This window comes from Echiichthys vipera (assembly GCF_963691815.1).
Source record: "Echiichthys vipera genome assembly, chromosome: 11".
Taxonomy (NCBI): Eukaryota; Metazoa; Chordata; class Actinopteri; order Perciformes; family Trachinidae; genus Echiichthys; species Echiichthys vipera.
The window spans coordinates 30,627,442-30,755,280 of record NC_139836.1 but is presented as its reverse complement, the minus strand read 5'-3'; the positions used below and the strand labels follow the sequence as shown (position 1 = coordinate 30,755,280).

General features: G+C 40.1%; 1 protein-coding gene across 13 annotated transcripts; it reads right to left on the bottom strand.

Moving 5' to 3' along the window:
• Positions 1-14,392: 14,392 nt before the first annotated feature.
• Positions 14,393-122,771, bottom strand: col13a1 (collagen, type XIII, alpha 1). 13 transcript variants are annotated; one of them, XM_083922896.1, is made up of 41 exons: positions 122,746-122,771; positions 116,484-116,519; positions 114,661-114,687; positions 104,012-104,062; positions 102,616-102,651; positions 100,973-100,999; positions 100,667-100,693; positions 98,482-98,508; positions 98,342-98,368; positions 97,758-97,784; positions 93,774-93,815; positions 88,259-88,333; positions 87,204-87,245; positions 87,075-87,092; positions 85,993-86,019; positions 85,550-85,594; positions 79,984-80,055; positions 79,751-79,777; positions 78,957-79,001; positions 69,343-69,378; positions 69,219-69,254; positions 67,942-68,028; positions 67,782-67,808; positions 67,189-67,224; positions 67,009-67,059; positions 66,896-66,919; positions 66,753-66,806; positions 63,435-63,479; positions 63,092-63,226; positions 59,073-59,144; positions 58,820-58,861; positions 58,662-58,712; positions 56,536-56,562; positions 56,300-56,386; positions 53,025-53,060; positions 50,153-50,206; positions 50,005-50,058; positions 47,408-47,443; positions 41,183-41,269; positions 32,039-32,077; positions 14,393-20,020 (listed from the first exon to the last, which is right to left on the bottom strand). In XM_083922896.1, the coding sequence occupies exons 2-41, from the start codon at positions 116,484-116,486 to the stop codon at positions 19,988-19,990; spliced, it is 1,794 nt and encodes a 597-aa protein (XP_083779022.1). In that variant the 5' UTR covers positions 116,487-116,519; positions 122,746-122,771; the 3' UTR covers positions 14,393-19,987. The 13 variants fall into 13 exon arrangements, with proteins under 13 accessions (XP_083779022.1, XP_083779023.1, XP_083779015.1 ...); XM_083922897.1 differs by having other exon boundaries at positions 88,259-88,330; XM_083922889.1 differs by lacking the exon at positions 93,774-93,815 and adding an exon at positions 93,204-93,266.
• Positions 122,772-127,839: the final 5,068 nt, after the last annotated feature.

Below are 127,839 nucleotides of genomic sequence, written 5' to 3'. Positions count from 1 at the left end.
CTGTGTCTGAAGGGTCCAGAGACTGGTTGATCTATATTCCTGGCTACAATTACACCATGAAGACAGAAGAACACTCCAGGCAACTCCGGGCAAGGGTTATTGAAAAGTACAATTCGGGGGATGGATACAAAAAAAATTCCAAGGCATTGAACATCCCCCGAAGTTCAGTGAAATCAATCATCAAGAAATGGAAGGAATATAGCACATGTGTGAATCTGCCTAGATCAGCCGCCCTCGTAAACTGAGTGACCGTGCAAGCAGGAGATTAGTGAGAGAAGCCACCAAGACCCCTACGACTACTCTGAAGGAGTTACAAGCTTCAGCTGCTGAGATGGGAGAGACTGTGCATATAGCAACTGCTGCCCGAGTTCTTCACCGGTCAAAGCTTTATGGGAGAGTGGCAATGAGAAAGCCACTATGGTAAAGTGGAAGAAGATTCTTTGGTCTGATGAGACCAAATTTAAGCTTTTTGGCCATCAGACAAGACGTTATGTTTGGCGAAAACCAAACACTGCACATCTCCAAAAACACACCATCCCCACTGTAAAGAATGGTGGTGGCAGCATCATGCTGTGAGGATGTTTCTCAGCAGCCGACCCTGGAAGGCTTGTAAAGATAGAGGGCAGAATGAATACTGCAAAATAAACCGAAATCCTGGGGGACAATCTTTTTCAGTCTGCAAGAGAACTACGGCTTGGGAGAAGATTTATTTTCCAGCAAGACAATGATCCAAAGCATATTGCAAAAGCTACACAGGAATGGTTTAAAAAGAACCAAGTAAATGTTCTGGAGTGGCCGAGTCAAAGCTCAGACCTCAATCCTATAGGGAATTTGTGGCTGGCCTTGAAAAGGGCTGATCATGCCCGATACCCGCGGAACCTGACAGAGCTTAAGCAGTTTTGAAGAAGAATGGAGCAAAATTGCAGTGTGCAGATGTACAAGACTGATTTAGACTTATCCACACAGACTCAGTGCTGTGATTGCAGCCAAAGGAGCATCTACTAAATACTGACTTGAAGGGGGTGAATAATTATGCAAACAATTATTTTTCTTTATATAATTTTGTTTCATTAACATTACTTTGTAGAAATCTGTTTTCACTTTGACATTAAAGAGTTTTTTCCAATACATTTTTTTTTGTGAAAAAGCCAAATTTTATTGACCATGATTGATTTATGAAAGCAATAAAAGGGTAAAACATCCAAGGGGGGGAATACTTATGATAGGCACTGTATATATGCCCCCTCAGTTTGACGTGATGGCTTAAAAATACTTATTGAATTAGAAAAAGAGAGCACTGTCCACTCTGTATTCTTTGCATGTATTAACATATCTGAGTAACTGAGAGCCACAATGAAGGTAGACAGATATTGTAGATCTGGAACACGCTAACAATCAGGTTTTTTTTACAGTCATATGCTCGGAAGTTTATTCATCTGGTATAATTTAAGACTGCACAAATAATGTATAAAGAAGAAACAATTTACTCTTTCGTAACGTAAAAAAAATGTTCTCATACATAAAGATGGGTTATAATATCAATGTCTGGGGTGACCATAGGGGATGGGTTGGATAGAGAACCCCAAAGTCCGCATCTAAATCAATTCAACAAGCTGTACAAAACCACCGGCTTCAGATGTAATCAGTGGTTATAAGTCTCGTAGGTAATGGTTACAAGCGGTCTTGTACACCTACCAGTAAGTTCAGAAGGATGTTAATTTATTCGTATGGTAATGTTCACTATTATGACCCCTTGCAATCAATTTGTAATGGTCTGGGAGTTGTGTTGTGAATTCAAACAAAATGGACGTTATTTGGTTAGGTTAAGGTAATAAAACAACTTGGTTAGATTTAGGCAGCAAAACCACTTGGTTAGGTTTAGGTAATACGACTACATTGTTAGGTTTAGGTAATAAAACAAATTGGTTAGGTTTAGGCATTAAAAATACATGGTTAGTTTTAGGTAATAAAACTACCTGGTTAGGTTTAGGTAATAAAACTACATGGTTAGGTTTAGGTAATATGACTACATGGTCAGGTTTAGATAATGGCCCTTATTTATCAATCTTGCGTGAAAACAGGCGCAGATCTGAGCGCAGAATTGGTTGTACGACAGGACACAGGTGTGATTAGGAATCATTCGTATCTGACCAATCTCAGCGTACGAATGAGCGGGCCTTGATAAATGCGGCGGCTGAATTCGATCGTCATTAACATGTTACGCCCTTAAATATTCCTGGTTCGGAGGCCTCGCCCACTGAGGTCAAACATGAAACACTGGTAAGAAAATAAACTTTTCCGACACAGAAATCGGCATCCTGACATCCGAGATGGAGCAAAATAAAGATGTGCTTTTTGGCAGTCTTAAGAGTGGAATAAAAGGGGCCCATAAAAACGCTGTATGGAAAAGAATGACGGAGGCAGTCAACCCGGAGCAGCGCTCCACTGTGACCCGTGTGCATGTGTGCGCACTGTTGAACCTTCGCTCCTGCTCTGTAGCGGGGTTTGCCAGCGGGGTTATTAGGTATTCCGTTAGGCGATAACCTTTGTCACCTAAAAGAACTATACCAAAATGTTAATCATCTGATACCTTGTTTGATTTAATGCAATTTATCGAGGGTAGCCACTTACCGAGGAGATGACTTTGGCTCTGCAGTGCGCTTTCCTGCAGCCGCGCGCAAACACATTCATTCATTCATTCATCTTCAACCGCTTGCCCCTGTCGGGGTCGCGGGTGCTGGAGCCGAGCTGTTTTGAAATATAAATGACTTGTGTGTCCCCCCCTGGCCACCACGTTTAAAAGCGATAGCTTGGCATCACAAATCACCTGTATATTTATCGAGTGGTAGTTTTTGCGATTGATGAATGCGTAATCATTCATGGATGGTGCCTTCAGACGCACATGAGTACAATCAATTGCTCCAACCACAGTTTTTATTTTTTTGATTCGTTTTAAGAATCTGTTTTGATCTGTTCTTAATATGTGACTGCTTATGCTTATGTCAGCTGAGGTTTGTTAATTATTTTCAGCCAGATTTTGCTGTGCTGCACCTCAAATTTTGCGTACACAATCTCAGACCTGACGTGAGATTTGATCGTGGCTCCCGCTCACGTCCAAATTGATAAATATCGAAGTTTGCTTGGAAATGGTCGTACGCACGTTTTCTGCCGTACGTTCGTTCGATAAATTAGGGCCACTGTGTCTACATAGTTATGTTTAGGTAATACAACTACATGGTTAGGTTAAGGTAATAAAACTACATGGTTAGGTTAAGGTAATAAAACTACATGGTTAGGTTTAGATAATGTGTCTACATGGTTAGGTTTAGGTAATATGTCTACATGGTTAGGTTCAGGTAATAAAGGAGGGTCTCCTTGGGGCCCTCCCACCTCCAGGGTGCTTACCATTACTAAAAAATAAAAAGAAAGACATGTTACGTCCATAGCGACCAATTGTAGCACTGTCCGTTGCCAATGCCAGAGAGGGGCTTAGAGAAGGAGGGAGCCAGGCTGCAGATGCAGGTAGTGCTGCTGTTAAGGTGAGCTGCACTGGAGGGATTGAGAAATTGTCAGAGCAGGTGGATAGAGAGAGACAGAGAGGAGAGAGTCAGTCTGCAGATGAGAGAGCGAAGCAGGAGAGGGGAAAGAAAATCTTGATGGTGGGCCTGATTGTCATATTCTATCACCTTCGCTGTACTTGTTTCTTGTTACTTGTTACTATTCTACTATATTAACTGCCATAGAATATAAGAACTTTCCTTTTTGATAAAGTTAACAGCTAGGGCTTACAATCCCTTAACAATGTTGTTGTTTTTAGAATGATTTTGTTCTGCTTAATGATGCTGCTATAGGCCTAGTCTGCCTCTCAACTTCTTCCCCGGAGTTGTTTGTGCTTTGTTGTCTCGCAGGTCTCTGCTGATCGGGGTGGTGCCTGCTGCCGATGTCCTGCATGACGCTTCCTGCTGCTATTATCACTGTTACTCATATATACTATCAGTCTTATAAACTAGAAAATTTGTAGCCATAAAAACACCATCAGTGGAATGTCTCGCTGTATCGTAGCTATATCTACTACACTACTACACCTTAGCTGTGCTTGTTTCTAATATTCTGCTATATTAACTGCCATAACATATAATCCATATTCACATTACTATAGATATTATTATAGTTACTGTCACGCTTTGGTTGCTTGCATCTCTGGAAGTGTCTGTTTGTCTCTCTCTGTCCATCTGTCCGTCTTTTCTCTCTCCCTTTCTTCCTCCCCAACCGTTCAAGACAGATGGCCGTCCTCCACAGAGCTGGGTCTGTCCGATGTTCCTGCCTGTTTTAGGGAAGGTTTTCGTTGCCACCGTACTCTACGGAGGAATTGTTGGGTCTATGTAAATCATAAATAAGTCATAGAGTGTGGGTCTATAACTACCATCTAAGATGGCGCCGCGGATGGCTGCCTCGATTTGTTGGTGCGCTTTGTTTTGTCATGTTTTGTTTGTAAACAGTGTTTTTTGTTTGGGTTCACGGCTGTCTTTCACCAGAGAACAGCTCATGAACATTCGGTTAACAACTCCGCGGGGTTTGTTTCCCGAATATCTGGCTCCCACATCGTTTCTCGTGAACTTTTTAGTCAAAGGTGCCCTCGCCTTTACAACTTTACGCCGTCGCAGGGGGAAACGAGCCGGTGCGCTCCTGCGCCTTCGCCAGAGGGGGAGACGCACGCCGCTACCTGGAATATTTCTCTCTAATGTGCGCTCACTGGGCAATAAAATGGACAAACTTCAGCTTCTGTTGAGGAGAGACAAGGACTTCAATTCATCCTCTGTTTTGTGCTTCACCGAGTCATGGCTGTGTGAGAACATCCCGGACTCTGCGCTACAGCTGGATGGATTCCAGCTTCACCGAGCGGACCGTGACACGCGGCTCTCTGGCAAAACAAAGGGTGGAGGTATTTGTTTCTACATGAACAGCGGCTGGTGCAACGACGTAACGGTGATACAACGGCACTGTTCTCCCCTCCTGGAAACTTTTATTATTAACTGCAAACCATTCTACTCCCCACGTCAGTTCGCTTCCTTCATTCTGGTCGGTGTTTGCATTCCACCGGAGGCCAACGTGCAGGACGCACAGCGCGCGCTCGCCGACCAGATACTGGAAGTGGAGCGGACCAACCCGGACTCCTTAGTTATTGTCCTCGGGGATTTTAACAAAGGTAATCTCAGTCACAAATTGCCCAAATACAGACAGTTTATAAAATGTGCATCAAAGTGGACCAGTGAAGCTGCAGAGGACTTAAAGGCGTGTCTGGACTGTACTGACTGGGATGTTTTCAGGACTGCTTCCACCAGTCTGGATGAGTACACAGAAGCTGTGACCTCATGCATCAGCTTCTGTGAGGACTGCTGTGTACCAACACGCACCAGGGTGACTTATAACAATGACAAGCCCGGGTTCACACCCAGACTGTGACAGTTGAGGTCTGACAAGGAAAGGGCTTTCAAAAGTGGCAACAGAGTACATAGAGGCCAAGTACAGGTTTAGCAGGGCGGTGAGGGACGCTAAATAGCTGCACTCCAAGAAGCTCCAACATCAGTTCTCCTCTAACGACTCTGCCTCTGTCTGGAGGGGGCTCAGGCAGATCACCAACTACAAGCCAAGAGCCCCCCCTGCTGCTAACGATCAACGCCTTGCCAACAACCTCAACGACTTCTACTGTCGCTTTGAAGATCATGTGAGAAATAACCAAAGATTGACCTAACTTTTTTTGTAACTCTTTATTTATCTATGATGTAAATCCCATAACAGTCAAGCTGTGAATGACTGCTGGGGGGGGATTGTGGATAGGAGTCACATGGGTTGCAAATGGCGACATTTGAGTGGTCATAAAACACTGATAACATCCACTGGGGTCATAAACATTGGGTAGTGTGTTTTTGTTACTTTGATGTCCTTGTGTTTGTAAGATGCTTTGATGTGAGCGTATATCTGCTGAAGGGATTTGGAGACGGGCAGAGATGGTTGGAGACCCGGTTGTGGTAGACTTCTCTCCTGTATGCATGCAGTATTTAGTAAAGACATGATTTGAGAAACACTGAGGACTCCAGAGAATTTCTTTCACATTCACCTGGACAGTACTCACACCACCCCCCACCACACTACCCACCAGCTCCAGCCCATCAGCCCTTCTCCCCCCACCACCACAATAGAGACTGTAAACCTCTTACCACCATGGCTGTGGTCCATCAGGACCAAAACCTCCCGCCACAAGAACAGTTTCTTCCCCTCTGCCATCAGGCTTTGGAATTCTGTTAAAGACACTTAACTGTCATTCGTTATATTAACGACATCTGGAACTCATACGTTATATTAACATACCAAAATCACAGGTGTTATATTAACACCCCCCCCCCTTTTTTTTTTTCACTGGACACTTTAACTTGCACACTACCACCTGCACTGGTCATACAAAAACAGTCACTTATATTTTATACTTCATGTATATAATTCAATGCCATATGTTTAGTTTGCTTGTGTTCATGTTTATATTTATGTAGGCACTGTCAATTCAAGTCAAATTCCTTGCGATGAAAATTGCCTGGCAATAAACCTGATTCTGATTCTGATTCTGATTCTGTAAAGTGCCCTGAGATAACTTTTGTTATGATTTGGCACTATAAATAAAATCGAATTGAAATGAATTGAATAAGTAATATTCACATTACTATACAGTTTTTCCCCTACCATTATATAATGGTACGGCACCCCCCGCCCCCCTTGAAAGTCGAGTAAATTTTATGTAATTGTATTTTCTGAATAGTGTCAGATCCCAACAGCAGAAATGTAAGGATCCCTTTCCTATAAAATGGCTCTGTCCTTTCAGTTAAGAAACTAAACAGCCCTATGTTATTTATCTTATTTAGACGACAACATGTAAATTCTGTCTCTACATAGTCGCGTGTTTATAATTCTCAGAAAACTCCGACAGCGTTGGAGATTTACTTTGATCGTTTGTTAAATTGTTTGTGAAGAGGCTCCACTCTTAACGGTAAAAACGAAGCTGCAACTTATCAGAGATCCTTTATTATTTATTTTTAGAAGATGATTCACTCCTACAAAAACAACTAAAACAGAATAAAACAAACTGAAATTCTTTATTTTGTTGTGCTTGAAACCATAAAGTTATTCTTCATTTAATTTTGGACTGTTTCTGTCGGAGAACATTATTTGAACCTTTTGGACAATTATTTAACAGACATTTTCTAATGCTGAGTGTAGGTCATTTTGCAATACGCTGATTTAAACTGAGTTTGCATTGTGGCTCTACTTATTGCTTGTATAATTGTGATCCTTCTGTCTGGTGATTTGTAACACCATTTGACAGTGATTAAGTTATCCATGTGGGGGTTGAATACGAACCTAACCATTAAATTGTCTGAGTAAACACTGACTGGCACACTAAGAAAAGAACATTCAGGCAGTCTGCTACATTTTTTTTGTCAGTTGCTAGTTCGATAGATGTGTGGAGGTGTTTATGAAGACAAGGAAACAAGATGGCGAGTTACCCATAGGTATGTGCGGAGCCTCGCGCTGCGTGCAGGACCCCGTTGCCGCTTTCTGGACATGACCTGACATGTGGTAGGACAAAAACTTTACACATTGAGCGCAGCAAACAGTTGGTCTTACAGTGCAGAGACTTAATCAAAAGGAAAAGGACTAAATCCATATCCTACAAAAGACTGTTCAATACTGTGTTGTGAAAAATTGTTATTGAGCCCAGATATTATTGACTGGTGAATAATTTTTTTTACATTGCTTCAAGTTGTGTTTTTGTTTTTATCTTGTTTGAAGGTTATGCCAACCCTTAAATAGAATACCAAAAATATAATTTAGACAGATAGAAAGAAGGACCAAAATAGCTCTAATGGCGCCAAAGTAGGCTACTTTATTGACTCAAATAGGAATAAACAAGCCACAGTGACACAAAACAGGGGGAAATACCTTATTTATTTATTTTTTGACATCTGATGTTAATAGTTGCTCATGGGAAGTAGTACTTACTAACAGGGCAAATGTTTTGAAGTCAGAACTTGGATGCTATATAAAAGAACCACTGCTCAAAGCTTACCATTCAGTCTTGCTGTCTCGTTATTCATATTTTGTTACATACTGCTCCTCAGAACCTAGAGTCCATTCCTAGCTACTGTAAACAATATCAGTGCTACAGTTGCTTGCATCTCTGGGGCTGTCTGTCTGTCTTTGTCTCTGTCTGTCCATCTGTATGTCTCTCTTCTCTCTTTCTTTCTCCTGGGTCTGTTTGACATTCCTGCCTGTTAAAGGGAAGGTTTTTGTTGCCGCTGTGTGCACAACATTGCTGTTTCTACTCAACAAAACTACTTGGTTAGGCTTAGGTTCCAAAACTACTTGGTTCGTTTAAGTCAACAAAACTACTTAATTAGGTTAACCCTCTGAGGTTGATGCCCGCGCCGGCGTGTCCTAGTGATGTTTTTTCACTGTTTATATCAATATCTTAGCGATTATACAGCGTACAAATGTGATCTATATACTGCCAGAGACGGCAGACTCTCCTCTTCCGCATTCTTTTTACTGCAAGCTTATAGGTGACTCACACGGCTAATTATGAGACAGGAAAGAGCACTTGTGACCGGCATCATTTGCTTCACAGTGTGTGGTTGGTGGACTTTGGTGTCTTTCACCATTTTCTGTGAAACTAACCGATAGACACTCACAAAATCACTAAAGACCCACCCACTACAGTCAGAAAGTTAGTCTGATCCTTTTACTGCATTCTGACGCTGGCATCAGATCACAACAGTGCAGTTACGGAACTGATTTGGCCAAGCTGCGACAAAGATTACGGTGCTTCTGTTCCAGAGGGTTGATTCCTCCGGCCGGTCTCCTGGTGTCTCCTCCATGCTTTTGAGACTGTGCTGGGAGATGCGGCAAACCTTCTTGCAACCACACGTATTGATGTGCAATACGATAATTGAATGATGTAAAAGAAATTTTTAAAACTTGCCCCATTGATCAGAAGGCAATTCATATGCAGTTTATAGAGATTGGGGAGCTGCAATCAGTCAATTTCTAAAAATCAAAGAATGAAGCGGAATGAGGCTCCCAGAAGAGTGAAGTAAGCCAGTGTCAAGAGGACAAACACACAAACATTATCCAGGGATGAAGATGGGGTGTCTGATAAAAAGTGAGCAAAGATGATAGTGAATACATCCCAGGGGCCAGAGCGGGCGACATTGAATCCTATTTGAAACTTCTGGCTAGGGATAAACGTAAATATGGTAGGATTGTTATTCACGTCGGCGGTAATGACACCCGATTACGTCAATCGGAGGTCACTAAATTAATGTGGAGTCGGTGTGTTCTTATGCAAAAACTATGTCGGACTCCGTAATTTTCTCTGGTCCCCTGCCCAACTTGACTTGCGAGGACATGTATAGCCGCATGTCATCATTCCGTCGCTGGCTGTCTGGATGGTGCCCGGTAAATAATGTGGGCTTCGTAGATAATTGGCAGTCTTTCTGGGGAAAACCTGGTCTTATTAGGAGAGATGGTATTCATCCTACTTTGGAGGGTGCTGCTCTCATATCTAAGAACCTGGACGCAGTTGTTAGCGGTCTAAAACCATGACAACCCAGTGTTGGGATCGGGAAGCAGAGTCGCAGTTTAATACACCTCTCTGCGCTGCCCTTATCGCAGGTGCCCAGGAAGCAGAGTGGCAGTCTTACACACCTCTCTGCGCTCCCTGTGGAGCATTTTCCAGCTCAGTTTAGTATACACTGTTTGCCCCACGATCATTTAAATTAAACAGATCAAAAATGAACAGAAGAGGAGCTATAAAGAAAAACTTGATACAAATCAACGCAAAATCTGCGACAATGCAACAATATCAGAAAATAAAATGTGGACTTTTAAACATTAGATCTCTCTCATCTAAAGCTGTATTAGTAAACGATTTGATATCAGACAACCATATTGATTTACTCTGTCTGACCGAAACCTGGCTGCGTCCCGAAGAATATGTTAGCCTAAATGAATCCACTCCTCCCAGTCATATTAATTCTCATATTTCTCGAGGCAGTGGTCGAGGAGGAGGTGTTGCAGCTATTTATAATTCAGGCCTATTAATAAACCCTAAACCTAAACTAAATTATAATTCATTTGAAAGTCTTGTTCTTAGTCTTTCACATTCAACCTGGAAAACTGTGCAGCCAATTATATTTGTTATAGTGTACCGTGCTCCTGGTCCGTACTCTGAATTTCTGTCCGAATTCTCAGAGTTTCTGTCAAATTTAGTCCTTAAATCCGACAAAGTAATAATTGTAGGTGATTTTAATATTCATGTGGACAGTGATAATAATAGTCTCAGTATCGCGTTTATCTCTCTATTAGATTCGATTGGTTTTAGTCAGAGTATACATAAACCTACTCACTGTTTTAATCACACCCTCGACCTTGTTTTGGTTTATGGTGTGGAAATTGATGACTTAGTCTTTCCACAGAATCCTATTTTATCAGACCATTATTTAATAACTTTTGAATTCATATTACAGGACTATTCACCACTGGGTAAAAGTGTCTACACCAGATGTTTATCTGATAGTGCTATAACTAAATTTAAGGAAGCGATTCCATCTGCATTTACTTTAATGCCTCATCCTAATATTCAACTCCTGCACTAACGTTAGATTCTCTGAAATTGATCACCTTGTTGAAAGTGTTGCAGGCTCTCTAAGAACAACACTTGACTCTGTTGCTCCTTTAAAAAAGAAGATAATAAAACAGAGAAAGTTAGCTCCGTGGTATAACTCACAAACCTGTGAATTAAAACAAATATCGCGAAAGTTGGAAAGTAAATGGCGCTCCACTAAACTGGAGGAATCTCACTTAGTTTGGCAAGAAAGTCTTAAAACCTATAGGAAGGACCTCCGTAATGCCAGAGCAGCCTATTACTCATCTTTAATAGAGGAGAATAAGAACAATCCTAGATTTCTTTTTAGCACTGTAGCTAGGCTGACAGAGAGCCACAGCTCTATTGAGCCATGTATTCCTATAACCCTCAGTAGTAACGACTTCATGACCTTCTTTAATGACAAAATTATAACTATTAGAGACAAAATCAACTCGCTTGGCACTATTTTTTCATCAAACCCAGGAACCTTACAAACTGTACGACCTGATATATTCTTGGACTGCTTTTCTACAGTCGACCTTAACAAATTAAACCTTACTATTTCAGCATCAAAACCTTCTACTTGTCTTCTAGACTCTATTCCAACTAGGTTACTTAAAGAAGTGTTACCTTTAATTAGCACTCCTGTATTAGATATGATTAACATGTCTTTATCAGCAGGTTATGTACCAATGTCTTTTAAAGTAGCTGTAATTAAACCTCTTCTTAAAAAGCCCAGTCTTGATCCTGAGGTACTAGCCAACTATAGACCTATATCTAACCTTCCTTTTCTCTCTAAGATCCTCGAGAAATTAGTTGCCAATCAGTTGTGTGACTTTTTACATAATAATGAGTTATTTGAGGATTTCCAGTCAGGATTTAGAGCAAATCATAGCACTGAGACAGCACTGGTGAAAATTACTAACGACCTTCTAATAGCTTCAGACAAAGGACTTGTCTCTGTACTTGTCTTACTAGATCTTAGTGCTGCCTTCGACACTATTGACCATCACATCCTGCTACACAGACTAGAGCATCTGATCGGCATTAAAGGAACCGCACTGAGCTGGTTTAAGTCATATTTATCAGATAGATCTCAGTTTGTACATGTTAATGACAAATCCTCCATGCACACTAAAGTTAGTCACGGAGTCCCACAGGGTTCTGTCCTTGGACCGATTCTTTTCACCTTATATATGCTTCCCTTAGGAAATATTATAAGGAAGCACTCCATAAATTTTCATTGTTATGCTGATGATACACAATTATATTTGTCGATCAAACCAGAAGAAACCCATCAGTTAGATAAACTTCAAATGTGCATTAAGGAAATAAAAAGCTGGATGACCTGCAATTTCCTGATGTTAAACTCAGACAAAACTGAAATTATTGTACTTGGCCCCAAAGGCCTCCTAAATTCAATAGCTAAAGACATTGTTACTCTGGATGATGTTGTGTTGTCCTCCAGCACCACAGTAAGGAATCTGGGTGTTATTTTTGATCAGGATATGTCCTTCGATTCTCACATAAAACTAACAACAAGGACTGCATATTTTCACCTGCGTAATATTGCAAAAATTAGGAACATTGTGTCTCAGAAAGATGCAGAGAAACTTGTTCATGCATTTGTTACTTCTAGGCTGGACTATTGCAATTCCTTATTATCAGGCTGCTCCAATAAGTCTGTTAAGAGTCTCCAGTTGGTCCAAAATGCTGCAGCTCGTGTACTAACTAAAACAAATAGAAGAGAACATATTTCTCCTGTATTAGCTTCTCTGCACTGGCTACCTGTAAAATCTAGAATAGAATTTAAAATCCTTCTCCTTACGTACAAAGCTCTTATTGGTCAGGCTCCGTCGTATCTTAAAGAGCTCATAGTACCGTATCACCCAACTAGATCTCTGCGCTCTGAGAATGCAGGGCAACTAGTCGTTCCTAGAGTCTCCAAAAGTAGAATGGGAGGCAGAGCCTTCAGCTACCAAGCTCCTCTCCTGTGGAACAAACTCCCAAATGTTATTCGGGAGGCAGACACTGTCCCCTTATTTAAAAGTAAACTTAAAACTTTCCTTTTTGATAAAGCTTACAGCTAGGGCTTACGATGAGACTTTATTCTGCTTAATTATGCTGCTATAGGCCTAGTCTGTCCGGGGATAATACTTTTCCTGATACTCTGAGCTTCTCTCCTCTCTGTCTGAATCATTCATGTCCCATCAATGCATGTTACTGATTCAGCTTCTTCCCCGGAGCTGTTTGTGCTTTGTCGTCTCGCAGGTCTCTGCTGATCGTGGTGGTGCTTGCTGCCGTGGTCCTACATGACGCTTCCTGCTGCTATTGTCACTGTTACTCATATATACTATCACTAGTTTAATAAACTATAAAATTTGTAGCTGTATCGTAGCTGCTATTGCCACTACTCATCATTGATCATGTTTGCCACCATAATTATTATCATTTTCATATTCTGTCACCTTAGCTGTGCTTGTTTCTACTATTCTGTTGTATTAACTGCCTTAACATATACGTTATATTCACATTACTATAAATATTATAGTTACTGTTAGGCTTTGCTTGCATCTCTGGAAGTGTGTCTGTCTGTCTCTCTCTGTCCATCTGTGTGTCTTTTCTCTCTTTCTCTCTCCTTTTCTTCCTCCCCAACCGGTCAAGACAGATGGCCGTCCTCCACAGAGCTGGGTCTGTCTGACATTCCTGCCTGTTATAGGGAAGGTTTTCGTTGCCACTGTACTCTACAGAGGAATTGTTGGGTCTATGTAAATCATAAATAAGTCATTGAGTGTGGTCTTTACCTACTCTGTAAAGTGTCCTGAGATAACTTTTGTTATGATTTGACACTATAAATAAAATTGAATTGAATTGAATTGAATACACTTAAAAGGGCTGTACTTGAAATATTAAAAAAAAAGTCTGGGCCAGGAATGGCTGAACACAGCTCCCTCCTCTGATGGGACAATCTAACATGGAGGTGCTCTCACTGGCTGGCTTATTGCTGCCCCTCTGCATTGCACACGACCAGGGTCGCTGATCAGTGGGTCACAAAGGGAGAAAGGAAAAAAAATGTCTAAACCCCAAAAATGTGGTAAACTGCATTATTCAGTTTTACATGAATTACAGTCTGTTCACATGCCTGTGAATGTTCTCATTTGTCCAGGTCATTGTTATCCCCAAAGCAATTTCAGTCAAAAGCAACTGGACTTGGTTATTTGTCTAGGAAGACGTTTTACCTCTCATCCAAGAGGCTTCATCAGTTCATGTACGCATCTGACCAGGCTGGGATTAGCTTGGTCCAATTGCTTTTGACTGAAATTGCTTTGGGGAGTCTGTTCACATGTTGACAGCAATTGTTTTCCGACATGTATCATGGGTTTGAAACAAATCTCAGAATTTACTTCATACAGACTTTTTTTTTTTTAATTTTACAACATCTGACATTAGCTAGCTTGCAAGTTCCCCCATGCTTCGTACTGTGCTACTTCACAACATCATGTTTTGATTGATAGACCCCCAGCAATGATTTTCCACCATGAGTCCTGGCACTGGAGGGGTCCCAAGCATGAAGCTCTGGAACAGGACACTATTGAAAATACTGAAATTCTTTTCTGGCAATATGATTGTATCATAAATGAGAAGATGTTTCACTGTAGTTAATATAGTCCAAAAACGAAAACACATTCTAAGCAGTTCCATTGAAAATAAGTTCCTTTATTCTGAGTCAGTGACATACTGTTTAAAAAGTTTACTTGTACTGAACAGTGAATTTGTTTGGCAATCAGTGACAACAGCTGCCATTTTTTGGATTACAAAAAGTAAAATAAATTATTTTGGAAAACAAAAACAATATCATTACCTGATAAACGTTCAGTTCTGACACAGCACAAAATTTACAGCAACTCAGCATATGGATTACAGTGAATGCCTCATCTGTGGTTGGAAGTCACATTGAATCATTGAAAACATCTCATACATCTCATTTCAATGTCAAGGTAGCACAGAAATCTGAACAAAGAACACTCAGTTGGCAGATTCCTTTTTGAATGTGCAATAATAACAAACATCAAATGTACAGTATATCTAATGTTCCATTACCAATATAGGAAAAGAAAGACACAAATAAAATGAGAGTAGAAACGAACATCCTACTGAACATAGCAGGATGGTCAGAGTGCCGGCCATTTTTATGTGTATTGATGATTTGATTTGATTTATTAAATTGTATCACAAATGTCTTATGTACATAAAAGATATCAAATACACTTGAAGGATAAAAACACAATAAAGTCCAGGACTTCCACTTCAAAACGCTGTGACTGTTGTAGCAGGCTCACTCATTCTATTAAGAAAGATGAAAAAACAATAGCATGCAAATTTTGTATAATGCCCTCTTATCCATTCTGACAAGTACAGAATTCCAAACCGAAACAAATTATACATCAAGATTTCTACATTGATCAAAATAAAGCAGGTTAGCAGTTTAAGAACAGTTTAATTTCTCTACTTAACTCTACTTTACAGTCCAAATTTCAATACAAATAGTGTGACTGCAACTGCTGCTGTACATACAAAGCAGAATGTGTTAACACTTCACTTGAAGAGCACTGTTGAGCATGTGTACATAATCCACAGCAAATAATTAAAGGCTTCATGAATTATTATCATTATTATTATTATTATTATTATTATTATTATTATTGGCTCTTATTAGCCACCTTTGCTATGGACAATAAGCCAGTCAGGCAGGGGCACAAATCAACTAACCCGACTACAAACTGAAGGTAAGTTAAGCAATGCCTCCACAGTGGCGATGGTATAAGCATAATAATGCATTCTTAGGTGTTCCAATATAGAAAGTAATGGCCATCTAGCTAGACCTCTGAATCAGCAGCCACATTTAGATTAAGTGATTTAGATACATCTGATGTTTTGCTCTAGCCTGATAGTAGACAGAATTGTCAACTAGTTTCACTCTGTTTTCATCTCCAGTTGGACACTGTCTGCATTCTAACTGATTTAAAAGGGGTAGGGGTTTTTATTTTCCCCAACCAATCCCAAGAGACATACAGTTTGAGCTAACTAACTTCTGTATTAGCGCTATGCTGACTTTAATGTTTCCAGCTATAACAGTAGCAACCATAGACTGCAATGACGTAAGCACAAGTTTAACTAACATGATTGGCCAGTGAGTGTTGTCTATGTAAACACACAGATTGAAAACACCTTGACAGCAGCGTTAGTTCTCCCTATAGTTCTGATTGGTTAATCATCAGCACCCCAACGATGCTTGTTGGCAAAAATGTGTTTTTAGTCGAGAACCTGCAGTTTCATACCAGGAGTCAGTCAACTTGGCGGAGCGTGTAGATTCTAAGGTTTGCTTTAGGAGAGAAAACTTGTAAAACTTTGTAAACAGGATTAAAGATACACTCTAAAAGCCAGAGAACTGAGGGAGAAATTATTGTAGAAGGTGCATCCTCGTAGCTATGTACATTAGCTGCTCTCAGAATCCATTTCTCCGTTGGAAAGGCAGGAAAGCTGGTGGAGCTTTGACGTTCACCAGAAGGACATTTATGGCCCTTGAGACTAACTATCTCTGAATGAGGTAACACAATGGCGATGGAGCCTATGGTCCATTCATAAAAGCCCTTGCATTTTGCAGTAATTTGAACTGTGTCTATGGTGTCATTCCCGGGAAAAATCACAAGCGGAGCACCGTGAGTGGCAGTTTTCTATCACCCAGCAGTGGTTAGCCTCGCTGTCACTCAAGTGGTACTGTTTTACAGCTTGTTGCCATAGGTACCACCAAAGACAACACAGAGATCTTTGGGATTATAACTTTCTTCTTCGTCTTCCTACTGTGGCTTCTGGGGTCATGGAGAGGATGCCAGGGGATAAATACTTCACTACTAATTTGTTGGGACCAGTCAAAACACTCTCTCCTTAAAAATCAGCTAACACAAACTTGGTATCTTAAATAATTAATTGAAACAAAAAAGAGGCCTGGTCATCAGACTAATGGCCTCCGAATAATCAATGACCTTTGAAAAATAAATATCTGAGTGCATTATGGATTTCCTGAAGAACTCAAGTGAAGTGAAACAAATACAAAGTGCACAGACACATCCATCACACCAACCACATGTTGCACAGCTTTGATACAAAACCAAAAAGTATGTGTAAAATGGGTCAAATAATGTCTTTGGATTCAGCGCTGCAAAAAACGCATTTTCTGGTTCACAGCCTGTGTCAGATGGTTAATTAAAACATATATTCTTATATATATACATAAAACTTATTTTCCGTAACCCAAATTCATGCAAAAAATTTAATGATTCCTGCTTTGTTTGCAGTGTATTACATAACGAGCACACTGTTACAACTCTATAGGCTATACAGGGCTATAGGAAAAACCAAGTAAATAAAGAAAAATACCAACTTGCTTTCTTTACATAAAGAAAGTGTTTGTTCCATATTTGTGCAAAACAGAAACTACATAGAAACTTTCAGGTATAAAATGTTAAAGATGCAGTCCATAATTTGGTTACAACAACAACCCACACCTTCCTCTTCATTCTCTTTTGGTGTTTTGAAGATGAAGGGACGGAAATGGGGGAGGGCTGTTGAATTCTGTAAAAAAATCAAGTTGTGTTTCTTTGAAATAAATTATTGGGTAAATGCTACATTGCCTTACAGTAAATGGCTATTGAAATGATAACTTTAAACAACACATTAAATGACCAAATTCTACGTAAATGGCACTTCTGTTAATGCATATATGTCTGTGTGAGGCAGGAGGTCTATCTTCTATTAAAATCATTAAAATAAACTTCTTGCTGATTTTTTTAAGTTTGGTTTGTTACAAATGCCAGACATGTATTTATGATCAAATATACAGTATGTACTTCGTTCCATTAACTGCGCCCTCAGTGCAGTTATCATGAATGGGGGAATTAGCCCTGTTCATTTCTATGAAAGCTGCTCAGTGGCGCATGAAACCAGAGTGTTGAGCTAATAGCTGAGCTAGCTACTTGTAGTTTTCTGCTCCACTAACTTAAAAAGGGATTAAATAATTGAATGGCGTGACTCTTCTAGACATTCAAAATGTTATCGGACTGAAGGGATTTAATTTGAAAGCAAAACAAGTCACGCCCCAAAAAATGTATTATAAAAATATCTCGATGGCCTATTTGATGAGTGTATTTGCCGAAAAAGACCATAGGATGATTTTACACCGGAATTTCAGTTTAAGTGACAGACCAGGTAGTTGCAATTCCACAATTTCACCACTTTTGTCAAATTGGCTACGAAGCCCAACACACTTTACGGGTGCCTCGGCTGTAAACATGTTTATTTCATTTTTACCATTGTTGTCTATGAGGATTGACTCTATTGGAGAATGCTTCAAGTGGCTATTCCATGAACTGCAGTACAGCCCCGAGGTTGCCTCCTGAATGCCATACAGTGAGAAACATCATTTTCTGCATCTAACTGATATATTACTAATGAATTAGTACCCAACATAAGCTTTATTTAGCTTTAAAGAAGGATTAGGACCTACCTCTTGTGATATATCAAATTCAGTATTTTCCTAACAGTAAAAAAAATAAAAACTTCTCAGTCGACCAACAAAGTTTAGTCCCATTCTGAGAATAGACTGTGAAGACTCATAGAAAAGACACATTTTGTGCTGATTTTGGACACTCAAAGAAATACCAAAACTAAGCAACATGGAATAACATTTAACATATGAGACACTGAGATTTCAAGCCTCAATGCAGCATCTATGTGTATATTTGTATCTGAGACAAACCAATAAAAATACTTGATGTATTCTGTATCTGCTCGTGTTTTGTCTTTTTGCTTGTGCTTTTTGTAGTTGCAGTGCTTTGAGCTCAATAAAGGTTTTCCATTTTCAAAGTAAGTTTGATTCAACAGCTACAATAGAAGAATTGAAAATGAAGCATTATTCAGGCTAATTTCAGTAAATCATACTTACATCATACATACACCATACATACAACTCACTGTGGAAACAACGCACCTGTTGAAACAATAAAACAGCATTACATTTCTTTCCATTTCAAATTACTCAATTCAAAAACTGGAAGGAAAAAAAAGTGAAACACCATTTTGACCCAGGTCTGTTTACAAGGAAGCTGTCAATATCACATAAGGAATGCTTCTGTACATTAGGTTTTCAACGAAACAGGAAAGTGTGACACACTGACAAAGGGCATGTTTTAAATTGTTTGCATGTACAGTAACAGCTCTTCAAATATTCTGATTGTGGTGTTTGTTTTTTCACCTTTTTTTTAACTCCATTCATAATCAGTGACAAAATAATAATTTGAAAAAAAGATTAATTTGTCATTGTCAAAATAAAATACTGTATTTGCATGCAATATACTATATCTTACTGCATGTGATAGAGACTGCATATGTGGAGCATGCAAACAATACAATATTTTTTTTCACAATTGCCAATCATGTAATATGAATATTGCCCTTTGAGGTTTTGATGCTTATTCTGTAAGTAAAATTATGTTTCATCAATGCAATCTATTTACAAAGACTGAGTACTTTTATACATACATACATCCTTCGTCTTATTGTACAATACTTACAAATACAGCATTAAATCACAGTGTCCTTTAACACCTTAACACAAAAAAAGAAAAGAATACCATATATGTGACCAGGCATGATGAAGTACTTCCTATACAGCAGTGATATAGGTGATTAAAACAAAAAGTCATAGCTGCATGTAAAGGGATTTTTGAAAAGGCAGTGAGTCAGATAATATCAAGAAGGAATCATCAAGGGAGACCCTCTCCCTTTGTTTTTTCTTGGAAACACATGGCATCTACATGCTCTGTGAGCTGCTCTGAATTATTTATCACAGTTCCAGTTCCGATGTCACGTCAACAACAAATAGCATGTGCTTAAGTGTCCATGCTTCGCTTTAACTAGGAGTTCAATAGATAAAAGTGTATGCAGTCAAAGAAACACATCTGTAGGTACAGTATCTCCCTGTAGCTGTGATGGTTGTCCTGTCCACAGAGCCTTCAATAGCTAACTAAAGGATGGTGCAATGTCACTACTCTACAAGTCTGAAGTTAATGTGTTCACCACTGCCACCTGAGCTTTCGACATTACTGGCCCTGTGTCCAGCCTCCTGGAAAAATATTTAAAAGCCAACTCCAGGTTTGGGTAAAAACTCAAAGATATATCCAAGGGTCTTCAAGTTTACTTTCTGTGGCGTTATGGAGACAGGCTCTAGTAGTCCTACTTCTTAGCCAGTTGGAAAGGATGTTGACCCTTTAAAAATATGTGTGAATACAGTTGAATCATTTCAGAAATGCATAAAAGGCTTATTTATCATCAGTCCTTGATGTCCAGTGCATTTCCAGAGTAATTTGAGCTTTAGTTTACTGTTCTATTTTTCTTTCCGCTGAAATCATGTAAAAACGGGAACCTATTTCATGCACTGTTCTTATATTGCTTTTTGACTGGATATTATGCTCGCTGATTTTGATGTGTGACTGTTATATATACTGTAATATATATATATATATATCAAATCCATCTTTAATACTTATCAAATAGAGACACCATGTCTGCTCTCCCATCTGAAAAACTTTCTGTAGATAAATTCTGAATATATAGTATGTGAATTGTGACCTTTGACCTGTTGGATAAAAAATGTCATAATTTTATTATTCATTTTATCCTATAAGATATTTGAAATGTCGTAATCTCATCTCATCTCATCTTCAACCGCTTATCCGGGGTCGGGTCAAGGGGGCAGCAGCTTTAGCAGGGGACCCCAAAGTTCCCTTTCCCGGGCCACATTAACCAGCTCTAACTGGGGGATCCGGAGGCGTTCCCAGGCCAGTGTGGAGATATAATCTCTCCACCTAGTCCTAGGTCTTCCCCCGGGGTATCCTTACTAGATGCCCAAACCACCTCAACTGGCTCCTTTCAACGAAAGGAGTTCCCCACGGATGGCTGAACTTCTCACCCTATCTCTAAGGGAGACTCGAGCCACCCTCCTGATAAAACCCAATTTGGCCGCTTGTGCCCGCAACCTTTTTCTTTTGGTCATGACCCAGCTTTCATGACCATGAAATGTCGTAATTAGCATAGGAATTCTAGAGTTGTCCAAATTGTCCAAAATGTATTTTTGGAGGTCAATGTGACTTTGAATCCAAGTGGAAGCTTGTGCCACATTTAAAGAGATTCCCTCAAGTTATTATTCATGTATTATGTTCACATGCATGAGATGTTGAATGTAAAAGACAAACAGAGCGCTGGACATCCCGAAAACATACAGTAATGTCGGTACAGAGGCAAAAAAAAACACCACTCTGGTTTGCACTGGACATCATGAAAGCTGTTTCTAAAAGTGTATACTGAAATAGATTTAAAACATGTTTTGGTATTTATGATTCTGTCTTCCAATCACAAATTATTGTCTTGCAAATCATTAGAAAGCTGAAACAAAAGCACATTACTCAATCCATGCTGTGAGGCACACACAAATTCAACTTTAAATTAAAGAAGGTTAGCATTCCTTAGAAACAATCAAAAAAAAACAAACCCCTGTTAGACAGGATCAGCTGTGCATAAAGGATGGGATAATGTTCAAATATAGGCCTACCATGTGAGCAGCTGCTTCACTCTTTAGACTTCAAAAGAAACTCAGGTAAAAGTAGTTCCATTTAGAAATATCATTGGAACAATTCAGTGCAAGTTTATCAGCTTTCGGCTAATCACATCGTTCAGTAACACAAAACATTTTTTTTATTTGGTCTACACCAAGCAAAAACTGCAAAAACTGCTTCCTGCTTTGCTACAGTGCGGACGCTTTTCTGCTTGCTCTCGCCTTTGCTTGCATTTTTTGCTACTATCTGCTACTATTTGCTTCTCCTCAATAAGAAACAAAGAGCAACAGCTCCTGGATACTTACAAAACCAGTGGGATTATATTTCTTTTAGATAACAGAGGCATTTTTCAATATTTTTACGACTTCCTCAACGCTAGGCAGGGAGGCCTACCATTCAAGATAAGCCTGAGCCTGTGCTACAGTGCTAAAGGTAATCACCAAAGGTGCCTCCCTTCTCTATGGAAGATTACCACAAACTACTACAGAAGATTTTGCTGCTGGAAACAAAAATTAATCGGTTAGAAGTATTTATAGAAGTGAATGGATATTGTGACAACAATACCACCCTAGCACTGACTGAAAACAGTGGACAGGGGCATGCCAGAACCCAGCAAACTAGCAACGATGAAGCTACGAGGAAACGGGAGGTCCCTGTACAGGGTAATAAATCTACCAGCGATAATCCTCCCTGGAACACACTTGGGGCAAAGCCAAAGAGAAGACCACCTCCCTGCGACAAGGGAGAACGGATAACCGGGAGGACCCAGCGCCCCGATATCTCTGATCTGACCGGTTGGCCTGCGCTACCATCTCTATCCAGGCATAGCGCTTCATCAACTCCCCTGCCACGGAGGACACAGCAGCGGACAGCTGAGAAGAGGAAAAGTACCAAGAAACTTCCCCAGCAAGCAAGTGTTCAACTAAAGAACAGGTTTGCTCCACTGTTGTCGGACAATGGATCCCCCTCTGATTGCCTGAATAACCCACCATCACCACGCAGAAGGGTAAGACCTGCTAACTTAAAACCACCGAGAAAGCTAACAAGTGGGCCTGAAAATCTGATTGTGGGTGACTTTTCTGTAAAAGATATGAAAAGCAATAATAACACCAAAGTACTCTGCTTTCCGAAGGATACGGTGTCTGACTTGGAAAAAAGAATCCTGGATATTGTGGCTGCACACCCAAATGTGAAAAATATCATTCTGCACATTGGTTTTAATGACATTGAAAAACAACAATCAAGTGAGCTGAGAGAGCACTTCAATAAACTCTTTGAAACAGTCAGCGCTGTGAATGCTGAGGTGTTTATCATTGGTCCTCTACCCCCGATCAGGAGAGGAGCTGAGAGATTCAGTCGACTTTACTCGCTGAATGAGTGGCTCTCCAGCGTTTTTCTTGCTCGTTCGATGCATTTTATTGACAATTTTAGCTTTTTCTGGGACCGCAGGCATCTTTTTAAGGCAGACGGACTTTGTCTAAATAAGCTGGGAGTAAAGCTTTTCATGACCAACATGTCTTACTTCCTGCGTCATCCATCTATCATCACTGCCAAGGACAAGAAACAAGAGGAACCAACGGAAAAGACAGACACAACACAGCTTATCATGAACGTCGAAGGAGGACCGCCATTGCAAAAGGAGAGCGCTGACCATGAGAGACACCGGAGCAAAGAGGAGACGTGTCCATCCCCCTCTACCTCCCCTTTCATTTCAAATGGGCTTGAAGATCCCTCCCCCACACCCCCCAAGCCTAAATCCAGGTCTCCATCCTTCTCCCTCCCTCAAGTAAGCCTTTCTCCCCCCTTATCCCCTTTGGAGTTCCGGGAGCTACCCCCACCCACTCCCCGCCCTACTCCTATTTTTACTCCCCTTGACCGACCTCAGCGATCCCCCCCTCAGCGTCATCTCAGTGGCACCTCCCTCCCACCTCCTCCCCCCCCTCCACGAAGGTGTGCTTCACAAACCCTCAGCCCTACTCCGCCCCTCTTACGTAAACCCCCTCTTCGCCCTCAACGTCCACCTCCAGTAGTTCATTCCAGCTCTGACGCTGCCCACTCCTCCTCCCCCTCATGGCCACCCCCGCCCCGCCCTGACAGCAGTCCTGAATATTATTGATACAAAACAGGGTTCAGCAGTAGACCACATTATCAGCTGGGCCCAAGGCTGCCTACGTCAAAGCTTGGCCCCTTCTACATTCCTGTTGTGACCACCAAGAGAGAGAACATTGGGAAACGTAGACACCCTGCTAACCTAAAAAATCTCATTCCTATCCTCTCCAAATCAAAGTCAACATCGAAGCCTGTCAATAACACCATCAGGATGGGTCTGCTCAATGTTAGGTCTCTGAATAACAAATCATTTTTAGTCAACGATTTTATTACTACTTCCAAACTTGATTTTATGTTTTTAACTGAAACATGGCTGGAGCAAAATAACAGTGCAAGCATTCTGATCGAGACAGCACCCCCCAACTATAACTTTATTGATGTATGTAGATCTGGGAAAAGGGGGGGAGGGGTTGCTGCTATATTTAAAAACATATTTCAGGGGAAACAGATGTCACTTGGTGATTTTACATCATTCGAATACCTGTGTGCTGTGTTGAAATGCTCTCCCAAAATTCTTCTGTTAATTATTTACAGGCCACCTAAATACTCAGCAAATTTTTTCGATGATTTTACCGAATTATTGTCTAGTATCTCCACTGACTTTGACTGCCTAGTTCTAACTGGTGACTTTAATTTTCATATTGATGATTCGAATGGCAAGGGTGCAAAGGAACTTTTTACTATTTTAGATACATTTGACCTGTCTCAACATGTGAAAGAGGCTACTCATTGTAAAGGACACACCCTGGACCTGATTATCACAAAAGGTCTCAATGTTTCTGATGTTCTTGTGACTGATCTTTCATTGTCTGATCACTTCTGTGTTTTCTTTAATATTTCTTTAATTCCGGAGACACAAACAGAATCAAAGAATGTCAAAAAGCGCTACATCAATGAACATGCTAATGTACTCTTTAAAAATGCCATCTCCTCGCTACCACCTCTAAACCCATGCCATGCTGATGATCTTGTAAACAACTTTAATTCCAAAATTGTGAATATCATAGATGTCATTGCACCGGTTACAGTTAAAACGATTTCTGGTAAGCAAAAGGCACCCTGGAGAAAAGCTGCTGTTGTAACAGCCCAGAGAAGAGAGTGCAGGAAGGCTGAACGAATCTGGCGAAATACAAAACTTCATATTCACCATGACATCTATAAAGAGAGGCTCCAGGCCTACAATTTAGTCTTAAAAAGTGCTAGAGAAACATTCTTCTCCAATATCATAAACAGCAACACTAATAAGGCCAAAACCCTATTTGCAACTGTCGAACAGACTGATCTCAAACAAAAAAGTTGGATCACCACCCCGTTTAGGCCAAAATAACACAGCAATGATGGCAAGCTTTAATGCCATAGACTCTAAAACTCTAGTGGAAACAGTGACCGATCTAAAGCCAACCAGCTGCTGTCTCGATGCTTTACCTACCAACTTCTTTAAGAATGTTTTTGACTGCCTATCAACAGACTTATTGCAAATAGTTAATAACTCTATTCAATCGGGCAATTTCCCAAAGGCCTTCAAAACTGCAGTCATTAAACCTCTTCTAAAAAAGCGGAGCCTAGATGCCTCTACTATCAACAACTACAGACCAAATTCAAATCTACCATTCATAAGTAAAATAATTGAGAAAGTTGTACTCCATCAACTAACTCACTTCTTGGCTTCTACTGGCTGCCACAACAACCTCCAGTCAGGATTTAGACCTTTTCATAGCACAGAGACGGCCCTTATTAAAGTTATAAATGACATCCGTCTTAACACAGACTCTGGCAAAACTTCAGTACTAATGCTATTGGACCTCAGTGCTGCATTTGACACTGTCGACCACTCAATACTTTTGGACAGGTTGGAAAACTGGGTGGGGCTCTCAGGCACAGTCCTAAACTGGTTCAAGTCATATCTACAAGATAGGAACTATTTTGTTTCCATTGGCGACTTTGTATCAGAACAAACCAACGTAACGTGTGGAGTCCCCCAAGGTTCAATCTTGGGGCCGACTTTATTTAATATCTATATGCTCCCACTAGGACAAATCATGCAAAATAATAACATTGACCACCATTGCTATGCCGATGACACCCAAATCTATGTAGCGCTATCACCAAATGACTATCGCCCCATAGATCTACTGTGCCAGTGCATTGAGCAGGTCAAACACTGGATGTGCCAAAATTTCCTTCAACTAAATGAGGATAAAACTGAGATAATTGTTTTTGGTGCTAAGAAAGAAAGGTCTAAAGTCATCCAACACCTTCAATCACTGTCCCTGAAAACCTCAAATAAAGCCAGAAATCTTGGGGTTATTATGGATTCTGATTTACATTTCGACAGTCACATCAAATCAGTAACAAAATCGGCCTACTATCACCTTAAAAATGTAACAAGACTTAGAGGGCTCATGTCAGCTCAAGACTTAGAAAAACTTGTCCATGCCTTTATAACCAGTAGGCTAGACTACTGTAACGGTCTCCTTGCAGGTCTTCCCAAAAAAACTATCAGGCAGCTACAGCTTGTTCAGAACGCTGCTGCTAGAGTTCTAACAAAGACCAAAAAATGTGAGCACATTTCACCATTTCTTAAATCATTACACTGGCTTCCTGTACATCAGAGAATTGATTTCAAAATCCTCCTGCTCACATATAAATCACTTCATGGTCTAGGGCCGAGGTATATCACTGATACAGTATGCTCCCACTACATAAGCCTTCTAGATCACTAAGATCCTCTGAGACCAATCTGTTAGTGGTTCGCAGAGTAAACTCAAATCAAGGGAAAGCATCTTTCAGTCATTATGCAACAAACAGCTGGAATAAACTTCCTGAAGATTTGAGACTTTCACCCACTCTGACCACTTTTAAAACTAGACTGAAAACTTTTATGTTCACCTTAGCTTTCTGCTAAATCTTCGCACTTTTAACGTCCGCACTGTTTTGATTATTGTCTATGTTTTTATTCTCTTTGTCTTTCTGTAATGCATTTGAATTCATGACATGTTGTGCTGTGAAGCACTTTGAGTCTGCCTTGTGTATGAAAAGTGCTATACAAATAAAGCTGCCTTGCCTTGCCTTGCCTTGCCTACACAACTGTATAATCTACAATATCCTTCACTTTTTTCACACAGCGACCTGTCAATCAAGATACAGGCTTGGCGATACATATCCATAGCATTGTGTACATTTACATAGCCGTGAACTTTTTTGTGTCAGTGTTATCGTTTTAGGACTTTGACCCTCTCACAGTGTATTTTCACTTAGCGTTAGTGACATTATTGTCACCTTAAATGTCTTGATCTGCATTTGATGGTTGCACCCTGCTAACCAAGCTAGATAGTTAGAGCTAGCATTAACTGGTAACTTAATGAAAAATCCTATTTTCAACCAGCTCCATTTAACTGATGTACATGTGGAAGGACTCCGCTCACCCACCGGCAAATATCCAATGGAGGATTTGTGCGAGCTGGTTGAAAAAAAAGAAGTTTTCCTTTTTAGCATTTGAAACACCACTTGTCTAGCAGTCCCCCATAGCCACTTGTTCAAATATAGTCACTTATGGCTCTAAAATATCATGATGGTGACAGTCAAATACCAATCTCCTGACATCAAAATGGTAATCCACAAACCAATGGTTGGTGTCGCGTTGGCTACATCCATTATTTTTTACAGTCTATTGACCAAATCACTAAAATGCTGTGTCTTCTACAAAAGAGGACTGTTTTTCATCCATTGGTACCCTCTAGACTCCATACATGAGTGGGGTTGAAACATTTTTTTGAGAACAAAAACAAAATCCTCGGAAATGTATATTTAATTATGATTGTCTCTTTGAATACAATCAACACTTTAAACATTTCAGAACATACCTGGGGGGCTGTTGCACAAAGGCAGAATTAAGACATCTGGGATGAATGAAAAAGCCAGCCTTCGAATAGTTGTTCTTAAGTTGTACTTTTCACCACTGCATATTTATGTTTATATGTGTGTGTGTGTGTGTGTGTGTGTGTGTCTGTGTGTGTGTGTGTGTGTGTGTATAGATACACACACACACACACACACACACACACACACACACACACACACACACACACACACACACACACACACAATAAAAATTGGCTAATAAAAATTGAATTTGGTTGTGAAACATGAAACATTTGTGTTCAGAGTCTGACCCAACAGATAAAGATAAAGTCTGGTTGTAAGCCTAGTCTGGATCAGGCTAACAGAACAGAATAAATATCTTAGGTGCTTCTGCATTTGTGCAACCGAGTGATGGATAAAGTAAGCCAGGATAACCGAAACACCCCAACTTAATAAATTATCTAGGTTTCGTGCAACAGCCCCCTGGACATTATGTATTTTTGATCAGTATATGACAGCAAAATGAAGGCCAGCTAGTGACTAAGGCAAGGGTTAATGTAAGGTACTGTGCAGCAACAGGACACAATTAATATTTTTTTGCCGGCAAGAATTCAACAATAATCTCTCTTGGCAACATGAAAACACAAAAAAAGCTTTGTCAAAGAGTATCCCCAAAGCATTTTCAGTCTAAAGGAACTTGACTTGGTTATTTGTCTAGGAATGCTTTTAACCACCCACTTTATTAGTTCATGTACGCAGCAGACCAGGCTGCTTTTGGGATAACAATGACCTGGACAAATGAGAACATTCACAGGCTTTAGTCAAAGAGCAGCAGCATATAATGGATCAAGCTCCACTCCGGTCAGTCCATCCATTTCTTCAACACTGAGTCACTTGGTAAAGTTAATGAGGTTAGCTTAATGGGCACAGTTACTCCATAAAAATGCTTGTGAATAAAATGTTCTATACATTTTGATTAAAAAAAGCTTGTCAAAGCAGGTTACAGCTTTCTTCATTAATGGATGAGACAATGTGACTTGATTGCAGCAGCATGCCTTAATGGTGAGCAGCAATATTTCCATCCAACAATGTGGGGTGTATACCGTGCCTCAGTATAGAAGACATACAAACAAACAAACAATCTACAAACACTACAATTAATACACAGGGCATGGCGATCATAAAGCACGAAATGGCTGCTCATAAAATTTGGCAGAACTATTTACAATGAACTGAAACCAGAAGGAATACAATAAGCTAAAAACATTGATCTGTTGCTTTTCTGCTGTACAACTTAACATTTACTTCTCAGGATCCATCATGCCTGAACTTTAATGCTTCAAATGAGTAACAGATCTTCGCTGACACCCTCCTCCAGAACACCAGTGTTTAGAGATGCTGGCAAATTGTAATTGTCTGGAATCCAAATCAGAACTCAAAGACTGGATTTAAGGCTGTCACCTAATGTGTGATGAACATACCACTCAGCATGGTGTTGTCTGTTGGAAGTTTCAGTCCAGGGGCCTGTTTCACAAAGCAGGTTTAGTGAAAACTCTGAGTCTGTTAACCCTGAAATGAGGGAAACTCTGAGTTTTCCGTTTCACAAAGGGAGGTAACTCAAACCAGAGACAGAGGGGTAACTCTAGCCTGTTTCACAAAGAGAGGTAACTTAACCTCTCGGTCAGTTACCATGGTAACATGCTCTCTGAAACTAACCTGGTCGGGACCAGGTTTTTCTCAGAAAACCTTGAGTTTCTCTCTGTCTCCGCCCTCTTTCAGCCACACACGGTGTTTGATTTCCTCATTCATTCAGTCAGCAGGCGAGTTTTGGCGTAGTATAGTTCCGTCTGTTTTTTCAGAAAATCATTGCAAAAATCAGATATTATGAGTTATATTAGGTGGCGACTATTTCACTACCATGGCATGTCCTTTTGATAGCGATCCCGTGGATGAAGGTGCAGCATTAGTGCGCAGAGAATTAAATATTGGTCGGGAGATGATTATCAAACTATTGATTATAGATGTTCTTGCATTTCCAGGCGGTACCGTTTCATATCACAGCAGATATTCTGTGTTGCGCTGCGTTTTTTTGCAAACGGGAGTTTTTGTATACAACGTATAAAAATCATTCAGTAGGCCTACATTAGAAGTTATATTAGGTGGTGAATATTTCCACGCGTGACTTTTTGATAACGATCCCGTGGATGAAGGTGACGCATTTAGCAAAGAGAATTAAATATTCGTCGGGAGATGATTATCAGACCGCGCATAGACGTCCTTAATATACTGCAGCCATAATTACAAAACGAATGAAATGGATCTTTTGAGCAAGTTGAAGGTATTTGACTTAGCGTTTCCTAAATATAATCCCAGTTTTTCCTGCAATTCATAGGTTCAAAAGTGTGTGCTTTTAACCGGGTTACCGGTATATAAACTACTCCTATAGGTGGAAACAACAGCCTTCTGATTCGGAATATCACCTATAATGCGAGGGGGTCCATTTCACGGCAGGGGAGATTGTGCCGATGTTTTACCTGTTTGAATACCTGTATGTTTTTATGTTTCATCTTAAGCTGCGCTTCTCCCCCGCGGGGTTGCACTTAAATGAAATAAACTAATAGGCTCCCACTCAAGCAGTTTCCCCTGTGATATTACTGTGATTGCAACAGGACTACATTTAAACTTATGCACTGACCCGAGCAGCAATGTTCTCCCGCAGGTCTCCCTCTCTTTTGCTGCTGCAGCGGTGTAAACCTTCTCAAACTCTCCATATGAGCGCATTAATATTTCCAATTCCAGTTGTAGCGTAGCGCTCCGCTTCCCCGTTGCCATGGTGACTCGTCGAATCAGGGCTCCATTGATGCTGTCTTTTTTTACTTGTGGTGCACGCGCTTAACTCCAACTTAACTACTCTGAGTTGATCAACCTGACGCAAATCTGCTGTTCTGAAACCGAAAACTCAGAGTTTCCTATCTCAGAGTAGATCAACTCAGAGTTCAGGGTTAAACTCAGAGTTTTTTGAACCTGCTTTGTGAAACAGGCCCCAGGTCTTGCTATAAGCACCACCATTAGAAGACCCAAACCAGTCAAAGCACTACACTAGCAGCCCCTAGTGAGGATGGTTATTAAACTCAACTGCAGTTAGATGGGACAGTCAATATGTATATGTATTTTTATATTAAATGTAACACATAGTAGATGATTACGATTTTATAGTTATTATTATTCTCAAAATATATGGTACATAGAAAGTGTTTTAATGTATTGCATACACAAGCGTATTACATTATGAGCAGGGAACAACACTGTTTCATTTACAAATCCATCTTTAATATGCCACCAGCTTATTTATCATTGTTTGAAGACTAAGAAATATGGAACATACAAAAAAGTGCATTCGTCTATTTTGCTCCACATATTTAGAAGAAGCTGCAGGACTTCCTTAAGTTAGAGAAATGAATATTCCTGGAATAGTTTAAGCTTCTGGTGAGCATCATTTTATTTAATGAATACTCTTATTATAATACTCTTATTTTTTTAATGTCTGAAATTTGCCATTCTATGATGTGCTGCTGTCCTTTTTGCCTCAATACTTCTATCACCACTGAATATATATATATATATATATATATATATATATATATATATATATATATATATATATACAGTATATAACTGTTATATGTTTTACCATTTGTTTATCTTGTGGTCGGTTGTGTCTATGTGTTCCATAAGATTGTTGGTATTATACTTTTTATTGTATCATTTATTTTGATAATGTGTCTCCATGTAAAAGAGAGCTGTGCTCTCAATTGGTTTTCCTTGTTTAAAAAAGGGTTATATATCTATCTATTATGTTATATTAAGAACAGCTATAACATTATCAGTTTCTACAGGATCTATACTAAACTTCATGTCATCTGTCCATTATTTGTCCAGACATGGTGCTCTGGGCTGACGGACCAACAATGCCATCCTTAGGATCTACAATTAATGGGACATACTCTGGTGACAGCCCTTAATCTGATCCTTCAAGTGTGCATCTTCATCGGTACAATATGAGCACATGACCAAAAATTCAAAGTGCAGACTTTAAAAACTTTCTTTCACTGTGTGAACATTTAGTACAACTGGAACTAGTATATATTATGCGGTTCTTGTACATGTTTGTTGACACTTGATCACAAAGAGGAGAATTCAGCTAAGACTTTCCAAATGCTTACACAATCTTTCCAGCCCCACAACTCAGTGCAGCATGGTCTATTACAACAAAACAACATAATACAATAAGTTAATAAGCATTATCCACTTCACATTATGCACAAATATCATGCATATGCTGCCACATTCTTATTTGTACTTATCCAATCCGATTATTAAAATAAAAAAAGAGCGCATAGATATAAAAATCCAATACATAAACACTGTCATACATGTTAAAATAAACAATCTGTACAAAAAGGTTGCCATGTAGTTTTTTTAGGATTTAATTTTGTTTTCCACGTATAACAGAATAGTGAAAAGTAAAAAAATAAATATCCTATGTACAATCACACAAGCCATTCCAAAGTTATCGTCACTGCAAGGAGAAAACAAAAGGCAACATATCACGTTAGTTCAAACCATGTTCATGGTGAAGTTAGCATATAGTATGTGAGCTGCTACAGTGATGAAAAACACACTGTCAAACTCTCCAACTTACTTTATTCCAACATCCTGGTACAGGTAATCCATCGTCTCCCTGGACGAAGAAAGAAGATAGAAGAAAGAAGAACAGATGTCAAGTGAAAAATAATGATCACTGCAGAGAGAAACAAGTCTTGCATGTCAGAAGCCACATCACATACAAAAGAAGCTCATAATTATATAAAGACAAACCGCCGTTGAAATTCAGTATTCTCTTTATAGAGTAGCAAAGTGGTAAGAGTTATTATTTAATCCATCCAACGTTCCGGAAGTTAAAGTCCTCTTCTACTTCAATTTACAAATCTACACTTTGAATTATTTTTCCAAGTTATGAGCTAATGGCTCCATCTTTCTGTAACCTATACAGACATTTGGTTTTGAAAACAAAATATTATATTGCATAGATACAGGATCGTAGTTGTGATCGTGGGCCTGGAGAACGTAATGTCCCCGGTAATAGAAATTTGAATTGTTGTTGGTTGAATTTAGTGCATATCTTAAGAGCAGGCGACATCATATAACATTACTGACAGATAACATTACTGACGGATAAAATGACTGACATATAAAATGACTGACAGATAACATTGCTGACAGACAACATTACTGACGGTTAACATTACTGACAGACAACATTACTGACAGAAAACATTACTGACGGATAACATTACTGACGGATAACAATGCTGACAGAAAACATTATTTACGGGTAAATATACTGACAGACAACATTACTGACATATAACATTACTGACAGATAAGATTACTGACAGACAACATTACTGACGGATAATATTACTGACATATAACAGTACGAAAACATTACAGACAGATAACATTACTGACGGATAAAATAACTGACAGATAGCATTACTGACGTAAAACATTACTGACAGATAACATTACTGAAGGATAACAGCACGACAACTTTACTGACAGATAACATTGCTGACAGAAAACATTATTTACGGATAAATATGCTGACAGAAAATATTACTAACATATAACATTACTGACGGATAACATTACTGACAGACAGCATTACTGACAGATAATATTACTGACAGAAAACATTACTGAGAGAAAACATTACTGACAGATAACATTACTAACGGATAAAATAACTGACGAATAACATTACTGACGGATAACATTACTGACGGATAACATTACTGAAGGATAACAGTACAACAACATTACTGACAGATAACATTACTGACAGAAAACATTATTACGGATAAATATGCTGACAGACAACATCACTGACATATAACATTACTGACTGATAAAATGACTAACAGACAATATTACGGATAGATAACATTACTGAAAGATAACATTACTACTGACAGACAACATTACTGACAGATAACATTACTGAAGGATAACAGTACGACAACATTACTGACAGATAACATTGCTGACAGAAAACATTATTTACGGATAAATATGCTGACAAACAATATAACATTACTGACAGACAGCATGACTGACAGATAATATTACTGACAGATAACATTACTGACAGAAAACATTGCTGACAGATAATATATTGACAGATAACATTGCTGACAGACAACATTACTGACGGATAAATATACTGACAGACATTATTACTGACAGAAAGAATTACTGACAAACAACATTACTGACAGAAAACATTACTGAGAGAAAACATTACTGACAGATAACATTACTGACGGATAAAATAACTGACAGATAACAATACTGACGGATAACATTACTGACGGATAACATTACTGAAGGATAACAGTATGACAACATTACTGACATATAACATTGCTGACAGACAACATCACTGACATATAACATTACTGAAGGATAACATTAAATAAAATCATAAGATAAAATGACTAACAGACAATATTACGGACAGATATTATTACTGAAAGATAACATTACTACTGACAGACAACATTACTGACAGACAACATTACTGATGGATAACATTACAACAACATTACTGACAGATAAAATTACTGACAGGTTACATTACTGACGGATAAGATTACACCAACATTACTGATAGATAACAATGCTGACAGACAACATTACTGACAGAAAACATTACTGACAGACTACATTACTGACAAATAATATTACTGACAGATAATATTACTGAAGGATAAAATTACTGATGGATAAAATTACTGACAGATAACATTGATGACGGATAACATTGCTGACAGATAATATATTGACAGATAACATTGCTGACAGACAACATTACTGACAGATAAATATACTGACAGACTACATTACTGACAGAAAGAATAACTGACAGACAACATTAGTGACAGATAACATTACTGACAGATAATATTACTGAAGGATAAAATTACTAATGGATAAAATTACTGACAGATAATATTACTGACGGATAACATTGCTGATAGAAAACATTACTGACGGACACAATTACTGACGGATAATATATTGACAGATAACATTGCTGACAGATAACATTACTGACACATAAATATACTGACAGACAACATTACTGACGGAAAGAATTACTGACAGACAACATTACAACAACATTACTGACAAATAACATTGCTGACCGAAAACATTACTGACGGATAAAATTACTGACAGATAACATTACTGACAGACATCATGACTGACAGATAATATTACTGACGGATAACATTACTGACGGATAATATTACTGACAGATAACATTGCTGACAGATAATATATTGACAGATAACCTTGCTGACAGACAACATTACTGACAGATAAATATACTGACAGACAACATTACTGACAGAAAACATTACTGAGAGAAAACATTACTGACAGATAACATTACTGACGGATAAAATAACTGACAGATAACATTACTGACGGATAACATTACTGACGGATAATATTACTGACGGATAACATTGCTGACGGATAAAATTACTGAAAGATAACATTATTGACGGATAACATTACTGACGGATAACATTACTGACGGATAACATTACTGACAGATAATATTACTGACGGATAACATTGCTGATAGAAAACATTACTGACGGATACAATTACTGACAGATAATATATTGACAGATAACATTGCTGACAGACAACATTACTGACAGATAAATACACTGACAGACAACATTACTGACGGAAAGAATTACTGACGCTAACATTAGTGACAGATAATATTACTGGCAAATAACAGTACAACAACATTACTGATAGACAACATTACTGAAAGAAAACATTACTGACGGATAACATTACTGACGGATAAAATGACTGACAGATAAAATGACTTACAGATAACATTACGGACAGATAACATTACTGACAGACAGCATTACTGACAGATAACATTGCTGACGGATAACATTACTGACAGAAAACATTACTGACGGATAACATTACTGACGGATAACAATGCTGACAGAAAACATTATTTACGGGTAAATATACTGACAGACAACATTACTGACATATAACATTACTGACAGATAAGATTACTGACAGACAACATTACTGACGGATAATATTACTGACATATAACAGTACGAAAACATTACTGACAGATAACATTACTGACGGATAAAATAACTAATTTTATCCTTCAGTAATATTATCTGACAGATAACATTGCTGATAGAAAACATTACTGACGGATGCAATTACTGACAGATAATATATTGAGAGATAACATTGCTGACAGACAACATTACTGACAGATAAATATACTGACAGACAACATTAATGACAGAAAGAATTACTGACAGACAACATTACTGACAGATAACATAACTGACAGATGACATTACTGAGAGATAATATTACTGACAGACAACATTACTGATAAACGACATTACTGTAGGACAACATTACTGAGGGACTCGTCATTATACGCTATGCTACACTGTGCTTTCAACTGTAGCTCATTCTCTGCCAATATTGCATGCTAAGAGCAACTATGCCGGTAGTAGAATTAAAGTCCACAAACACAGGACTTTAATCCAGGGGACTGGTGTTTGTATCATTTGTGAAACAAGTTATGTTAATGTAACTGCATTTGGTTATTTACGTTGATTACGTTGATTACGCAATTTCCGTACATAATTGATGTCATAAACATCCTTTTTTTAAACCAAACAACAATGTTTTTCCTAAACATGACCGCCTATTTTTGTTGGCTTTGTTTGGATTCACAAAATCACATGAGTGAAAGGGGTCCTGAAAGCTTCAGAATGTGAGGAGTTGTGTATGAGAATGTTCTGTAAAATGACATATGATAAGCTTGGAATGTGTTATATGTCACACAAAATGTATACTTTCCCATAAGATTACCCTGTTTTATGAGCAGATACAGTGTCTGATACCAAATGCACGCAGGTCCTTGGACTTGGCATTGAAACTGTTAAATTAGTTCTTTTGTCCATTCATCTGTCCTTCACAGATTGTTTAGTTTTTATTACAAAAAAAACTGTAGCACATTTTGCCCTAGTTCTTTTTTTTCAAAGGTTAGTTTTAATGTAGTTTATCTTGTTTTTGTCATAAATAAAAGGTAATCAACAAATGTTTTTCAGTTTTCATGGACAAGACAAACATTGTGTAGCATACTCTGCTAATGGATCATTGTACACCCGATAACACATTCATCTACTTAAATCTGTTGAGATTTTGGGTCAATACAGGATGAATTTGGTGACTATGGCACTATTTGCTACAACCATGGTATATAGCCATTTGTCACAACAATTTACAGAATAAAGAACTAGATTTTACAGATCTAGTCTCAAAATATCAAAATATCCAGAAGAGCACCGTCTTACTATGTTAAGGAACACGAAGGGTATCATTAAAATAAACCTTTGCAGTCGTTTAAATTACTTCCAGAACTAGAGGATCCACCAACTTCACAACTCTATCACATTTTACACTAAGAATTCATAATTTTCAATATAAATACAATCAACAAATGAGATCATAATCAAAAGGATTTGCAGTCTCTATTTCCAAGATCTTTACATTGTTGGATATGGCAGTAAATTTGGAAAGAGAGATAGCCTCATGACACAACAGTGGTGCTTTAGTGCACACAGCAGAAGGATGGCACTGTTGTTACAGTGCTAGCTGAAGCTTTCACTTCCTCAGAAAGGCAAATTGTGAAAAGAATATTACCCCCAAAAGGAAAATCACTCTTAATATGTTCATTCTATGTCCACCCCAAACGGTGCCTGCAAATGACATTTTAAGAGAAAAAAGTGTCAATAACAGGCTGTTAGTTTTGTGAAATAGAGACTGCAAATATTTTGCATCATGCCAACTATCCACACTTACATTCATAAAGACATGTAAATGTGTATGACATAGCCTTACCTGTGAAGATAGAGCTCAGTAATTAGCAAGACCTATATCATTAATCCTTTCCCCATTAACAGAGTGATGAACCCTGATCAAACTACCTTCCACCTCGAGTTCATTAGCCTTGCTAAGCCGGACTAAATGTTGTAAACTCAGTTTGGGTGTTCAATTCAATTCAATTCAATTCAAAAAACTTTATTTGTCCCCGGGGGGCAATTCAGGGGAAATCCAGTGATTGAATTGGCGTTATCAGTTGTTAATCATTACCATAGAAATAAGGCGGTATGACCCTACTCTGCCTCCTAGTTGGTTTAGTAGGTCCTTTTCATCTAATCTAATGGTAAGCTGGATCACCCACCTGTGTCGCTCTAAACTGTTCGACCACAGTGCTGAAAGATCTTAGCATGGAGAGTGACGGCAGGGAGTGTTAAAAGACTGAAAACTCTGCATAAGGAGGAATTTTTTTTTCAACATGTTCAATGAAGATTAATTTAGAAAAAAAAAGGTTGTGATGTTGGATGGGTCAGACACACACACAGGACTTTAACCTGGGAGACCGCTGTTCATGCCCTGTGTGAAACTGTAAGTCAACAGTGTTTTTTTTAAATGTAGGATTAAGTTAATACATAACGTTTTTCATGTAACATTATTAACTAACGCCAAAATCATTAGTATTTTAACCCAAACCCATCATTCTTAAACCTAACTAAGTAACGTTAGTGTCGTTTGAAGTCATAACAGCACTCCCAAAGCCTTTAAAAATTACAATGATTGCAGAAATATAGCACTAATAGTTCCTTGAAAACTGTTGGAAACAGATTTTGGAATTTAAGAATAAAAGATTTTAAGATTATTTTTTGGGTCTTTTTGTGCTTTTGTTTGTTGGACAACTGAACTATACTTAGAAGTGATGGAATAAACTTGTGGGATGGCTTTGTTAGGCTAAAGGTCTACAAAGAAAAAAAACATGCTGCAATGATGCTTTCTATGCTAATGCCAGGACTCTGGCTCTCTTTGAACAAATAAATTCATCAAGTTCTTTCTTGTTGCCACCTGTGGTATTCTGATGCCTTGAAGATGGAAAAAATGGTGCTCCATGCAAGAACGGTGTAGGAAACAAGGGGTTATGATAAAAAGACTCTCATATACTTTAACAACAATTTAAAAGCTTGAAATGTAAGATTATATTTAGTTATGTAATTTAATTGGTGATTAGTCACATATATCTGCATGTGAGGTTTGCATAGAAGGTTTTAGTAGTTGTGATAGAAAGGTTGAGTTATATCCAGGGGCGTTTCTAGGTTTCTGAAACATCAGGGGCTTAGCCCAGAGGGAAATGGAAAATGGCACATTTTTTGTATGCTTTATTGCGCAACCAATTTTTTTTCGTAAGGATTTACCTAAATAAACAAATATGTAGTTTATTAAAGCTTTAAATAACTCCCTGACTTCTGTGCTGCTTATCCCCAGACATTTAAAGTTCCATTCAAGTTATTTCAGAGTAAAATGAATACAAATGAGGCAGACCTTACATTATCTATATGGATCTGACTGGGGATAGGATAGGTCAATTCATTTGAGGTGGTAAACAGTCTATGTTTAAATGTTTATTTTCTTGCCAGAAGCACTATCTAGTAGGGCTAGGCTACTTTATTTTGACATGCCCCTGAAACCCCCATGTCTCTTTCTAGTGTAAAGCCCAAGGGACATCCAATGAGTAAGCATTCTAACTGCAGACAAAGTTCATGATGTACATTTACATAACATTATATATATTTACATTATATACATTTAACACAAGTAAGGTTTTCAAAACATTTACAAAAATACAGACCTATAATAAAGATGTTGTGAAATCTGCTTGTGCTCATGACTAACCTGTTGTAAACAATGAGACGGGCTGCTGAAGTGTACTGACGTGTCAAGGGCCGTTGAAAAGTAGATTTTTTTTTTTGGCTTGTGACGCCACTGGTTATATTTGTTTTCAGAGGAAAGGCTTAGTCACAAGGACGTACTCACACTGTCCTTCCGCACCGCGACCCGGGCTTTAGGGTACTTGTCCCCCCTCCCTCTCCCCCCCGCGCCCCAGCCCCGTTTGTACTCACACTGCCAGGGCCGGCCAATGCTTCTTGCTGTCCATACACCATCACGTCGAAACACGTCACAGGCTTTGATCGCGTGTGTGTGGCTTTGTTTACAAATCTTTCCACAGACCTCAGAGTTTTTGTGCGTCTTGTCGACTGTTTTTGAATATTTTCATCCGAACAAATCTGCACTAAACACTCCACCTCCGCATCACATCAACGTGAACCTTTCACCGCCATTGTTGTTGTTGTTAAATGTCCGCGCATGGTCCGTCCTTCTATTTACGTGTCCGAACAGGCGGACATAACGCTACTGCCGTAGGGCTCGTGCTCGTGCTCGTACACGTGCGCACGCTCATGCTCGTACATGTGCAAAGGCTCCGCTAAAGCCACCTCTTTCAAGCGGGCCGTGGACGGCCCGCTGGCCGCAGTTATGCGCGGAACGGGTGCACTCACACTGCTTAAAGGTACTAAGCTTTAGCTGAAAAAACGGTTTTGGCCCCGCCTAGAAGGACAGTGTGAGTACGCCCTTAGAGACAGAGCAACAGGAGGTTTTTACTCTGTCATCACTCATCATTCTGAGTCAGCTGCAATAAGTAGATTTAAATGTCCATGCACACGTGCAGGTTTTTGTGAATTTACATTGCAACATTTGAGTGGCCATAGTCCGGAGTGTGGTTAGGGATAGCTAGAGTCATGCTGGGGAAAATGAAGGGAAAGAAAGAACACCATACCACAGGGCAAGGGGCATCCAGCCCGTCCAGGCCTGGCAAGCCCGGTTCACCTTTCTCCCCTTTAAAGCCTCGGAAACCCTGTTTGTGAAATCAACCATTTAAAAACCAGTTTTGCAGCTCATGTGTGGAAGAGAAGTGTTTGTCTTCCACTACTCAACAGCAAGAAGATCTCGGCTTCTTTCCACTGGGTGACTGGATGCAGGTTTCCTAAACATGCAGGGAACCTGTGACTGACAGGAACAGGGCTCACTGAGATAACTTGAAAAGGTCTATAAAGCTTTCAGATGGAGAATGGGATGACACATTGTTTGTAAGTAGAGCTTAGTTCTCTACAGAGCCAGTTGAGGTGGTGCAGGCATGTGCTCAGGATGCCACCTGTATATGGCACGTTTCAAAGTTGCAGAATTCTAGTTCTGATTGTCTCCAACCTGTCCCATATTAGGCACTTTAAGCAGCGGCAGTTGAAGGGACAGCTTTGGCGTTCCAGAACAGTTTGCCGTTGTAAACAGTACGGAAAACCAGTCGTTCTCCCGTGGTAGTAGACAGTCTGTCCCTTCAACCAGCGCTGCTTAAAGTCCCTATTCAGGGTTGCAAGGCTGCAGGATGAAGGCTGAAATGCTTTGATATGTGTTGATACTCATGAGCAGTGGCTGCCTGGTTCCTGTCTGTCTCATACCTGAAAAAAGAGGATCCTCAGGCGAAGTGGTGGTCTCTGGTCCATCCATATAATTTTTCACCTGTACAGCTTTCATGAAATATTTTTAATGGATCAAAACATCCAATTTAGGATCTCTTCAATTCAATCATGTATCTCCCCATAACTCTCACAGGCTGCAGTGGACACTCGGACCAAACCCTCCCTGAGGTTGATTAGAACCATTGAAAACCAGAGCCAAAAGGAAGCGGACTACTGAATACAAATCATATTATGTCGTATTCTAACTGGTGCTCCTTCCTTTTGCCTCTTTGTTACACATCGAGCTACTGACATACCAACGGACAGGGGGCATCTAATCCAGGTGCTCCTTGGTCTCCCTTATCCCCTTTGGCCCCCCTGTTGCCTTTCTTGCCCCTCTCTCCCTGCAAACAACAGTGTATTAAAAGACAAACTTTAGTCCTCCCTCAGTAAGCCACACGTGAAGCAAATGTTTGGTGTTTGTAATATTTCATGTCAGGTATTCTTACATGTTATTTAGACAACATGAGCTTCTCTTAGTTCACTAATGTGTTGGTGTGTCTGTTGCTATTTACAAAGGACAATAGGATTTTAGAAAGTACATTTAGAGGAAAGGGAAGGTGAGTCGAGGGAGTTAGGGAAGGGAAATTTAAGCCAGTGCAGTTGGTGAGCAGGGTTCAGGTTTCTTCGACTAACATCAAGATACAGTAAAACTAGGTTTCGGAAGACTCATGAGTGAGAAGGCCTTTACACGTACATGTTTTCATGGTGATGAACTAAAAAAGTTATATAAAAATGAGCAAAGGGTAATGTCCAAAACTAAGAAGATAAGAGGAGTGGTGGATGGACCATGTTAGGTGACTGACTGGTGGACAAAACTAAAAAAGTCAGATATTCAAGAATGTGAAGACCTACATATAAACTTTGAGAACCAGCAGTTAAAGGTCCCATTGAGCATTGTGCTAAAATGACCAGGGTAGATTGATGGGTTTTGACATGGACTGCTGTTCATTTGTTTTGTTTTCTACCAACACATTAAATAATTTTATGTTGTTGTTTTTCTGATGCTGATTTGGTCATTTTCAAAGGCAGACTGGTGCTCGGCCTCTCTGAAAGAGTCCTGAGCTCTCAGGAGAGTATCATTTGAGAAATTTAGGAAGAGCTCTAAAATATCCTAACTTTTGGAGCCACTGTTTTTTGCTGTATGAAAGTATATTTGTGTTCCTGAAATAATCTAGTAATTTATATGCACATCATAGTTGTGTCTATTAAAAACAATTTGAACAGTAAAGTTAACTCTGGAATCTTTGATTGCAATTTCAGAACCCATCCGTCTCATGATGATTGAAACTCTGTGGACAACGGCTAATATTTCAGGCTTTCCAGTGTAGCCAGCAGAAAGCCGGGTCAAGACTTCCTCTTCTTAGCGGCGGTCATTGTTTATGATCCGATTAGCAACTTGAGACGTGAGAATGGAGTTGGAGTTGAGCGACCGTATAAACAGACATCTGCATATGAATGAAGATAAATAATAACAAAAAGCTAATGAAAATCATCATCAGAAAACAGATGGTGGGTTTTTTGACTGCATTTCGACTGATACATTGGACTGTTTACCTGCATGAAGAATGCTGCAGCATTCGCAAACATAAATCAATATTTTTTACTTTTAATCATCATAAGTCCGCTAATGTCATAGTTGCGATGTTGTTGTTTTTAATATTCATAGTCTTGCTCCTCTGTTTTATGAACCTGTTACTTTAAATTGTTTTGTGTCCTTAGTTCTCCAAACATGTCACAAGTGAACTTCGGAATCTCCCTAAATTAACTGGGTATTTAAATATGGGTCCAGAAGGCCTTGAGCAAACTTCATCCCTGCGCAAACAACTGGACGGTGCCCGTGCGTCTGCCCACTTCTACAGCACATGGAAATCTGTGTATTAAATAGCCTGCAGAACCTCAAGACATTGTCAGATTCTGAAACCAGCTTGGTGAATGACTCTACTCAGCCAAATAGTATTGCTTGACTCTGTCTGTTTGATTGTCGGCCAATTTGTTGGCCTGTATAATTGTTGACTAAACTTGTTCCATATTAAATTACTTAAAACTTAGTCTACTGTATTCCTTTATTTCTCACCAGGAAAATATACACTAATTTCCACCACAATGGTGTCAGAGTGCAATCAGTGTAGTGTTTTAAGTTTGGAGCACTTGATACAACAACTATGCAGATTACAGGGTATAAGTGGACCATTTCCTGATCATATTATCAACACCTGCTCACCAATATCAGAGGCTGTAGGGGATCAGATAAAGAAAAGACAACATTATGTAGGCTAAAGGGAATACACAATAATAATAACAATAATATGCAGCCTGACCGCAATGTCCTCCCAGTGCTGTTTTAGCATCAACTACACAACTGGAGTCTCATGGCTTACACCTTCTTCAGGTTTAAGGCTTCCGTCTGAAATGGCTGAAATGCAAAGCCCAGCTGTGAGTGCTGGTAGTAGCAGAGGCTCACATTCAGAGGGGAGAGGTTCGTGCAGTCACTGTATGTGACATAACATGTTTTTATGCAGTCTTGCTATTCTTTGAATGGTATTGGTATTTGAGTGTTTTGAAGCCCATTGCATGACCTTTTAGTAATTTGGAAATCGTGCAATGATTAGAAATATGGCACAATAAATATTGGCAGCTGTTTTTAAAGACACTGGTGGTTACATGTTGAAATGTTCGGGCTGTTTGGAATCTCACCTAACTTTAACCAAATTAAAAGAGCACTGCTTGCCAATTCAGGGGATGGGTCGGGGTTGGAGGGACTACATGGAAGCTTGCAAGGAGGGAGAACTGTTAAGTGGGAGTAGGACATGTAAAGACGAGATGTAAGAGGAGGAGGATTAACCCAGGACTACATTAGAATGCAGGAGGAGGAGGAGGAGCAGGAGGCCAAGGTTTGTGAGAGGGAGAGGGCAACCCCGGCAATAAATAGAGCAACGGGCCACAGAGCAAGGTGGAGGGAAGGAAAAGGGGATAGGAAGACCTGCGGAAACAAAGGAAGACAGGACAAAGAGTAAAAACACCAACACTATCCCATAGCTTTGTCTTCAACACCTTCAACTGGACAGTCCCATTCAGATGTTTTTATTCTTGTTTCTGTAGCTGTACATTCAAATGAAATTGACAGGAGACCAGTTGAATGTGCTGAGAGAGCTTATGAAATGTGAAGACTTTAAAGATGGGAATGGAAATATTAAGATTCACAGGTTAATGGGAAGGAAACAGAAACATTCTCTTAGAGGAAGGGTATGTGGACATTAAAAACAGATTATATGATACAGTGCAACCTGGAGGTGAAATACTGTTTTGCACAGTATCACTTTGCAGGGCTGTTTTGATATTCAGTGCCAATGAAATGAATTGTTCTATATTATGGAAGGCAGGCCTATTTGCTTTATTTCTGAAGGTAAGAAAATAGATATCAGTCTCATTTTTGTGTGTCAAGTACAGAGGTGGAGTCGGGTTGTGGTTAGCCTGGCTTAGCTTCTAGACCCTCTCTCTCAACTCAAGTGAACTCTAATACATTTTTCCCAGGTGCTGATTGAGTTAAGCTAGACTGGGAACCAGAAGACCTGTTTTATTTGCTGAAAAGATGTTTTGTCCGTCACGCTGAAGTTTGTTCGAGTGTTCATTTTTCTGATAATCTTGGTTTTAATTAGGGATGAGCGAGTTCAGCATTATCTATATCTGTATCCTGTTACCATGTGAATTATCCATATCTGTATCTGTACTCGGGGTGGGTGAGGCCTAACCCAGAAGTGGGTGGGATTTAACCAGGGAGTGGGTTGCATTGTCTTGAAATGGCCAGGGCTTTAACCAGTATGTTATTTTAAGCATGCAAATGATATGATTGATCAGAAATAGTTCTATTTATTGCTGATTTTCCAGGACAGCATCAGCATTGAGCTTCAGATCAATGGTTTTGATCACGATAGCAAACAAACTATTACAGAACAAGTTTACAACAATGAATACAACATACTCAAGAATTTTTTTTTTACTTTTAATTTTTTTATGATCACTGCAGTGTAGACCAATGTGTGGCACAGCGCCACAGAATCAACACCAAACACCATAAATTGATTCCCCGTTTGTTTGTTTTTTCAACGCGATTTCCGTTCATTCATCTCCACATAGCACTCTTTGTTGCTTTCATTTTCAAACACACACACAAACACACAAAAGCACACACACACACACACACACACACACACAGACAGGTTGGCGCAATTGTCAGTGGGGGTACTTTATCAAGAAGACCTGCACTCGCCAGTTTTCAACCAACCCAACTACAACTCGGACCACAAGTATTAATATTAAAATATAAGGCTATTTATTTAAGTTTATGTGAGACTGCTAAACAACCTGTTTTTGGCTAATTCACACAAAAAAGATATATTTGCAATCGAGCAGCACTGTGGCCAGCAGTGTGCTCATGTAAACACAATATCCTGAATATCATTTTAAGCCTCATAAACTGGATATGCATGTCCATGTAAATGCACTCAATTGTGAATGTGCAGAGATCTCAGCTTCTGAAAATATGCTGATATTCCTTTAAAAAAGATGTCTATTCCAAACTATGAAAACAGGCGAAGCCTTACTTTCTTTGTTTTTTAATTCACTTATTGGTTATGTTTTTTAAACAAATATATGTTCAGTTTAACATTTAGAAAAGAAAAGGAAATGTGCACTGTTTTGCAGTTTATACCTCCGAAATAATCATTATTTCATTTGAAAAAAAGAGAATAGCCGATCAGTTTTGGTTAAAAACATCATATTGTGAACTCAGTATCGTGAATCAAATCCAATCGTGAGTTCAGTCAGTGTATCCTTGCATTCCTTCTGATCAGTCTCATGAAATTGTGTTAAGTAATAGCGTTTTTGGTCCAGCTGCAGTATCGTTTTTTCCTCTTTTTGTCAGGCACCTAAGATATATACGATAATAAAGCAAAAGTAAAGACAAAGGTGTCTGTCTGAGCCTCCCAAATCCAGACCAGGTGTCTGGCAAAAAAAGGTGTCCATACGGCCCTGCACCACACATTGCTACCTGGTCTGTGGGAAACACTGAACTGAGATTTTTCTTGGTTCTTTTTTATTTCCACACCGGGTGTATGTGTGTGTGTTTGTGTGTGCAGCTTAATTCATTTGTAATATTTATACCACTACTACCTTTATTTTTATGAAATCCAGCAAGAAAGTGTCAGACACTCAAAAAAAGAAAACGAATTTCGGACACGATACTCGAGTATCCGGCTCATCTCTAGTTTTAATCAGTTATTTGATGCTATAAAAACGGGCTGAAATTTCATGGTAGACAGCTGTGATTGTATGGACTTCCATGATGTGACTCTACTGCCTGATCTCTACTGCGCAGACAAAATTACAACAAAGCAGCGCCTGTATCCAGGATATTTTGGCTTCACTTTTGTACAGTAGGAGTATGTGGAGATGCGTAGTCAATCTTTATATACAATCTATGTTTCAGACACAATGCAACAAAAGTACCACTGTGCTCTGAAACCCTTTGTTTTCAGTGGTTTGGTGAGCTTGTACTGCGCTGTGACGAATACCTGCATGGCCAGTACAAACAAGGCAGTCATTCAGGCACAGAAGGGAGAATGGAGGACAAACTAATATTGTGTGTCTGAATTCCCTAAACTGTGCCTATTTTTTCTGTCCTGTTTTGTCTGAAAGGGCCTTTACACATACTGATTTGATCAATTGTAAAAAAATATTGGTTATAGATGCTTTAGCACACAGACATGAGACTGATATCATCTCTCAATTTCAATTTTAAACTGAATCGTTATTATGATGTCATGTAAAATAATAAAACAGGAGAACTGTTTGAAGCAAACAAAGCTGTCTGCAAGGTCAATTAACAACATTAATGTTTTTTGTTTTTGTTTTCATTTTCAAAATCATGTCTGGATTGTTGTCAAGAATTATTCAGGTCACTTATTCTGTTCAAGTTTATTCTGATGTGCATCCATGGTCATTAAAACAGAGCCACTGCAAAACACATACATTTGCCTCAGAAGGGCAAAGGACATCTTGACATGAATTATTCAGGATCATTTTTAGAAAAAAAGATCAAAGTAAACTGTTAGACTCATCTGGCTTTCCTTTCATGCTAGATATAAAAGAGAAAATCCAATGGATTGATATTCAGCACTTTAAATCTCATCTCATACTTGAGAGCGTCTTTGAAGTCACCACAACTCTGCTCAGGAGGCCTTATATGGCCCCACAAAGCAGTTGCAACAATAAAGGTTTAATAATGATATAGATGCAAATATCAGCCTGACCTGTTTTAATGATTTTAGTTCAGTTTAAGAAAGCAATAGGTAAATGCATAGAAGTGACCTTTGTGTGTATTGCACAAATAAAATCAAAAGTCCATTAGTCCATTAGCCAGAATCATGTCCTTGGTTCTACTATCTTTAAAACTGACAAAAAAATGATGGGTGGTAGCTTACCCGGTTTCCTTTGAGCCCTTGTGGTCCTACTAAACCCTGCAAAAAGAGATGCGAAATAACATTAGTGGCTATGCATATTGGTCTCACTTAAATATGCTTGTTTACCATCTTAGACCATGTTCAAACTAGCATTGTCACAAAATGCAGTGCCCTCATTCATTTACCTTGTTCAGGTAGAACTATACAGGTTGGTCAGAAAGAAAGTTAAAGATAATGTTCTTAAAATTAGATTGTTGTAAACTCATTCTAAGCTCCTATTCAACTATTCACAAAAAAAGGTGTATTTCAGTTTAAATTTATTTTCATATATTTTTATTGTGCAAAATTAAAGGAATGTCAATCAAACTGGTGTTGAGTCCAAGCCCCCACCACAGAGATTTCCTGGTTGATCCAACAAGGAAGTGCCAAAAATGTCAATTCTCCGAGTGTCCAGTAGGGGCAGGTTTCATAATGTAGCAATTTCTCATTGACCCCCATGTTACACAGGCCGTTTTTACAGCAGAATTAAACCTACTTAAGGCCTGGGACAAAAAAAAACATTATAGTCTGTATGTTTAAGTCAACTCTCCATGAAAACACTGAGGGGGGGCTAGTTTTTATTTTATTGGAAGATAAAGTTTATGAATAATTAGGGGCACAGGTATACATCACCCAGATGGGCGTAAGAGGAAATGAGGCGGAGTCAAAGTCTGACAAGATGGCGACTCCCGTAGGAAAAGTAAGATTGGATCAAGTTAAGAGAACTGACCTCGACGGGTTTGCTACATCCATTTTTTATACAGTCTATAGTTGTTTTGAGTAGCTTACGGCTCTGAAAACTGAAGTCAATGTGGAAGTGCCTTAAAGCTGCATTCTCTCTAATGTCCTGGAGGGGGCAAATACACCGACTCCAAAAACAAGTGTTATTATCATTGAAGTCAATGAAAAAATTTGCCTATTTCTCGCTTTTTTTATTACCTCAGTAAATATTTTATAGATATGATTTAGGGTGGGGCAAAACAATCTGGATAGAGGCTTAGCAATGCACCCGGGTGACTTGTGTCAGCTGGTTGAAAATCGGCTAAAGTTTCCCTCTTTAGTGTTTAGCTTAGCACAGCACCATTGAAATGACAGCAACTTAGTGCTCTTCCCTAGCTCCACCCTCTAGTCCAAATATGGTCACTTCTGACTCCAAAAAACCAAGATGGTGACAGCCAAATTGAAAACTCAAGGCTTCAAAACTGCAATCCACACACCAATGGGTCACATCCTGTTCGCTTTGTCCATTACTTTTTACAGTCTTTAATTTTATGATTTTTTTTTCAAATTTAAGCCAACATCATGGTCATAGGTTGTCAGTTCTGTTTTATTGGCTGTCAAACTAAGGGACGCTGATCTAACATTAGCCGCTGTGATGGTTCTGTCTGTCTATTTGTTAACCTAAAGGAAGTGAAATCAACCAGAGTAGGCTGGCCCCATACCAACGAAGAAAGGGAAGGGTTCAGATAATATCTACATGTTGGAGTACAGTGTGATGGCCTGTTAGTAGCTGGTACAACTAGATGGATAAGTGATAATAATTAAATCCCCTAGCCCACTGATTCTCAAACTGTGGTACTTGTACCACTGGTGGAACTCAAGCTCTCTCTGGTGGTACTCGAAAGAATTTCCAAAATAAAAAAAGGAAACATTAATTACTAAAATAAAATAATAATATCAAAATACTACAACATTTCAAAAGAAAATACTTAAACTTTTAAGATCCATGAAACGTGATTTAAAATAAGTTTAGCATTTCCTGTAATATTTTTGTTTCTATAGCAGCCTGCTATCTAACCATGTTCATGAGTCACAAGCTAAACTGTGATGGCAAGAGAGTAAGCAGAGGAAAAATGTACTTTTAGGAAGAGAAGTGCGGATCAGTCCTTCTGAAGCTGAAGTCATGGCTGAAGACAGTCAACAATAAACAATCTTCAGATTAGGAATAAACCTGCCTGCCTGTAGCTGAATAGTGTCGGTCTACGCTGCTGTGTTTTAACATTGTTCTTAGTGGTGGGACTGGAGAGAGCCTGATATTTTCTGAGGTGGTAAGTCATGTACAAAGTTTTTGTGACACTAAACACATCCTGTATTTGTCTTAGTGCTGGCCACAGAAGTGAAAGTGATAAAGAGGTTTTCAACAAACATTTCTCTAAATGTTGGATAGTTGTTTCAAAGGTCTGTGTGAAACCACCTCTGACAGATTTGAGGCATTTGCACTGAAAAGGTAGCCAAAGTAAACTTGGTCTCTGTAAATGTGTATGTCTGTAAAGGTTTACATGATAATAAGGATGCTATCCTTATTCTGGTTTTCAAAAGAGAATTTCACCATCCTGTTGTCTAAATGGTGTGTCACATTTTCAAGTTATACAAGCACACACTCTTTATTTTTATTCCATATTGATATATAGTTAATTCACTGGCAGTGGAATTTGATACAAAATATGGCCACTCTACAGCCTCAACTCAGAATACATGATTCTAAGTATCTCCATACCTGTCATCATGTTAGACTCTTTCAGTGAATTCAAAGATTCTCCCGGTTGTGATGAATATATAAAATGGAGTAACAGACTTACTGGGATGCCTTGAGGCCCAATTGATCCTGGTAATCCTGAGTCTCCCTTTTCACCCTGTAGACACGAGAGAAAATCAGAAGCTTATATTCTCCTTAAACTATATTTATTTTAAAATGAAAAGAGAAAAAACACAAACAAAGACACTCACTCTCTCTCCCTTTGGTCCTGCTGGCCCTGGTACACCTGATGGTCCTATTAGACCCTAAGAATAGAACAGGGAAAATAAACACCTGTCATCAGATACATTCAGAATAGTATTAGAGAAAACATCATCATTAAATGCCTCAAATCAGTCAATCAACAAGCTTTCAGGTGGAAATATTAAGATGTCACAAAAGATAATGTCGTGGCCCATTTATTTCCAATTGTCTTTACTAATCTGGAGAGACAGAAAAGGGTAAGGGCGTAATGTTCTGTCCTGACACCTGTAGCATCCCCACACCAAGCTTGTTGAACTACTGTCCAAACAGTTAAAGACAAGTGAAAATGAATCAAATGTAAATAGCTGCAGTTCTCTGTCTGAGGAGCAGTCAGGATTGGAGAGGAAGACCTTGCAGCTCAGGCATATCCAGTATGTACAGTGCTGTAGGGAATATGTAAAACATGTCAACATGCAGCACAGGCATCTCTGCATGCTCCCTTTGGATAGAATGGCAACTCTGCAGCCCACTGCTGATACAGGATCAGGAGGCAGGAAAGCATTGAGCAGGATTGAGGATTGAGGATTTGCACTGTTGTGACTTCCAATATCAGACGAGATGAAATTCAAAGCAACACCGGGCAACATTTCACTTTAGTGGGTGGAGATTATGAACAGATTAAAGGAAGTTTTGAAAGACTGCTAACCATAAGTACAATCCCAGAGTGCAGCCATTGTTATATGGAGGACTGAAGGACTGAACCTGCCAAAATAAAAATCAATACATACTGGGATAAATAAATGAATGTGCCATTAAATGTAATAAAAATAATATAACAAATAAATGTAGGCATTAATTAATGAATTGATAAATTGTTAAAAAAAGTCTATTTACCTATTATCCTATTTAATTTTCCCTTTTATTTATTTAAATTAATTTTAAATGTATTAATTAATTATTGATTCATTTCTTTATACATTTCTTCTTCATTATGCAAGCAAGGGGTCTGTCATTTAAAGTGTGACATGGGGTCAACACAGGCTCACTACATGTTACCTTCAGTCAGGAGATACCCTCTCCCCCCTGTTTTACATAATGAAGAAGAAATGCATGAAGAAATTAAAAAAACAACAACAACAAACAACTAAATAACTGCATTAAAAATTAAATAGGTCCATTTAAAAATAAATAAAGGAATAGTAAATAAATAAATAGGTGAATTATTAAGGTGTGTGTTATCAGTGTGTTTACTTTGATCAATTAATTAATGCCTAGTTTAATAATTTATTTTATTTTTTGGTACATTTAAGGCATATTTATTCATCTATTGAGCATTTTAGCATTGAGCATTTTTAGTTTTTTATTTTGTCAGGTTTAGTCCTCCATACTGTTGGTCATGATTTGTTGGAGCACCATTTTTCATAACTACAGAAAGTTGTTCACTACAAATTAATGGTGCTCAAACAGTGAGAACTCAAATAAAAAACGGTATTAAAGTAATCACTGGCCATGTTCAGCATTATAAAGAAATACCAAAACACTGAATTGAATCATCAACTCATTTAGCATATGGTTTACTTCTACAGCAGGAGCTCTAAGTTCTGATGTTCTCTTTCTAACAGCAATACACTCATTAAAAAACAAAACAAATCCTGTCTACTTTGTTAATTGGTGTAGTACCAATAAAACTCAACACTTCCTACAGGTGTTTCACATTAAATAGCCTTTGTATTTTTGCAGATGCATTGCCTAATTCAAATGTTCAAATGTTATGTTCTACTTCAATTTTTATCCTACATTTCTCTAGTTGGTGCTTGCTAATTCGTTGATATATGGAGATGGTCTGGTTGGTTAAAAGTTTCCTCTGTCTGGACCCTTTTTTTAAATGTAACTCAAGTCAATTACCCAGAGAGCTCTTATTTGAAACACTATATAATATTAGTGTCACATGGCTGTTGAATTTTAACCTGTAAAAGCCAGTGTGTGGAAAAGTCAGCACTTATAATTGCAAAGAAAAGATAACAGCAGCTTTTCTATTGTTTTCATAGCGTACCCTAAAGGTGGAATTATGCCCGCTGAGCACTGGAAGGCTTTTAATGTGAAAAATCAGTGCAGGAAGTGTTGAGTTTCATCAATCAAGCTCTGTTCTTTTATGCAGTTGAGAATGTACAGTATTTTTTTTTTTTGTTTAAGCCTGTAAATCATAAGGGGAAAGGCCTGACCAATATTACATTTTTGAGGCCAGTACAAATCCATATATCTGAAATTTCAAAGTATTGTACATATTGTAATACTATCGGAAACTAGCCTCTCAGCTAACTTGGGTACAATTACATTTGTTTGAATGTTAATACATGTAAATTTACCCTTTCACAAATAAATTACTTCACAAATAAATAAATTAAATAGACACATTTACTGTTCTTAATTAGATAATATGCTGATAGAATACTGTATCTGCTTTGAAATAGTATTGGTTGATATTTTTTAATAAAGTGTCTCAATCATGGGTAATGAGTTGCTCTACTTACTTTATCTTCGTTTAGAATGTAGATATCAATGTAGTTCTCGCTAACTGAAATGATTGCTGTAGGTATCGACATAATCCATGGGGACATAAGGGTTATATGCAGAGTTGCCTTGTTTTTCATGAAAGTAGATTCTTTATGCCAGTGCATCCTCAGAACCAAACCCTGAGCAGTCCTGTCCTCACAGTGCTGCTTCAGGAAGGAATAGAGACATGACAAGCATGGGAAGAAAGGAAAGCAAGCAGACATGGCAGACATCAAGCAAGCTGTAGCAGGAGGGTGGAGGAGGAAGAGGAAGAAGAGGAGGAAGAGAAGGGTGTGGGCTGGGGGGGAGGGGGTTTGCGCCACTCACCACTGGACCTGGTCTGCCGTCTAACCCATGAGCCCCCTGTATAGCGGTGTACACAGTTAGAGAGCAAGATGATGGGGGAGATGGAGGGAGGAAGGTTGGGGTTGGGATGGGAAGGTGGGGAAGTGAGTGAAGCTGTGACTCAAGTGACTTCAAAAACACGTTCAAATGATGACAAATGAAGGGTGATGGAAGTGGTAGAGGTGGAGGTAAAGTGAGTGACAGTAATTGTGAGGGATATATTTTACTGGTCATGATGGAGGATGACATCAAATCTATGGTTCTGTTGTGACCCAGCCTAAAATCATCCAATGGTATGTTTCGGAAATTATATATATCAAATAAGCCATCGAGACAGTTTTGTTTGCGTATAAACTATTAACGGAAAAATCCAAGAGAGTTGCTAAGAGTTGCTAACTGCTGGACGTGGCTAACCGTGATTTGCTCGGGGCAGTACGGTTAAGGCATTCAAATGTCTTTTTTAACCACTAATACTGCTCCAAATAACACATAAAACAAAGCACCAACATCAAAGTTAGTGAACCCTGAGTTTATTAAAAGAGTGTTTTAAAGACTTACTAACTGGCCCTGGTACCAGCTCCTCTCATAGTAAAGTCCTCTCAAGTCGATTACCAAATGCAATCTAAAAGGAAGGAGCCCTACGATGATTTATTCCAGAAAAACACATAAACTTTATGGTTTGTGGCAGTATAGTGAAATATAACTTTAAAATAGATGTAAAAGGTTTGAAAAAGTCCCAGGAAGCGAATTTCCCTGCAGCACCGAAATGTCACACGAGGGGTTGGGGGCTTGTTGCCGGAATGGGATGCAGGTAGAGGTAGCATCAGACATAGCATCAGTCTCGGTGTGCAGCATTTTTTGGTGTGCCTGTGGGTACTGTCAGCCCATGGGCATCGAAGAAGAATGTTTATGCCACCAACAGAGTGACATTTTTCACAGTGTCCCGGAAGCAAAGAATACTGCAACACACTGTGTGACTGTTATGGAAGATTCCCCATCCCTCATCAACCGCACCGTACAGAACACTGTTTTTCCATGTCACCAGAATCATTTAGAGATTCCTGAATATATCATCAATGGGTTCCTTTCTTTTGCATTGCATTTGGTAATTGACTTGAATGGACTTTACTACAACAGGAGATGGTACAGCGGCCAGTAGGGTAAGTCTTTCAAAATACTCTTTTAATAAACTCTGGGTTCACTAACTATGTTGTTGGTGCTACGTTTTATGTGTAGAGACTCTTCTCATGCTGCTGCAGACGTTTGGTGTTATTTTGAGCAGTAATAATGGTTAGAAAAGGTGTTTTAATGCCTTCACCATAATGCCCCAAGTGTTAGCCATGTCCAGCTGTTAGCGACTGTCCAGGATTTCGCCATAAATAGTTGTTACACAAAAAAAACTGTCTTGATGGCTTATTTGATGAATGTAAGTGCTGAAAAATGGGATGGATTTATGCAAATTACACTTAAATACTTTCTGACTTCTCTGATCTACCTGTGGCTCTCCGCTCAGAGTCCGCTGGTCCTGACTGAAAACGTCAATTTTCAGTCGTTTTATTTCCTCTAAAAGATTCAGTAATTCCCTGAAACAGCTAGCCACTGTAGTCCAAGCAAATGTTACTCAATCAGGAGGAAATAGTGCATTTGTTTGGGACTGTTTTCAGGGACTAATCCACATTTAGTGCTATTTGGGGCCGCAGGGCAGTGTATGTGGGATCAAGTCAAGACTTTCCCCACCAATAAATAACGGCATTGGTCATTTATTCAAGCTCTTTAAACAACCTGTTATTATAAAAAAATAATCTGATCTCTCAAGTCCACAATAGTCTGTTTCCCAGAGCTTTCTTTCACATCTCATAGTCTTCATCAGACCAAAATGGAAGGAGTCTCTGTTTGTCCTTTGATTTTCTTGACAATCGTTCATCCGATCAACTTCACCCAAGGGCAAGTGTATTGTTGAGGACCCAAGGAAGCTCAGTGCTGTGTACAAGCTCTTGAGATCTAGGGGACATATTTATTAGTTGTGCATTATGTACAAACTGTATTGAGGGGTGTTACCCGCCGAATGGCATGCTGGGTACATTACATTCAAGAACAGATGAAGAAAGAGAGACTGGGGAGGTTACATTGTATCAGCAACTTGCAGAATGAACACTTTTTTCCCCGCAAATAGCCTGGTCCCAAATAGCTAGCTGTTAGCTAGTGATGCCTATACTCTAGCATTGCTAGAGGACACTACTATGTTGTGGCAGGGTTATTGCTCAGGACCCAAGGAAGTGTAGTGTCGAATGTGAAGTCGTTCAGATGAGCGGTTCTCAAGAAAGCTGCAAGCACGATACTGGAGGGCTGTTGCCAACAGGCACGTTTTCAACAGGCAGCTTACTAGTCAGGAAATTAAAGAGGCTGTACTCGAAATACTAAAAACAAAATATGAGTTTCATTCTCTGCTCAGGATGTCTATCATCACTATATCTTTACATATCAAATATTAGTTTAATGCTACATTAATGTTCTTAATAGTGAGGACAGCTCCTTTAAGCAAAGTACATGCACTGATGGTGACCGTGAAATGCATTTGAATGCTCCAGAAAAAAAAAAAACAATTACATGAAAACTGGTAGTTTATGTTGTCAAATTGGTGAATGTGTTTATTTTGTTTATTTCACTGACTTGTGTTGATATGGAGTCCATCCATGGTCAGCTGCTTAGAGTATACTTGCTCAGTCTTGCCCACAACTGAATGTTATTGTATTCTTTTAACAATACAATATGCCATTGATATAATCCAATAGTTTCACATAAAAAGAACACAAATTCCGATCACATCAATACCTTAGATGGTTCCTCTGAGTCAATCTCATTCTACAAACTATTGTCAAAGAATATCAGGTTTGTTCCTTTGAGCAACTGTATACAGTGTAAATGAATAATTTTTGAATGGGAGTGTAAATCAAGAAAAAACAAACCAGCCCAAATATAATGTCAATAACATTTTGAATAAAAATGTACAGTGAAAGCAGTGAAATGTATAGATTTGGATTGTTATGTTAATTATTTACTGTCTTTTGCCCCATCCGCCCTCCCATGCAACATTTTAAAAGGATTGTGACAACATAATGCCGACATTTCTGTACTGAAGCAGTTACATAGTCCATAAAATAATTCATACTGAATTAGAAAACATAACAGAATATAACACAAATAGAAGATAAGGTATTCTAAGACTTGTGAACATACAGGGAGTGCAGTGTACTTACAGGGAGTCCAAGATGGCCTCTGTCTCCCTTGTCGCCCTTCTGACCAGTTGCTCCTTTTTCTCCTCTAATGCCTATGCCTGGTTCTCCCTGAGAGAAAGGGCAAGATAGAATTCCATCCTTACACTTTCATGCATTGAAAGGCTATAATTTAGGCAACATACTGTATATGGAAGCAGATTTAATGAAATGACGAGCTGTGAGCTAGCAGATATTATTTTATAGGAACAATATCTCACCTTGGGCCCTGAAAATCCTTGAGATCCCTGGATGGAACAAAAGAGTATGATTACTGAGACAATACTGTATCCCAGTTGTTGCCAGTGCATACCACCTCTATGTTTAAGAAGGACCAAGAGATGACTAGTAGAAATACAACATTGGTATGTTTAAGCCAAAACTAAATTCAATTAATTAGTAATTATTTCCTATTTTATTTCTCCCCACGAAACAGAGTGTTCAAAACCATTTTAGATGCTTTTGTTAAAGAAATAGTAATAACAAAGAATTCAGAATTTCCTTTTATGCAGATGATATTATACTATGCTTGAATCTGTAGTAGGGAGGGGCATTTTCAATGAATTCCCATATATGAGTACTAAAGTTATTATAGAATACTCAAGTACCTGCAAAAATGATCCAACAAAAGAACAGGGTCTGAAATTAGTTTTTGATGACATATTAATTCTTGAGAGTTGTCCTTATTGTTCAACAATCACAATTGCAGATGAAAATCTATCTGACATGATTCAGGCACAAATAATGCTCATGGACGAGTTAGGGTTGGGATTAGGATGTTCATTCACATTATGTAATTTCATTCTAATTAATGTACTGCTAGTAATGCTAAATAATGTTACATTAACTTGCTAACTTACCATTAGATAAGTCAACTACCCATGCAGCTACTGTAGTAAATGTTATGTGGCATATTCAGTCATGGTAGCTCATCACTTTATCCACAAAACAATCCTGCTAAAAGTTACTTTATGAGCATTGTTGTAATGCTAAAATATTATTGTACACATTGGCTTGGTTGCCGGAATTAGACACTAAAAAGGTAACATGTCAAGTTTTATTAATGTTACATTAAGTCACGTTTATTCATGTTATGTAATTTGATTCTAATGAAAGAGTCACAAATAATGTTAGCAAATGTAACATTAACTTTGTAACTTGCCATTAGATTAGTCAACTAACCAGACAACTAACATACTGTAGGTAATTCACTCACGGTAGCCTGGCGCTTTTTTCCAAGGTCTTACTAAAAATAACTTCATGAGCGAGTTCAAGGTCGTTGTTGCTGTATGCATTGGCTTGGTGTACATGTCATCACTTATGATAGTAAATTAAAATTTTCAAAGAAAAAAAATGAGCGAGTACTTGATATGAAGAACAAATACTGATGTCCAAATCCAGTAATCAACTACTCATGCCTAGCATGAGAGCAGCTATCATTTTCTACAATTAACTAAATTGTTGAGGTATTTAGATTTTATAGGTTAATAAATAAACCGGAGACAATCATAGGATTTGCAAAGTAACAAACACATGCAAGATGTCAGGGGCCTGAAATTATTATGGACCTCATTAAGATAGCACCTAAATTCTCAAAAATAAATAAATATATAAACTTATCTTGCAGCAATGTATTGGAAAACCTGAACAGGTAGGGTACCGGAAATACTGGGAAAAAATAAATGTAACTAAAAGGATAATTTGATTGGAATCTTTGTCTTCGTTAACTGTCTGGATTTAATCTATCAGTTGGTAGCAAATTGTGTGTGCTACTCCCAAATGCAGGCCCTGTCACTCAGCTTTCTCTTGCTCATCTCTTCCTGAACCCAACTAAGGCAAACCTGCTGGGTGGGATGGATTAACACACATTTTGCAGTGTTTTTTTTATTGTTAATTGAGCAGGAATGCTTCATGCTAGAATCAGTAACCTAATGTTATGCATAATGTATCAGTCATCATAGAACAGTACCAATACTCCTCTCATTTTTATACAATCTCTATCTCATATGGCATTTGACAGTTCAACTCTCGAGAAGCAACTTGTTTAAAGTGGAAATTATGGATTTAATTGGGCTTAGGCCCAGAACTGCTGCTGTGGTCAGACTCCTGACAGAAACTATGTAGGTTCATGTGGGGTCAGGCCGGATTTTTAGTTTTATTTTGTTTTTGCATCACTTTCTGCATTAATGGAAGTGCCCACTATACTCATCGTCCCCCATAGGTGTTTCAGTTGTTTCATCTGATTAGACCTCTTCTCATCATCTCATCATCATTGCACATTGCAAGTGTGCGGGGCCTTTATGCATAGACTAGTACAATTTAATGGTTAAATGGTGTATTGACTCACTGCTGGGCCAACTGGTCCTGGAGGTCCTGGGGGCCCTGGTGGACCATAGCTCTAAACACAGACACACAAGCACAATTGACAAAACAAAAAAACATGTTGTGTTTTAATTGACCATGGAGTACACTAATCAGATCTGTGGGTTAATGACTGACCCTTACCATTTCTGACCTTCCTCCCTCTCCAGGTTCACCTTTAGGACCCTGTGACAATAGGAGGCAAAGACACAGAAGGTCACAATAGTTAAGAAATATTCTGTAGTCAGACAAACTATTAAATTAATGAAAAATGAGGCAACACAGCATTTTTTCACACAGTATTTGGGGTGAATACAAAATATATTCTACTGTTCCCCCTTTGCCAGGTTAGACACTGCATTCAGAAAGATGCAGTCTGAGGGGCACCATTGCGTACCATTGAGCCAGGTAATCCAATAGGGCCAGGGGCCCCTGTAGCCCCCTTTTCACCAGTAGGGCCATCTAAACCCTACAGAACAAGAAAGGGGAGATGGACATCACGATAATGAGAGTTTTAATTCAGGGACTGATGAGTTCATCTTCATGTTAGAATCAAAGCATATAAGACAAATAAGAAAGTTTGATTTTTATCCAATTTTAGTATTCATTACCAAAACATTGCCTCAATCAGCACCATGGGAAGTACACGTCAATTGGTGTTGTCTAATTTTTGTTTGAAATGAAATAGTAAATTTTTTCACTTTCACATCAGCAATGATAAATGTAAAACCTAAATTTTTAATGCTGTTGAAGCAGTCCATGTTACACAAATGCTTTCAGTTTTGACTGCACTCTATGGTCTATAAAAAACTAACAGTTTTCAGACTTTGACCTGTGCAAAACTTTAGGTTATTTACATAACCCCGGTTCTCTGAGTAATATGAGTGAGATGTCTCACTATGGGATGCATGCCCCCACTGCAGCCCTCAGAAGCATATATCTCATTACACCAATCCTGATTGGCTGGTGAAACTTGTCTGTCCGGCACCACGTCATTCAAGATAAACCCCTCTTCTCACTAGTCTAAGCAAGATGGGTTGTCTGGTGAGACATCTCACTCATATTACTAAGAGAACCCTGGTTATTTAAATAACCTAAAGATCTCTTTTATAATATTTTGTTCGATGTCTCACTATGGGAAATGGTTGCTCCCGTATTGCCAGGGAAAGGCACTCTGTTCCAATCAGGACAGCAACACTGTGCGTGCCACGCACGGAGCGGAGATGTCCAGCACAGATGTCCTCAACAGAAAACTCCCCTGAATAAGCCCCAAGATGCAGCCAAGCCCTGAGTCGAGTGCGCCCGCAGGCCCAGAGGTAACTGCAAACCCCGACTTGTATAGGCGAAAGCAATTGCCTTCACAACCCAGTGGGACAGGCGCTGTTTTGGGATAGGTTTCCACTTATAAGGATTAGCCCAGCAGACAAACAGCTGATCGCTCCTCCTGAAACCATTAGTCCTGTTCATGAACATGCGCACCGCACAGACTGAACATAACGCATGCGACCACTGCTCTCCTGGTGAGGCAGAAAAAGCCACAAGGTCAATAGGAGAACATGGGCCCACCACTTTAGGCACAAAAGCCAGGTTGGGCTTCAAAATCATCCTCACATCCCCCGGGAAAAGCTGAGTGCATGATGGATGCATGGAAAGTTCATGAATGTCACTAACCCGTTAAGCCAAAGCCAGAGCCAGTAACAACACTGTATTGAGAGACACGTGCTCCAAGTCTGCGTCCTTCATTGGCTCAAACGGAGGGCCCTTAAGCCCCTCTATAACCACAGCCAGATCCCATGGTGGTACCAGTGTTCTGGACACGGGAGAAGCCTGCGCGCTCCCTTCATAAAACGGCAAACCAGCGGGTGCTGGCTCGCTGTTTGCTTCCCAAACCCACATGACAGGCAGCGATAGCCGGCAAGTACACTATAAACATGGTGGAGGCTTTTCATTTGTGCCGGGTGTCCTGCAAAAATGACAATATCACACCCACTGGACACTGAAAGGGAATATGGCCGTTCCTGTGACACCAACCCTCAAACACTCTCCAGTTACAGTTATACAGAGACCTAGTTGAAAAAGCTCCAAGACTTTGTATACCCACAGTGCCAGGCATTCTGGATGCAAGTGGAAGACCGTCCCCTCCCCCTACGATAGCAAGTCCAGACTGAGTAGGTGCTGTGTGAGAATACGCTTGTGCATACAATTGTTCTGTCTCACCAGGTGCAGCAGGGATGTGTCTGTAAGTATCCTGAACTTGTATTTCCTGAGTAATTTGTTTAGAACACGTAGATCCAGGATAGGGTGTCCAGGAGGACACTGCTGACAGCTGGCTTCTCGGGGGAAGGTGTGCTGCAACGAGCGCCCCACCTCCTCCAGCAGGGGAGAAGTTGCTTCGTCACACTCTTGGCCAAGGGCAATTTCTTCCCCTTGTAGTGTGACCAGGTGGTCTCAGCCACAACAGCGGGCCAGGGGATGCCCAGCCAGGTAGCAGCGCATTTGCACACGCCGAGCATGTCCGAGCTGGGGGAGGGAGAAGCTGGTGTGCTACTCTCCTCACCCCCCCGAGAGGCGACAGAGGCTGCAGGCTTTGCAGCCCGGGCCAGAGTAATGGAAATGTCATCTTCTTCTTCATTCTCTGATATGAGGACTTCCGAGGCGCCATCTTCATCTTCCCCATAGTCCAATTCCAGGACGTCTCCCTCCAGCAGGGGACCTCAAGTAGCCTCAAGTGTCGCAACCGCAGCGACCCCAACCCCCTCTCCGCCTTCCACAGTGACGCCGTCGGAAGGGAGATAGGGATCATGTCCAGACAGGCTAGCCTGGCAGGCTAGTCGTCTGCGGAGACTTTTCGTGGTGAACACCGAACAGTGTTGACAAGAGCCGGGGACATCGATAGCCGCTCGGGCAAGAGCAGACCTGGTGTGGATCCGTGATTCAGATCTTATTCCTGCAGCAATGGAGTCTAGCTCCGGAGTCTCTGTGCCCTCTGGTGTGAGGGGTTTTAGCCTCCATTCTGTGTGAGCTGGTGTGCAGGCAGGCAGCCGAGGCAGTTAGCTGATGTGCTAACTGTGAAAAACCGAGAGATTAGCTGGTGTGCTAATGCTCGGCGCTTCACCAGCCAATCAGTATGGCGTAATGAGATAAATGCTTCTGACGGCTGCAGCGTGTGAGACATCAAATGAAATATTATAAAAGAGAACCCATATGGTCCCATTATGGCTTTGTGTGGTGCCTAGTTTGTGTTTACCTCACAGATAGATAAGAAACTTAATGTATATTTTGCTGACACCTCCTTAGTTTTAAAAAAAATAATGTAGATGATTTTAACTTGCCATGGATCATTTTTATATTGCTGCATTGTTACTTTACTTAAATAAGGAAGTCAATTAGTTATTTCATCATTGAGCATCCCCATGAGGGTTCACTCACACATTCTCACAAAACAGCAAATAAGAGTGGACCATACAATGTGTTTATGTCCATACAGTCTGCTAGTGAAGCTACAGCATGGCTTCAGTCAGGAACACCATCCTTTTGCATGCTTAGTCTCGCATTTTATTTTTCATACACCCTGCGATTCACTTTCTCACACTCATCCTTTGCTGTCATTGTCTGTGGCTGTCAATCATGTCATCAGCTTTTCTCATCAGCTGGTCACATCAGCTGATCTCATTTTTCCAGTGGCACACCCCATAGAGAATCTCTGGAAAATCCTTGGCAACAAAGTAATGTCTAAGAAACCCACTCCAGTAAGTGAACTGTGGAAGAATGGACCAAGATCAAACCAGAGCAGTGTGAGAAACTAGTGATGTCCTGTGGGCGCAGATGTGCTGAAGTCATTCAAAGCTGTGGCCTCTAAACTTCCTATTTATTTTTTAATCCTAGTTGTATAGTTATCCTATAGTTTTTCACAAAAATAGGGTTTTTGAAGTGCCTTGGTTATTTGAAAAAAAAAAAACATTCTAGTACATTCTAGAACAATAAAAACAGTATTTCCGAATAAATCAACTTTCTTCCTCTAATTTTGATCTCCAGTGTATACACAAGAGCATAATAAATGTCTACCTGAATATGTAGTATACCTTACTATCTAACATACAGATATACATGATACAAAGGAGCAGTATATACTGTAGGCTCTCAAACCAACATTAAGCTATAAATAGCATAGCCCTTTATATGGGGGCACCTTTGGCATACATACCACAGTAAATTAAAATGTAAATGCAATGTCATTCCTGTTGGTGCTTCCAAGCTAATATATATATATATATATAATCTAATTAGGTAATAAGAGGGCAGCTAGAACAACCAAGGCATTCCCTCTGGATAATGACAGATGTGTGACTTGGGCTTTGGTCAGGAAACCCAAGGGAGTGGTGTGATGTGGTGTGGTGAGTGGTTACAGTTACTCACAGGTGATCCAGATAGACCCATGTCTCCCTTGTCTCCTTTGGGTCCCGAGAATCCCATGACACCACTCTCCCCTCTGGGACCTTCAGGACCCGCTGGGCCTGCAGGACCAGACTCTCCAGGCTTCCCTCTGGGTCCCTGAAAACACAAGTAGACAAGGTCACCTCATTTAATTGTAACAGAAGGAAGCTAAGTCAAGATTGTACATGATATATATAAATGGGAACTGTAATCCTCATTCCTACACATTTGTCATCACAATTATTAGACTTCTTTCACACTATGCATTCATGTAACTATTCAACGGGTTGGCTAATAATTTGGAGCATTGATAACGAAGTATTACCTTCTCTCCGTCCAGTCCTGGAGGACCTGGCAGACCAACTTCACCCTGAGTACACACCAAGGCTGTATTACCAACTAGGCAAATAAGGCCACCGATTCACTGCATGTCCATTTGTTTCTAGTAATTTGATTAGTTGACAATTTTGCCAATTGACTGCATTGGTGGGAGCATGTTGCCTTAAGGATCAGTAAAACAGGAAAGTCGAGTTTGATGAGTAATATATTAATTTATTTTAAGACTTCTAGGATGCAAAAAGACATACTAATACTGTGCATACAGTTGTTTATACTACTCACATACAGGACTTTACAACTCTGATAAGTTATCAGGCAGTAACTATTTTATCTTTTGTCACAACAATTGCAAGGTCTACTGAAATACAGCATTGATATTACAGAGCAATCCACCAGGAGTGTGCACTTCTATGTATTTGATTGGCCGATGCGGTGCCTTGCTGAAAGGCATTACTTTGTGTTGCAGTAAAAGTTGAGCCAGGATCAACTGTATTACTATTATTACTATTTATTATTATTATTATTTATTTATACAGTGTGTAATAGTGCTGTTGTGTCATGTTCTCTCCATGTATCTTGAGACAGCAGTTGTTGATGTTAGTTTAACTCGCCCCTCTCTCTTGTCTAGCAGTCCTGGCTTGCATAAATGGATATTGTGGTTTGAACAGCAACAACAAAATGTTCCACCACAGCTACATGTGAGTAGTATGTATTGCTTTGATTGTATATCATATTTTATGAACATTTTTTTAAAGTTTGTTTGTACGTTAGGGACTGTTTTTGACATGGCAAGCAAGCATTAACAAACATACAAGATTGCAAGCTAACTATCATTGACTATGATAGGACACTATCACTAGGTGACTAACTAGCCCGTAGCTTGCTGCAACAGTGTTCTACGGAAGTCGCGAAGTGCGCACGGTGAGATGGGAAAAAGAGTTCATAAAAATAGATTTTTTGAAGTTATGAATTGATTTGGAATCTTAGAAGATAAGAATCGCAATTTTTATATGAATTGATCTTTTTGCCCACCCCTAGGCGATACACAGCCCTGTTACCTACTTCGCTGGCCCTGTGTTGAGGCCTAGTTTTAACACCTGTATTATATTGTTTTAGTTTTTATACCTGTTAGAAAGCCCATGTTGTTTAAGTGTTTTCAATTAAATGCTGTTCAGGGGCCTGTTTCACAAAGCAGTTTTAGTGAAAACTCTGAGTCTGTTAACCCTGAAATGAGGGAAACTCTGAGTTTTCGGTTTCACAAAGGGAGGTAACTCAAACCAGAGACAGAGGGGTAACTCTAGCCTGTTTCACAAAGAGAGGTAACTTAACCTCTCAGTCAGTTACCATGGTAACATGCTCTCTGAAACTAACCTGGTCGGGACCAGGTTTTTCTCAGAAAACCTTGAGTTTCTCTCTGTCTCCGCCCTCTTTCAGCCACACACGGTGTTTGATTTCCTCATTCATTCAGTCAGCACGCGAGTTTCGGCGTAGTATAGTTCCGTCTGTTTTTTCAGAAAATCATTGCAAAAGTCAGACATTAGAAGTTATATTAGGTGGCGACTATTTCACTACCATGGCGTGTCCTTTTGATAACGATCCCGTGAATGAAGGTGACGCATTACCGCAAAGAGAATTAAATATTCGTTGGGAGATGATCAGACCGCGCATTGACGTCCTTAATATACTGCAGCCATAATTACAAAATGAATGAAATGGATCTTAAAGCAAGTTGAATGTATTTTACTTAGCGTTTCCTAAATATAATCCCAGCGTTTCTTGCAATTCATAGGTTCAAAAGTGTATGCTTTTAGTTGGGTTACTGGTGAATAAACTACTCCTATAGGTGGAAACAACAGCCTTCTGATCCAGAATATCACCTATAATGCGAGGGGGTCCATTTCACGGCAGGGAAACACCGTTTCATGTCACAGTCCATCTCATCCCTCTTTACATTTCCAACATTAACAACCAGTAATGCTCTTATATCACAGCAGATATTGTGTGTTGCGCTGCGTTTTTTTGCAAATGGGAGTTTTTTATACAACATTTAAAACAGCCACTTACGGTAATATTTACTTTACCATGTAAAACATGCTCAAAATGAGGCGTCACCATGAGATTGTGCCGATGTTTTACCTGTTTGAACAATGTTTTTATGTTTCATCTTAAGCTGCTGCCAAGTGCGCTTCTCCCCCCTGCGGAGTTGCACTTAAATGAAATAAACTAATAGTCTCCCACTCAAGCAGTTCCCTCTGAGTTATTACTGTGATTGCAACAGGACTACATTTAAACATATGCACTGACCTGAGCAGCAATGTTCTCCCGCACCGTCTCCCTCTCTTTTGCTGCTGCAGCGGTGTAAACCTTCTCAAACTCACCGTATGAGCGCATTAATATTTCCAATTCCAGTTGTAGCGTAGCCCTTTGCTTCACCGTTGCCATGGTGACTCGTCGAATCAGGGCTCCATTGAAACTGTCTTTTTTTACTTGTGGTGCACGCGCTTAACTCCAGGTCAAACTACTCTGAGTTGATCAACCTAACGCGAATCTGCTGTTCTGGAACTGAAAACTCAGAGTTTCCTATCTGTACACCTGTATCCGTGTCTTTTAACGGGGACACACACCATACACCTTGCCACTCTGAATCCAGCTAATTCCTGGAGAAACCCCCTTTCTGGTTTTGTTGCTGTGTGTGGGTGCCAGGAGGTGAGCCTAATGACATTGTAACTGTCTAGGTTGATGTTGACATTGTGTTAGTGTGTATTGTTTAGCTGTCTTAAGCTGGTATGTTGTTGTGGCTAATAGGCTAAGTCATGCTGTCTGTGCGACTCACATGAGGTGATTGGTTTAGTTTTTATCATTTATATGATAGAATTGAGTACTGAATACAGTCATTTGTAACCTTGTTACATCACTATGTTTGTGCCATCATATACACTGTACTGATTGTTACTTTGTATTATGATTACAGACCACAGTCATATAAATCCACGACTAACCTTGACACCTGTTAATTCCTGGAGAAACCCCCTTTCTCCTTTTAAATAACCAAATGTTGTATGATCAAATGACCACAAACATAATACATGGAAAAACCTGGGGCTAGTTAATATACCATTGAGAATAGGGGCCCAACAGTCCATTTTTGCCCCAGCCCCTATAATAGATTAAATTCCGTTATTGGAAACACACAACATTGACACAAAATCTCCCCCAAAAAATTCTGAATAGGGCTCATCTTTAAAATGCAATGTGCAATGAAATAATGTCAGACCATCATGCGTCATTCTAAAATATGACTTACCTTGGTACCAGGGAGTCCAGGGGCCCCTACAGGTCCAGGTAATCCAGGGGGGCCCTAAAAAGAGAAGATATCACTTAATTTCATAGAATCTTTACTACTGCACTCAGTTGAGCAAGTTGTGATAAATCCTGGAAACGACTTACCATCATGGGTATGTTGCGGATATCCTGTGAAGAAAGATTATATGTTACAATACTCTTTATTTTATTCATTACTTTTTTTCTAAGAGCAACTTAGTATGAGTTACTATACATACATTGTTGTGAATTTCAGCCTTTCCTGGCTCTCCAATTGGGCCTGGAGGACCCTATGAAGTGAAAAAGACCATTTGTAAATGTCATCATGAACATAATGAAAATAAATGGAATATTTTCTGTACTACTGTAAGTGTCAATACTTGCAACATGTTGTTTTGAGTCTGCCAGTCACAACTTACTCTTGGTCCAGCTGGGCCTTCAGGGCCCGCTTCCCCCTGGAGGATAAATGAAGATATAGCACTTAGATTCTCTAGAAATATTTAACTTGTGTTAGTACTTAGGGTACGTTCACACAATCGATAACCTCTTTTTTTCTGTCGTTCTTAAAAAGTTTTCCCGACAAATCTGGTGTCTTCCCAAGCCCCTTCCCCATCCCAAGGCACTCACAGACAGGCACTTTCTCGCTAGATTTAGCAAATTTCACACCATCTTAGCAACTTTATTCATAAAAAGTGACTAGCAACCAATTTAGCGACTTATTCAGAACATCAGGGAAAAGGGAGAAATATCTGGTAAACCTAATTTATTCCCATGCATGTGGCTCAGAGTCCAGTTCAGTAAACAGTATATGGGTCTGTGTCTCTCTCCACGCAGCAGCACTGTTGTTGTTATGTGATGCCGCCGTGGTTGGAAGTTGGAGGTGAGGCGATGACGGAATCGTAAGTATGCAGTTTCGGCCAAAACGATACTAACGTTGTGCGGTTATAGGAAAATGCGCCTCCATCTGGACGGGCCCTTAGAAAGTAGTCCTTCTATAACACTGTTTTCTTACCTTGTCTCCCTGGTCGCCTTTGTCACCCTGTAAGAGGAATTTCATAAAATGACTTCCATGCACACTAGCTTTTGTTTAAGTGTTACTTAATAACAATATATGATAGAGGCATTGCTGTATGTGCAGGTTTCTATCCACTAATCAAACTATTTCCCTTTACCTTGGGTCCGATGAGACCTGGCATTCCTGGTGAACCTGATTCTCCTTTAATTCCACGGGCTGCAATGCTCGCTTCTCCCTGCTCACCCTGCCATAAAACAGGAAAAAGAGAGATTGACTTATAGATATTGATTTTTGATATTAAATATAAAACTTTTACCTAAACTTAAACTATTACATGGCTTTGTTAAATATTCAATTCGGATTGGTCAGCTTTCTATGGTCTGTTATTTCTTTTTAGCAGCGCTTTACTATGTATAGCAGATCATTGCTATGGATGCAGTTCTGATCTGGAGGTCCATCAATCCGCAAAAAGTAGTAGCTAAATTTTAACGTCAACTGTGGCAAAAAAAAATGTAAGCTTGCCATTGAAATCAATATTTTGTGTCATACTATTAATTTCTTTAGTAAACAGTCATGAAATAAGTAATCAAGGGGATGAAAGACCTCTTAACTTTGCGTTGGGGTCCCCATCACCCTGTTGGGGTTCTTTTCCCAACAATGACAGACTCGCTCCACATTATCCCTTACTTAACACTTGTAGATACTGATGTTTTCAAAGTTGCCAGTCAGTGATATCTCTTTCTGCGTCAGTGTTACTTTTATCTAAATCATCCTATTTCTGTTACAAAAGCCCTTATTGGACGCTAAAAATGGGATCCCCAGATTTGTTTAGCACTTCTGTATATCCCCACAGATCCCAACATGACAACAAGACAACCCATTTTATTAAGATTGAATCAAAGAATGCATATATGAGTGTTCTTAGAAATTACTGACAAATGGTATGATAAGGTTTGGACAGCGGAACAATAAAGAGTTAGCTAGCCCAATTCTGAAGCAGTCATTTGGTCTCTTTCATGCTTGTCATGGTTGACATGGTGCGGATGGCAGGGACAGTCCCTGCGAATGTCTGGTCGTTCATACTGAATGCGGTCAGAGACCTCCTAGAACAGACCTCGGGATGTATGCTCTCAGCCAATAGAATTTCTGGGTCATGTAGCTAGCCTATCATTGCAACGCAGTCTGTGCTACTCTTCTGCGTTGTTACCGCATATTTCCGCTACAACCACGTTGAACACAAAAAGCATGAAACAGGTTTTACTTAACCATCCATTGTAAAGACCAAAGCACTCTGACAAATAGCAGGGCAAGCAGAGCTAACAGCACAGAAAGGTCAAATGAAGCACACTGAGTCTTAACTGGAGCTTTTGCCAGTCACAAACACAATACACGGACAATCAGACAGCAAGAATGCTCTATTCATTCCAGGCCTACCCTGTAGCCCCTCTTGCCAGGAATGCCAGCCGGGCCCTTTGCAGTGGAGACAGACAGTTATTCCCTTACAGATCTGAATGGATATGTAATAACTGCCACAAACACTGCATAGAAATGGCTTTACCTTTAACCCAGGAGTGCCCGGGAAACCTGCTTCTCCCTACCATGGCCAAGGTGGCATAACGGTCAAAGATGGGGGAAAAGGAAGAAAAGGAAACCAGTTGTTGTACAGTTTTTTTTGTGCAAGATATTGAAAAACACACATCTATAATTATTAATACAATTACATAGACTAGTGCATTGCCCGAAGAAAGCAAGTATTCCTATGGAAAGGTGGTAGCCCAATGAGCCTATACATGCCCAAAGAAGAACTGTTTTTGAAAGTTGGACACACAAAGAGATGTACATGTAGGCAGTGTAACATGGTCACACAGACATACCACACACTGTGACAGACATGGACACACACTGAGACACACACAAACACAGTTGATCTAAGAAAAAGACCAACACACATTGACCAAACATGGTGAGATATAACGACAGACAAAAACAGGAATATACACATTCACACATACACAACACTACATGCAATCCATAAACATGCAGAGTGGATTACAGTAGTTGATGCTGTTGTGAATCAGGGATATTTAAGTTTGTTGGAAACTAGGAGCATAAACACAGGCTAACTTGTAGCGTAGCCTACTGAACATACGGCACAGAACATAATGTTCAACCTTGTAATATTTACTCACTCATCTTCAACCGCTTATCTGGGTTCGGGTCGCTGGGACAGCAGATCTGGCAGAGGACCCCAAACTTCCCTTTCTCAAGCCATATTAACCAGCACTAACTGGGGGATCTTGAGGTGTTCCCAGGCCAGTGTGGAGATATAATATCTCTTGGGCTTCCCCAAGGCCTACTCCCAGCTGGACGTGCCTGGAACACCTTCCTAGGGAAGCGCCCATGGAGCATCCTTACCAGATGCCCGTACCACCTCAACTGGCTCTTTTTAAATGCAAAGGAGCAGTGGCTCTACTCCGAGTTCCTCACAGATGGCGGAACCTCTCACCCTATCTCTAAGGAAGACTCCAGCCAACCTCCTGAGAAAACCAATTTCGGCCGCTTGTACCCACAACCTCGTTCTTTTGGTCATGACCCAGCTTTCATGACCATAGGTGAGCGTAGGAACAAAGATTGACCGATAGATCGAGAGATTACCTTCCGGCTCAGCTCTTTTCGTCACAATGGTGCAGTAGAGCGACTGCAATACCACCCCCGCTGCTGCGATTGTCCGGCCACACTCACTCACACTCCATCGCCCCCTCACTCGTGAACAAGGTACTTGAACTCCTTCACTCGGGGTAAGAACTCATTCCCTACCCGGAGTAAGCAATCTACCAGTTTCCTGCTGAGAGCCATGGCCTCAGATTTAGAGGTGCTGATCCTCATCCCAGCCACTTCACACTCGGCTACGAACCGATCCAGTGAGTGCTGGACCGACAATGCGATCAGGACCCCATCATCTGCAAAAAGAGATGAGGAACTCCAACCCCTCCCCACCACAACTACGCCTCGATATCCTGTCCGTGAAAATCACAAACAGGATTGGTGACAAAGCGCACCCTTGGCGGAGGCCATCCCCCGCCAGGAACAAATCCGACTTACTGCCGAGGATCCGGAACCAGCTCTCATTTTGAGTGTACAGAGATTGGATGGCCAACAGAAGTGACCCCCTCACCCCATACTCCCACAGTCCCTCCCACAGAATTTCCCGGGGAACCCGGTCATATGCCTTCTCCAGATCCACAAAGCAGAAGCCAGAGTTGTGTTTTTGATTGTGTGCATAAAAACTGTGGGGAATAGCCCCTAAGGTGTAAGCTGTGAAAAAGTGTTTTTGTGGCAGTGTGGAAGTCCTGGATATTAGAGCAGATTCTGAAAAAACGGAATAGTTGGGATTTAATGATGCCTTTAAAGGTGTGTTTGGGTTGGTAACTGGATTTATGGAGGAGAGCATGTGTGTCAGTGGGTTTGAAGTAAACCTTGGTCTGTAGGGTATTGCCTGTGGAGTTTGGCGGTCCAAAAAATATATTGGTGTCCAGGAAGTTGATGTGTTTTGTGTTTGTGGTGTATTTAACGGAGAAAGACGAATGATGGTTATTGAGGGTGTTGATAAAATTTTGAGGGGTCATGGGGCCAGATTCCGAAGATGTCATCCAAGTACCTGAGGTAGAGGGTTGGTTGTAAAGTGCATTTTGCCAAGGCCTCTCGCTCCCACTTGCTTATGTATAAATTGGCGTAGGCTGTGCCATGGACCTGTAAGTAGTGTTGCTTTCGTCAGCAAAAGTTATGCGGAAGTACCTTTATCACGTGAGGAAAACTAGACAACACGGAACGAAAATGCTGGTCATGTGACGTTAACTATAATTAAATATACAATGCAATGTTGTTGACAAATAAAAACGAAACGAAATGTGGTTTACAAAATAAAAACTAAACTAAACTAAAATAAAAATGTCTCTTCATTTTTGTTGACCAAAACGAGACGAAATAGCATTGTTTCATCTCATTATTATTATTATTATTTTGCAGTTTTTCTGTTTCCTGTGTCTCGTGTCTGGGCGACGTCACTTGCCCACTCCACATTATTTAGATTCAGAAGATGCAGCTGCTGTGGGTTAGTGTTAACGACAACTAAGAAAGAAAAATGGGAAACAAGTCTGACACGCCAGCCGGGGGTTGTCTTTGGGAGAAAAAGAAGAAACGATATTTGGACACACTTTCATTACATAGACGTGGAAAAGAAAACGGAATGTGTTGTGGAAAAAGAAAGGGAGAAATGCGACCACAAAATCACAGGAAAAAACACCGCAAATCTTAAGAGACATCTCAGGGCATCCCATAATGAAATGTAGGTAAGTCAAGACATTTAAGTAAGGATAGTTTCTGTTTTAGAAAGCTCATGCGACATGCCAACTCATGAGGCTACAGTAATGTGTCAGATTTTAACGCTAGCTTTAGACATTAGCCACTGGAGCTGAGAACAAATGTGTGTATGTGTGTGTATATTTGTTTGTGAGAGAGTGTAACATGGGTTAACGTGTGTGAGAGTGTAAAGTGGGTTTTAAGTTCCTACCTGACTGACTCACTCTGTAAGTGTAGTAAGCACATTGGCCAAATACTTTCACTAGTTTTATCATTCACATAGCAATCACATTGAACCGAATTTGGCATCCACATGACTTTGAATAACTTATTCTAGACCCGTACATGCATGTAAACAAAAGATATTTGCATGAGTTTGGCTAATAATAATAATCTTTCCAATACAATAGGGTCCTTGCCGACTTAGTCGGTGCTCAGGCTCTAATAATAATAATAATAATCATTCCAATTACAATAGGGCCCTCGCCGACTTCTTCAGTGCTCGGGCCCTAATAATCATTCCAATTACAATAGGGTCCTCGCCGACCTAGTCGGTGCTCGGGCTCTTATAATAAGCATAATCATTCCAATACAATAGGGTCCTTGCTGACTTTGTCAGTGCTCGGGGCTCTAATAATAATAATCATTCCAATTACAATAGGGTCCTCACAGACTTTGTTGGTGCTCGGGCCCTAAAAATCCATTCATTCTCTCAGCCAAAAGCCTGCATAGAAATTTGTCACGGAAGGCTATCCAATCCCATTGTCTTCCCTGCTCCGATCCCGCCTTGTTCCCTCCCACTCCCCCTCCCTCTCTGTAAACTCTGAGCGGCTAGTGATTAGCTTAGCAGCTCAGCTACCGTGGCTACCATTATCATGGAGAAGGAAAAGACTGATACCAACAAGCGGCCTCTGCTTGCCCCAAGGGATAAACCAAACTAAAGACGAGTCAACATTGGGGATTCCTTTGACCGGTGGAGAAGGCTACGCCAGGATCCATAGCTTTAACTAAAGGTTTTTATATTTATTCTGCTCTAGATGGTAACCTTAGACTTAAACTACTGTAAAACTTTTTTCCCAACCACCTATACCAACCTTAACCATTCAAGGTAGATGCCTAACCCTAACCATCTTATGAGACTTTCACAAATCATAGGTTATAACCTAGACAAGAAGCTTGGCCTTGGCGTCTCCATTTGGGTCCTCTTTCCCCTTGCCTGTCCATGAACACTGACACTGAATTTTAATTATAGTACGGTATTGTTTCAGTTGAAAAATTCCCCATTGTGGGAGTAACAAAAGGATTATCTTATTGTTAAGACATATTAAGAAAAATTACTATTACTTTAGTATAAGACTATGTGATTCTTAGCTTTTCTGTGTATCGCTAGAGATTCTATGAATTTTGAGGTACTTTCCAATCGCCTATGATTTATAGAATGAAACCACATGTGAATCCATTGACCTGGCCCTAACCAGCTCAGTTGAACTTTTCAACTGTTCCATTTTTTTTTTTTGCAAGTATCTCTTGCTTTGTCTAGACAAATCATGTGAGAGGTCCGGGTTCAGTCATTTTGCACACTGATCTGATCCATACTTGAGTGTGACTCCGTTTTTGCTCTCAAAACCTTTTTTCATAAAATAACCCTTAATTTCAGATCTTTGCCTACAGTTAATTTCTTCTCAGCACTTAAAGTTCCACCAAACATTTTTTCATTATGAATTCCAATTTTTACCCTCACTTTTAAAAGGGTATGTCCTCTTGAGACCATCAAAAGTATTATATATATTATAGAACATGCAGTTGATAATCAAGCCTCAGAGTGCTTGTAGAGTAAGGCTCATGGGGTGTACTAAAGAGTAATGGTTCGATGAATCATCCACTGGGGACAATTAATATTTGGGCAAAATATTAGTATTTGGCATCATGCTCTGAACCAAAGTATAAGGATGAATTTAATGCAACCGGATAGTTTAGAAGATTCAGACTTCCACTTAAAATGGACATCCATCATTCATTCAAGGAGAGGAATCCCTTGTTGTTTTTTTCATTTGAATTTACTGAGTCAAATAAAGAAGAGCTGCATTCAGATGTTTGGTCACTGTGAAGACTAATAGAACATTAGTGATTGGAGAACTTAACCGCTGTCTGCCCCTGTGCTCATGATTTTTCCTTCAGCTGGGTAGCTCATTGCTTCTCGTTGGCAGTGAAAGAAAAAAGGAGAGATAGAGCAAGTGTAAAGAACTGCTGGCACACATTCTCTTTTGTCATGAAATCCACTGTCCAGGAAAATCACGAAAAGGATTGGTGACCCACAAAGCACATGTAGACTGGATGGGCATACTCCCAGGCCCCCTCCAGGATCCTTGCTAGAGTGAAGAGCTGGTCTGTTCCACGTCCAGGACGGAATCCGCATTGTTCCTCTTCAATCTGAGGTTCGACTATAATATGAACCCTCCTTTCCAGCACCTTGGAGTAGACTTTGCCAGGGAGGCTGAGCAGTGTGATACCCCTGTAATTGGCACACACCCTCTGGTCCCCCTTTTTAAATAGGGGAACCACCACCCCAGTCTGCAACTCCCTTGGCACTGTCCCAGACTTCCACGCAATGATGAAGAAACGTGTCAGCCAAGACAGCCCCTCCAAACCCAAAGCTTTCAGCATTTCTGGACAAGTTGTTTGACTACCTCAGTGACTTCCGCCAGATATATTGACAATGATTCCCCTTCAGCCTCCAGCTCTGCCTATACAAAAGAGGGCATGTTAGTCGGATTAAGGAGTTCCTCAAAGTGCTCCTTCCACCGCCCGATTACCTCATCAGCTGAGGTCACCAGCGTCCCGTCCTTACTGTAAACAGCTTGGACGGTTCCCCGTTTCCCCCTAATGAGATGTCGAATGGTTTTCCAGAAGCACCTTGGTGCCGCCCGAAATTCCTTCTCCATGACTTCTCTGAACTCCTCCCACACCCGCTGCTTTGTCTCTGACCCAGCAGAGGCAGCAGCCCTTCTGGCCCGTCAGTACCTTGCAACTGCCTCCGGAGTCTTCTGGGATAACATATCCCGGAAGGTGCATTTTCACAAACAACAGTCAGAGTTTTCCCCCCTACCACCCGCAGGCGTAAGGAGGCAACCCTCTCGTCCACCAGGGTGAACACAGCGGCGCTCAGCCGGGGGTTTGTGAGTATCCCCACACCCGCCCGGCGCCTCACACCCTGGGCAACTCCAGAGAAGAATAGGGTCCAACCCCTATCCAGGAGTACGGTTCCAGAACCGAGACTGTGTGTGGAGGTAAGCCCCACCAGATCTAACTGGGAGCGCTCCATCTCCCGCACAAGCTTGGGCTCCTTCCCCGACAGAGAGGTGACATTCCACGTCCCCAGAGCCAGCCTCTGCTGCCCGTGTCTTGTCCGTTGAGGCCCCTCACCTTCACTGCCACCCGACCCCAGCGGTTCCTCCTGCGAGTGGTGGGCCCACAGGATGGAGAGGAGGGAGGTGCCATGTCACTTTTTCGGGCTGACCGGCCGGGCTCCGTGGCAAACCCGGCCACCAGGCGCTCACCGATGAGCCCTCCGGGCAAGAGGATACCGGTTCTTAACTGTAATGTCATTGAGTCCTCGGTAATCAATGTATGGGCGCAATGTCTTGTCCATCTTTTCCACAAAGAATCCCGCCCCAGCAGGAGACAATGAGGGATGAATAATACCAGCAGCCAGGGAATCATTTATGTAGGACTCCATGGCCTTCCTTTGAGGACCAGACAGGGAATACAGACGCCCTTTGGGAGGTGAAGTGTCAGGCATCATGTCACTGGAGCAGTCATACAGGCAATGAGGAGGTAACGACATAGCCTTAGCCTTACTGAATACCTCTCGGAAGTCCTGGTACACTGCAGGAACACTGGACAAGTCGGGGAAGTAGGCTAAGCTGTTTGCTGGGGTATGGAGGCATCTTTAAGGCAGATTCAACTGCATGGGCTTTCTATTTAATAGATAGGATCCAGGCCAATTAAAACTAAAACTAAATAGGCCAGACACGCCATCACAACAGAATCAAAATCTAAAAAGTATGAGTGCACAAAGTACATAATAGACTTCAAAATAATGCTCATCACAAACTAGGCCCTATGAGGTCTCGCCCCTGCATATAGTTCTGAACTCTTACATCCCTATTAGGGATCGACCGATGTGGACTTTTTCTTCATCAGTCTTGGCCGATGGCCGATACAGAGTGCCGATTTTCTTAAGCCGATATTTTGAAGCCGACACTACTTTGCTCCCTCAGTTTACATCGTTTCCATTTCTAAGACACGCCGACTTGTCAATATCAACGACTGATGTTACAATGAAATTAGAGTTGGTCACGGTTTGGAATGAAGACGTTAGTTAAGGTGGCAGGCGTGCATTGCTTAAGCTGCGCGTCTAAAAGTGCTGTGGAAAACCCTGATTTCTCAATGTTTTAAAAGCTCTTTAGTCGACGCAGAACCCTCATAGTAGATGCTGTGCTCTTTTTTTCTTTTCTTGTCATTGTAGGAGTCTTTAAGTATCTGAAAAGCGCTATATAAAATAAATGAATTATTATTATTATTTTTATTATTATTATTATTATCTAGGTTTTAATTCTAACTTAATTATGTTACATTCATTTGATTAATACTTTTACTTTAAGCACTTTGAATTGTCTTGTTGTGCTATACAAAGAAACTTGCCTTGCCTTGTGAGCTTTACCATCATTTATTTCAGTCAGCGCAGCACAACCTTTATTGCTAGTTTTCAACACCCAAGCTTTGTAAGCAACACTTCTGTGCATCTGGGATCCGTTTCACAAAGCAGGTTAAAAAAACTCTGAGTTTAACCCTGAACTCTGAGTTGATCTACTCTGAGATAGGAAACTCTGAGTTTTCGGTTCCAGAACAGCAGATTTGCGTTAGGTTGATCAACTCAGAGTAGTTTGACCTGGAGTTAAGCGCGTGCACCACAAAAAGACAGCATCAATGGAGCCCTGATTCGACGAGTCACCATGGCAACGGGGAAGCGGAGGGCTACGCTACAACTGCAACTGTAAATATTAATGCGTTCATACGGTGAGTTTGAGCAGGTTTACACCGCTGCAGCAGCAAAAGAGAGGGAGACGGTGCGGGAGAACATTGCTGCTCGGGTCAGTGCGTAAGTTTAAATGTAGTCCTGTTGCAATCGCAATAATATCACAGGGGAAACTGCTTGAGTGGGAGCCTATTAATTTATTTTTTTTAAGTGCACTTGGCAGCAGCTTAAGATGAAACATAAAAACATACAGGTATTCAAACAGGTAAAACCTCAGCACTGTCTCATGGTGACGACTCATTTTGAGCAGGTTTTACATGGTAAAGTAAATATTACCGTAAGTGGCTGTTTTTTATACAACATATAAACTCCCATTTGCAAAAAAACGCAGCGCAACACACAATATCTGCTGTGATATGAGAGCATTACTGGTTGTTAATGTTGGAAATGTAAGGAGGGATGAGATGGACTGTGACATGAAACGGTGTTGTGCGTATTCAGTCCCCTCGCATTATAGGCGATATTCTGGATCAGAAGGCTGTTGTTTCCACCTATAGGAGTAGTTTATATACCGGTAACCCAACTAAAAGCACACACTTTTGAACCTATGAATTGCAAGAAAAGCTGGGATTATATTTAGGAAACGCTGAGTCAAATACATTCAACATGCTCAAAAGATCCATTTCATTCATTTTGTAATTATGGCTGCAGTATATTAAGGACGTCTATGCGCGGTCTGATAATCATCTCCCGACGAATATTTAATTCTCTTTGCGAAATGCGTCAGCTTCATCCACGGGATCGTTATCAAAAGGACATGCCATGGTAGTGTAAATATTCACCACCTAATATAACTTCTAATGTAGGCCTACTGAATGATTTTTATACGTTGTATACAAAAACTCCCGTTTGCAAAAAAAACGCAGCGCAACACAGAATATCTGCTGTGATATGAAACGGTACCGCTCAAAAAGAGAATTGCCTGGAAATGCAAGCACATCTATAGTCAATAGTTTGATAATCATCTCCCGACGAATATTTTATTCTCTGGGCACTAATGCTGCACCTTCATCCACGGGATCGTTATCAGAAGGACATGCCATGGTAGTGAAATAGTCGCCACCTAATATAACTTCTAATGTCTGATTTTTGCAATGATTTTCTGAAAAACTGACGGAACTATACTACGCCAAAACTTGCGTGCTGACTGAATGAATGAGGAAATCAAACACCGTGTGTGGCTGAAAGAGGGCGGAGACAGAGAGAAACTCAAGGTTTTCTGAGAAAAACCTGGTCCCGACCAGGTTAGTTTCAGAGAGCATGTTACCATGGTAACTGACATAGAGGTTAAGTTACCTCTCTTTGTGAAACGGAAAACTCAGAGTTTCCCTCATTTCAGGGTTAACAGACTCAGAGTTTTCACTAAACCTGCTTTGTGAAACGGACCCCTGTACACCTGTGTGGGTGTATATGTCTGTTCCCTGTGATGGACATTGAAGGGTGTGCATGGTCTGATGTGGAGGTGGAGTGTTTACTGCAGATGTGGTTAGATGAAAATTTTCAAATACAGCTGGACAACCAAAAAGGTAGTGGTGTGATGACGTTGGTACGCAAGGAGCAGTCGAATCGAGGCTCGTATCAGTGTAAACGGGCCTGGGCCGTGGGGGAAGAGAAAGGGGGGACAATCACTCTAAAGCATGGCACGGATCAACTGGACACACACACACACACACACACACACACACATACAACTCCATGCTTGACTTTCACTCTACCTTCTCTCCCCTCTCTCCTGGGAAACCCCTCTTTCCTTCATCTCCCTACAGAGTGGATGGAAACACCAGCTCAGAGAAGCAGTGGGGCAAAAAACACACCCTTTCAACCAGGGGAAAATCAAAAGACATGAAAAGGCTCAGCTGAAAAAGAGAGTTCTCCTTCTTGACATGGACATGACAGGAGGAGATCTAAATCTTCAGATGACATCTCGAAGAGAATCACTGGAAAATCTTTGGCAACAGAGTAATATCTAAGAAACCCACTACAGTTATCAAACTATGGAAGAGACTGCAAGAAGAATGGAACAAGATCAAAACAGAGCAGTGTCCTGTAGGCACAGATGTGCTGAAGTCATTCAAAGCTGTGGCCTCTACACTTCCTATTCATTTTTTAATCCTATAGAAGAAAACATTGTTGAAATCTTCTCTTCTGACATAGTGGTTACTGTTCTTTAATTTTGATCACTGTTCTTTTCACAAAATAAAGGTTTTTATTGAAGTGCCTTGCTTATTTAAAAAAAACACGCTAGAACATTTGATCAAATTGTGAACGATGAAAAATAACAATACTTCAGATAAATCGAGTATTAATAATTTGTTCTCTAATTTTGATCACCAGTGTATATAATGCCAATACAATACAAAATTTAAAAAAGCAACGTAGTCCACAGGGACTGGATGAGGGGGAGTTAAATGTGTCCCTTCAAGAAAATGGGATATAAGATTTATCCAGATGATGAAGTCAATGTTTGAAACTTGAATTAATTATAATTTGAAAAGGTAAAACATCTTACCTTAATTCCTTGGTGTCCCTTAACTCCCTGTAAAGCAGAGACAAATACCTTAAGTGTAACAACTGACAACCATCACAGCAATCCACTAGATGGAGCAGGAGATCCTTTGTGAACAATGAGATCTATTCAATTCAATTCAATTTTATTTATAGTGTCAAATCATAACAAAAGTTATCTCAGGACACTTTACAGAGTAGGTTAAGACCACACTCAATGACTTATTTATGATTTACATAGACCCAACAATTCCTCTGTAGAGTACGGTGGCAACGAAAACCTTCCCTCTGTGGAGGACGGCCATCTGTCTTGACCGGTTGGGGAGGAAGAAAAGGAGAGAGAAAGAGAGAAAAGACACACAGATGGACAGAGAGAGACAGACAGACATATTTCCAGAGATGCAAGCAAGCAAAGCCTAACAGTAACTATAATAATATCTGTAGTAATGTGAATATGACGTATATGTTAAGACAGTTAATACAACAGAATAGTAGAAACAAGCACAGCTTATGTGATAGAATATGACAATGATAATAATTATGGTGGCAAACATGATCAATGATGAGTAGTGGCAATAGCAGCTACGACACAGCGAGACATACCACTGGTCTGTGTCCAGAACCTCACAGAATGGATACACAAACTGAAGGAACATTTGCATTTCATAAGAAGTTGTTGTACAACCTCTGGTAAAAAAGCCAGAGAGCCTGCAAAGGCCTCTCCTTTGTCCTCTTAGTGACCCCCAACTCAATGTGCTCATAAAGCTCATGGCAGAAAACAGAATGAGTTTTAGAGTTTTAGGCTGAGTTCATGGGAAAACAAAGTGAGACGGAAGAATGGTTGAAGTTTACAAGGCAATAATATACACAGAAGCTCAGAGCAACAAGGTTCTTCCAGCGGTCTCAGCCTCCAAACATCAGAAGGCTTCAGGCAAAATCACTTTCACAGAGACTCATGATATAGATACTGTGGTTTTGTTGTGATAGCAGCATCCAAACTGTTTGATGATACCAAGATGACTGGGATGTTTTTCTTTAGCTAACGTCATAAATAGGACTAGTTCTCATCAGCTCCATCCCTCCCTTTCTGGTGGGGAGCCAACCTATATTCCCCTTGTCCTATGTGCCCCGCTTTGTATGTGACTGGGGAACATAGGACCCTGTTTTAAAGAAAAGGTCAAATGTTCCCCGCTTTGTATGTGACCAGGGAACATCGGACCTTTTTTCAGAAAAAGTCCAATATTTAGCGAGCTAACTTAGCTATGTACCAGAACATGTGTAATTTTATATAAATGGATGTGTTTTATCAACCAGGAAGCAGTAACGGCACTGAGCAAAGACCACAGCATCACTATGCTTCCAGCAGACAAGGGTAGATGCACAGTTGTTCTCAATACAGCTGATTATCAGGCAAAGATCTCTGCATTACTCAGTGACTCTAACACTTATGAAACTCTGAAACGAGACCCTACCAGCGGTTACAAAAGGAAGGTGATAGAGTGTCCACAGCAACTACAAAAAGAAGGAGTCATTAGCAAACCACAGTATTACAGGCTTTACCCCCAGGACTCAACCCCCTGCTTATATGGACTCCCAAAAATCCATAAAGAAGGGGCCCCGCTCAGGCCCATTGTCAGCAGCAAAAACTCGGTCACTTATAACTTTGCCAAGCATGTTGCCAATATTCTGGCACCACTGGTGGGAAACACCCCACGCCACATCCAAAACTCCATAGACTTTGTGAACAAAGTCAGAGACCTAAAAATGGATCCGGATGAAACAATGGTGTCCTACGATGTGACTTCCTTGTTCACCTGTATTCCAACCATGGAGGCCTTGGCCACGGTAACAGAGCGGCTCACACAGGACGACTCCTTACAAAATCGAACAAATCTCAAACCAGACCACATTTGCCAACTTCTGGATTTGTGCCTGAATACCACATATTTCCAGTTTAATGGCATTTTTTACAGACAGAAACACGGCTGTGCCATGGGTTCACCAGTATCCCCTATTGTGGCAAATCTGTACATGGAGGAGGTAGAGGACAAGGCTTTGAACTCCTTCAAAGGAGTAACCCCAAGCCATTGGTTCAGATATGTGGACGACACATGGGTTAAGATCAAATCCAAAGAGGTGCAAACTTTTACTGAAAATATCAACTCAGTGGACAGAAACATCAAGTTCACCAGTTAGGAAGTTAAGGACAACAGCTTGCCCTTCTTGGACTGTGACGTCCATATGGAGAATGAAAGGAGCCTCCACATAGGGGTATACAGAAAACCCACTCATACAGATCAATATCTACTGTTTGACTCTCACCACCCTTTGGAACACAAGCTTGGCGTTTATCAGAACACTGCAGCATAGAGCTGATAACGTACCCACTAGCTCACAGGCTCAAGGGGAAGAACGTAAGCACCTGAGAGGCGCCCTCACAACTTGTGGCTACCCCAGCTGAACCTTTGTTAAAACGGCAGCTGCCTCCAGAAAGAAAACCAAAGTGGTTGAGAAAGATAAAGATAACAGGAGAAACAACATAGTCATCCCATATGTGGCTGGGGTATCGGAGAAACTCAGGAGGATCTTCAACAAACACTGCATCCCTGTGTATTTCAAACCCGGTAACACACTCAGACAGAGACTAGTACATCCGAAGGACAGAACACCACACACCCACAAAAACAACTTGGTTTATGCTGTCCAATGCAACGAGGAATGCAAAGATCTTTACATTGGAGAAACAAGACAACCACTGCATAAACGCATGGCCCAACACAGGAGAGCTAACTCCTCAAGCCTGGACTCCGCTGTCCACTTCCACCTCAAGGAGAAAGCCCACTCCTTTGATGACAGCAATGTCCAAATCTCGGACAGAGAGGACAGATGGTTTGAAAGAGGAGTAAAAGAAGCCATTTATGTAAAACTGTAGAAACCATCCCTAAACAGAGGAGAAGGTCTGAGACACCACTTATCTCCAATTAACAATGCTGCCCTTTCAGCCCTTCCCAGGAGATTCAACAATCTAACCTCAAAGAACAACTGTTCACACATGGCCCTGCGTGACCCCAACGACTGTCGTTCAGACTCAATAGAGCACTAACGAAGTCGAAACCAACTGCCCACCAACGACTGTCACTCTAACGAAGGGCGTTGGCACTTGGAGCACAAAGGGTTTCAGTGACATCATCGGCCTTGTGAGAGGTTAAATACCTGGATCTCACACCAGTTAGTTGGACCAGTCCCAGCCTGGTCAGATGCGTACATGAACTGATGAAGCCTCTTGGATGAGAGGTGAAATGTCTTCCTAGACAAACAACCAGTCCAGTTGTTTTTTGACTGAAATTGCTTTGAGGATAACGATGACCTGGACGAATGAGAACATTCACAGGCTTGTATATTGATGATTTACCCAATTCTTGTTTAGATGTTGATGTCCAGCTTTACGCTGTAATTTTTACTGAAGCAAAAATTCCTGAGGAGGCAGTACACATACAAACATGGCTCAATAGATCGTGTCTTATCTTAAATGCAAAAAAAGCTGTCTGCTTATATTTGTTGAAGCAACCTTCTACTATTACGGTTACTCAATCTGGGGTGTTCTGGAGCACAGAAGAGTTGGAAGTTGTTAATGAATTGAAATACTTAGGCGTGATAATAGACGCCTTCTTTTTTTTTCTTTCTCTTAAAAAATCATGTTAAAATTAAATTTAATCATTATAACTTTTTAGCAAATCAGATGATCTCTATCAGATGCAGTTGCTATGATGTTTCTGCACTCAATAATACTCTCACATCTGAGCTACTGCATCACCAGTTGGTCCCTGTCGGGTTCCACTACCCTGAAACCAGTTGAGCTTCTGTACAAAAAGGCACTCAAAACTTTAGATAAAAAAAACATTTCTCTTACCATCATTGCAACATCTTAGAGAAGTATAATTACTTTACTGAGTTTTAATAATTTTTGTCAATTTTGCTCTATATACTTAATTTATAAAGAACTACATGGCCTGGCTCCCCGCCACTTCAAGAGTTTAAATACAGACAGACTCGGATCACCAGAGCTGTTGTAAACAGGGACTGTGAGGTGCCTTTCAGAAAAACCTCCTTCAGCCATAATGCACTATTGATTAAAGGTAGTGCATTATGGAACACACTGTCCCCAACTATTAGGGAATGTCCCACTCTGGCCAGCTTTAAGAGTCAAGTAAAGGTGTAGCTTGAAGCTAACCCAACGTGCAACCATCTTTAACTGTATGCTACCATACTAGCCCAGTTGAGCGTATTAATGAATTGTGTCTTTGTTTTTACATTTACAAATTACTTTTTTTTTTCTCTCAAGGATCTACAGGATTTTGCAGGAGGCAGGTCAGCACCTTCTACAGCTACAAAGGATAAATCACTGAGAGACTGATCTCACTACAACACAACAGCTCTTTTAAGAGCCACACACTTCATCTGAGAGCTCATTTCTGTTCTTTTAAGCATTCAGATCCCTGGTTGGAACTATCATCTCTTCCCATTTAGCACAGCAGCAGAGTATAGCTGCAGGCAGCTAGCTGGCGGCTGCTATCGAACTGCCCTGACGCTCCAAACGCACAATGGTCCAAAAATAATCAAGCAGTGCGTTGCTCGCTTATCTTGCGATCTCATCACGTTTGTCGTGTACCGTATGATCACTGCTTGAAAGTTGCTGTGTGAACATTGCTGTGTTGAATGGTGCTGTGTGAACTTTGCTGTGTGAATGCCGTGTTGAACGTTGCTGTTGAACGTTGCTGTTGAACGTTGCTGTTGAATGTTGCTGTGTGAATATTGCTGTTGAAGTTGTTGTGTGAACACAAACAAACCAACGGACAAATCCAACTATTGTATAATTATAGCACTGGAATTAGAACAAAAAAGCGCAAAAGTGCGAAAGACAAACCAAGTTCTACTCTGTTCAGTATGAAATTCTCTTTGTGAAATTCTCTACTCTTTGTGTTTCCATGGACAGTGTCCCTACTGACTTTGATAGTAGGTTTGTTTCTAGGACAAAACACCTACACATGACTACTACTACTATTCTCCTGCACAGCTGCAAAGATCCATGTTATTGTGTTTTCATCATCTGCCTTGTAAGAGGTCATGCACATGGTATCAATACCCCTCAGCCCCAGCATCCCTCTCTGTCCATTCGTCTGTAGAACTTATGTAGAACGTATCTAGGTGTATATGTGTGTGTGTTTAAATATTAACTTATTATCCTGTAATGTTGATCAATGTTAAGTCATTATATCAGTGCCTGTAACTATAGGCGCAGATGCATATGTTTTTTTTTATCTGCCCTCAATTTAGGTTCTTTTTATGTGGCATGACGATGGGCATAAGAAATGTAATTTCCATTGTTATGGGTGCAATAAACTTGACTTTGATCTTTCCACACCTCAAAGCACACAGCAGCTCACCCTTTGTTTTTAAAAGCCCTAACAATAGCCAAGAAGATTATATTACTCAACTGAAATACATTTATCCAGCCAACTAAACAGTGCAGCTTAGACAAAATCAAGCATTAATGAGACATCTTTAGGTCTTCTTTAGTGCAGTTTCTCCAGAGCTGACCCCCCTAATATTTACAGTGTAATTGTGTTAGAAAAGGATCCCTTCTTGGCCAAAATGGAGAAGAGGAATGATAACAGTAACCCGTAACCCATGTGACATGAATGTTGTATTAAGTGTATTTCATGAAATCTTTGTCATAAACCTGTAAGTGAAAAACAACATTTAAACATGAAAAAGTTATAAAAATAGGTAGAAAGTGGAATACCTTTGAGCCTCCAGGACCTAGTGGGCCAACATCACCTCGATCCCCCTGTAGAGGGATAGAAAGACATATGACTTTAGACAAATTCACAGAAGGTTGACTAAAGGCACACCTAATGTGTGAACACAAGACAAGCAAAGGGACAAATGATTTGTTGAACCATCTTCTCCTGAGGTGCTCTAAAGGTCCTTCTATGATCCTCTCTGTCATATGTCTGAAACACCAGCTTACTGCCACAGATAGGTCAACTCTTTTACTTATGAAAACAATCAAACTTCCTTTTTCCTCTGCATTAGCCCCTGCAGGTACTTGAAAACACACAATACATTAACGTCAGCCACTACTGAGGGAAGTAGATGGTTATTGCTTTATATTTGTTACTGAATGGAATATGTGTACAGTATATTATGTACTGGAATAAGTTTAAAACACAGAAGACAGCTCACCTTTTGTCCCGGCACACCTGGCTCACCCTGGAGAGAGAAAACAAAAGTGTGTGCATACCATCGACTGTATAAAAAATGGACGTAGCATACCCGTCGAGGTCCATTCTCTCAACTTGATCCTACGGTAGTCGGCATCTTGTCAGACTTTGACTCCGCCTCATTTCCTCTTACCAAAAAAGGGAATGTTTGTGACGTTGGGGGGAGGGAGATACGTCCACTTGGCTGACGTTTACCTACGAGGAGAAGTGAGGGCCAGTGGCTAGCTGTCACTCAAGAGGCCACACCCCTATTTACTCATAAACTTTAACCTCCAATAAAATAAAAATAAGTCTGGTCCAAAAAAATCCCCCTCAGACTAGAATGTTTTTTTGTCTCAGGCCTTAAATAGGTTTAATCATGCTGTGAAAACGGCCTGTTTAACATGGGGTTAATGAGAAACTGCTCTATTATGAAACCTACCTTCCTTATTGGATCGACCAGGAAGTTGCTGTGGTGGGGGCTTGGTAGATACAAAGAAGCCTACATATCCAGTGCATCCAATACTGTATTTTATATTGACAAATGTACAGAAAAGCCTGGGGCTAAGGCTTGATTTGAGGGCTTCAAAATCACATTTTCCACCTAGATGCTTCTCTGATCATGCTGCAGTCCAACTTAGATATGACTCCTCATGCTGAGGCATATCACAAGTGAGAACCTGCTGTGAGATTCAGCTTCTTTTCCATAGTGACAGGCATTGACAGGACTCTCTGTTTCTCTGACCTCAAAATCTTCATACTTCTCTTTTAAATAATCTGATACACTAATACATAATGTGAAGATATCCTTGTCAAATCCAAAGGCAACATAGAGATGTGTAGAGTTTGTGTTGTGTAGGTGGGGTTGGGCTGAATATCAGAGCAGCTGCAAAGAGACCACCCAGTGGAAATATCTTGATGTGACCCCTGTATCATGTGACTTTTACGTATTCGGGCCTGAGTGTGTTTGTCTCTAATAACTAATCATGAGAGGCCACAGCGATTCTAATCAAGTTTTCCAGGATTATAATTTTGCTGTTTGGACATATAGAGAAACATCTTTACCTTCAGTCCTGGTAAAAGCTGCAGAAACAATGTAGACATCACAAGGAGGTTAATGTCACAAGAACACAGTTTCACTAATGAGAGGATTCTGGAAATGAAAGGTAGAGGACTCATTGAACCAAAGCTTACCCTTGGGTCTTTTCCTGGTTTGCCTGGTTCACCAGGCTTACCCTGCGTGAAAAGAGAGAAAAAAAAAAAAGTTGCACAGAATCTACAAAACTATCTACAAAACCCAATGCACAAAAAGTTGAGACATTTTTTAACACGTGAATAAAAACAGAAAATTCAGTGATTTGCAAAATATTTTTAAACCTATATCCAATTGAATACACAACAAAGACAATATATTTAATTTTCAAACTGATAAACGTTCACTCATTTTGAATTTGATGCCTGCAACATATTCTAAAAAAGCTGGGACAGGATCAATAAAGTTGAGGAACAGTTTCATTGGAAACAGGTGAGTGTCATAATTGGGTATAAAAGGAGCATCCCTGAAAGGCTCAGTTGTTCAAGTAAGGATGGGGCACGGTTCACCACTTTGTGGCTATTTTGCGTGAGCAAATAGTCTGACAGAGTAAGAACCACGTTTCTCAGTAGTTATGTGACAAATGCACTTATTATAACCCCACCCACGCTATTTTTGTAACCCTAACCGTGTAGTTTTGCTTCAATTCACAACATTAACGTCATATTCATAACAGTGACCGCAGTGGAGCATTATGGTTTATTTGCAGGTCTACATTGAGTGATGCCAAAATGATGCCACAGAGTCTTGACAACCATATGTAATGAGTTGGGATGAGAACAGGGTATAAAGCAGGCCTTCAAAGAGTAGTTCTGACCAAAATAAGAATCCAATCATCTGCTGTGGTTCCAATACTCTTCTTGATAACAACAAATTAAATTCATGTATGTATTCTAAAGTCTTCAGTAGGGACCTGTGGGCTTGGGGCTGAGAGCCACAGACAGGGCAAATAAGCATTGAGGGACCACTGATGCAAAACAAATGGGGTGATTCTGAGTTGACTGATTAAAATGCTAACATCAGTTTGATATTTTTGAGCCCCGTTCAACAACTTCTCTTATTTGTGCATGAGTTGAAATAACTATAAAAGTGGTTACTTAACAGGTACAATGTAAGAATAACATTTCTGGTTGAACTTAGAGAATCAGGGACTCACCATTGGGCCACTTAGGCCTGGGATCCCTGGGAGTCCAGGGGGTCCTGGAGGTCCCTGTGCTCCAGGCTCGCCCTGCTGGGAGACCTCGAGTTAAAACCTGTCATGTTGGAGCATGCCTCGCCACACTGGCCATGCCACCTGAACAATCTCACACAACACCACAAATAACTGCAGCAGGGGGGTTTCAGAGAGGAAGGTTAGGTGGGGAGCAAGGCAAGCGGATATCCTGTAATGCTTCAGCAATAAGATTCATTCTTGATCTTTGTAACAGATATCTGGGACAAAATATCCCAAACTCAAGGTTCAATCTTTTCCAGGGCCTTTACCATACTCAATGGACTTCAGGAAATTGAGCTTGCTGAGGTGTCAAGACATGATCGAGAACCATTGTGACTCTGGGTATAGGGGTACCCAAGGCAGACATTAAGTGCATATGAATACAGGACCCAAACTGGTCACAGCATCAGTAAGCAATGACGTGAGCTTGGTGCAGAACTTTGTTTCAATGACTTTGACCCCATTCCTATTCCATGGGGCCTGGGTAAAGGCTCATTTATGCTCGACACTAAAGACGCATACAGATACGGACGGAGCCTTCTGTCCGTACTATGCATACATTACGTACGTATTTCTGCACGTAGCCTGCAAGCTCATGGATGCATACCGATACGGCCCAAACATTGCAGTACCACCAGAAATCGTGGGGGCAGTGTTGGGCATTGTACACAAAGAGTGCCATGGATATCAGGAGCAAGCAAGTCATCGAAAGCCCCGACGGAAATCGTGAAATACTGAAAGTAACGTTTGTCATCAGTTTCTCTCATCTGTAAAACCAGTGTCTGTAATTCTCCTTTCATACTCTGGGATGTCTTTAGTGTCTCACAGACCAACACTGCCCGCCATCTTGCCTCCTTCTCAGCAGACGCAGGACCGTTATCTCCTTAATCATCGTCATGTTTGTTGTCATAAACTTTTGTCATAAACTTTATTTCAAACTTTATTGGAGTAACTTTTGAATCTGAATGATGCCCTCTAGAGGATGTTTTGCTCAAAGTCCATTCCATGGTGGATGACGCATGAAAGCATGAGGACAGTGGCGATAAGAACGTTGATGACGTACGTCTCTATTTATGCACAAATAGGGAGCATTAATGAGCCTTAGGTGGACAAGCACCAATTTCAGACAACATCAGCGAATATGAGACCGTAACTGGTTACAGCATTGACTGAAAAATGTGATGTGAATTAAGAACAGAACTTCAGTCATGTAGTGACGAATTGGATTTTCAAGAAGACACTGAATGTGATTGGCAATATTGATCTTTCTCCGGGCATCTACTAACTTTTAACTATTTTCTGTAAATTGGGTTAAAGAACCCAGAGTACACCAAGTATCCTTGGACCTTGGATAAGGGCCTGGAAACCGGTCACAACATGGAGGCCCAGATGAACAGACAGCAGCAACATATAATATCAGCTAAATATAAGTAGAAAAACCCATCACGGCAGCAACTGAGAAGCAGTCATAGTCATAGAACGAACGCGGGTATTTTAAAACCGCATGTTTCTCTGCACGGTTTGGCCTTTCATCCACACATAACTGCAGTTGTGGGCTCCTGAAACCGGATTTTTTGTAACCTGAGACCAGAGAGAACCTTTTGGAAAAGTCTGGTTTCAGCAGTCATGTGTGGACCGGTAAACCATTGTTTGACGTCACACTGTGCTACAGTAAACAGTAAGTTGTATCCATGGAGACTTATGGAGCACTCTAGATGTGACCAGCTGACGGAGGCGGATTTTGCGGTTTCATGTGGACGGAGATATTTTTTATCACAACAGTGGTGTGGACGGGAATTTTTTTTAACCTAGGGCCATAAAAGTTTGGTTTCAAAAATACCCATGTTCGTGTGGACTAGGCCTGAGTCCATCTTGGAGCAGAGGCAGGGGGTACGATTTAACATGTTAAGTTACTTAAGTCTGGTACCTCGGTCACATAATGACCCCTGAGCAAGTCCTGTTAACTGAATGTAGTAGAAAAGCTCCAGAGACAGCTAATGTGGGCAGTAAGAGCTTTTTTCTCAGTGACTACCTTTGTTGTTCGGAGAGCAAGTACTGGGAAACACACAATGATGCAGCTCTTTCACTTTTTGACAAGCCACATAGTTTCATGACTTGTTAAAAGTACTCCAGCTTTTCTAAGTTTACCTTCCAACTTGTAACTGCATTCATTATTACTGATCATTTGTAAATGAATGAATGTAATTTTGACACTTGTTGAATTGATCTTTCCTGAAGCTTCTTTGAAAGACACCCCTCATCTGTGTGTGTTTATTCTGAAGACTGCCCACTGACAGCCAGAACCCTGGGAATAATTTCAAACAAAAGCCAAGACTAAACAAAATGAAATAAAGGAAATTTAAATGATATGAAGAAAATAAATATGTCTGGCTGCTGCGTGACCTGAATTTGCTTCTCCTTTCTTTCACGCTAAAATAATGCCTCATAAAATCAATTTCTTGATTGCTACAGGTTCCATATGGAAATGTGCATTATTATAGAAGGCAAAATGTTTACATGACGTGAAATTTATTGCATTATGCTACAATACATTATTTATTTGCACATGTTAGAGACGTTCCGAACAAAAAGCGCTGGCCTGACTTCAGTCACTCAGCTATCACTGTGTTATTGTTGAAGAACACGCATGTACAGTAGCTCAGGACCAGAGAGCGCTAACAAGCTTCTAGTCTAAGATGATGGAGAACATATCCATTCATATGAGATGTTTTATTATTCCTCCTCAGTGCCCAGATATGATTTAGATCTCTGGACAGGGGATATACACACATGGTTAGTATGTGCAGCAGCCAATTGTTTATAATAACTTGTGCCGTTGCGAACAATTTTACCACATGAAAGAACATTCTACAAATAAAAAAAAATCTGCCATATTATTATTCTCATCATGATGGAAACTCCATTATATCAGATGGTCAATTTGATTTATCATAGAGGAGCTATATGATCTGTATACGGTGCGTTAGTGCATCTTATGTTTTCAATGTTTGACAGCAAATAGTGCTGATCTCTCAACAAAATAATGTGTCCTGGCACTACCAACTAGGTTAACCTCTGCCGGTGTACCAAATGAGCCACAGGGCAGCACACAGGGGTCCATCACACACAACTGTGTCTTGTGTTGTAGGAACAGATGGGCAGAAATGGCTGCAGGACATTTAATAACTTTACATGTCTCTTCGAATGGGCCAAAATATTTAGCAATGAGATGGTGATGTCATCAGATACAGTTAATCTTTACTTGAATAGTATAGTCATAGATGTCATTATATTCAGAAGAAAAAGTTGTATAGTATGTAAAATTTGATTATAACATTACAGTGTATTTTAACAGATTTAGAGACATATTCTATAGATATTTTTAATGTTTGTATTGGTGATGATGATTTATGTCCAGTGCCAGCATCCTGTGACATACAGGAAGAAGTTCAACTTTTATGGAGCAAGACAGAACGTAAGTTTGTGTTCCATCACAGACCAGCGATTAATTATTGTTTCCCTAACTATTTCCCTTAACTCTTTCCCTAAAACCTTAACTGAGTGTTTAAGTTTTCCTTAACCATAGTTCAACTGCCATAACAGCAACCTTTTGAGGGCTAAACATAGTTTCCATGCATAGATATTGTAGAGAAAAAAGAATCAGCTATATCAATGTTCTTGACTGGAAATAAGCTGTATTTTGCATTAGAAAAATGTGTTTTGGCAAAAAGGTTATGCTGTATGAATAATGTTTTCCATTTTATATTTGTCACACTCTTCATATTGAAGTCACTGAACTCACTTTCAACATTTTTTGGTTAGATATTTCTTCTATATCTGCGAATTGCTACTACATCATTCTTTTTTTCAACAATTCCTATTTTTTATTAGACACAGCTGAGGACTTCAAGCCTGCTCTACCACCTGAGCTAGCAACGCAACCCCACAACATAATTTTTTAAATTGCAGGTTGGTTAAAGGGGCATCAAATAAAGGGCAGCTTATTAATCACTGGGAGTACGACTCAAGCCTAAACTGGAGGTGCAGCATTTAAAAGGGTCTCATGATAACATGCAACTGTGGAAATGTACAGTAGGATCTGACATTTTTACTGCTTCACTTTTGACAATTCTTTTTTTAGCCTTCCTTTGAGTCCTGCATCTTTATGTAAGACACTCTAAGGATAGGGAAACATAATACTGTGCTTAGTAATGCCTGTGTTGACCCTGTAGGTGAATCACCAGTGCATGTTAAATACATGTGAATTTGAAGGGGAAATAGTGAATTTGAGGACGTCTGTATGAAGATGCTAAGACTGTATTTAGTTTTGATTTTCACAGCATTGCATGATTTTGTTAGCAAATGAAGAAGGTCCAGGTAATTTTGTGATTTGTATCTATTTTAGTGATTGATCAGTGGATTGTTTAAAGGATACTCCCCTGATTTTAACACAGCTCTGTGTCACAGCAGTGGGTGCAGATGATCCCTATTCATCTGTACACACCGCTATGACATAGAGCTGGTTTAAAAACTGAAAAAAATATCACTGTTAACGAAAAAAACACATTTGCATGTACTGTATTTGTTTTTATTGTTTTTCTTTTCTTGCCATTTGCTACCTCCACTTAAAGCCACAATGAATACTTTCAACTACCATTATTTTTTATTGACAATTCAATAAGTGCAAAATAACTATTTGTCCAGAAAAATACAGCAATTTTGTTGGATGCAATGCATCATTGACAGAAAAGCCTTGAATATGACTAAACATTCAGAAGCAGCAGCAGCAGCCAAAACTTGGTTAATTACAGCATGACGGCTGATTGCGGTTGGCATCCACAGGGCGGGCAAAGAGAAGGGGGCAAGTTGGGGGAAGAGATAATTGTACCTTGAGGCGTTTTAGGATTAGAGGGCTTATTGAGGGCATGTTGCGCACGGTGATGGGCAACATCTGCTGGGGGAAGTCACAAAGCACAGGTGGCCAGCGGTGCAAAAAGGTCACAGGGCAAAGATCACCAGGATGCCAGAGAAAGGCAACAGGGTAGAACCAGGAGAACCAGGGAATAGGGGAGGGATATGGAGGAAAAAGAGAAATAGAACATCAGAGTGAAAAGCAAGGAAATGGGAGGGCCAAGGAGAGAAAAAAGGAAACAAGGTTGAAGAAAGGAAAGACTAAAACGGCACCAGCACAGCAAACTATGGGCTTGGAGTGGCAAAGGGGATGGTTGATGTACGACAATGCTTTATTTCAAAAGAATATAAAAGTGTTCAAATCATTAAGATACTGTCAGAGTCTATTGGTTGAAAATCATCAAGCATCCTATATTCATGATTTATGTGCATCAATGTCCCCATCAACAATAAGCCAGGCCCCTAGATTGCAGTGGTGCAGAGGCAGGCGCCAGTCTTGCCACAAAGAGAGAAAAGCAGTAGAGTTACAGTGCACATCCAGACTTACTGTGGCCAACTGTCCAACACAGGGCTGTACAATACGTCGTTTCTGTTGAGATGACCAGCATTATTGGATACAAGTTTAGGACAGGACATACAGGTATCATCCCGCTGAAGGCTATATTCCCCCGCTGACACAAGAAGAATCGGTTGCATGCAACTTGCCTACTTTTTACATAGCGTACATATTTCCATATTTTTTATTATGCAGCAACCTTTAAAATAAAGAGTATCTTCACCCAATACTTGAAGCCCAAAAGGAAGTATTCGCTACTCTTTACTAGACAGTCTTGGGGCATACTTCTTTTCACTGTGTGGTCAGTCACTCACACTATTTTTTAAGTAAATTGGTTAAAAGCCATAAATAACAATGATACTAGTTCTATGGAAATAAATACAGAGCGTTATAAGTAAATATAAGTAGGGGTATAAATGTAGGAAGTAGGCAAGTGTACAGCTTTGTACCTCACCATTTCCAGCTCTCCACCACAACAGGTTGAAATGTATAGTCAAGAGCTGCCAATATTAAAGTAAAATGATTTCATGAAATTCAAATTATATTGTCCAATTATGTTAAAGTTATGTATGTAGTTTCATCCTACACACTCACAGCCTGAAGAAAATCACACTAAAACTTTTGTTTGGATTTTCTTTCCTTTTATCTGACAGACCAAAATACAATTTGAAAGCGCATACCATTGCCATAACTATAATGTAATTTGACTTTTCATTTTTATTTTAAATAAAATATTCATCCGTTTGTATTTTATTTATTTTTGCTTTTTAAATTTGTCATACATACATATTTTACATACATACATACATATTTTAATTTTAATTAAATTAACTGATTTCATTTTAATATTGGCATCCCTGTGCTTCGGTAGTTACAAAAGAACGATTCAAGGAGATAGAAAATGCATATTTTGTAACATTCTTTTCACCTGTTTTTTTCATCTTTCTGAAAAACTGACTTGAAAAACTACTGGACCAAACCAGTAGCAACCTTGACAATCCATGTATGGTTTTTTCTTTGGTTATTCCATTTCAAAACCAAATCAGAAAGAAAAAGAAACTGCATGGTTCTTTTGTTTTTCTGTTTTATAACCAGAATTGTGTTGTACCCTACTGTACTGTACCCCTCTTTCATCATATTCCTCACACATTCACAAACATCTTATGGGCAATTTTCAAGCTGAATCTCTCTACTGTGGCGGCTATGATTGTATAAGTGTGAACAACATCACTGACACCTTTGAAAAAATACATTTCAGAAAATCGAATGTTTGAAAGATGGCGTCCAGCTGGATTCACAGCCGCTGCTCTACACCATGATCATTCAAGTTCACATATGAATGAACTACGTCAGCATCCAGGAAACGTTTAGTTCTGGGTTTATATGAAACAACTGGTTACTTTGATTTCATCTGAGCAAATAACTGAAAGCATTTATCAAGGTATGTTCTCTCAATGATGCAGCCATATTGACAGCTACATTACAGCTCCATAACGCTCTAGACATTATGACAAACAAATACTTTTGACATGACAATACACTTCTGTTAATTGAATGGCTTAGCTATTTTACAACTCTAGGCTACAGGTCAACACTGTGTTATTTAGAGATTTACTCCAAATGAAACCAAGCATGGTCTTTAATACTATCCAAATCAATGTTTTGAAATCAAACTACATTACAGCAAAGTAGAAGGTTATTTCAAATCTTTACTGAGGTTCCTGAACTTCGATGATGTGTTTTCTCTCTGGCCTCTGAACCCAGAGCACTTTCCTTTTTCTCCGTTCTGGTTTTAAAACAGAAAATCAGAAAAAACATTTAGTTTATTTGTTTTCCTTTTTGGTTTTGAAACGGGATAGCCTCAGAACGAACCATACATGGATTCTTGGCACCATCTTGATCTCTTTTTTTTTCCTTTGGGTGGAGAGCATGGGTTGAGAAGAGCCTTGGCTCTAGGGCACTGGCTCTCTTTGCGGCAAAACTTGTAGACACCCCTGCTGAGGGTTATCTATCTGGGTGTTTGGTGGCACCCACAAACCTTTAACATCAGAGACTGCCTGGAGCGCAAGGCAGCCAGGGTTTTCATAGGAAGATCCTGCACAAAGTGACCCTACACACCAGGGAAGCGGTCATTTCAGTCAGTGCTGGTAATGGTGGCAACAAAACATTATTGAACTACACAAAAAGTGAGTAACGTCTCGTAAAGCCTGAGTTCAAAAAGATTTCACTTGTAAGGAATAGCTCAATATGGAATAACTTCTTTGCTTTCAGAGAGCGAGCTGTTCAGATGGATATTACTCTCACATCTTTGTGCCTTTAGCTGAAGTCAAGATGTGGTTAGCTTAGCTTAGCCTATACTGGAAGTAGCTAACCTGGCTATATGCATAGTAAGAAAAAAAGCCTCCCCACACTTCTGACACCTAATTAATATCATGATGTGCCCTTTTGGTTTAGTTTTTATGTAAACAGAAATGTAAATCTGGATTTTAACAGGCAGCCCTTCTCAACTGCAACTCCACTTTATCGTGACCAGAACATGTTGCCGACAGTATACACTATTTGCTCACAATTGTCAGTGGGCTTTAGTTGTGTTGATAGTCCTATCAGTTTCTATATGGCCTATCACTCAAATCACAGACTTTAGTTTGTTTAGTTACTTGCATACAGAGTTTTCTCTCATATCTTCACGTATCAGGGATTATCAAAAGATATGGATTGCTAGCAACTACCTTGTTGTCATCTCTAGAATGCTTCCATAATGATAATACTAAATATATTTGTAAAAACTCACCAGGAGTAACAAATGCCTAAACAACCATTTGTCAGGCTAGCTGTCTTCTATTAACATCACTGTAGTCATACATTTCCCCCCATTTTGTCTTTTAATTCACATGGAATTTGTATTTTAAAAGTGTGGAAATGGGAGAAAATATTGGAGGGCAATTCTGCTGCTGTCAGAGAACTTGGCTCATACTACTGTTCTCATAGGGGATTGATTGAATCACTCTGGACCTGCAATAAAAAAGTAACTATCCCCAAAACCACACATTTTATTTTTTACTTGTGTCAAAACATTCGGTCTGCTTTAGTTGTTGGTAGGTTTTTTCCACTTTGGACTGAGCAAGGCTAGCTGTTTCCTACTGCTTTCAGTCTTTATGCTAAGCTAGGCTTACCATGTCCAGACTCCAGCTTTGTATTCAACATTATGTATTATCATGTTTATAACATTGATATCAATCTTCTCACTTATTCTCTTCTCACTCAAACTCAAATTCCTCTCAGGGTCCTTATTCCTCTCAGCTCCCTATTCTCAAAAGTATCCAGCCTGAAGCATTCACTGTCCAGAGATGTATGTCACAACATGATGCATTATAGCTAACAACTCATAAAACCATTTCAGCATCATACTGCTATTGTGAGGGGCTTTTTAACAAGTCATGGCACTGGCAAAGCATGACAAAAAAAACCCCAGCTTTGATCATCTTAGCAGGAGCAGTTTCATAAGTGAGAGGTTAAATTGCGTTGGAAACGGACTAAGCTATCTGAAAAATACCCCTTTACAGAGGAGACTCTTATTCTTGGCAACCCACACACAGGCTCTTATCACGTAGTGCTCCAGCAGATCACGGTAATTGCCTTGTTTTCTCTCAACAGAGACGTGGAGAACTGCAGAGCTCTGCATGTGCACCTCATCATCGTGCTACCGATCATTTGTCTGTTCAGCTTCTGTAGTTTAACTTCTTCCAGCTTTACTTTTCTATTCTGTCTTGACATTATAAATCTATACATACATGTGGATCTGCAACAGATAGTTATACAATGTCGGATGAACAACAGTACAGGTTCAGTTTGTGTCACATTAACATTGATATTGCACTACATTACAGAGATTCTAATGATTTCTGAGTTTTACGAAAACATTGATTATGAAGAACTTTTTTTGAAACAGTAATGTCAAAGAGAATTTTCTCATACCCGGTGTGAGTAGTCTCCACATACACCCTGAAGAGAACAGAAAAACAGTTCAATCAGAAAAAAAAACGTTTCATCTTGCAGACAAATTTAAATCACAAAGCCTGCATTAGAACTGAGAGCAATATGTCAGTGTAAAGCTATTTACAGCTGTTTTTGATGCACAGAGCAAGTGCTTCAGGAATAAAAGCGAGAAAGTCTGTGTGTAGAGGAGGTGGGGGTGGTGGATTTGTGACTGTGGTTTGTGTCCTGTTCATGTCCTGTGTGTTACTGTAGTTATGTAACAAACATGCTTATTTTAACCCCATCCATGGTATTTTCCAATCGAAAAGGTTTTGTTGTCTAAACCTAACCACATAGTTTTGCTTACACTCACAGTGTTAACCCTGTGTTCTCCATAACAGCAACCATAGTAGAGTGTTACCATTTTACATGTAGAGCTACACAGAGCCCTGACAGGTGACGCCAAAGGGTCCTAACAAAATGGCATTATGTGACGTGCTTTGATGAGGATGTGTTGGCTGGCTGGTAAACTATAGGATGTGTACTTGGCCAAATAGTCAAACTACTGCAAAACCATGTCTCACCTTCTCCCCTTTGGGTCCTGGTTCCCCCTAGAAAAAAAACCCAAAAAAACAGCAACACAGACAAATAAGACAAGTTAGAGGTTAAGCAGTTAGCCCAAAAGATTAGCAGGTGATTGTCTCAGGACTGATATCAGACTTACTGGGAGTCCTTTAGCACCACGCAGACCCTGAAAGACAACAGTAACACAGTCAGTCTTGAATGTGATAAAGGAAAAGGTCTGCAGCTTCACAAATTTCAACATAAGTGAACACAAATGCCTCCAATGAACATGAGTGACATGAGTAAACATGTCAAGGTATCAATCAACCTGATGAATTAGCTTTTACACGAGTCTAATCCAATTACTTGTTGACTCGTGAAGGCCCTCTAGGCCCCGCGGTGTGTCCAGTCTAAGTAGCTGTCAGAGCTTAGCTTAGACTGGTTGATTAATGAATTTAGGGAGAGGACCAAGTAGACACATCCAGTGCACCCCATGCTGGTGACCCCACAGCCTCAGCAGCTCAAAGCCACTTTGTTAAGGCAACAGCATCTCTATAGATTTACCAGACAACCCCTCAAAGCCCTTTTAATACTCCCTAACATTCGTCAGGAAGGAGACTTAGGGCACACTCACACTTGGCCCAGATGATCCATGCTGTGCTTTAGGGTCATTGTCCCCCCTCCCTCTTCCCCCGCGGCTCAGCCCGCTTGCACTCAGATTACTTGAAATGATCTGAATCTCGGCTCCATTACTTATACGTCATCACTCCTCTGAGTTTTTTTGTTGTCCAACTGTTTTTGAATATTTTCATCTGATCAAATCTGCAGTAAACAATCCACCTCCACATCGGACCACATCTTTTTAAATGTCCATTGTGGTGAACAGACAAATATAAATAGACATCAGGTTCGCCGTCAGTGCACATGCTGGTGTCCGTACATGTGCATCTGTGCTTTACTAAAGCTTACCTCTCTAAACCGGGCCGCAGCTGGGATTCAATTCAATTCAATTCAATTTTATTTTATTTATAGTGCCAAATCATAACAAAAGTTATCTTAGGACACTTTACAGAGTAGGTACTGTATAGACCACACTCTATGACTTATTTAAGACTTACATAGACCCAACAATTCCCCCGTAGAGTACGGTGGCAACGAAAACCTTCCCTATAACAGGCAGGAACGTCGGACAGAGCCAGCTCTATGGAGGACGGACATCTGTCTTGACCGGGATGTGTACCTTGCTTAAGCAAGGAACATTTGAACTCACGCTGGTCAAACAAACTAGACTTTAGCCGTGAATCCTGCTTGGGCACGGTACTAATGTTAAGTTTGAGTAGTCCCTCAGAAACAGGAGCTCATTATGAGGCCATTAATCAAAATTAAACATTATTCCAACAGTAATGGTCCTTAAACAGAGGTCCTGACCTTGAACCTATCACCTTGTATGCCTCCATTGTATAATCCTGCAATGATCCTGTTTCTTTTATGGTCAATGCCAATGTTTTTCTTCAAAATATTGCTTTATTTTTGTTTTTGCTTTACAATACCTGCACATGGCATCTATGGTTAATACAGTAGAAGGATAATGGTTATGGCAAATCAACTTTAGAAAAGGTATAGTATAGTTTAGGTTACAGACATAAAGGACATACTACTTCCTGCATTGAAACTGAATACGAATATACACTTAAATAGTGTGGGAGCTGGAAATATATATACTTGCTTTGGTTCTCTGATAGCTGAGAGTCAGCCAGAGTAAGTGGTCTTCAGATCGATGGATACGAACAACACTGAACTGGATGATTTTATAAGCCTCGCCCTGCCTGACCCGCAACATGATGTTCATTGCATTGCTTATAAGAAATCAATGAGTCTGGGATACAGAATGTTAAGGGTGTAGAAAATACTTGAGGCATTAAAAGTTCTCAAGCCTCAGTAAGCGGTCTAAAATCCCATAGTGCCCATTTCAGTTAGTCCAAGTTTTATCTACTAACTCTGACTGAAAGCCGGAGTATGGCTAACAGCTCCAATCTGTCTTGGCCTTCTCCCTTCTGCCGTTCACCCACTGTTAGCCATTACTGTGTGGCATACAGACCATAGCTCTGATGCTCTCATAACTTTGTCGACAAAAAAAGCAGCTAACAGCTAAAGTGACCTTAACAGCAAAACAAGGTTCAATGCAATTATTTTAATATAGTTATTTGTTTTGGCTTGTTGGAGTTAATTTCATATAAAACACCCAAACTGTATATCCAGGGTTTTATGGGCTCAATTCAATGCTTGACTGGTGGTAACAGCCTTATAGTGCAACTATGTTTATGATAAATTGAAGGAATGCTTACCATGTCACCTTTGGGTCCGTTCTGTCCCTGTGTGAACATTCAAACAGTGAGTGCAGGTGGTATAGTAACTGAATCAATCTAAACAGGTACCTCCACTTGATGTCCTTGGAAAAACTTCTTAGAAATATTCATAGAATGTTTAACCCCACCCTATAATTACTGTAATGACACTAATAGAGATTTTATTACAAAAATGACTATAATCATTCTTAGCTTAATTATGCTCATTATTAACACAGAGGCTGAGTTCTGGGCACTCAATTACTCAGTTATTTCACTTTTAGACAGGAATTAAGGGAACCTCACAGGCTTGCCATCCATCCCAATTGGACCCTAGGATAAAAGAAGAAAAGAAAATGTATGAGTACATACGGAGATCAGCAAGTGCATCACACATTACCAGATGGTCCCTTTAACATCTGTTTGGGAAACTTGCTACATGCAAATACATAGCCATTCAAGTAAAAATGCAAAGGTGGTGTCAGTGTGTTAGAATTAAATAATGGTGGCAGTGAAGTAAAACTTAGACCTGGTATCCTGTTAATCTAATAGTTAAACTATTAAACCTGATTCAAGGGTGTCATACTATGCACAAGCCCTTAATGATGCTGCTATAGGCCTAGTCTGCTGGGGCATAATCCATTTCCAGATACTCTGAGCTTCTCTCCTCTCTGTCTGTATCATTCATGTCTCATCAATGCATGTTACTAAATCAACTTCTTCCCGGAGTTGTTTGTGCTTTGTCGTCTCGCAGGTCTCTGCTGATCATGGTGGTGCCTGCTGTCGTGGTCCTGCATGACGCTTCCTGCTGCTATTATTACTATTATTCATATATACTATCATTTGTTTTATAAATTCTAAAATTCAAAGCCATAAAAACATAATCAGTCGTATTTCTCAGCTATACTACTACTCATATCATTGATCATATTTACCACCATAATAAATATCATTATCATATTCTGTCATCTTAAGTCTAGTTGTTTTTACTATTTATATCACTCTGGTATATTACCTGCCATAACATGTAAGTTACATTTGTTACTTTTGTGGTAGCTTGGATCTCTGGGACTTTCCATCTGTCTGTCAGTCTCTCTCTTTTTCTTTCTCCCCAGCGATTCAAGACAGATGTCTGTCCTCCATAGAGCTGGATTAATACTGTATATAATAACTATAATAATAATAATAATAATATGTTGGGTTAATTGATGACTCTAAAATTGCCCGTGTCTGTCTCTGTTGGTCTCTAAGTACCCTGCGATAGACTGGCGTCCTGTCCAGGGTGTACCCCGCCTCACGCCCGATGTCAGCTGGGATCGGCTCCAGCACCCCCTGCGACCCCGGGATAAGCGGTTGAAGATGATGATGATGATGATGATTATTATTATTAAAGATTCTTGGGTCTCTGTAAATCATAAGTCATAGAGTGTGGTCTTTACCTACTCTATATGTAAAGTGTCCTGAGATAACTTTTGCTATTATTTGGCACTGTAAATAAAAAGATTAGGACTGTCATACAAAGCTTTTCTTAAGACTTGTCACTCTGCTTCTCAATAGAAACGCTAAAGCTCCATTAAAGTGATCAAGCTGTTTGTTTTTGTTTTGTGTACACATCTAGATACAGATACAACGGTTAGCTAGCTAACGGCCTTGACACACTGGGTGTTTTTTTTTCATGCGAATAATTCACATTTCAATATAATGTTTTTAGACTGTTTTCTTTGTCATGGTTTCTTTCACACAGAACGTCTTATTATGCAGCAAAAAACAACAACACAGACGCTCTGTGATCCGATTCACACAATAAAAGAGTTACCTACTTTTTTGTGTACTGTAGTAAAGCTTTGCTGTCTTTTGCTTGTTTAAGTAAAATCAGATGTCCAGACTACACAAATCATCACAGCACCATCTACAGAATCAACCTGCCAGACAGCATGGTCATGACTTACTGGAAAGCCTGGAAATCCTCTTGTTCCGGGTTGTCCCTAAAGAGAAACAGAAAAGAAATCATGTGTTAGTTGCACTTCTGAAAGTCTGCTGGAAGCAGGTCAGTGGAAGAAGATGCGGTTGTTTCCCCCTACTCCTCCACTGCACTGAGGTGTTTGGTGAGTGCTGAAATTGATTTTGACACAAGGAGTGATACTGAAGACTCTGGGGAATACATTCAGTGTGTGAGAGTGTACTCTGACAGCACAGGAGGGAACAGGATGCTGAAATGGAACACTGAACAGAAAGAACAAAGAGCTGTAATCTAATAAAGATGTATGATTAGGGCAAGAAGGTGAACAAGCTCAATGAGTGTATGTCATTAACAATTAGCTGTCATACTTTAATCAACAAAGCTTTTCTACCGTGTTTTTCAAACTGGTACAACACATTCAATATCACCTAGAAAAGGAGTGACGAGAAAATAAAGATGTAGGGGGAAAAAATTACAAGGAGGTAAACACGACTAATCACAACAGCCGCCCCTAAATATGATTTTTTATACATGATCTTATTATCTGACGAAAAAATATCTAGACTCAAGGTCCAAGGTTAATTTCAAACTTTAAAAGTACTCCCTTTGCAGGTGAATACCTTGAGATGCAGCTTAAAACTCTTGAAAAAAATTCTCCTAGAATGGAAACATTATTTTCTGTATGTATTTAAGAAGTCATTGTGCAAGTGCTATACAACATTATGTGCATATCTCTATATAAGGACTTCTTTGTAGCCTACAGTCACAGAGAAAGGTTGAAAACCTTTCTCGCAGTGGAAAATATCTTTTCAGTCACCATCAATTAGAAGAACAGATGTGTGCTCTACTTAAATTGGTTAAACTCTTAGGACTTTTTTTTTAAAGAGAAGGCATTCTGCTACTTATTAGGCAATATTGTCCACCTGGAAACTAAAATGAAGTAGAAAAATAAACACCAAACTCATTTGGTGTAATAACAAGAGAATTTGAGTCATATCAGGATCCATTACGACCAGGCGTCTGGATAACTAACATTGACCCCAGCTGGACCAGGATGGTGTTACTCACTTCCTGATAAAGCAAGCATGACTTATGATCCAGTATATGATCAAATCACAGCTCCTTGAACAATGCTGCTGTCTCCACACAGTCTGTAATTATATAGCATTATTCTATCATTTGTGGTGAATTAATGTGCTTCATGTTCAAGTATTTCCAATTGTCTAGTCTAATCAACAGAACTGAAAAGTATGTTGGTGTTTAAGAACCTAATGTGTTAAGCAGAGGTCTACTAAAATGGCAGCTAATAAAAAAGCTATGCAGGCAGGTAGCACTGATTCAAGATACAAGGTATTTTAGGTGAATAGAGAGGTGAAGACACTTACAGGAGGTCCTCTTGGTCCAATGATAGACAGTCCTGGCTCGCCTGGTGCTCCCTATAGTAGGATAGAAAGAGAGGAAGATATAGGAAGATATTATTGGAGAAATTCAGCACATTGATGCATTATTTAAGGTAAATAGATTTAGCAGGACCAAATCTATCCCCTGGAATCTATTCGACATAATCTGGCCCTCATTTATCAATCTTGCATGAAAATGGGCGCGGATCTGAGCGCAGAATTGGTCATAGGACAGGACCCACGTGTGATTTATGAAACATACGTATCTGACCAATCTCAGCGTACGAATGAGCAGGCCTTGATAAATGCGGCGGCTGAATTGGATCGTCATTAACATGTTCCACCCTTAAATATTCCTGGTTCAGAGGCCTCGCCCACTGAGATCAAACATGGAGAGGAGAAACGCTGGGAAGAAAAGACACTTTTCCGACACAGAGATCGGCATCCTGACATCCGAGATGGAGCAAAATAAAGATGTGCTTTTTGGCAGTCTTAAGAGTGGAATAAAAGGGGCCCATTAAAACGCTGTATGGAAAAAAGAATAACGGAGGCAGTCAACCCGAAGCAGCGCTCCACTGTGACCCGTGTGCGTGTGTGCACTGCTGAACCTGCGCTCCTGCTCTGTAGGGGGGTTTGCCAGCGGGGTTATTAGGTATTCCGTTAGAGGATAACCTTTGTCACCTAGAAGAATTATTATTAATTAATTAATAATTATTTTCAGACAGATTTGCTGTGCTGCACCGCAAATCCACAGGCTGAAATTTGCGTACACGATCTCAGACCTGACGTGAGATTTGATCGTAGCTCCCGCCCAAATTGATAAATGCCAAAGTTTGCCAGGAACTGGTCGTATGCACGTTTTTCTGCCGTACGTTCGTTTGATAAATGAGGGCCACTGTGTCTAATTTCGACACACAGATACCTCCTCTCAGACAACCATGGTGGGCACACAGAAATGTAAAGCTCTGGTCACACTAGAAAGTTCCACAGTGAAGATGGTCCCTAGATATTGGGAAGTAGGTGGTGCGAGAAGCTTTGAGACTTTTAGGGTTGGCTAAGTGCTGTAGTTGGCAAACAAATTTCTAACATGCTGTCACAATTGCTCTCCAGGACAGTTACTTGTTATTGTCAGTTAGAACGCCAGCCAGCTTTGTTCCTAGCTGAACGATAAGCTAAATGGGCACTCCACCAAATTGATTACATCACTACTCTGCTCTTCTCTAGCCTAAAAAAGCCACTGAATCGTATCTTCTGTGTCTCCGAGGTCTAAGAAAATAATGCAGATGGTTCAATTAATTCTAATTAAATTAATTACATTATGGCAGTTAATAATGTAGAATAATAAGAAACAAGGACAGCTAAGGTGACAGAATATGACAATGATATTAATTATGGTGGCAAACATGATCAATGATGAGTAGCTGTAATAACAGCTGCAATACAGCGATACATACCAATGATGGTGTTTTTATGGCATGTTCATTTTTGAACTGATGTAGTTTAGGTTTGTATGTTAGGTTGTGCCATATTCATGAACTAAGAGATGATACTTTTCAAATGAAACCTCATGCTCACATTTTGACCTTACAGTTCTTCTATTATAAGCTTAGGCTAAAAAGCGGTTTGTGATTTACCCCTACCCTCCATAAGAGATGTGTTTTAACAGGTTAACCCTTATAGGGATTGAAATTCATGAGAGCATAGCTTTTGCTACATTGTTTTCTAAAACTTTATGTAGGTACACTACAAAATTTTCGGAGCACTTGCTTAAGGAGTTTAAGAGACATATTTGTATCAATTCCTCGTCTTGTCGCTGACAGGTGGCACAATGGGGTTAAACAGAAGAAAATTTGCTACTGATCCACATCAAACATTCACTTTTATCCCAGACTTGTCTGAAAAAATGCTCTTGCTTGATGGTATTTCTTTTAACGAATCACAATTGTATTAGACGATTCTAAGCCTGATAGCTGAGATAGCAAAAGGCTAGGCCAGGCTTTATCCTAGCACTGTATCTCTGCTATCCTCTCTGAACACTCCCACGAACCACTGAAGCCAGACTGGCCAACTCAGGTTTCCAGCTCTTTACCTTCCTAGCTGCTGTCCTCCTGAAGGGAAACCTTATCTCACCACCTACTCAAGGATATAATCTGACAGTCCCAGTCATCCATCAAAGACAAAGGTGCTTCTAAATATTTCTGAACAAATGTCGACTTCAGCAAAAAAGAAAATTCTCATTTTGTTTGATAACAGATTTACCAGTCAGGGGCCAAAGGTCAAGGTAATGAGGCAACGATAAAATCACAACTAAAACCAGGACCCATTCAGAGAAAACCACACCCACATAAAACCATGCATATGCTGCGGAAACACAAGCAGACACAACTATGTGGATCTCATTTCCTTCTTAATTAAATCTCAAGCCCATAAAGAGTGGAGTGTCCATCGGTGGTGGTTTTTTAGCAAAACCAATCCATCACATCTTTCAGTTTATTTATCTTTGCCCAGCTCAGTTTGCCAGTGTCCTGCCCCAAACGCCCTCCCGTAAAACCACAGAAACCATTTGTTATAAGAGTGCAGTGTTCTGGAAAAGCTTGTCTTCACTTCTTCTCTTTGCGTCTGCTTCACTCTTTCTTGATCTGAAATGATCTAAAGCCAAGTCTGCTGTATATAATTCCAGTATTTCTTCATCCTCTCTGTGCTGGCAGCTACTCAAAGAGACTAACCACACATGGGACACATCCTGATCCGGCTATTGCAATCAGTTCCCTGCCTAGATCTAAAAAGGCTTTTGGCTGCGCCCCTGTGGATCAAAAGCCAAAAGCCATCCAAGAAGTAGCCACTACAGTGTCAGCTTGTCAGGTTCTGTTCTCTCACAAATCAGGCCAAGGCTGATACTACATTTGTTTTGGCTTAATGATGGTGGCTAGAAACCACACTATTCATTGTGACATGACAGTCAAGAATGTGCTTCCCTTTTTGTTGCAAAATTGGCCATACACATCACAAATTCTATATTAGTGAGGAGAACAAATCTGTAAATCTGCTGTGTCTGACTTTGATGCAGCTGATAGATGGCGATGTTATGATTGCTTTAGCAAATGTGGAGTCAGTTTTGAGGAGGGTTGAAATCCAACAGGCACGTGCATTTGTCTGTTCTGTTGATGTGAAACAGTAGACACCTTATCAAAGCTCCACTACAATTTCTTTGCCCACCTGGAGGCAGCAGAACACAGTGAGGACATGGAAAACATGTTAGCAGAGAGAGAGAGAGAGAGAGAGAGAGAGAGAGAGAGAGAGAGAGAGAGAGAGAGAGAGAGAGAGAGAGAGAGAGAGAGAGAGAGAGAGATTTTTTTGATTTTGTCCAGTTTTAAAACAGGACAATCAAATCAATCATTGCCGTTAAGAGAGAAAAAAAGATAAATAGAAAACAAAAGAAAACTAAAAAAGATGGCAAATATGTCATTCACTTTCAAACACAGTGCATATTGCATGTGCACACCACACATCCTCAAAGGTTTCCAGATTTTGCATCAGCTTATAAAAATGGAAGTCAACCAAAACTCTGGCTTTAACCATGGCAGGAAACAGAACAACAACATTAGTCCCAGGTTGGTTCTCAACCTTGTTCCTCCTAGTGATATAAATAGCCATTTTGGCTTGACCCAGGATAAAATTCAAAAGTTTGCAAATATTTTGTCTTTTTTTGACATATTTAAAACCCAGGACAAACATCTCTGTGGAGAACTATTCACTGAAAGCACCAAATAAACTTTGCAACATGCAAAACAAAGGTTGGAACCTTAAACACAATGAAAAAGCATGAAAAACTGTTTCCCTTTGATAACAGAAAGACCATTCCTGACTAGCATTTGTGTTTATCACTGAAACAAAAGCATTGACAGCAACTGCTCCATGAAGAATTTTCCAATGTAATTCCCCCACTCTCTTAGCCAATGGTGGTTTATACAGTGCTCTCCATTCAGGCCTCACCCCACTATCCAGTTTGAGAGCAGCGCTCCAAGGTGTGTCTGCCCTGCTCTCTAAACCTTTCTTATTAAACACTTTGACACAAGCATGGTACAGCTGATTCCTGGTGACCATATTCAGCAACATAGTTTTTGGGTTCCTAGGTGTAAGAAGCGGACCAGTACACCCATCCAAATTGGGTGAAACTACCAGCCCGGGAAAAAGGTCTCGCTCATCAGGACGACACCCCCCTGCAGAGTAACCCACCAGTAGTTCAATTTCATCCTTCATGCAGGCAGCACGCCATTTTTCCAGGAGCTGCGACACAACCCGAAGCGACCTCAGGCCCATGGAATCAGCCAACCCCCTCCTATTTCCAAAATGTGGTCCCGCCCGGTCAACTACATCTTTCAATGTGTCAATCTAGGCGTCACACAGCATCTTCTGAAGTGAAGGGAAATTGTCTGAAGAGATATCCAGTCGGGCACCTCCCATCACAGGCTCTTGCAGGAGCCAATACAAGGAGGTTGCAGGGCCAAGCCTTTTAAACAAAGCCCAAACTTTCAAACAACAACGATAAAAAGGTGGCAGATTTAAAAACACCATTCCATCTGGTTTCATTAAAAACAAAGATTTGTCCAACCCCAAAACCCCACCCATTTTCAATATTGCACACCTCAAACACCTCCATGCAGCATCTGTAGGCCCTGTCAAGAGCCTTTTTACAAACTGCAGTCTGAAAGCTGCAGTCCTACTATGCAAATGTATGAGGCCCTGCCCCCCTTCATCTTTAGGCAGAAATAAAACAGACTGAGGTGCCCAATGCAGCTCATCCCAGAAAGACACCCAAATACTTGAAACCATCTTTCTTCCAGTTCAAATTTTCCGGGAGACTTGGCACTCCCTCCACCCATTGACCCAGCAATAGAGCCTCACTCTTTGACCAATTAACTTTGGCCGATGAGAGTAACCCAAACTCCTTTAGGATGTCAGCAACTACCTCTATATCCCTTCCCCCATTAATTAAAATAACTATGTCATCAGCATAGGCTGATAACCGAAGGGGTACATTACACCCTGGCAAAGACACGCCCCTTAAAGTTAGCCTTATTCGCTGCAAAAGAGGCTCTATTGCTAACGAGTATAGCATACCAGATAGAGGGCAGCCTTGCCTCACACCTCTGCCAACTTTAAACGGAGCACTTAGACCACCATTGACCTTGAGAATACTCTCCACACCGCTGTACAGAACCCTGACCCCATAGATAGCTGTGCTCCACCCTATCAAACGCCTTCTCTTGATCCAAAGAGACCAAGCCCACATCAAGCCCCAAAATTTTGGCCATGTCTATGACATCACGGATTAAAGAAACATTATCAAAAATGGACCTACTGGGAATACAGTATGTCTGGTCTGGATGGATGACCTGGTCTATCACTCTACCCAATCTGTTAGCCAGTGCTTTGGATAAAAATTTGTAGTCGCTACACAGGAGCGACACGGTACTCCAGCACTTAATATCAGTGAGATCACCCTTTTTGGGTAGAAGCGTGAGGACTGCCCTACGACAACTCACCGGCAGGAAACCTCCAGCAAGACTGTCGTTAAGCAATTCCAGCAAATGCTCCCCCACCTCAGACCAGAAAGACTTATAAAAGTCTATCGGGATACCATCCAGGCCAGGAGCCTTGCCACACTCCATACTTTGAAGTGCGCTCTCTAGTTCCCCCAATGTCAGGGTGGAATCAAGCTCGGCCAAGGAATCCTCTGAAACCTGTGGCAACCCCTCCATGAAAACACTGTCAGCCTGTTCACTGCTTAGTTCGCTCCTGTATAGCTCTTTATAGAACCGTGCAGCTCTATTTCGAATATCATGCACACTGGTCAAAAGAGTTCCAGACACAGATTGCAAAGAATGAATACATTTCCTCTGCCCATTTTTCTTCTTCAAGCTGAAGAAAAATTTTGAAGGTACATCCATCTGATCGACACACTGAAAACGTGAACGAATCAACGCTCCTTGTGCATTAAAACCCAACAGCTCAGCTAAGGCGCCTTTCTTGGTTGCCAACTTGTCAATGTCATCATGATCCGCAGTAGAGTAAGCCAAATTCTGAATTTCAACTAACTCTGCTTCTAGAGTTTCAATTGACCGGGTTCTGTCGCTGGTGATATTTCGAGTATACTGTTTACAAAATTGTTGGAGTTGCACTTTGTCAAAGTCCCACCACTGTTGTAAGGAGATGAAAGATGCCTTACATTCACAAAAAACATCCCAGAAAGCTTTAAAAACATCCCTAAAATCTTGTGTTGTTAAAATGCCAATAAGCACTCTTTGGCTTCACCGAGCTCAGGAACCCACTGCACACAACCAAACTATGGTCTGAAAAACTTCAGGAGTAATAGCACAATTCTTAAAATTGTTGAGATGATGCTTGAAACAGTAAAACCTGTCAAGCCTTGCTAAGGAAATCCTATTACTATGGACGTGACTCAAAGTATATTGTCTTTGGTCTTTGTGAAAATTCCTCCACACATCACTTAAGGTCATGTGTCTGCATACATTGACAAAGTTTTCTGCGTGAAAGCATATGCGGTTCAACATGATTTCTGTCAATGTCCTGCTCTGTGCAGTTGAAATCCCCCCCAATAAACAAGACTTCATCCCCATTGCATCCAGCTATAACAGTAGACAACGTATCTAAAAAAGCCACTCTTTCTGCTGCAGTAGTTGTGGCATACACACAAACAAAAATAAAAACATGATCTTTGAAAACAGCTCTAACTTTTAGTAGTCTTCCCTCTATAACTTCCACCACTTCATAAGAAATGGGAGTAAAGCTCTTTGCAAAAAGACATGCAACTCCCCCACTAACATTGGAGTTGTGGCTCAAAACAGCAATACCCTCCCACTCTAGCGGCTAATCAGTTGCGTTCCTAACATTGCTGTGAGTCTCTTGTAAGAGCACAACGTCTAGACACTTAATACGTTACAAAAATCGAAACTTGGGCTCTCTGGCCCCATTAATGTTTAGGGAGGCTACACGAAAATCCCCCATAATCAGAAACAAAATAAAAATAAAAATAAACTGCATCATTACAAACATTTTTCAACACAGAACACAGCATCTATTTGAGAACCTTCGTCTTCTGCATCGATCCCATCTGTTTGCTCATCATCCCCTGCTACACTGTTTTGGGAAAACCCTATGGGCTCTGCCTGGTCGGGCTCTGCCTGGTCTGCGTCTTCCCCTGCTGGCTCCGCCGGGGTAGGCAGGCTCACCTCGGCCAAGGAACTTTCCCCCTCTCCCACTGTCTGCACATTAGCATCACCACCGTCCCCCCCGACAGCATTAGCTTCTGCACCCTCCCCATTGGGAAACTCAACACTTGAGGTTTGTTCCTTATTGGATTCCCCTTGGCCATCAGCAGGAGTGCCTGTTCTGTCTGGACAAGCCCCCACTAAGTGGCCAGTTTGGCCGCAGCCAAATCATTTCATTAAGCAGGAAGAAACATACACCAAATAATGAAAACCATCTACTGGCACATTCAGAGTAAGATCTAGATCCTTATTATCTTTCAAGATCATATACACCTGACGTCTGAAAGACACCACATGCTTAAGGAGTGGATTGCTACTTGAAATCGCTATCTTCCTTATGGGTGACACTAGTTTGCCATGACGAGATAGCGATTCAATCAGGATTTCATCCTTAATAAAGGCGGAATGTTGGAGATATTTACTCTTTTAGATGGTGATGATAAAGAGAGCACTGGGGTGAAAACACCATCAATTACTACTCCCTTCTCAATCACGTCATTTGCCAGTTCTACCGTCTCGAGAAACAAAACAACTGCCCTGTTCATACGAGCAACGGAGAGAATTTTGTCGTGACCGACCATCTCACCCACTGCTAAACTACATTCTTCAACGCTGGCGTAAGCTGTTATTTTAATGGCACGCCACCGCGTTAAAGACCCAAACACACCTGTACCTAAGGCCGCCATGCTCCCAGAACGGGGCAGACGCCTCGTTAAAAGAAACAAACAAAAGCAAACTACTCACAAAACCCACCCAAACTAACACAAACTAACCCTCAAACACAAAAACAAACAAGCCATACAAAAAAATAAACTCACAGCACTCCGCCAACTCACTCGCACATGCGCTCAGAGAGAGAGATAGAGAGAGAGAGAGAGAGATTAGAGTTTGTGTGTGCTGGACACACACCGTTTTTTGTAACATTTCATTTTACAAAGACTGCCCGGCAGGGCAAGTACTATTGCTGGAAACAAAGTTGATTAGAAATACATTTGATGAAACTTTGAGGTAAAATAAATAGGTTGAAAAGCTCTGTTGACCTGAGGGGGACTGTAGAGTTACACAAGAAGCTACATGCATGTTGAATTTAGTTAATGCTAATATGAAAAATAAATTTTGATGCAGTAGAGAAGAAACTGCTCAACATTTTGGGAAACATGGTCAATGGGCCCAAAGAACAAAGAAAGGAACAAAGGAGTTTTCTTTTCTGTTTACCTTCAGTGTTTCTCAACAAATGACATGGTGTGAATCCTTGGGGCCCAACAAACGTGTAGATTTTCTTCCTCATCAAACATTAACTGACCTGATTTTTGAAACTGCCATTGTGTAGATCCATGTTTATTAGCCAACAGTCCTCTTCTTTCCTATCTTTTTTGTGTAGACCATTAGTTTACATCATGAAATATTGCTCTAAGCACTAAAAGTGATCAAAAACTCGACAGTATAGGCATTTAACTTAATGTAACTTCAATATCTGAGTTAATTTTCATTGATTAACTTAAAATCCACCTTCAACAAACTGCAGCAGACATCACATACTCTTTGCAGGTAGAGTTTGCATTAATGTGAATAAAAGTGGTCATTTAGGTTTTTATGTTCCTGTGCTGCTGACATTGGCAGATTTACTGCAAGTTTACCATCTCTGTTGACACACTTTTGCAATTCATGAAGCCAGGTGGGCGATATCAGAGTCTACATGAAAATTTGTTTTACAAGTAATTTCCACCTTGAGGCCAATATCAATCTTTCTCTCCCAGCTGACAGCTTATATTTATGGTAACTTCTACAAGACGGAGCTAAGATTTACGGTTGTGCAATGCACCATTAACAACATTTCTTTATCTCAATATGTAACTCTATTCATTCTAAGTTCTCTTTGAGAACCTCCTCATGTACTCTGCTGTGGCCTCTATAAACATTTCTCCACTTTCTTCAGGGAGTCTTAAATTTGAACTTTCAGACGGTTATGTGACAAATTGTTACTATTGTGTTTCATGGTGTAAAGAGTTTAGGTAATCCAACCGGGGTGGGAAACCATTTACAGAATGTGACCCTCATGCTGTTTGAAAATAATGATATAAATCACATGGTACCTTTACACACAATAGAGTGCACAGCTCCACTTCTAACCACCAAGCAGACATGGGACTCAAGTAATTTGGTCCAAGTTTCAAACAAGTCCAAAGTCATTTTTTTTTTCTTGAGCAAGTCATTTGAAGTCACAGGTTATGTCAAGTCAAGTCACTTACCTGCAGTATGCGGCCTTTATATAGAGAAAGGACAAGCTTTTATTACCTGTCTAATATTGATTCTATTGGCCAATTTACAACCTGTTCAAAAAATAGGCCATGCAAATTAACTGAACTGGTATTATTGTTATTGAAATTCAGTGAAATAAATACCAAAACCCTTTTAAACTGACAGCCAGACTACAATGTAATTATACAAACAATAAATAAACTTATTTGTTTTGTAATTTCTTTAAAATGCTTCAACATTTTATTCTGGTGATTGGGTTGATTAGTGATCAGGCTTAGTGACCTTAGATTGATTACTATCAGGCTAAGGTTAGCTACAAGAGCTACAGAGTTGTATCAGACTAATGCTAGCAAGCCACAGAGGGGATCATCCCTAAGTTCCCGGATCCTATTTTTCCTGTTCGCATAAGCATCTGCATTGACAGATTTGATTCAGCATCTTGTTTGGGTTGGGGGTTACGGTTGGGGTCAAGGTTAGAGGGTAGTGTTAGGGTCTACATAGGCCTATTTGCCGGGGAATTCGGCACTGATTGTGGAAAAAATAACAGACTGGGCAACATAGGTCCCTTTCTTATAAAACGGCCCAATGTTCCCCGGTCACATACAAAGCAGGGAACATGGGGCCCGGGGAACTTAGGTACACTCCCCTACAGAATTGTGAGAGAACAGTTCTGGCTAACGTTAGCTAACATTTCCATGCATTTCCAGGCCTCTTAAGTGTCACGCATTGAGCATCTCACTCTTTTCAGCCTTTGGTGACGCACTCCTGCAACACATTGTATTTCTTTGATGATGTGCAATTTATAAAAACAGTCACCAAGTCTCAAGCCACATCTCTGCCACCAAGTCCCATTTTAACAATGTCACAAAAGCAGCTTATTTATATTTCACTTTCTTTCTACAACTTATCCTTCTCTCACTGGGGAAAGCACACTGGTTTGACCATCCATGACCAAAGTAACAAAAGACACCGAATCAATATAAAAAAATAATAGGACAAGGTTGTAGTTGTAGTCTTTGAATGGTCCAAAAAATTGCTATTTTTGAACGTAATCCTGCTAATGACACATGGTCCTACACTTACCTTCTCCCCTGCTTGTCCTTTTAAGCCCTGGAATCAGTCACAGCAGACACAGTCACATGCCAAAAAAGGTGTGAAGAGAGAGAGAGAGAGAGAGAGAGAGAGAGAGAGAGAAAGAGAGAGAGAGAGAGAAAGAGAGAGAGAGAGAGAGAGGGAGAGAGAGGGAGAGAGAGAGAGAGAGAGGAACCACTGTTAGAGGCATGGAGTGGCATGCAGCATCCCGAATAATGATGGGGAGGTGGTGTAAGAACTAAGGCGAGCAGCTCTCTGTGTAAGTTAGGTGGTGCTTCACAACATGTGTAAACAAAGAGTGTAAACAAAAAGACTCAGTTTACTTCAAACAAGGCACAGGTCAGATCATCTTACAGTGATGGTGGAATTAAGGGATCCAACTATTCATTCAATACATAACTTTTTGAAACACATAATTGGACATTCAAGCAATTTATACAGCTCTTTTCAATGGCTCTCATCACTTCGGATATCGTGAATGCTTTCATGGAGAAACTGTCCAAATGTTATCACCAAATACACGATGATATCACAAAGACCTAGAAAAGAGATTTTTGCCATTAGCTGTCTGACAGCATTTTTAAAATTAATATGTCTCTTCACTCCACTTCATTAGAGAAGGGAAAGAGTTTAGCTCATGGTTGTCATGTTAACCAATAACCTACAGGCCTTTCACTTAAACTTAACTTAACTTAACTTAAATGTTTTATATTGTATTTCTATATTACTGTTTTGGTGTGTCTGTGTGTAATGCTGCTGTTACACTGCAATTTCCCAGCCAGGGATCAATAAAGTATTTCTATTCTATTCTATTCTATTTCTGTTTAATGTTTCTAATTCATAGTGTAATAGGAACACAGTGTAAACACTGTTTGGAGTCCTTTCTGGCTCATTTGAATATGAATATAGGATATCTGCTATGAACAACCACAATCAGTCAGTATTTATATTTAAATAGCTGATAATCTGATAATTGCTTTCACACTGGAATTTCTTACTTGAGAGGTCTGGGAGCTATGGAGACCATGTTTCATATGAGTAAAACATATATCGGGTTTTAAATAATACCCACATGTGGCAGGCTAATGCCTCTGGGTTCTTCCCACCTCACCTCAGATTGCCTTGCTTGCCTTGAGCACTCGTGTTTGCTTCTTCCTTGCCTGCCTGTGGACCTGCCTACCTGTTGCCTGCTCTCCTGTGTTTCCCGTCTGTGAGTATGCTCGAGAGACAGACCCTGCTGCGTGCTCCTGACCATTACAACGTGGCAGACGCCACACCAATACACTCTCACTCTCACTCTTGCAAACCCCCCGCCCCCCCTTGCACTTGCTTTGCACATTTATTATTAAAAGACATGTTATTTACTGTTAACCTGTTGTCTGGGTCTGGCATTTGGGTCCAGTCTCTGTACTAATCCATAACATGCTGAGATGTTTAAATTGAATTGAATTGTCACTTTATAATCAAAAGTCTACTTGAAGCGTGGATTTGGAGAATTGTGGCATTATAATTATTAATAACAATCACAAGTAATTGGATATTTCCTGAATGGTCTGCAATTTAAAAGACTAGCAGATTTGCTTAGAAAAGCTGGGAAAGGTGAGGCTAATTAAACTACCACTACACATAACTTTGCATTCTGTAGCAGTGAAAATGAAACCAGTGTTGTGGTCAGCACAAAGGCATATCATAGCAGCCTTGCTCTTACAAACCACTGCTTTTCTGATATGAACTGCTACTTTTGTCATTGCTCATGTCATAATAACTGTGGCTGTTACTCTAGTGGGCTAGATCCACAAGCCCAAGTCACTCACCATTCTTCCTGGAATCCCCAAACTTCCTTTGCCACCCTATTGACCAATTCAAATCCAGAGGGAACAATAATCAGTTAGATAGTGAGACTGAAGGGAACTGTTAAAGGGATACCTTGACATAAAGACTTGTGGGTTCTTTATAAAATTATTAACTACGTAAATATAATCTCATGTGATTTAATGGTGTCTAACTTGAATCAAATTCCACCAAACACATTATAAGAACAGCAGTTGTTACATGTCATTAATATTGTTAGAATTGAATATTGAGCCCAATGGGTGCTACTACTTGGAAAGAGATGCTAATACTGAGTATGCAAAGGTCTTAATGTCATGGTATCCATTTAAGGACTAGAATCATTAGTCCTAAGAGGGCTTAGTCAGTTAACCATGCTTTGCTTAATGGTGAGACTAGAGATGAGCATTCCATGATGAACATTTGATGCAATCATGCCCAACCCCCAAGACACCTGATAAAGTTGAGATGTTTCGAATAATGTAACAAAGTAAGCATCAAATACTCCCGACGTTACTTGAGACAAGTGGTTGGTGGCTGTAATGTTCATGAGTTATAACATTCGTCACGATAGTGACGTATTGCATGACCCCTACAGGCATGCGCAGTTCAGGGGCAAGAGCCCGCAAACACTCGGTCTGGTCATTGACACATGAATACTACAGTGGCCATGACAAAAAACGAGTTTAGGCCCTGTTTATGAACACTAATGCCATGGTTTTGGTCAATACCAACAAGCTAAGGGGGTACCCTTCCATGTGCAGCATAGGGAGCAATTTGGGGTTCAGTGTCTTGCCCAAGGACACTTCAAAATGCAGACCGGGGGAGCCGGGATTGAACCGCCAGTCTTTCAAATGGAGGATGACCCGCTCTATCTCTGAGCCATAGCCACCCTCAGCCACAGCTATCAGCTTATTTCCAACACTGAGTGTATGTCTTCATTGCCTCAACCTCTAGACCCCACAGACACCACTGTAACACACAAGCTGCAAGAAGTTAGTTAACTGCCTCTAAACATTGTTTCACAGCGATCATCTCACATTCCATTCGCTATTCAACTTGCTACTTCAGTAACATTACACATGAATTAGCATGGACATGTTTAGAATGATTTGGGGACAATGACAGGCCTGGGTAGCCAGATTGTCTTATTGTTAAACATACTGTCACATTATATAGTTTGTCATCCATATACAATGTTATTGATTTTGAATCTTGCTAGCATAGCATTAGCTGTCTGGCTCATACATTTGTAGAACCTTGTGGGAGTGTAATGATTGTTCCAGGTATTAGTCAAACCCTCAGGGGATACCAGGGAAACTGAGTTATAATTAAAAAAAAAAATAATAATAACGTAAATATAAATAATGGACTTGATTTCTTTTTCTTTGGCAAGTGACCATGGTATATGCAAGATATTGCTCTTCAAGGTGTCCATAATCAGGAATAATTGGACTCCTGTGGAGGAAACCAGTTCAGGCGTACCTGCTGAGCACATCAGTTGTATGAATCTTTAGGCGAGCATTTTGCACTTTCATGTTGTTGTTATTCATCACGCTCACGTTGTGTAAAGGTCATTTCCTGTATCTGTGTTGCATGGGTTTCCCAACTGTCCTGAGAAGTGAACATGATTATAGATTATGACCACTCACTAAGCCCCATAGTAACTGAAGTAAATATTTGACCCATTTTTCACAACACATATCTCCAGAACATTCTGACACTAAAATGGCATTTTTCAGACTTTCAATTCAGGAAATAAATTTTGTTTAAAGTCTGTTTTTGTCTCAGATATGTCAACCAATGTCAACTCATGTTAGCAAACTCCTCAGATAACCAATTTGTGTAATGCTAAATATGACTGAAGCTATGTAAATATCTAATGTTACCTGGAAAAATATATAAATATTATGCACATAAAACTTTTCATCCATCCACATCACATTCATACTTTAAAATGAGGCTGTGCCCATTTACTAGATAGGAAGTGTATACCATTTCATTCCTTTGACTCAGCTTGAAATCTTCCGGGTCTGAACGCTCCGTTGAAATAAAACAGACACAACAGCCGAATTTGTGAACAATTATGATCAAAATGACAATTACATTGTCATTTAAAAACTCAGATCTGTCTAAACAACGGGGAACACAGCACTGTGACGTTGGAGAAATACAAGGCTTGGACCGGTTTGGTCCCGTAAAATCGTATTTTGAAAGGGTTACATCACGACTTAACAGCCAAATAGACTGGGCCTGGACACAGAATCATCTGTTTTCAGTCCTGCTGAATCAGATGTGCTAGTACCTCTGTCATTAGTGTGTGGTATATATTTTTTTAAAGCCTTTAAATATTATAAGCCTACAGCTAGGCTCTTTGAAGCCCTGTCCAAGGTCCTGATTTAAACCAAGGCCTCTGGCAGGAGAATCTGGCACCACTCAAAATGGTTCTAATGCAGAGCTAGGGGCTTTAAAAAGTGCCCAATGGAATTATTTGCGGCAACCACAAAATACAACCTTTACTAAAGTGGGTTTCCTAGCCATGAGATGAATTGAGTGTTTTGTAAAACCTCATTCAGTTCATGTGTTGCACTACAGCACAGACAGAAACCTGCTCCTCCTGGTGTATGTCCCAAACATTTTTCTACTAAGTCTTTCTTGCCTGAAGATTAGAGTGTCAGGCTTTTTTTCCTGTGCCGACACACACACACACCAGGCCTTGCGTGTGTAAATAAGATGTAAATAAGACCACATCTGTTGTAATATTGTAGTGCATTGGATAGGATGAAGGCAGAAATCTAATATACGCTTTCATTACTTATCAGTAAATTAATGATTATTTTAGTTAGTAGGAATTATAGTATACTGCACACTGAGCTTGTTCCATCTGCATGTGGAGAAATATAAGTTGAGGAGAGAACAATTCTGAAATAACCACATTCCATGGAAAACATGGCTCCCTGATTTTCAATTCTTACAGGTCCTCTTTCCAAAAACCACATCCTCCCTTCCTCATTCAGTCAAACACTGCCTGTGATTTAATTTCCCGCTGCTTGACAGGTATAATCCATCACAAATACTGGAAGGAATCTCATCCTCACTTTGACAAAAACACTCCAGCACAGGAACACAGGAGAAAACATGGCACAGCTCTATGCTTGAGACTGTTTAATGGACCTGTTTCACAAGTGAGTTTGTCCGAACCAAATGGGGTGATTGTTGGTTGTAACTGGCTACCCAGGACAAAGGTCAGATACTAGATGGCCACCTGTTGTTGTGATAGGCATCATGTGGGTTTGACATGTTGAGAGTGCAAGCTCAGCAGAAAGAGAAGGAGAGTGTTAGCACGAGGAGAAAGGACGGGTGGACATGATCAAACAGAAACAGATTTGGTCAGAGAGATTGTGTAAGTGTTGCGTTCAAGCTGCTGCAGAAACACAGACAGAATTTAAAAGAAAATAAACAAGAGGCCATGACAGGACCCAGCCAGCAGCTCACGGTGTTATCTATGGATGGTGTTTCAAAGCTAGAAGCAGGCACTGCCACTGCTGTACTGACATCTCTGAGGTTTATCAACTGAGAAGTGATCATTATAATCCAGAATCAGATGCTTTAACTCATTCCAATTTCATGTTAAATGAACCCTTTAAAGAGCCTTGGAAGGGGAAGTGCAAAGGCTTAAGTTTCAGTGTCACCATGTGTCCTTAAAAATACAATCATATCAAACTCATATGCAAATGTGTTCCGTAGTAAACACAATCCTTAGATTTTTGATCTACATAGCAAGGACACATTTATTGAACTAATTTAGAAAGTATTAAGTAATTTCAGTGCCAGTAAACATTCTAATATACATGTGACCAAAAACCATGATCTTTTCCTAACTACCACATGTTTCAGTCATCCAAGACCCTGCACTCTTGGATTAATATCCTCTTCTATAAAGCCAGACTATGTAACTTCTTGCCACACATGCCAATTACAAGAAAATGTATGCCTTGAGTCAGTTGCTTTAAAGACAGTGTGAGGGAAGCTTTCAAACTGCAGCCTGAGAAGCATGGTATGTGTAGGGCCAAAACTAAAGCTTCATGGGTCTAATAAAGCCCCATTCTCTTTGGAATGTTTGTGCTGTAACATTACGTGGACCTAATTTTATTTTGTGATAATTTGATTTTATTTGATTTATGTAATGTACTGTATGTACTAGGGCTGTCAATCGATTAAAATATTTAATTGCGATTAATCATTGTGTAATATACTAAATATATATTTAACTAAGAGTTTATTGTTTACTGTTTGTTTTTTTTATCCCTTCTCGTGTTTTTGTAAGCTGCTGGAAACTCAATTTCCTTGCGGGAGTCATCCACAAGGGATCAATAAAGAGAAGCCTAAGTCTCTTAGTCTAAGTCTATGTCTAAGTCTAATTGAATGATTGTCCATAGTTAACTCACGATTAATCACAAATTAATCACACATTATATCTGTTTTAAAAGAACCCTTCATGGATATATTTTTTAATAGTCCTATTAACATAGGTGTGCACAAATATGTTTGCTTTATGCAAATGTATGTTCATTATTATTACAACAATCCAAAATAAGGACAAATACTGTCCATAATATTCTCCAGAATAACCTCAAAGGTACTGCATGCTCCGAAAATCTGCTGAAAGGGCAGATTGACCAGAATGTAACATTACTTAGTAATACTACAACAATGTAGTGAAACTATCCAGCGTGGTGTGTCTTTGGTAAAGGGTAGGAGCCTCTCTGCATCGGCTGGACGTCCAGCAGGGAGACTGGACATACCCTTAAGGAACTCAGTTCACATGGACAGTAAATGCAGAAAACTTTGGTTCAGAGATCCATCTCGATTTAAAGCTGAACTTGACATTTAAAAGATACTCTATTAATTTCTGATCAAGGTGGTTTGTTTTCTGTCTGTCATCCACAATGTTACTGCTTCACTGCTTCTTGAATTCCCAAACTACGGGACAGGCTGAGGGTCCTAATCACAGAATGTGCGCATGTTAATCGCACGTCAAAAAACAAGTGGTTTCAAAAGGAATTCGACAGCCTTAATATAAATATATTGTTCATGTGCATACTGTACATAGATGCATGTGTATCTAGTACATGTTGCATGTATGCATACAATTTCCCTTCCTCTGTGTCAGCTGTTTGTCTCAAGATTTTGGCTGCTGATCCAGAACTTCTACCCTTTTTGTGTTTTATGTGGTAATAAAAAAAAGCTAGTTTAGCAACAGCTACACAACACGCTACTCAAACAGCAAAGCACTCTGAATCTATGAACATCTATTAATCTTAATTATTTTGTGCTAAATAAACTAATGTGATTATCTAAAGCCGCTTTTCCACTGCATGTTACTCGACCCAGATTCTTCAAAATGGCAGCCTGCAAAACTACACAATACAACTAATGAAGTGCTGACACTTCTCTGTTTGGTGGCAGATGAAAGGATCCATTGAAGATTATGTCACAGCAGTTTCATATGGTGTCGCTATGGTGATAGTCTGAGAATCATACCTACACCTACCAGTGGAAAAATGAAAAGAGAACAGTACTGGTACCAAAAAGTGTTAAATTGGGTTGAGCAGGGCAGAGCTGAACCATGCAGTGGAAACAAACGACCCACACCTGCATTACATAGTGTCCAAATAAAAAGGGAGCCATTTGAAATGTGATATGATTTTGCAAAACAGCTAGGCTACCATGGGTCGCTACTCCCTAACACTGTTCAGAGATGTCATTGGGTAATCTGACAGTGAGTGGAATGCAACCACAAATCAACAGTTTGCTAACATTAGCTACCATAAGCTACTTTTCAAGGCTGCAGCAGCAAACTCCCTAGGTCATTGAATTTGCAAGGGTGTGTTTCACTGCTTATGAATTAAAAATATCATTATTCAGTTATATTAAGATTTTGTAATTTCTTCCGTCAGAAGTGTAACATAGTGTCCTTTTGATAAAAACAGCAATGTTTCCTCTGAAATCCAGAAATGAGGAGAATATGGATGGGTATTTTTTTTGGAGACAGAGTTGTTTATGGATATTTCCACATTGATTTAAAAAATTACTGTATCTATGATCATAAACACTCATTTGAAAATCTAAATAAAGACAGCAGCTACTCAGTAGAGAGCAGGCATGAGGTCAGTACTGCAGTGATAACTATTCACGCATGCAAATATTGTATAAAGAGCCACACAAAGACAAAAAGACAGTTACCGGAAAGCCTGCTCGTCCAGGAGGACCCTGAGAAAGGGGTGACAGAAAATTGGTACAAAAAGGAAAGAGTAAATTTTACAGTTAAAATTCACATACTGAAATATGCCTGCATTATTCTATCGCCTTATCTGTGTTTCTTACTATTCTGCTATATTAACTGCCATAACATATAAGTCATATTCACCTTATTATAGATATTATTATAGTTACTGTTACTTTTGTGGTTGCTTGCATCTCTAGGACTGTCTGTCTGTGTGTCTTTGTCTCTCTCTATCCATCTGTATGTCTTATCTCTCTTTCTCTCTCCTTTTCTTCCTACCCAACCGGTGCAGACAGATGTTGGGTCTATGTAAATCATAAATAAGTCATAAAGTGTGGTCTATACCTACTCTGTAAAATATCCTGAGATGACTTGTGTCATGATCTGGCACTATAAATAAGATGGAATTGAACTGAATTGAATTTAACCAGGCCAGAATAAAATTAATTGGAGAGACTTGAGGTAGTTCCTGTATTGTATGAATACTATTTTGGTCTTTTCAGCTTAGTGATGGCACACAAAAAGAACACTGCTGATGCAGTTACATGCCTCTTTAAATCCAGGCAAGGTTTCTCTGAACATAAAAGAACAAACAGTTTATTTATTTCACCACAATGATTCATGCAAAGATTGGTAATGGGAGAACGCATGCTGCAAGTCCTTATGTTTCGGTGTAACAAAACTCCCAACTAACCTCACCCTACTTGAGTACCTTGCTACTGCGGATATGGCAACATGTCAGCGTAGTGTTCCATAAAAAACAAAACACAAAGAGCTAGAATACAACAGCCAGGTTGTAAAAACAAGAAGGAGCCCATTGTCAAAAGCCATTAAGGAACGGAACTTGTGTAAGAAGCTCTTAAGCAAAGGATGGGACGCTAATTGGTTGCAAGTCAAGAACAGGAACTCTTGACATTTTACAAAAAGCTGCAGAGGCATTGACACTCTGCTGAGTAGAATGATAACTGCCTGTTCTTGAATGATGGCATGTCATGCAGTGCAGTTTCTCACACCGCCTCAAAAAGTCTGACTTACGGTTAGGCTGAGATGGAGTAGACAGGGGTCGAGTCTTGCTCCCACAACTTTGGATAATTTCACGTTTTGAAACCCTGAAAGTCACTACAATGGTAATATTCGTCTCGTTTGACAGATACACCACCTAAATATGCTGACGTGTTCGACCAGACAGACTGTAAAAGACCAGGGGGCGAAGGCTAGAGATTAGCATGGCGGCCATTACTGACCTTTTGGAGCAGCACTGTGCAGCCCTCTCCGCCGAGTTCAAAGCCCTCTCCGTCAAACTTAAAGCCTCCATTTCAAGGCTTGAAGAAAAGCTGGACCACGTCCACACCACAGTGTCCGACCACGCTCAGATTGGCTCCCTCGAGGTAAATGCAAATTTACAGGACGAGCGTCTGCTAACGCTGGAGGTTAAAGAGGTTTGAACAGAAATCGCTGAATGGACATTTTAATGAACTGTGTCGAGATGCAGTGATTTCCGGTGTTTTCTAATGTTTTTTGAATTCCAATTGTTTTTTTCATCTTTTTTTTTTGTGCCTCCTCACACTGTTAGGTGATTTCAGATTATTTTTATTATCGGCCTCCGTGCCAGTACTGGAAGCTCGTCTGCATGTGGATTTAAGTTAGTTATTATATATTTTCTTCACAGTTTTTTTTTTTTTTTTTTAATATTTATCACCCATCGCCACAGTGTTATCTAAAGTATTTTTGTTCTCTATTTGGTCAAAGGGCTATACTGAAGCTTGACACTTGTCATAGACTGATGTACAGAGGTGACATGTATCAATACAGTATGTGCATTCTAACCCAGGGTGGACGGTGGGTTTCACACTTTATTCATCTTATCTAATGTAGAAAAATACCTTCATGGCCTGCCTGTCCCATGGCATCTTGGCGCCCTCTGCTGGCTAATTTAATTTAATTTATTTTGCATGGTTTTGTATTTGTCTGCTCTGACATATCTTCAGTATGTTTATTTTATTCTCCTTTCTTGTGGTGACTTACAGGGTCAAACACTGTTACTTAAGGGAGGAGACCCCCGGAAGCTCAGTTTAGCTGTTCGTTGGGAGCTGGAGAGCTCAGAAGGTTTTTTTTAATAAGGGAGTAGCCCTCAGATTGGTCACAGTGTTACTGTCTTGTTTCTTTTATGTTGTTTTGTTGGGTTCAATGTGTCTTTAGGTTCCTTTTTTCTTTGTATTGTTTTTTTGGTTCTTTTTCACCCTTTCTCCCCACTATCTTCCGCCACTACCACAGAATAATTTAAGGTCATGCAGTGTCATCCTAACTCATTATTATTGTTCCTATGGCTAATGCTATAAAGACAGGTACTGGAGTGCGTCTGATTTCCTGAAATACCAAAGGAATGAACAACGCTATCAAAATCTGTAAGGTCCTGACACAGTTACAGCACCTTAAGGGGGGTGTGATGTTTCTGCAGGAAACAAATTTCAAATCAGCTGGCATCCCACTTATTCATAGAAGAGATGAGCCACTTATTCCATTTCAAATATACAGATAGAGTTAGAGGGGCCGCTATCATCATTCATAAAAGGGTCCTGTTTGATCTGACAAAGGTAATCCTAGATACTGACCGCCGTTATGTCATAGTTTCGGGCACACTTCAGAACATAACAGTGGTCTTAGTTTTCGGTTTGTGCACCCACAATGAACATTATTTTACAAGGCTATTTGCCAAAATCCCAAACGCTGACAGTCACCACATTATCATGGATGGAGACTTCAATCTGGTGCAGGATGTGACTCTCAACAGATCTTCTCCCACACAGATAACACTATCCAATCAGCACACACACAATAAAAACATATGAATCAGAGTTGGGAATTTCAGCTCATTGGAGGTTTGGAAATCTCCATTGTAAAGCTTTCTCCTATTTTTCCTATGTACACCACACATTCTCCCGAATTGATTTATTCTACTCGATAACAATCTCCTCGACTGTGTGAATGCATGCGATTATAACCTAATAGTGACTTCTGACCATGCTCCTACCACAGTTAACATTAGTTTTCCATTTTCATTAGTTTAATGACAACCCTGATGTCAGCAATAGCACTCTATGGGAAGCGCTTAAAGCTACTGTCCGGGACAGGTGATATCCTATGTTTCTCAAATGAGAAGGTCTCAATGGGCTAGGCCGGTGGAAATTTCAGAGGAACTGCTGAAACGTGGTGGAACCTACCCCATCTATTTCATTGCTCCTGAAGAAAGACAGGAATCCTACTTCATATGGCAGCAATAGACCGGTCTCACTTTTAAACAAGGATTGTAAGATCCTTGCTAAGCTCCTTACCCACTGCCTCCAAAGTGTGATGTCATCAATAATTTCGCTAGACCAGACAGGCTTCATATTAGGTAGACATCTATTCTTCAATACCAGAACACTCCCCAGGTTGTAGTGCTTGATGCAGAGAAAGCCTTTGACCGGGTAGAGGGTGGCTTTCTATTTTTCTTTTTGGAAAAATATGGTTTTGATTCTCATTTTATTTCTTGGGTTAAGCTTCTGTATGTAACCCCCTCTGCATCTGTAAACACTATTGGTGTCCGCTCATCACATTTCCCTTTGTTGTTCTTTGTTATTGAGCAATTAGCCATCTGGCTTATAAACCAGAATGAGTTTGAAGGCATTACTTATTTTGGTCTAGTCCACAAACTTTCCTTACAATATATACTGATGACCTTCTCTAATTTATTTCGAATCCCACATCCTCCCTCCCCCCAGTTTTATCAATCCTGGATCAGTTTGGGCACCTATCAGGGTAAAAGTTGAATATTCAGAAAAGTGAGTAATTTTTTTTCAACAACTTGGCGAGATCACTCCCACAATCCATATTCCCTTTTAAAACAGCTGACAAGGGGTTCAAGTATTTGGGGGTGTTTATCACCTGCTCCTTCTGGGACCTTTTTCAAAGAACTTCCAGCCGCTATTAGATAAATGCAAGACAGACTTGTCTAGATGGGCGGGTCTCCCCCTGTCCCTTGCAGGCCGGGGTTAATCTTATTAAGATGGTAATTTTACCCCAGTTTCTGTATCTTTTTCAACATCTTCCAATTTGTCTTAATTCATCATTTTTTACTAATCTAGACTAACAACTTAAAACTTTTTTTTGGCAGAATAAACCAGCCCGTATCAAAAAACATATTCTTCAACTCCCTAAACTAGCACTAGGGGACTAACACTGCCTAATTTCTGCCACTACTTCTGGGCTTGCAACACTAATACACTTTTATATTGGCTCTGCGGTGAAGTTATAGACGTCTGCCCGCCATGGGCTCATACTGACATAACATCTTCTTCCTGCTCTTTGCATTCTAAAATTTGCTCACAGCTCACCATAGCTCCCCACAAGGTCTCATCCAATCCGGTTGTTGTTAATACCATTAAAATCTGGATCCAGTTCAGGGCTTCGATCATTACTCCAGTTTTGAATATCTATGCGTTTCTCCCTTCCTGCACCAACCCTACATTCCGCATATGGTCAGATAAGGGCCTCAAAACGCTTAATGACCTGTATGACGAGGGTGTTTTTGCGTCCTTTGCATTTATGTCGGACAATGCAGTAGGTGCTCAGTGTGAACACACTGCACGTTAGTGCCTGCCCGTTAGCTGCTGGGTCTCCAGGAGCCGTCTGCAGGGGACAAAGGTCAGCCATTGCCGGAAGGAACCCTTCACTTGAATTACACAGTAACCCTCCAACATGTGGTTCCCATTTGTGTGCTGTGTGCTGCTGAATGAATGGAAAGGCAGAGAGGGTCTGGCAGAGGGGTATACTGTATTTGGCACGTGGGATGCATGGTCCCCTGAGAAATCCTCAGCTCAATAAGAAGTGAGTGCGGATGAAGAGGAAAGAGGTTTGATTTACTTCATTCTTACTGGTAATATTTTACCCAGAAGCTGACTTTACTGTTACCTGTGGGAAATAACCAGGGTTTTTTTTTACTTTCTTGTGAGTGTTTTTAGACTATGGTTTGGTTCCTGTAGGTTGATTACCACAACAGTGAGTTGTGAATGAAC

What these genes read in the sequence shown, in the direction of transcription:
- col13a1 (XM_083922889.1), bottom strand. An exon ending in AAGGCGACCAGGGAGACAAG is followed by an intron (nt 67,225 to 67,781) that starts GTAAGAAAACAG and finishes TTTATCCTCCAG; the next exon opens with GGGGAAGCGGGCCCTGAAGG. An exon ending in TTGGGCCTCAAGGCATCCCA is followed by an intron (nt 47,444 to 50,004) that starts GTAAGTCTGTTA and finishes CTCTTTTTGCAG; the next exon opens with GGTTTAGTAGGACCACAAGG.